The sequence below is a fragment of the Xenopus laevis genome, chromosome 1S (assembly GCF_017654675.1).
Source record: "Xenopus laevis strain J_2021 chromosome 1S, Xenopus_laevis_v10.1, whole genome shotgun sequence".
In the NCBI taxonomy this organism is placed as follows: Eukaryota; Metazoa; Chordata; class Amphibia; order Anura; family Pipidae; genus Xenopus; species Xenopus laevis.
In genome coordinates this window covers 158,842,968-158,987,146 of record NC_054372.1, presented here as the reverse complement: position 1 = coordinate 158,987,146, position 144,179 = coordinate 158,842,968, and the positions used below count along the sequence as shown (strand labels likewise).

Here is a 144,179-nt window from a genome sequence, read left to right as displayed (position 1 = left end):
ATATATATATATATATATATATATATATATATTGCCCATTGGAGCTGTGAGTACTGTACTGTTATTTTGATAAACCCCTTTGTTTGACTTTGTTTAGTAAATTTGTTTTATGGTTAAGTTAAGAGCCACTGGCTCCCATTTATTGTGTACTACTATATAATTGTAGTTCAGCAACACCCTACCTCCACATCTTTGCGAGGGTTCACTCTAGAGTTATTTTCCGAGCAGATTCATGGTAAAGCTCATAGTTCTGGAGAAAGGTGCCACTCCAGTTTATTATAAACTTACACATGTTTTTTCTTAGCATTCTTTATAACTTGCAGAGACTGGTGATACAGATCTGTGAATATGGTTGAAACGGTTACCAGATATCTCTTTTCTTTATTTCTTTCACCAAGAACACTCAGTACTGATCCGTACATGCCCCACAGCCTTTTTGTATTAGAGGAATTCAGCTATGTGAATATATCTCAGTAAAAGTCGAGGATTGTTTATCGCTAAAGAAAAAAGTGCATGATTTCCCTATTCTGTCCTAATTACTTAAAAGTTTTATTTCAATGCCACTAGCTTTATTTACAGCAGAACATTGCCACCTACTGATAGCTTTATAGACACTAGATATGACATTTTATGCAAAAATAACAGCTAGATTTAAAGGGACACCTACATTCAATGCTGGAAATTGTTTCTCTGCTTCAGAATGGTGCTGGGATACAGCAGCTAGTAGCAGGGCCAGAAATAAGAGTAGGCAGAAGAGGCACGTGCCTAGGGCGCAAAAGTAAAGGGGCGCCAGGTATGTACCTCTTCTAATGCCTTTCCCTAGTTCGGGCTGTTTTCCCCAGCTTAGCAGCTATTACAGCGCTGCTGCCGTCACCTGAACATGAATGCACTCTCCTGCGCATGCACGCTCACGTTCATGTGTGCACACTAGTGGGGAGGCTCTCCTGCGCATGCAAGCTCGCGCTTATGTGCGTGCACTGGGGGGAGGCAACGTAGCTGGCAGGGTTGCCTAGGGCGCCCTGCCAGCTTGGCCTGCCACTGGCTAGTAGCATAGTGCTGCATTTGTTATGCCCCCAGATAGCTGCTATCAGACCCAACCCAAAGCTGCCCCCAGAATCTCTCAAAAAACCTGCCTCTTTACTAAGCTGCCATGTATCCAGTATATCCTCAATCACAGCCTCTCTGGCTCAACTTACCCTCATTGGCTGCTCAAAGGAGAAGGAAAGGAATGTTATGCTTGGGGGTGCCAAAAGTTAGGCACCCCTATGTGATTGCATTTACTTACCTGACACCCTGGGCCGGTGCTCCTATCAGCAGAAAACTGTACCGACCCAAGGTAATTCCAGTGAGCACCATGGAGTGATCCTCCTTATACTTGTGCATGAGCAGTAGAGTGAAAAGACGAACTTTAATGAAGAACTCATTCTACTGCGCATGCGCCTGGCCCGGGAAATTTGAAGAAAGAAGAACCAGAAAAACTATTGCTCCATTGTGCTCGCTGGAACAACCCCGGGTTTGTGCAGTTTTCTCCTGCAGTTTTACTTAACCCTCGATATTCGACTGCTGAAGTTAAATCCTTCAACTTCGAATATCGAAGTCGAAGGATTTAGCGCTATTTGTTCGATCGAACGATTAAATAAGGCTAGAAATGCTGTATTTTGTATACTAAATATAAACATGAACTTACTGCACCACAAGCCAAATCAAACAAATAATTTATGCTTTCAAAGTTGGCAACAGGGGGTCACCATCTTATAACTTTGTTAAACATCTTTGCAAGACTAAGACTAAGTGCACATGCTCAGTGTGGTCTGGGCTGCTTAGGGATCGTCATAAACAAAGCTGCTTGAGTTCTGCATGGCTGGTAAGTAAGGCGGGGGCTCCCCCTGCTGTTCATAAGTATGATTGTTTCCCTGCTCAGCAGTTAGGGACCGTCTGACAATTCCTATCCACAGCAGTAAATGGAGGGAGAATTTCACTGCATACAGTCAGGTTTCTTATAAAAACGGTACACATTTTTTAATTAAAGTATACTGGAGATAGGTTTCTTTTTCATTAAAGAAAGTAAAAATGGGATTTTATTTTCTTGGCTTTACATGCCCTTTAAGGCTTTGCGGCATAGAGTCAGGTAGAGGTTGATATTCCCTGACCCCCACATGACTAATATGTTTTATAGGACTTTGTTTGTGGTTATTGTCACATGACCAACATCATTTGCATACATTTGCTAGTGACATGGAATAGAGAAGTGAAGTAGGGAATCCCCAGCATACCAGCACAGTGGTGATCATTCAAGACAAACCAATAAATATTAATATAATACTGTATGGCATTTATCATATTTATTTATAATGTATTTATTTTCTTCTCTGAAAATATGCTTCAGAGAAAACGTGTGTGCTGGATTATCTGGAGTTAAAACTTGAAGTTTGGATTAGTGTTTTTTTTTAGACTTTATTTAGACTTTTTTTAGACTGTAGTTTATTTTATTGCTTTCTCATACAATGTTTATGTCACACATAGGTCAGTGGTTTTTTTAAGACACAAAACTCTGGAGACAATTTATTATCTCCTTATAATATTTTTTTTCCAAACTGTAGCTATAGTTACTGCTCATAAAAAAGTGGCATTCAATATTATTATTATTATTATTATTATTTATTAATTATTATTTGCTGGAATCATTTATTCCAAACCAAAGTTTTCTGATTCTTTTCACACTTTTAACTTGCATTGGGGAGTAAATCAAAATTCCTGACTATCAGGGTCAGGACACACACTCGGGGAGATTAGTTGCCTGGCGACAATTTTCCTCTTTTTCTCCCCGAACTGCCTCCCGCCGGCTAGATGGGATGGCACTTGGAGCGATTCGTTATCCGAAGTCGTCCGAAGTTTCCCTGAATCTGAGTGTGTGCCCTGACGCTCAGGAGAGTTTGGATAAATGAAGAAAATATCTAACCACATGGAATCATTTTGGATTCTCCAATTTGATGTTTGATAAACCATAATGATTTATTATCACTTTCAAATGGTGAGCATTGAATTAAATTAACAGCCTGTTTTTCCTTCTTTTTGCCTAGATCATTAGTCAACCTGCTGTCATTTGTCTTTCTGATAACATTACCCCTGTTTCACTCTTACAAATAGATAGAAATATCAGGTAAATGCCCTAAACCAGGCAATGTGTTCAGTTATAAAGCATCGTGTTACTAATCAGCTTTATCATAAAGTCCCATATAACCTTTGCAGAATACATGATGCAATTTCTTCCCACAATCAAATCAATTTGGCATCCTGAGCCTTTGAGTACCTGCAGTGGTTTTCAGTATAAAGAGATTGTGTTACTCATTTCTAATACACAATAACCTTTTCTTTATTTCCTGGTGTAGCCGTTATTCTTATTAATTACTCGCTGCCTCTATTTAGATGAAATTGGATGCTTGGTTTGAAAAACTGATTTGAGCATTTATGGGCTCCTATTGAATTAATGTTCTTAAAATGTTTCCTCCCTTTAATAGGAGCACAGAAAATGTATTCAGGATAATAAACGTTTAATTATCTTTTAGATGAAAGTTAAAAAAAGGAAAAAAAAAAGAACTGTGTGAGGCATAAAGGCTCATTTGTGAGCACAGAGCATGGTTCTAAGTGCACATTTCGGACACACAAAGTTTACCATTTTACCAAGTTTACCATTACATCCTGTAAATCATTTACAAGTGTAATTTTCACATGATTTGAGTTCAAAAGGCATCACTTCCAGTAAGCATTAGCATAGAATTTACTTGGTACAAGCCTGTAGCAGTTATTGACACAACACAATAGTGGAAACCTAAAACTACCACCATGTTCAGACGGGTTGTAATTCCAGGGTTCCAATCTATCAATTGGGCAGCATTCATTGGAGCAGGCATACCAGGTCCTATTGAACTACCAGCTAGTACAGGTGTGGGACCTGTTATCCAGAATGCTCAGGAACTGAGGTTTTCCAGATAATGGATCTTTCTGTAATCTTCATACTTTAAACCGATACTGACACCTTTTTTTTAGATATATCATAATATTGTCTTTGCATGCTATTTATAATTTTGCCATAAAAGTATTTACAGATGCGTTTACATTACCCATCTGATCCCCATGTTCCTCTCTGAGGGAGCTGCCATATTTGTGCAGCAGTAGTCCTTTAGCATTAGAAACTTTAATTGACATGTTGAGAAGGGACAGTCAGGTTGGCAAAACAGTCAGGTTTAGGAACTTCAAGTAACAAATTTTTATAAAATCAGAACTGTCAGCAAAAAACTATCAACATGAAATATTTAGGTAACCTGTCATGTACATTAATTTGAATAATATTGAATAATAATTTTTAGTGTCAGTATCACTTTAAGTTCACCTTGCTGGTTCTGCTTCCAATAAGGATTAACTATATCTTAGTTTGCAAGTACAAGCTACTGTTTCATTATTACAGAGAAAAACGGGGAATTATTGTTTAAAATTTGGATTTTTTTCACCAATTGGAGTATATGAACGTAATTTTTGCCAAAACTCGACAAAAAATTCCTCTCATCACTAGAGATGACCTTTCCATAATTCGCAGCTTTCTTGATCATGGGTTTCTGGATAACAGATCCCATACCTGTACTCACAAGTGCACTTGCACCTTTTATTAATGCCCATGCATTTTTTTATCTATAAAGACACATTCATATATGAGCAATGTAGTCATTTCTGTATCTCTAGAAACCAGTACAGGCAAACTCCAAACTCAAGTCCCCGGATTTAATGTTCTCCTGCATTTTACAACGTTTCATTTCATACCACTAATTTCACAGTATGCCTATGGGTGCCATTCCTGGGTTTTACATTTACATTAAATTTACATTTCATTGGTGGCACCTGTACTATAAACTGTAACATAAGTTAGCGACTTGAGCCTATAGGTGCTCAATGTTACAGAATTTGTATTTTATTGAAATGTTGGCTGTGTAAGTGCATGGCCTTTTTTCACCCATGTGCCATCCCTTACCTCATAAGTGCAAGTTGTGCACAATATCGAAAAATGTCACGTATCTTTTTGCCTCTGGTATATGCAGCAACATTTTGGATCTGATGGCTCCAGTTTAAAATCCACATATTTACTTAGAGCAGGTCATTGAAATGAATTGGGAGCAACTGCAAACTATACTAGGTTAATAGCAAACCAGGTGGTTTCAAGCTTTTCGTACCAGTATGTTTTGTAGTGCAGTGGGCTGGAGACAAAATTGCTCAAAATGACCTTCAACTCTCTTGATTGAAAATTGCCTTTAAGCTTCTGGAGAAGTCAAATAACAAACAAAACTGAGCTCCCCTTAATGCTCTTGCGCTTCTTTTTGGGGTCTTCATAAAACCCTCCAAATGAGTTTTCTGCCTAGTAGCCAAACTATTTAGATATTTTCTTTTTGACACAAAACTAATGCTACCTACTACACTATTGTTATGCTTCTTAGTTCTGGAGCATGCTATGTACCAGGTATGGAATTCTACCATTATTTTTTATTACTCCCTCACTTTTTGTGTGTACATAGTAAAATGTTTAGACTGTGTTTATTGGGAGAGTTAATTTACCCCTTGACTAATACTGTACTGGTGCTGTACTGGCACACTATTTAATAAAACATTGGGTATTCTATCTGCTTGGGTTTTGAGCAGTGTCACAAACAGAATTAGTGGGCCCCGTACAACAAAATTGGGGGTGTGGCCCCCTACAAGTTAAAAAAATACATTGGTGGCTAAGGCCCCCCCAAGTAAAAAAAAAAAACAGCAACCAGGGCTCCCCAAGTTAAAAAAAATGAGTGCCCAAAGGTTTTTTTTTAAAAAAAAAAATTGGTGTTCATCATGGCTCCTACTTCGGTGCAACTTGGATCATACTTCGGCGCAACTCAGCTTCTACTTCGGCTCAACTTGGCTCCTACTTCAGCAGTTCAATGGGGGCCAGGCTAAACCAGGAAATGCAGCAAGGCCAGGTCCCCTTAACATATAAAAGCCACCGGCCTGGCACATTTGTCCCCCAGTGCCCCTTAATGGCAGCCCTGGTTTTGAGAACCTCTTTACTTGCTGTGATTATTGGTTTCTTTGAATTCTTTAGTCAAACAAATATGTTTCAGGAGGGCAGGTAGATCATTTGATTGAGTGTTGTGAAATAACATGGCATAATTCACTGATGCACATCTTTGATATCACTAGCTTGCAGAATCTTGGCTGATACACAGTAGCTTGTAAATGATACAGAACTGTTTTAAAATGTCCTTGATAAGAGCAGAAGAGAAGACTATCCAACACACTAAATATGCGACACTGCTGAATTAACGAGCTTAGAAATGTGTGCCATTAATAGCTATTTTGTTATAATCAAGAGTTAACTAACATTCTAGCTTAGAAAAAAAGAAGAAAATATGAACCCCCTCCTTACCCATGTTATTTCATCTCACTATGACCTTCCAATGAACAGAGAAACTAATTATCTTTAGCAAATTACACTTGAATCTATAATTGCAATATTTTGTTCTTATTGTAATAATGTTGTCTGGGCATGAAATTTTAAAAAATGGCAACATTCATTTCATATTCAGCAATTTTGAAAACTACGCTATCCTAAAACCAAATAACCAGGGCTGTTTTAGTGGGGTCCAAATAGGGGGCAAATGCCTTAAATCAGTCACATTGTGTAGCCCTATTCATGGGCAGAGCTAGGATCATGGTTCAACATTAGTTCACAGATTATGGAATAAATAGCACTAGTTTTACCCGAAGGACAGCTTGCTTATCATTCTTGTTATCATTCTTGTTACAAAGGTTTGGCGATGCATAATCTTCAAAGGGATTCTGTCATGATTTTTATGGTGTAGTTTTTATTTCTAAATTACACTGTTTACACTGCAAAAAATTCACACCATAATAAATGTTATTCCTGAACCAAGTATATATATGTTTGGTGTACAGTATTTTCTTCTTTTTATATTATTCAAGGTGGGTTAGTTATGATGGCTTATTTTTTGGTTGCTTCTACTTCTCAAATCAAAAAGTGCCCAGCTGGCAACTTTGCTTCTGATTTACAGGAAAGGTCAGTTAATCCCAAGAAGGCAGTTTGCTAAATATCAAGATATCTCCCCTTGTGTTTTCTCTGCCTGCATAGCTAAAGATCAAATAAAAGTAGTAGTGGAAGCATTAGCAATGGCTGGAGAATAAGATGAGTGCATATCTCCTTTAATCAACATTAAAAGGTAATTGCTGTTTGAAATATTAAATGAGAAGTTTAATTACGAATTTACATTTACAACATTTTCCATTTATAATATTAAGTCCAATGCGTTTCATCTGAAAGTCATAATATTTGTCATAAAAGAAGAATATTGAGAAATGAAACTCCTTCTGTCTTTCATGTATGGGAAAAATCTTGGCACACACTGAGAAGGCAAAATGCACAAGTAGTAAAAAATTAATATGCTATGGAGCTTAATTAGTGTCTCCTAAACGGGAAGCTGAAAGGTAATATTATCCAATAGCAAAATGCTTTCTATCACCAAACAACACATTAATTTTGATTAGAAAATTCTAAGAGCAGTTGAGCAAAGAGAAGTCTGAGACTGCAATTAGTAACTGGCCTGCTGGGACCTCTACTCAACAAGAACATCTATATAGGGGTGTCCAGTTGTGTAATTGGGATATGCAGTGCAAACATTAGTCAGTAGGAGATTCTTGTGATTGCAGCCCATTCATTTTATATTCTTATTAAACACAGACCAAACTGCGCTGTTTCTACAATCCGTGTCACCCATCATTAGCTTGAAGGGACAAATCAAATACTCACTGTTCTTTTTTTTTCCATGAAACATTGGTCCATTGGAAAATTATCTTTTTATTCCATTTTAACTTTGATTAAACTATAGAAAATTACTGTTTGATGGCATTTGTTGCTACATAATTGCAGAAATGTCTGCTTTGTCATTGTTTTACAATGGAAAGTTTCATAATGCTGTCACTAGTAGGATAGGACCCCTCCCTCCTCCCCCCCAGCATAGCTGCACCCCAGGGAGATGCCCCTAACTTTATACTTAGCCCTCGGCGCAGATTCAGGCATCGGAGTTCCCTGCAGCCATCTTCCAGGTCTTCGTTAAGCTGAGTGGGAGACCGGTGAAGCAGTGCATGCGCAGTTGGAGCAATTTGCCGGTTTGCGACAACTGCGCATGTGCCGAAATGGACGGAAATTGGCAAAGGGACGGAAGAAGACACGAAGACCCGGAAGATAGCTGCGGGGAACTCCGATGTCTGAATCTGCGCTGAGGGGTAAGCATAAAGTTAGGGGCATTTACTCAGGGGGCAGCAAGGCTGGGGGGAGGAGAGAGGGGGGGCGAAGTGGGGTGGGGGGTTGGGGGTTTTTTTGAAAAACAATTTAATTCTTCTTTAAGCAAGCATTTTCATTATAAGGTCTGTCTGTCACCAATCAACGTCCATCCAATAGGGTGCTTTTTATTTATTACCATCAAGAGCAAAGGCAAGCAGTCAGTGATGGCAATAACAGACTAAACACCCCATGTGCCATAGTCTTAGAATAGGCAGCAGGAAATAAGTCTGAAAACCCCAGAGAACAAAAATAGAACTTTACAAAAATAATTTTGCCCAGACTCGTGAAGATAATGTGTGTAAACTGATGAGGTAAGTACCTAGGGACAATTATAGAGGCAACATAGTGAACTATGGATGTTCTTGGAAAATAAATATTAGGAACAAAGCAACATTACTGTATTGGTATATTAGATAGGTGTAGGCCAAGCAATGAGCAGGCCATGTGACCATGTATGCATGTTGGCTGTTTCAAGTATTAAATACACATGGGGAAATTTAATACAATTTGCAAAAAGAACAAAAATGCTAATAAAAATGTGCATGTCACAATGTAATATTCTTAATTTGGCTTTTATTGCATTGCAAATCTTAATTGCACATTAAGAACCTTTAAACATGTGTAACCCTATTTTAACTCCTTCATGTATTATAGGATGCACATCATCAATATCTTACCATACCTAGGTCCTCAATTCCCTTTGCTAAATGAAAGGGTACTGGGAATTCTTCTCAATGGCAGTGCCTCCACCTAGTGGGAGCTTGGAGGCAGCAGAGAGACTGTACATTGCATTTATCACCAACTACAAAATTCTCAGTCGCTCTCCTACTGTCATGTGTGGGGCAAAGTGTTTTCAACATTTGTTCACTTGGAGAATATTTATTTGCATTGCGAACAAATTGCAAACAATATTGGCGGAAAATATTACGTTCTCCCTGTAGAAGCCAATTGGCACAATGGTACATGAGCTCAACAGAACTCTACAGAGTTTCAGTGACTGCACCATGACTATTCATAACTATGGACACTCTATGGGATTATTTCTTATGGTTCCCAGTCTGCCCAAGGCTTCTTCGCATGTCTGTAGTGATTGGGACTAGTCCGGCTCACACACTATCAATCATATTTTCAGTCCATTACATGGAAAATTCAGGCAGCACTGGAATACAAAATTGCGGATTTTCACCTCCGTTTTTTGTTACTGACTGGTTGAGTTATTGGAGAAGTCACAACAGAAATAAACCACGAAACCCACCATCCAACAGTATTACTTCAACTTGCAGCTGTATCTGTTTCTTGTTTGTAGCATATACTATATTTTGTAAGAGCTGTTGTATGATATATACTCATTGTCTCTATAAACATTTGCAATCCTGGCAACTTTTACATGAGAGGAATGCAAGTGCTTATCATTGATAAATGTAAGTTCTCAGTTACATTGCATCTTATTACAAGAGTATTAATTAGAGGAAATGAGTTTTGCTTCTCTAAAACTGACTTTTACTGTGTTTATAGAATGTTCTGCTGCTCTGCTGTGGCATTTCAGTCAAATAAGAATTTGCATATTTATTATTCGTTATTATTCAATATTCTAATGAGTTAAAGCACCACCAGTGTAATCCAATCCAAGACTCTTAGCACTTGATTACATGGAGACAAGGAAATGAAGCATGAGCACAAAAAGTTGCTGACCTATAACCATCTGCTTCTCACAACTTGCTTTTAATCTAAACTGACAAGTGAGGATGAGGAGAGAAAACTCAATAAATGGTCAGCACTAGGGAATCATTTCTATGCCCTTAGCACGTCCAGTGGGCTTACATTCTTATAGGGATAATTGTTTCATGAAGCAAACGTTAACACAGCGAAGCAGATTGATGTTAGCCATTTAGAACTCCTCACACATCTTGTATTCCAATTAATTTTCTCATTCTGATTTCATACAATTGGTAGTCTGACATTTTAAATGCCAGATAGAAATTTATACTTCCCTTTTAGCTTATATTTCAGTTACAAACGCACAATTTCACTTGATTCCCTGGTGAATGTGTTTCTTAAATGCAAATGCTGTTTAGCAAAACACGATTTCAAATTTCATCCACTAAAGTCTAAAATGTAGGTATGGGATTTTAACGCTGGTCCAGCCAGAAGAACACACTATTTAATCAACAACAACTGCTGGCCGTTATTAATTTGCAATGGAAGTAAAATGACATTTACAAGCTTAATATGCAGTACATGAAAATATTGGAATTTAATCTCAATAGCAAATAAAAATATATATTAAATATTTTTAATAAGACTGCCACAAAATCGTGGAAATTCAACATATAAGAAAAATTTATTTAATGACAATATGAATAGGATAGAGCTAACTTTTCTCTGATTTTACAGTATGCAGAAGAGCAACTTTTAGTACTTACAGTAGTATAAGCAAATACTTACACTAGCATAGATATGCTATCTCTCAGTCCAGTCTACAAGATCTATATACTATATCACGTCATGCCCTGCCTGGATCCCTGTTAAGGAATTTTAAACATAGTGTAATAGGAGCGCTGTAGAAAGCAATGAAATGCTTGAAATTCAGACTGCAGTACAGACATCAAGACAAATCAGTGTCTCAGCTGTTTTTTTCTTGTGTGCATATGGGGCACTGACCAAGAATAACATGGCAATTTTCAAAATTTCAAATGCAAATGAAGAAGAAAGTAGTTTAGGCAAAAAGGTCGAGTCGAGACCAGGGTGCTTGGCATTTGTTCTGGTGTTGGGTGCCAACCGTAACATAAAGCCTAAAGATTTTAAGTCAGAGCATAAGAGGATTTGGATATGGCGCAGGTGGGTGGTACTATTAATGTGAGAATGACAGGTCAGAAGATATACCAATAAGCAGTATTAGACAGGAACAGAAAGGTGACAGGAAAATAGAAAATCAACAAAATAGAAGGAAGTTTACTTGCAAAAGTGGGAAAAAATGGAGAGACAAGAAAAGGGTTCACTTGGTGGGATAACAAAATGGATCTAAATCTTATCCGCTTTACAAGTCCATATCAGACTGTAACAAATTAACTACAAATGGCAAATGTGACCCAGATATTGATAACCGTCCCAGAATAAACAATCTAGCTTCACTAGATGCAAATGCTAGTACAATTAGCACCTTGTTATGAGGTGAATTCAATGTAAATTGCTTATATAAAAAGGGCATCAATTCAAGGAATGGAAACATGATATTGTCTCTTTATAGGTCCCTGGTAAGGCCTCATCTGGCGTATGCAGTGCAGTTTTGGACTCCAGTCCTTAAGTGGGATATAAATGAGCTGGAGAGAGTGCAGATAAACTGGTTAGAGGAATGGAAGACTTAAATTATGAGGGTAGACTGTCAAGGTTGGGGTTGTTTTCTCTGGAAAAAAAGGCGCTTGCGAGGGGACATGATTACACTTTACAAGTACATTAGAGGACATTATAGACAAATAGCAGGGGACCTTTTTACCCATAAAGTGGATCACCGTACCAGAGGCCACCCCTTTAGACTAGAAGAAAAGAACTTTCATTTGAAGCAACGTAGGGGGTTCTTCACAGTCAGGACAGTGAGGTTGTGGAATGCACTGCCGGGTGATGTTGTGATGGCTGATTCTGTTAATGCCTTTAAGAATGGCTTGGATAATTTCTTGGAAAACCATGGGTTATGGTGATACTAAAATCTAAATCTATGCAGTTTCACTGAGGAGCTCCCATCTCCTCTAAGAGGCAGCCCAGTGAGCTGGAAGCCAAACTTTTTAAAACACAAGAGCTACGTTAATTGGAACTCCATGCTCATGCTTGCCTGACAATGACAATGAGTTTTTAATTGTTGAAGATATTAATTATAAACATTGTGAAAAGTTGATAATAAAAGAAGAAAAGAAGATGTCAATCTGTTTAGAACTAAAAGTGACACTAATCAAGTAAAAGTTCAAGCCTGGGAATAAAAAGCCCGAGCTATCATGTGACCATCAATTCAGTTCAAAATCAGCATACAGAAGGAGGGACTACTCACTGGCTTACATTGCCCCAAGCTCATACTTTGGAGTGAGATAAAGACTCAAAGTTGTTAAGAAGAGAACACTCCTGAAGGGAATATGATGGGAGATAAAACCAATGTTCATTTCACATTATTAAAATCAAAGTTGCCTGATGTATTTCATATTGATATATATATATATATATATATATATATACTGCAGATTATCAAGTGGGTAATCTGTTTTGTACTGTTTTATTTAGGCATCGAAATTCGACCCTTAGTGAATCTGCCCCCAAGACTTTGTATCTCTCACATGACAAAATTCCAATGCAATGTGTATTGGAAATGTATTGTACTATATTTGTACTGTATTTATACACATATTTCAGAAGTGCCAATTTCATAAATGACTTGAGATGAATGGAAACATGACTTGCAACCCTACCAGTTGTGTCCAAATTTTATAGCATATTACAACTGTCTGACGTGGAAAAGGATCAGATATAATGAAAGAATGGGAACAGAAGTCAAGCCTTCTAAAGGAAGGACACATATGACTGGGTGAAATCTGTACTTTCAAGGATTTCTACTACTGACTATATCATGCACAAAGCAATGCCATCAGGTCATCTGTTTTCCTGACAATTACTCCATGGAGGGGGTCCTTCAACTACAGATTGCTCAGGGTATTTCAGGATCACAATGATCTAAGAAAGCTTTTGAGATCATTAGCCAAACCAGTACTTCTTAGATCTGTGTGATTTGCAAAGCCATGTCTGTAGCCAAATTACACGTGATTCAGTTAATTTAAAAATAGTGTATCACAGACCTTAAGACAAGCTAGCATGTGGACTGTTTAAGCATACTTACACTTACATGTTTGTGTTATTTACAAGGAAACCATTACGAATGTACGATAATGCATCTAAGAGCACAAAGATCCACATGTAGAAACCATTATGAATATTAAAGTGCTAAACACAGAGGAAAACTAGCTACAGCCAGAGTAGTCTTTGGTGGAGTATAAGGCACAACACTATTCAGAACGACATAGCTTTGCATTTAAATGAAGTGTATGGTGCATCACATGTTGCACAAATTCACTTTTAAACCTGTACATTCAGCATTTGCTTTCTGCATTCAAACAGCATGAAGCAATGTATTACCTAGAGACAGAGGTCAGCTGAATGTTTTGTCATGGAAGTTATGCAATAAGCAGAAAGCGGTTATAGTGGCATTTTCAGTAATGTAACTACACATCTCCGGGCCCGGATACAGGCCATGCAGCCAGGCCTCCCACTCCTGCTCCTGATGCGATCTCCGCGGGGCATTCACATGCAAGCAAACCGCCGGCAGGCCCAGAGGAGTGCAGGCCTGGGTGCAATCCCTCCCGGTAGTTCCGCTACTGGGCATATTATAGGTTACCAGTGATACTATACTCACAATATTTATGTTAAGGGTTTGTAACAGAAGACTCAATGTCTACAGGTTCTGAGTCAAGAGCTAAGGCTATGTAAGGGGTCATTATCATCCTTTAACATTTTAAACTTCATTTGTCCACAACTGATAGAGCCAGTGTTTGCCACATCCAGTTCGGTAGCATTTCATATAATAAGATCTCAAAAGCTATTGAAAATGTTAAGAAATTCTTAAATGTTAAGAAACTGTTGGATTTGTAGAAGGAAGTAGCTTTCCCACAAAAGTAGCTTTCCCACAAGGCCTGTTTGCTTTTAGAGCAGGGAACTCAGTTGATAGGCATCTAGGTTAGCAAAGGACTACCTGTACCAGATCCAGATCCCCTCACTGGCAATGTCGGTTAACTGGGAATAGATTTACACCTGTCTGCTGATATCTCAAGGAGTTAAATCTGTGATCATTACTATGTCCCAAGTGATTCCATCTGTTGTACCCTACAAGTATTTGTGAGTAAACCCGAGGTCACTTGCTTTTGTGCATAATAAATCTGTTCACCTGTTTTACTACCAAGAACCTCCTGGCGTCCAATTTATCTACTTTTGCACTAATTAGCCTGTGGGTTGTAGTTTAACGACATCTTAAAGGGGAAGCTTCCATTTGGCGAAGGCTCTGCCCTGGGTGTAGATTCACATGTAACCCATGCTCACTCCACTAGCTGGTCACCCTTAACTTCTCATTGGCAGGATAGCCCGAGAAAGCATTACATACAGTACTCAAATTTTCAAGTTTTCTAAGTCAAGATAGTTTATATTTCCTTTTCAAGCGTACAACCTGCAATGCTCTATTGCCTCTGGTTTTTATCTTTTTTTTTTTTTTCAAAAGTATGTTGAAGCCAGTTCCTGATGAGTTTGTAAAATTTTTACAGATCAATTAGCCTAAAATTAAATTTAAGCTATTCCATCATATGGAAGCTGAACAAGGTCCTTGAGTGTAGAGATACCAGCAGTAAATGTCTCTTTCCCCCTCCCCTCTCTCCATTACAGAATAAGGTTTACATCTGTTATAAGTTTGATGCCATATTTTTCATCATGCAAAATATTATTACTGTTAGTAACAGGGGTTTAACTCCCAGTTGTGGCTACTTTTAATCGAGAATTTTGATCACAAATAGTCTGTTTTTCCAGGTGTCCCTTAATTGACCTAAATTTGAATCATTGCATTGTCTTCAGCCAGGTGGCCGGTCTTGTTTAGATAGCCCCATGAGTAATCTCGTCCAAATTATACTTGGCAGGTAAAGTGTGAAGTGGAATGATTACAATCTGCAAATGTGTTTTCTTCTTCTTCTTTGTAAAAAAAATAAAAATATCCTATTCATCTGGGAGAGCCTGTATTGGTGATAAACTAGGTTTCCAAAGCTGGAAATGCTCAATATTATAACCATGGATTTACAAAGTTGTGAATATCTAAAGATATTGATTGCTCATTATGTAACTGTGCGCATAAATGTGCTGTACACATGCGAAGGCACAACACAATAGCAGTGAAATGTAGAGTTTTTCATTGTTTCCTGGAACTGACAGGGAAACCCATAAATGTGTTACCTGAGATTCTTGGCAAGAGGTTCTCTGAAGGAAAAAAAAAGCATTTTAATGATTAGCGGTTTTATAGGAAGGGTTTATGATGTGAAATATTATTTTGTAAGAACTATAAAATGTTATGTCATTATCAAGAAACAGTTTACAGTCTCCCTGCTTTATTAGATATACTGTTTATATTATATGCTCTGTATGTTACGAAGGTGAGTCTGGCTAACGTGGAGGTATCCTACCTGTGTCTTGAGCTATTAAAGGAGAAGTTGGTCCATTAACTTCGCTATCTTCTTTTCTGCTGATTAATAGCACATGTTCTGTGCGGCTGTCAAATTAGGGATCAACTGACAGTATACAGTACTATCACTATCTAGGCTAATTAGAAATTCATTCAAATTCACATTAAATGGCAGCATAGAAATGTGTGCATTTTGCATCAGAATCTAATAATCAGCCCTATAACATCAGCGTTTATAACAAACTAACAAGCTATTATAGTATGTTCTGCTTGATGATTTCCAACAACCCATAGGGGCAGATTCACTAACTTCAAGTGAAGGATTCGAATGAAAAAAATTCGAATTTCGAAGTATTTTTTGGGTACTTCGACCATCGAATTGGTTAAATTCGGTCGAATTCGAACGAAATCGAACGAATCGAAGTAAAAATCGTTCGACTATTCGACCATTCGATAGTCGAAGTACTTTCCCTTTAAAAAAAACTTCGACCCCCTACTTCGGCAGATAAAACCTACCGAAGTCAATGTTAGCCTATGGGGAAGGTCCCCATAGGCTTGCTAAACTTTTTTTGATCGAAGGATTTTCCTTCGATCGTTGGATTAAAATCGTTCGAATCGTTCGATTCGAAGGATTTAATCGTTCGATCGAAAAATCCTTCGATCGATCGATCACAGGATTAGCGCTAAATCCTTCGACTTCGATATTCGAAGTCGAAGGATTTCAATTCGAGGGTCGAATTTCGAAGTATTTTTAACTTCGAAATTCGACCCTTAGTGAATCTGCCCCATAATCTCAGTTTCTTAGCACTCCTCCCCCTCCTCTACTCGCATCTCTACTCCTTTACGTACTCCCTGCTGCTCCTGGTGCAGGTCACCATTCGCTGGAAGTGAGAACTAAATGGGCAGGAGATTCAAGCAACTGTCAACTTCTCCGACCCAGTCCCCAGTTCAGATGCAGCCAGCAGGCAGAATGCCACCTCCGAGATCTTTGCCACCCTAGGCCCGGGCCTTTGTAGCCTATACACAATTCCAGGCCTGTATGAGTGACCTAACAAGGTTCAATATGGCACACTCTATTGACGTTGGGACTGCGGAATCTCTGTGCTGGTACAGTAAGTTCAGTATATTAAATACAGCATTGTAATCATATTACTTTTTAGGTTTTAGTCATTGGCTGGAGGAGTGGACATTGTCTGGCTGTAGGAACATGGATTATGGGGCACAAATGTGATAGCAAATTTATGGAGGTGCTGTATGTTAACAAATATGGAGGTGCTGGAATTCACAATACACAAAAAGGAAACTATTTAGGGGTCCCAGACAGCCCAGTATCAGGGCCCACCAAGATTATGCCTGGTATCCCAGTAGCTCAGTCTAACCCTACAGTAAAGTATATTGCCAAGAGTTGACTAGTTTTCTGTTTAATAACTGTGGTTCCTTATTTTGAAATCTGTAACTCCAATACTGGCGATCAAATAATGCGCTTTCTTCAATAGTTAGATGACCTATCTGACACTCCAGATGATAAATGGGCTTTTTCTTTCTTTTATTACTTGTGCATCCACTGGCTTAGTTAATTTTTAGTTCGTTTTTTGTTATTTTTCATGAATGATATAATTTTGATACTATCATGCCATTGTCTCCTTTGCAACATATTTTCTTCATCTGCATAACATTTGTTGTCATTTTGATTTCATTTGTTTAATATGAAAATCAAATAAAATATTTTAAACATAAAAAAAAAAAAAATAACTGTGGTGTTTTCATAGCATTATATTTTTAAGCTACTGCTTTGATCTTTTATTGTATCTAAATTCCCTCTTCTGCTTGGTTACCTAATTATACTGAGACTAGTGCTTGCTACAGTGATGTAAAACAATAGAATGTCTAAGTCTGTTCTGGTCATTAGACTCTCAAAACATGGTTCCACTTCAGAATCCAGTTCTGTGGTTAAAGGCAGAATGTACTTGTTTGCTGAAGCAAAAGTTGAATATAAATTTATCACATTCAAGTAAATTTAATTCAGAAGTCTACAGAACACAAATTTTCAAACCATAACACCTTAACGGACCAGTGACATCTCAAATGAAAATTATTCATGAGACCAGACACACCATTTATATCTCACTTATACAAGTAAAATATTTTCTTTTAAGCACTAGTCCTGGTTTTATTGCAAGTGTGTTCAGCCATCTTTTATATATTGTGTAAACAAGGCACCACCTACTTTATTGGGTTCACTGTGTTCAATCTATATTGTTGTGTAGATATTACATGTTTGTGAACCTGTCCCCAGAAAACCCATAGCCATTTCCAAATACAACTATTGGAAATGGTGCAGGATTTCTAAATGCACATGCAAAGTGACCATTAAAGGGCATTATTTACAAACAGGAAGGTATTGAACAAAGTGCAAAAAATAGATCCAACTGGCCATTTTTACCAACCCCTACCCATCCTCTAATGTACTTGTAATTCAGGGTTCAGGGTTGAGCTCTATCAACCTTTAGAGTTCTGGGACTTCTGCTCCGGGTCTTGATAAATGAGATGACCCACTGGTTATGCCCTTGTGAAACAAATATAAAAAATTGTATTATTCCAACACAACCTATATATTTAACATTAATATGTCTTGCAATTATATAGATTTGGGAACCAAATATAAGGATACAGCTCATACAATTTGTTTCTTTTTACCAATAAAGATGCAAGGCCTAATGTTCATAATGTATATCTTGAATGGCAACAAAGGGAGCCATGTTTAAAAAACTAAGGACAATATTATTTATATTATTATTATTGCAAGTAATACAAGGTATGGGACCTGTTATCCAGAATGCCCGGGACCTGGGGTTTTCCGGATAATGGATCTTTGCGTAATTTGTGTCTTCATACCTTAACTCTACTAAAACATAATTTAAACATTAAATAAACTGGTTTTGCTTTCAATAAGGATCGATTATATCTTAGTTTGGATCAAGTACAAGGTACTATTTTATTATTACAGAGAAAAAGGAAATAATTTTTAAACATTTGGATTATTTGGATAAAATGTAGTCTATGGGAGACAGCATTTCCAAAATTCAGAGCTTTCTGGATAACGGGTTTCTGGGTTAACGGATCTTATATCTGTATAATTTATAACATGTTGCATCATTTCCTTTCTTTGGAAGGACTATAATGTTGGCCTTAAACATAGAATCATAGGCTTTATACATAGAATCAAAACACATCTATCTGGTCGCCCATAATAAAAGCCAGATTCAATTTGAAGAGAAGAGCTGACCTCCTAATTTAATTTAAGATGGTATCATAGATTCAGATGCAATTCATTGGAAAAAAAATATTTCTGATTATTATGGGAAAACTCTATGGGGAAAAAACTGGAACTGAATTAGAAGAAAAGTTTTTCCTTCTCAAATTGAATATTGAGCATACTTTTCACATGATAAACCAAGGTTCAGATTCAATTCAGTGAGAGAAAGTAATTTGATGGTTTATCGTGTGAAAACTCATGGACGAGATTTAATTTGAGGAGAAATTTTTTTTTTCTCCAAATTCAGTTCCAGTTTTTTCCCCATAGACCTCAACAGAGTTTGCACTTGATAAACAGTGAGATAAGTTTTTCAGAATAAAATTACATCTCAAATCGAATCTCGTCCACGAGTTTCCACATGATAAATCTTTTTTATCATTGAATTGAATCTGTCCCAGAATTTCAAATAATTGGATCTGGTAATTTTGATGAAGAAAGGCATATTCAAGATTGTCCCATAGAGCCAGATGCAATTCAATGAGAAAAAAACGTATCTACATGAAAACTCTGAAGTCTGCGAAAAAACTGGAACTTAATTAGCAGAAAAGTTTTTGGGAGATAAGCTTTTCTCAGCAAACTGAATCTGGTCCCATATGAGATAGTTTTACATCTACTGGATCTCTTGGATCTGCTGTGGTTATATAAGCAAGCTTATTATTGCCCTCTGTAAATACAGTATATTTTGCTCCATGGTGTAGACCTTGTCTCTGTGTGCTCCAAATATCTCTTATGGTTCTTATGGAGTTTGCTTTGCTAGCATTTGCTGGATATAACCATTTGGTTTATATTGCATTTCATTCTGTATTTGTAAGATAAAGTCTGCAGTAATATGAATCAAATTGAACATTTTACAGGAGTGAACTAAAGGTAATGCAGAGCCATTTCATTATGGAATATTTGAAGGGATTCAGTGAAATGTGGGAAATATTGTGCATCAGGGTAAAGATGAGGGCCAAGATTTTTATGAATCCTTGGAGCATATGTTAAATTTCCAAAGGAAAAACATAGTCACTGAGATTCTGTAAGACCATTCCAATGAGCACCTCTTCCAGAACATGTTATATTAAAAAAAAAGGCCAAAATGAATGTTATTGTCAGATTCCAGATGCAAGTATCAAAATGTGGCTAACTCTTTTGGGTATAAAATTCAATATCCTCACTGTAACCATTTAATTTGGCAGAGCTGGCTCGCTCTTTCATGTTACATTGTTCTTAATTCAATTTTGGTTCAATAATGTCTTAGCGAGGTTTCCATACGAGCATGATGGCTTTCCTTTTCACAGAGCAATATCTCTGAGCTTGTAAATACACTGGGTCCATGTCTGCTAAAGGCATGAATTTGTTGATTTCTTTGACACAAAATTATTAGTATTAAGATAGGCATATTTAAATGAAATTGATGTTTTACAAATGATTAAAACTAATTACAGAATAGTTTGATGCTTCTTTCCCCTTGCTTTTTTCCCTTCTGCCACAGAGACAACCAAATACCTATGATTTCAGTTCAGGAAGGTTAACTTTAAGTAAGCTTTTGTGCCATAAAATCAGAAGGCATAAGGAAAATTGTATTTCACTGTTTATGCCTTCATGACTTATTTCTAAAACGTTGCTTGTATTGACTCTGCTTTCATCTTGTTATTACTTATCCTATACAAAATTGATATGGCTAGCAGACTAATTACCAGCTCTTTTTGTTCATCTAAAGCTGTTCCACTCTGTTGATTCTTCATCTTATTTATATCTTTTAAATCCGTGCAAAGGGGTCCTATAAAATATCGTGCCTTTCAAAATGCTGTAAATCTTGACATATTTTTATCTTTCTAACCTGTTTCCAGACAATGGTTGGCACAGCACAGATCAAAGAGTAACCTGGAAATCCAAGTTCTATGCATAGATAGTCAGGTCTCTGACAGCAGTTGTAGACTTTATGAACTATGGCAAGCAAGCTGTTCTTCAATTTGAATGAAGAACAGCATCTCACCCTGTGCCAGGTGATTCTCCTGCTGATAGGAAGATACATCTGGAGACCTTGTCCCTTCTGGTGCTGTGGGACATCTAGATATACTTATTGCAGTAACCTAAGCTTTTGTGGGCAATTTGGTTAAGGCAGGATATTTGTCTTTAGCATGATTCTTTTCCTTTGCTGCTGTCTTCATCCCATATAGCTGTTAGTAGACAAGTCCAATCTTCCATTTAATAAATATATGAAGCAGAAGCAGATATTGACCGCATCAGAACAAAATCCTGAAAAAAAAAAATATATATATATATATATATATACACAGTATATTCGAATAGCAATGTCCGCACTCTCAGGACTTAGAAAGTGATAATGTTATTTATTAAAAAGAACTGATGTTTTGGCTAGCACTCTAGTGTTACTTCAGCAGTGCGAGCGTTTCAAAGCAAAATATCGCTAGCATTTGCTTCTGCCAAGCAAAACATTGTTACTCCTCTTACGCTTGGGTCAGTTTGAATAGGGCAGGTATATACAAGTCGTATGGACGTATTTATTATTAACGTTTGAAGTGGCCACTTTTTTTATTACAACTGTCCAAGGAACCTGAATAAAGACAAAAGAGATCCTCTAATGCCCTACACATGAGCCCACCCTAAAACAAATATTCCATGCCCCTCAAATGTCTGGGGAAAAATGTTAACCCAAAAAAGTTGTATAGTTAGGACTTTTGCAGGCAATCCCACTTAAAAAAAATGGGCAAGTTGCCAGTGTTTTTACAACTTTAATGCATTTCCGAAGATGTAGCTTGATTTTAGCAGTTCGCCTGGTCTGAGGTGGCGAAAGAGTTAATGTTCCGTAAAATTTGCATCTCAGTGAATTTGCGTAGTTACGCCCATTCGCTAGAACGAAAAGTCCCTGGCGATAGAGTGAGAACGAATGCTAGCGACAGCCTCATTCGCTAGCGAATTGTTGCCTACGCCTGTTAGTAAATTGGCGACATCCCTGTGAATGGGATTTCTGGTTAAATGTTGCTAACGTTAGCCACTTCGCCCTTTAGTGAATCTGCCCCAAAGTCTTCATTGCTAGAAAAAGTTGCTATGGCAGGTGCTGTTCTTTCTTCATGTTTGAGTAGTTCTTCAAGAAATGGTGCACAGGGTACATCTTGTAACGGCAACTCATTAAAAAAAACACTACTTTTGCATATCTAATTTTAATTGTACGTACAAGACTGTACATTTCTTAAGGACATCATTCAACATTTGTGCCATTTTATATTTCAGTCCTTACTTGAAAAACAGATTTGAAATGTTTATACTGCCCTGCTGCGAGAGTCAATTAGTTCAAAGTAAGGTTTGTCTGCAGGTTAGAGTTCATTGAAGAACGTATAATATCAATCCCAATTAAGGTATAGTCAGCTGGGCCAGACATAAAGCCTTAAAAGCCCTGTCGACTAAAAGCTAACCAGTTCAGATAATGTTAACGATAGTCACCGGCTAAAACATAGCTTTTAATAAATATATTAAAACCATAATACACACCACCAAAAAACTAAGTCAAAACAACAAGACTCCCTTGTAACAGTGAGGAAGTCCGGGAAAAGTGTCCCTAAAACCATATTAAAAACCAGGCTATAGGTGGAACGGTGTATAGCACAATTGCAACTGTCTTAATTGACAGCGTGCTACTTGCAAGCAGTTAAAGTAATGGATGCCAGTCGCAATCCCAGAACCCTCCCTTCCAAAAGTTCCCCAGGCCAATTTTTCCTACCTAGCTACGTGGGGAGCAAGTGGGAGCTAATCGCCCACCGTCCACCTATGCCACAAGCCCGACGCGTTTCGCCGTTTGCGCGGCTTCCTCAGGGGCATAAGTGCCGGGTGTGTGCCAAAATGCAGTTTAAATAGGCGATTCTAGCCGTCCGTCTGACAGGGCGCTCCCGAATGACGTCACTTCCGGTTGCGCCTGCCGAGAGTACTCTCAGGCGCTTCAATGTGTCCTATGCGCATGCGCTGCCCACACTTGGCTCCTCAATATGTCCATTGCGCATGCGCTGCCCATACTTGGCTCCTCATACGCATTTTCAATTCCGGATGCGCAAATAATATAGTCCATCAGGCGCTTCACTCTGTTATATGAGCATGCGCTGTTATAAAGATAATAAATGATCAGTGGATGGTGCGCATGCCATAAATTCAAGTATGTCAAATTGTCTGAACTATTCCCATTATCCTTAATGATCAGTATGATTTGCGCCTAGTATTCATGCTCTCATATCCTGCGCATATACACCCTATATCATCCTCGTTGCTATGGTGTATAGCGTTGGTAACCAGTTGCTATGGTGTATAGCGTTAGCAACCAGTTCAAGGTATAGTCTGATTCTCTGCAGGGAAGAGCAAACGCCCCATATTTTGAGACACTTATACTCTGGGTAATGGCGAGCTAGAGATCGCTACACAACTACACTGTTTTATACAAACATTACATATAAATAGTTTCCTCATTTGATTCTTAGTGTGTTATTTGTATGAAAAGAAAAAATTTTTTTTTGCAATTATAAAAATGGAGAGAAAGTGAAGCCCTCATTAAGGCCATGCGGTACTCTGGTATTCAACCAATAAATCCATTGAGCTTCGCGCTGTAGTAATTTCCTGTCAATGTCGCCGACCCGCATTGTAGGTTTGATGTGATCAACTGCTGTGAATCTTAACATCTCAGTATTGCCATTGTGTATTTCATTAATGTGTCTTGCTACCGATGTATTTCTCCTGTGCTTAACATCTCCCACATGCTCAAGGATCCTTCTCCTAAATTCCCGTTTTGTTTTGCCCACATAGCGTTTCCCACATCTGCAATTCATCAAGTATATCACTCCTGATGTTTTACAATTCATGAAATATTTTAGAGTGTAGATAGGGATGTCCGATCTTCCATGGCATGTCAACGCTTTTTCTATGAAGGGACAGGCCTGACAACTACCACATTTGTGGCAACCTTTTGTTTTATTTTCTAACCATGTTGGTTTAGCCTCACTGCTGAGATGGCTGTGTACCAATTGGTCACGTAGATTTTTACTGCGCCTAAAAGTAATTGTAGGATTACTCCCAATGACTTCTGATATATCTTTGTCCTGCTCTAGAATATGCCAATGTTTGCATAAAATCTGACGAATTTCCTTATGTTCTGAACTGTAGTTCCCAATGAACCTTATCACTTTTTGATCCTCACTGATGGTGGAAGGTTGATTAGTCGCTGTCAATTTTCTAGGAATCAGGAGATGACTTCTATCTGAAGTGAGCGCTCTTTTGTAAGCTTTTTTGAGGGAGTTATGACTGTACCCCCTTAATTTAAATCTTTGGTACAATTTGTCAGCTTCAACCTTAAAATCAGACAAAGTACTACATAGCCTTCTAACCCTTAAATACTGTCCTGTCGGGATGCCTCGAATGAGGCGTGCGGGATGCTGGCTTTGAGCGTGTAGGAGATTATTAGTTGCGGTTTCCTTTCTGAACACCGAGGTTTGGACATCATTGTTGGTGTCTCTATAGATTCTGATGTCAAGAAAATTAATTACGTCTTTATTGATTTCAGCCGTAATTCTTAAATTTATGTTATTACTATTTAACACCTCAACAAACCTATGAAATTTCTCTGGGGAGCCCGACCATATTACCACTATATCGTCTATATAGCGTAACCATAGTATGATGTTTTCTGTGAATTCTGCGAGAGTTTCATTAAAAACAAAATTATGCTCCCACCACCCCAGATAGATATTGGCATACGTGGGGGCGCAGGTACTGCCCATCGCTGTACCGCGTATTTGATGGTAATAGCGACCGTTAAATGTGAAAAAATTGTGTTTAAGTAAGAATTCTAACAATTCCACCACGAATGAATTGTGTTTTTTATATTGTTGCCCCCTTTGTTCTAAAGTGTCCATGACCGCTTTAAGTCCTATCTCGTGCAGAATGCTTGTATAGAGTGATTCCACATCTAAGCTGGCCAGGTAATGGTCCTCCCCTAAAGAAACTCCTTCAAGATGCCTCAAAGCATCCATGGTGTCTAATATGAAAGACGGGAGACTATATACAAATGGTTTTAGTATTTGATCAATATAGATGCTGGCAGGTTCCGTTAGGCTGCCTATACCTGAGACGATTGGACGTCCTGGTGGGGATGTAGCATTTTTGTGGATCTTGGGAATCGTATAGAAAGTGGGGATAGTGGGTAGTTTTACCATCATAAAATTAAACTCTTCCACACTAATGATGTTAGATTCCTTCCCTCTTTTAAGAATGCAACACAACTCTGTCTGAAAGGCCTTCGTAGGGTCACTGCTTAGTAAAGAGTAGCAATTCTTGTCTCTTAGCAGGCGTAGACATTCCTGAATGTATTTTTCTCTATCTTGAATTACGATGTTGCCTCCCTTATCACTGGGTTTAATTATTATATCCTTATTTTTTTCCAATTCTATAATGCCTTGCCTGATCTTATATGTCAAATTCCTTGATTTCTTCCCCTCTGTCCGTGTTTTCTGTTGTAATTTTGTAAAGTCTACCGTGCAACACTCTATAAAGGTATCGACTTTTGTGGAACACACTGGAGTAAATGTGCTTTTAGGTCGCAATTTAGTAAAAGGACCTACACATTCCGTCCTATGTACCTCATTGTCTTCTAGTAAATAGCAGAGATCCTGCAAAGCCTGCTTTTCTTCAGCAGTGAGCTGTTCCCCTTTATTACCTTTATTGAAGTGTTTGTGCAAGGAGAGTTTTCTCCCAAAAAGGTGTAGATCTTTAATAAGATCAAACAAAACAAAAGTGTTGGTGGGAGAGAAGGAAAGACCATGCTTCAGACCTTCAAGTTGGTGATGGGTAAGTGCTGTTTTCGAGAGATTAAAAACCTGCAGAGTATCACTCGTATTTATCTGTTGTACCGGTATCCCCACCGTTGCCGATCCCTTAGCCTCACCCTCCCCATCCCTTCCCCCTGACGTGGTTCTAAAAAATTGCTCTGAGACACCACTGGAGGCAATGAAGGGTGTGCTGTTTTGGCTATGGGAGGTTTAATGTGTTTAAACTTTTTCCCTAGCCGATTGTCAGTTAGGTTACCCTGTGACGAGTCACTTAGTTCACTCTCTGAGGTGTATGGTTCTGGACTAAAGCGATTAAAGTCCATATTATTATTGGTCATTCTTGTTTCAGCCTTATAGATTTTTCCTGTGCTGAAATCAGTTTTGTCCCTGCTGAATTTCCGCCATTTGCGGGTTTTTAATTCAGCAGCTAATTTGTCGATATTAGTTTGTAACTCGCTTTCCCTTTTTTTAAAACTGATATCTTCTTTAAAGGATTGAATGAGTTTGAGATTATTAGCAACCTCACTATTTGTTTGTTCCAAGAGCCCCTCCTCCGTTACCTTGATAAGTTTCATTAATCCAATTGAACAGTTGGTCAGCAACTCGTTCCATTGCTTAACGAAGTGATCGCTGACCAGATGTTCAGCTGGGGCTAATTGGATTCTTAGTCCTCTCGGTACAATATTATGACTCAAATATTTTTCCCATGCAGTTATTTCCCACCAGAGTTTTGTTTGTTTGATCATCCCTCGTTTCAAATTTCTAAAAACTGTTTCCATTTCAGGGCTGGATTCTACTGTGGCGTAGTTACCACCCCCTTCACCAAAAATTTCCTCCGCTTCCTCCCTCCATTTGTTAAAGTTTTGTGGGTTAGAAAGAAAACCCGCCATAGTGGCTTGAAAAAACAAAGTGAGATACTCAAGAAAGAGAATAAACTCTAAAAATATATATACTGCCCTGCTGCGAGAGTCAATTAGTTCAAAGTAAGGTTTGTCTGCAGGTTAGAGTTCATTGAAGAACGTATAATATCAATCCCAATTAAGGTATAGTCAGCTGGGCCAGACATAAAGCCTTAAAAGCCCTGTCGACTAAAAGCTAACCAGTTCAGATAATGTTAACGATAGTCACCGGCTAAAACATAGCTTTTAATAAATATATTAAAACCATAATACACACCACCAAAAAACTAAGTCAAAACAACAAGACTCCCTTGTAACAGTGAGGAAGTCCGGGAAAAGTGTCCCTAAAACCATATTAAAAACCAGGCTATAGGTGGAACGGTGTATAGCACAATTGCAACTGTCTTAATTGACAGCGTGCTACTTGCAAGCAGTTAAAGTAATGGATGCCAGTCGCAATCCCAGAACCCTCCCTTCCAAAAGTTCCCCAGGCCAATTTTTCCTACCTAGCTACGTGGGGAGCAAGTGGGAGCTAATCGCCCACCGTCCACCTATGCCACAAGCCCGACGCGTTTCGCCGTTTGCGCGGCTTCCTCAGGGGCATAAGTGCCGGGTGTGTGCCAAAATGCAGTTTAAATAGGCGATTCTAGCCGTCCGTCTGACAGGGCGCTCCCGAATGACGTCACTTCCGGTTGCGCCTGCCGAGAGTACTCTCAGGCGCTTCAATATGTCCTATGCGCATGCGCTGCCCACACTTGGCTCCTCAATATGTCCATTGCGCATGCGCTGCCCATACTTGGCTCCTCATACGTATTTTCAATTCCGGATGCGCAAATAATATAGTCCATCAGGCGCTTCACTCTGTTATATGAGCATGCGCTGTTATAAAGATAATAAATGATCAGTGGATGGTGCGCATGCCATAAATTCAAGTATGTCAAATTGTCTGAACTATTCCCATTATCCTTAATGATCAGTATGATTTGCGCCTAGTATTCATGCTCTCATATCCTGCGCATATACACCCTATATCATCCTCGTTGCTATGATTTGAAATGTTAACACACAAAGATGCAGATATAGATACTTTATTCTTCTGCACATAAAAAAAAGAGTATTTCGTTTTTGTAAGCCTACAATTACTGTAAGAGGAATCATTTAGAAACATCTTATTATGTGAATCCCAGCTTAATTTCTCCATTTACTGTACAAGAAGAACAGAAGTTTGTAGAGCTTCAGCTGTGGCTGATTTTAAATTCTTTTCACAAATTATGCAACAACAATCATATATAGTGAAAGAAAGAGGCTTAATCTGTGTCGTTTATCTCTAACAAGGAAGCCACTGCCATAGTCTATTAGAAGCAGATACCCAATGCCTGAATAAAGTCTCTGTGGGACTGAGGTTTATGTTTTTGTATGCCCCACCCTGCTCAGATTTCTCCCATTAATTGCATGTTAGAAGTGTACTCTAGGGGCATGACATTCTTTCAGCTGGGCACAGCTGAGCTGTTTTTCTTAGAGATTAGCTTTCAGAAAAGGCATATGTGTTATATGAAAAATCCAAAATTTCACTCTTAAATCCCTTTTTGCAATTTGGCACATATTCAGAAAAAAATATTTTTACCAGGAGTCAGTCCAAGCATTGCTATAATATTTAATTAAAATATATGCAGTTTTATTTTCAACTGTGACGATTATTTGCCATCATTTCAATGATACTCATGACCAGACATGGGGAATGCCAGTTTGAAAACCATTTCAGATGAGGGCTGTAGATGTGGATCTCTCTTTAGGTGTCTGCATAGGCCCTTATTATAATTCACATACTGGATTTGCCTGGATGGGTAAATATCCACTTGTTTGGTGGATCTAAGTGCGTCTGGCCAGCCAGATTGTTTGGTCAGGTTGCAAAAGTTGACACCCACCATAAACCACATCCATGATTAAATATGGTGCCCAGCTGACATAATATATAGTTAAAAAAGAAAACACTTTACAGTCTAGGTTTAAACTATTTTAGGTGTTAAGGCACACCAAAGTGACACATGAATTTTCTCACTGTGAGACTGGGATGCCAGGGACCCAGCAGAATACTTTAGATTAACATAGGCCCACTCTTCACATTATTTTTTCTCTTCTAGTCATTGGAATTCTTTATTTCCTTTATGCTTATGTACCATTATCTATCATTCCTTCCTTTTTTCTCCACCTCGTTCTGATACAGAACATAGTTTGGAAAGAAATAGCAAATAATATAACTAGATGATGCAAATGCAAGACTACTTTCAAAACTTTATTGCCTGCAAATCAGTCACTGGTGTAAGAAACCTATCCTGGTGGTCTAGTGGGCAGCGGGGTCCACGCCGCGTTCTTGGCGTGGACGCCCGCTGCGCCGCTCCTGTCCTTCCTTTGCCGGCACCATCTTGGATTCCTAGGGCGCGCGTCTCTTAAAGGCACAGGCGCGCTGGCGCGAAATTGCGCACGTTTTGGCGCGAATTGGGACCCTATTTAAGGCCCATTCAGACCTGTAGCCAGTGCCTGTTATAGGATCATATCCTGTGGTTTCCTGAGCCTTGTGCTACCTGTTCCTGAATTTGCTATCCTGACTGTTATTCCGTGTTTGACCCAGCCTGTTCCTGACTATTCTGACCTCTGTATCCTGATCCTGCCTGTTTATTGACTACCGAGCCTGCCTGATCCTGTTTGTCTGATTACCCGGTTTTGGCCCTTTGCCTGCCTAACGACAACTCCTTCTGCCTGATCCAGTCTGTCTGATTACCTGGTTTTGACCCCTTGTCTGCTTGACGATTCTGTTATCTGCCTGTCCTGATCCGGTCTGTCCTGTTTCCGTTTCCACCAGACGCCTTGTCTTTGACCTTCTGCCCAAAGACTCTTGCTATCCGGTCGTGCCCCTTTGCCAGCCAGAACACCTCGCCTTGTACCCCTCGTTAAGTCCAGGTGGCACCCAATTAAGCTGAGGGCTCCTCCCGAAGCCCAAAGGTGGTCACACTACTGGTGAAGCGGAGCCGAGACCAGGGTCCTTGGCACTTGTTCTGGTATTGGGTGCCGGCCGTGACATTTATTTATCTGAACGCCATTCATTACTGTGTTAGTAAAACTTATGAATCTATGACAGGGTGCAAGGACAACTCTAGGAGCTATTTCAGCAAAGGGCACCTTGCAGACTTAACTAGTTTTGCAATAAATCTGCAAAATATACTTCTTTCTGAAATTGATTTGAATATGACCTATATTATCTGGCTTTCTCATGTGGCTCTGTTGATCAATGATTGTCCTTTAGGAATGAGTAAGATAGGTATGAGAGCTGATTAAAATTTCATTAGATTCACTGCAAGCGTATTTGCATATTTATCCTCATTTATGTGCCTTTCTTATTTGTACATGTTTTCCCTTCTATTTTTTATATTTAATGAATCATTTATCAAAAGCAGAATGTTTTTATGGAGTCACTTTTCAGGGATCTGGAAAAGAAAACAATAAACATGATTTACCCACATATTCTGTGCTGCAGAGAGGAAATAATGCATTAGGTCAATTTGTAATACATCACACTATTAATATTTAAACTGGTCTCCTACTGCTAAATAATATGGATATTGATTAAATTTTAAAAATAATTATGCGCGTTTATAAAAATGTTGTTTCTTGTGAAATTCAAGAATTTAGCAAATGGAGTAAGCTGTAAATTTGTAAAAATACCAAGGAGGCAAGACTATAACTCATTTTACTAAAACACTAGACATTTAGCTGGTAGAATATAAAGCAAAGTACATACTAGGCAGGAACAAAAATACAAAGCAGATCTTGGTAGCTGCCATTTAATGCTGTACTGAGCCATATTTACATACATAAACTGGATGTAAAATCATGTAAATCTATTACATTAAATTTAAGGATATTTAATAATACAGCACATTTCCTTTATGGCAATTATTTTACTCCTGATTCTTTTTATGCAAAACTACACCTAGAGGAACAAGATAAAAGAAAAGGACAAAGTCTAAAAAAAGGGGAGGATGAAAGAAGTACAATTGTAATAGACAGGTAACTAGGCAAACAGAAGGAGGCTAATCATATAAAAGGGAGAAAGTAAGTTGAGAAGGCAGAGAAAGGCATTCACATAGGTTAAGTACATTTATTTAATTGCAAGATGATGCTTTGAAATAGCAAATGCAGTTACATTTGTCATATAGGATTTAAGTATGTCATGCCCGAGTGCACAGCAACAGAAACATTCTTTTTATTTCAAACCAAAGGATATCAACATACTGCAAAGAATAGCACTGGCACTATAGCAAGAATGGTATGCTCCAAGGATATGTTGTTTGTGTTCTTTGACATTCCTAGACACTTGATTCCTGTCCACAGCACATGGTTTTACAGCAGCAACCCCAATAAATCAATTCCAGAAGTGCCGTCTGCCTGTCTTGAGTCTATTGGATGTTAGCAGTGGGGACACTGTTTGACTGAGCACCTGGTTGGTGATACGCGGTGAGCAGTAGCTGTCCATCTCTTTTGTTCTCTGTCCACAGCACATGCCCTTAAATGCGTAGTCAGGAGAGTTATGTCAGTAGGTAAATAAGTACACCCCTCTAATGCTGGACTGGGATGGCAGGGGGCCACCAGAAAATCTTAGACCATAGACCCACTCTCCCATCATATTTTCCTCTTATCCCTACTGAGCTTTCTAATTCTTCTAGTCATTTCTCTTTACCTACTATCACCTGGCCTTCTGTCAGTGTCCCCTTTTTATTCTAATACAGCAAGGATGAATGGCAAGGATAAAGGCATACAAGGCACAACAGTTGGGTGATCAGGAGGGCCCCCCTGACACCTGGGCCCACCTGGTATCCTAATGGGCTAGTCCAACACTGAATCCCTCATATAACAAAACATAGGGGGAAAATCACTAACAGGAGAGAATTCGCCAGCGAAGGCTTTGCCACCTTCGCCACACTTCGCCAGGTACAACTTCGCACAGACAATGCTAATTCACCAAGTTGCGAAATTTCTTCACCAGCGCCGAACGCCTGCGAAGTTGTGCTAGCGTTACTATAGCAGGCATAGGGAAGTTGCACTAGAGCTAGCATTAAATTTGCTTATGGCGGGAAGTTAAATTTCAATGGACGTATATGTTGCAGCAAATACATTACACTAGAAAAGCCCAGGGAACCTTATTAACCTAATTTTTGTAAGATCTATCAGTTGAAAAGCCAATCAAACAATTACACGTATTTAGACTTCTCCAACATTTGAGCACATTTGTTTTGAATGTACAAGTCTCATGTGAATTTAGAGCCTTTATAGTGATGAATTAATGTACAAAAACATTACATATGTCAGTCCAACTGTAATTTAATGACTAAAAACACATTTACAATGATATCAATTAAACTGCCGGCAAAGTAGACATTGTTGGCTAAATGAGAAGGATATTACAGCTCGTATGTCCTTGCTCCCAGCATAACACTATTTAAATGTGTTTCTACCAGAAGCCTGAGGTTATTGTAGTGACAAGCTACAGACTAGGGAACTATTTAGAGTAGATGTGGATTCGTAAAGTATCTTCCAGCAAGTTCTGGATTCTATGAATAGTCATTCATCTCTCACTAACTTGTTTTAAAGTTGTCCCCTATGTATGGCAAGATATTGAATTCTTCCATTCTCATGGTCTCCCAGATCTAAAAACTTGCTTCATTCTTATTTTCAGTTTTAAAAAAACTTGACTCCTTCTCAGACTCTCAGAATTGTAGAGCAAGCCGTGTAGTTGTAAATACAAAGTGTGTATCTGTGAATAAAAGAGCCTTGTTGAATGTAGCACCATATTTTACAGCCACACTGCCTGCAATATTACATATTTCCAATAAACCAGCAGGATCCAAGAAACACGACTAATTAAATGCATTCCACAATGCTATAAATTTAGTAGTAACATTAAGGTGTTCTTTTCATTCAGTAATTCCACTGGCAAAAGCTCTGTTTTATAATATAAATGTCTTACTTTGTTGAACCTACAGTATAGTATTTACATTATGCTATCCAGTCCATCCAGGAACAATATCTTGCAATGCAAACCCAATATGTGACCTTCCACTATTTGCTGGATGATTTTCAATGTACAATGATCATTGCCATCAAACAGGCTTAGAAAGATTTCCCAGTTATGTGGTCGGTCAAATGGAAATGAAAGAAATTGGACATCAGCTGTAGATGAGTTCACTTTTCAATACAAAATGTGGGTCTTTTTGTATCTAACACTAAAAAGATCACGAGAAACTACCAAAGGCCAAACACAATATGCATTTAAATAAGAAATATATGTAAACGTTGCTGTAAATTGTTGTAAATGATGATGTCAATGATAATACTGTATATTCCAAAAAGCCTAATATAGATCCCATTTTTGATCCCAAGAGACAGATGGCAAACACATCAATATCCAGGCAGTTGGTTTTAATATAATTTAGTTTTTTACTGAGAAACAATGGTGGCTACCAAATTCTTCAGATATCTAAGTCAAAAGATTCTAAGCCATCAGTCCATCCTATGATATAAAGGTGTTTTGGGACCAGATCATTTGATGTCATTAAAAGAATTCTGTGGAGGCATTGTGTAACTGTGCTCAATTTGTGACGAATCACACGTGCAGTTGCATTAATTATTGTGCATCACACTGAATTGTAGGTGAAGCGCAGTAATGTCAAGAGCATCCTCCCTTTGCAACCACGGTAATGCTAGAATTCTGGGAAAAGACACTGCATTGGAAAAAACCATGGCGGTTACTCGCGAAACTTGCAGATGCACATGTGCCCTCGTGTATAGTATTTTCTTGAATTTGCAGTTGTTACATAGTTAGTTACATAGTTAAATTGGGTTGAAAAAAGTCCATCAAGTTCAACCCCTCCAAATGAAAACCCAGCATCCATACACACACCCCTCCCTACTTTTAATTAAATTCTATATACCCATATCTATACTAACTATAGAGCTTAGTATCACAATAGCCTTTTATATTATGTCTGTCCAAAAAATCATCCAAGCCATTCTTAAAGGCATTAACTGAATCAGCCATCACAACATCACCCGGCAGTGCATTCCACAACCTCACTGTCCTGACTGTGAAGAACCCCCTACGTTGCTTCAAATGAAAGTTCTTTTCTTCTAGTCTAAAGGGGTGGCCTCTGGTACGGTGATCCACTTTATGGGTAAAAAGGTCCCCTGCTATTTGTCTATAATGTCCTCTAATGTACTTGTAAAGTGTAATCATGTCCCCTCACAGGTGCCTTTTTTCCAGAGAAAACAACCCCAACCTTGACAGTCTACCCTCATAATTTAAGTCTTCCATCCTTCTAACCAATTTATTTGCACGTCTCTGCACTCTCACTTTATTTGCTTTAGTAGCCACAGAATGACACTGCCCAGAATTAGACAACGTGTTATCTACAAAGACCCCTAGATCCTTCTCATTTAAGGAAGCTCCCAACACACTGCCATTTAGTGTATAACTTGCATTTATATTATTTTTGCCAAAGTGCATAACCTTTCAGTTATCAACATTGAACCTCATTTTCCAGTTTGCTGCCCAGTTTTCCAATTTAGACAAATCACTCTGTAAAGTCGCAACATCCTGAATGGAACCTATAGTTCTGCACAATTTAGTATCATCTGCAAAAATAGAAACAGTACTTTCAATGCCCACCTCCAGGTCATTAATAAACAAGTTGAAAAGCAAGGGACCTAGTACAGAGCCCTGCGGTACTCCACTAACAACACTGGTCCAATTAGAATATGTTCCATTTACCACCACTCTTTGTAGTCTATCTTTTAGCCAGTTCTCTATCCAGGTACAAATACTATGTTCCAGGCCAACATTCCTTAATTTAACCAGTAACCTTTTGTGTGGCACTGTATCAAATGCTTTAGTTGTTAAAAAAAGTATTTAGGAGTGCTCTACCCTCTTATATTCACCTGTGTAGGTCCAGGTGCTAGACTGGAGGACCTTTGCCTGCAAGCTAGGTCAAGTTTCACATCCAATAGAAGAAATCCAGTAGCACACCGGTAGTATTGAAAAAATCTTCAGTGTTTTATTAGCCCATACATATACACAATAGGGCAACGTTTCGGGCCCAACTGGACCCTTTATCAAGCCTGATAATCTTCGGATCTTCTCCCGGCGCTTCGGCAATTCCCACGAGTTTCGGCGCATGCGCAGTTGTCAAGAAACAGAAAATTGTTTCAACTGCCCGTGCGCCATTACGGCACCTACTTCCTGAAGATTACCGAAGCGGCTGAAGATGGCACCCGTGAACTTCACTGTACAGAATCTGCACCGAGGGGTAAGTAAAGACTTAGGGGCATTTGATCATGGTAGCAGCTAGGCTGGGGAGGAGGAGGAGGGAGGGATTCGATGTAGGGTAGAGGGGTAGGGTTTGCTTCTCCTTTAAAAACTGGTTTAGATTACTGAGCCCATACATATTAACATAAATGGAGAAAAAAAAGAAAGAAAACGAAAGAAAAGCTGCATCAATAAGGCATGACCGGAACTATGGGTAGGCAGAAGAAGCACTTGCCTAGGGTGCCACAATAAGGGGGTACTTGGCAAGTGCTTGTTGAAGGGTCCTCTGCCTACCCCCAGTATGGTGCCCAGGTTTGCTTCTTTCAGCTCTATTTTGCCAGTCGACCTCCATGCAAGGAGAGGAGCGAGGTGGCCGTCCAGGTTGCCTAGGGTGCCCAGTCATTTTGACCTGCCCCTGGTATAAAGTCAAAGGGATCTAGTACAAAGGTACCTATTCAATCACAATACAGCCTATTCAGTCTTTGAGCAGTGATCCCAAGTGGCTTTGCCTTTATTAAATCAAATAAAATATGAAGAAGTAAAACAAAAAGGTTCTGTTCATTTCTGAGCAGATGTGGGGACTGGAGATGTCATTGCTCACAAGTGTTGAATAACTAGCCGGGGCTTTCCCTCTGCAGCTGTTTCTTGCATAACACAGAGACCAGTTTGCCTATAATCTAACAGGGATGAAATTGTCAAAGCACAAAGCATAAAATATCAGTTCAAAATGGATCGTATTGAGCATTTTATCACCCCCTCATACAGAAAGTAAAAAAATATCTGATCTTAGGTTTCATGTTTAACATTCCTCAAACAAGGCTTAACAGGAATGTTCGTGTGAACCCCAGAGGAATTGTTTGTAAGAACAATGCAATAATGTTCAGCTGTTACAAGTAAATAACAACTACAAGTGACGTCGTATATGGGGAAGCAAGAGAAAACAACTGGAGCAGAACACCATCTAGACTCACCTTACAATTCATTTTATCTGCAGCTTGTTGATGAAAGTAATCTGAATACATTTACAATTAGCCTTAGAGGCAGATTACTAAATGTAAAAAAAAAAACCTGCAACTGTGATTATTTTGCTATAATCATGGTATGTTTTCCACAATCACTTTTTGTAATTAAAAAAGTGTCACCTAAAACAAAATGCGTATTTCTTGTAAAAAAAAAAAGATCGAAGTATATACAAATAATGCAGATATAAATAAATCGGCTCATTTGGGGGGGTGCTGTTCCCCAAAGCAAAAGAACATTTCTAATTGGTAAACAAATAAACAAGGTTCTTCCCCAAACATATGCCAATGTGTCATTCAAACAAATACAGGTATGGGATCCGTTATCTGCAAACCCATTATCCAGAAAGTTTCGAATTACGGAAAGGTTGTCTCCCATTTTATCCAAATAATCCAAATTTTTAAAAATGATTTCCATTTTCTCTGTAATAATAAAACACTACCTTGTAATTGATCAAAACTAAGATATAATTAATCCTTATTGGAAACACAACCAGCCCAGTGGGTTTATTTAATATTTACATGATTTTCTATTAGACTTTATGTATGAAGATCTAAATTATGGAAAGATCCATTATCCGGAAAACCCCGGGTCCCAAGCATTCCGGATAATAGGTCCCATACCTGTACCTGCTTTCTAGGGTCAGTGAGCCAAGCAAACAGCTTGCAATCTAATTTTTTACTCACAAGCAGCAATAGGGAAGATTGTTCCATACTTACAGTGATCTTCCTTTCCCTGGCCCTCTCCATGTCTATACTTCTCGGGATAGCCCCCCCCTCTCACCACGAGAACCCAACCCCCAACTTAATAAATTAGGGGAACTCCCTCCCCTCCGTGTCTGGTACAAAGTTCTATGTCTCTAATAACCAAACAGGGGGGGAAAACCTGACATGGAGAGGGCCAGGGAAAGGAAGATCACGGTAAGTATGGAACAATCTTCCCTTTCCCCTGGCCCTCTCCATGTCTATACTCCTCGGGACTTAGCAAGCTGCCTGTCCCTGGGTGGGTAAGGAGAAATCACGCCATGCTGCAAAAATATTTATTTGTTTAAACAAGCTGATTTCAGAATGCTAGATCCAAATTGTGTATATTCTGAAGATCTGACATCCAACTTATAGTGTGAGATAAATGTGGTTGGAGAAGCCCAAGATGTCGCTTTGCAAATAACTTCCAGGGAGATGCCCGCTTCTGCCACCCATGAGGTTGCCTGGCCCCTGGTTGAGTGTGCTTTAATCTTACTTGGCACTGTCAAATTCGCCTGAGAATAGGCTTTCTTGATAACCAACCGTATCCAACTGGAGATTGTTGAACTAGCCGCTGCTTCCCCTTTTCTTGCCCCAACTGGCAAGATGAAGAACCTCTCTGATTTTCTGATTGCTGTAGTTGCTTCGCAATACATTCTGACGTGTTCTGCCACATCCAATTCCTTAAGTTCCGAATCCGGATTCTGATGTGTAAAAGTCGGGACTACAATCTCGTCCTTTAAGTGAAATGGAGAAACCACTTTAGGTTTGAATGTGGGACAAAATCTCAATACTAGTCTGTGCTGAAAAATGGCCGGACTGTCTTCCGCGAATGTTAGGGCTTGTAGCTTGCCCACTCTTTTAGCAGAAGTTATGGCCACCAGGAAAACCACTTTAAGAGTTAGATACCAGAGGGAAATCGATTCTTGATAGAAAATGGCCCAGAAGAGAGCATGTGTAAAACTAGAGGTAAGTCCCAGCTTGGGCATGTAGAACGTTTTACTGGTAAAATCCTCACCGCAGCTTTGAAGAACCTAATAATCAATGGATGCCAAGCCCATGATGTCCCTGATATAGCAGAGATTGAGGAAGTATGTGTTCTTAGTGTACTGACACTCAAGCCTTTATCCAACCCAGACTGAAAGAATTCCAAGATCTTTGAGGCTGGTATAGAATCTATTGATCCTAAATTTGAGTGAGATCGAAATAAATCCCATACTCTGGCATATCTGTTGCTGGTTGAAGATTTTCTGGACTGTAGTTAAGTGTGAATGACTTTATTAGAAAGCCCTTGAGCTTCTAAATTTTGCCTTTCAGTCTCCACGCCGTGAGGGCTAGGGATCCCGGTTCCGGATGGACAAATGGTCCCTGGATCAGTAAGTGTCCTGCTCTCGGAAGTCTCCATGGATGGTCTATTGACAACTGGATCAGGTCTGTAAACCAAGGCCTTCGTGGCCAAGCTGGAGCAATGCAGATTACTTCTGCTCGATCTTCCTTGATCTTTTGTATCACTTTCGGAATCAGAGGAAGAGGAGGAAAGATATAGCCTAAATGGAATTTCCTCTCGGATCCCAATTCCTTGTGAAGAACTGAGGACACTTGGTGTTGCTGGATGATGCCATCAAGTCTATCGAAGGCTGACCCCACTTCTGCACTATTGCTCTGAAGACTTCCTGACTCAGGGCCCATTTGTGCGTTTCTGCGAAGTTTCTGCTGAGCAGATCTGCTACCACATTCAGCTGACCTGGAATGTAGACGGCTGTAAGGTCTATTTAAAAGTCTTCTGCCCATTGGAATATGGGTTGGACTTCTTCCAGTAGGCCAAGACTCCTTGTACCCCCTTGCCTTCTTATAAAGGCTACTGCTGTTATATTGTCTTTATTTTTAGTCTTTTTCCTCTGAGTTGATCTTGAAAGAAGATACAGGCTTGTCTTATTGCCCTTAACTCCAGGACGTTTGATGGTACGTCTGATGATGGATAGAGCCAACGACCCTGTGCTAGTCTGGATCCAAGCTCTGCTCCCCAACCTAGACCTGAGGCGTCTGCAGACATTACGACCCAGGCCTCTGGAAATAAAACGGTGCCCCTGTTGAGGTTGTTCTTTTCATTCCACCAGAGGAGAGATGACCTTATCTGTGATGATACTGTTATCACTTGGGCCTGTGATTCTCCGTTCCATTATTGTAGAAACGCCATTTGAATAGGTCTCATCTTCTAATGAGCCCATGGGACTAGCCCGATTGAGGAAGACATCTTTCCCAAGCTTCTGCTGTTATTAGCCTTTCTGCTGATGACGTCAGAGAGATCTGTCTCTCCACTGATAACCTCAGCTGTCCTGACACAGTGTCTATTGAGGTTCCCAGGTAAGTAATTCTTTGAGATGGAATGAGATTACTCTTCGCCTGATTGATAAGCCATCCATGAGCTGACAAGGTTTTCAGGCACAGATCCCTTTGGATGATCGCTTGATCCCTTGTTGATGCCAGCAATATTATGTTGTCTAAATAGTGGAATAGGCGGACCTTCCGCCATCTGAGGTGAGCCACTAAGGTAACTAGGACCTTTGAAAACACCATTGGGGCTGTTGCTAGCCCGAAGGGTAGACACTTAAATTGGTAATGCTGGTCTTCCACCTTGAAGCAGAGAAATTTCTGATCCGCTGTGGTTATGGGGATGTGATAATAGGCATCTCTGATGTCCATGGTGCACATCCAATCTCCCGGAGATATGGCCGATTTTATTGCCTCTATTGACTCCATCTTGAAATGTTGGATTCTCATTACCTTGTTGACACTTCCCAGGTCCAGGATTGGTCTCCATGAACCTGATGCTTTTTGGATTATGAAGAACCGAGATTATACTCCTTTTCTCTCTGGTCTAGTGGGACACGGCCTATCACTTGTTGTACCAGACTCCGAGGGGAGGGAGTTCCCCTAATTTATTAAATTGGGGGTTGGGTTCTCGTGGTGAGAGGGGAGGGGCTACCCAGAGGAGTATAGACATGGAGAGGGCCAGGGGAAAGTTAAATAACAGATACATTTGAGAAGATTCACTGAGAAAAAATAAAATAAGATTTAAGGATTATTTAACGTTTAACGTATATTTTTATGTACACAACCAAAACGTACCTCTTATAAAAAGGTATTTGTTAGAACTCGCCTAGGGTGCGGTACTGTCAGGAGAGCTCCATCACGGAAAAAAAATCTTAAAAAAAATCATAACATTTAAAGCATTCTAAAACATTCCAAAGCTTCACTTGTGCGCTTAACTTATAACTTATCTTGACTTTGTCTAAGAAGCGGTAACTAGTTCTGAGGACTCCAGAGATTCTTCATAAAACAATTCCTATGCAATGATTAGCTGAACCCAGTCAAAAAGCTAATTGAGAGACACTCATTTAAGTCAAGGTAGCAGATGTATGTCCAGCTCTATATTTAATTAGAATTCCTATTTGCTATTCTAGGTACAACTGATGGCATGCCTAAGGGCTCTTACTCACGAGCGATTGTAGCTGCGCTCCCCTGCGTTCCGTTTTTCTGTGTTCAGCTGCAGGGGAATGCAGGAATAGACGCATTACATTTTTTCCAATGGGGCTGTACTCACACAGGCGCGTGTAGGCGCCAAACGCAGGTTGAGACGCAACATGCTGCATTTTTCCTGCGTTCGGCGTCTACACGTTCCTGTGTGAGTCATCGCAAATTATCAAGCAGAAAATGAGGTTGGTCTGTAATATAAGCTGATGCTACTGGACACATAATTAAATTCTGATGCTAGCTGCACTGGTTAATGTGCTGCCATATAGTATTTATCTGTAATTAAACTAAATTATTACTAAACAGCCTTATATTACAGCATGCACATTCTATGTACTGTAAATTGTGAGTGGGTCCCTAAGCTCAGTAAGTGACAGCAGCACAGAGCATGTGCAGTGAATCAGCAGAAAAGAAGGTGGGGAGCTACTGGGGCATCTTTGGAGACACCGATCTTTACTGCTCACAGGCTGTGGTTGCCTTGGGCTGGTACAGAAACCCAAAACATAATGTACAACTTTTCTAGTTTACTTCTTCTGTCATTATTCTGGAAATGATGGGGTCTGTATTTTCTCCCCATGCTTGTTTGGGTTTTCTCCTGCACCAAAAACAGACAGGTTACATTTGATTATGGTGAATGTTATAGGGACCTTAGCTCTAAAGTGTCATAGCTATAAAGTCCCTTATACTATAATGGCACTATTTATATATATATTTTTTATTTATTATTATTAACAAGTATTTTTAGAGTGCCAACATATTGCGCAGCACTGTAAAATTAATGTGCTTATACAAAGAAATCACATGAATTACATACATATAGTTCCATGCAGAGTTGCATTCATAACAACCAGTACAGGTACAAAAGTTGAGGAAGGCCATGTGAAAAAGAGCTTACAATCTAAAGGGGAAGGGAATGAGACACAAGGTGTTGGAGCGGGCAATATCAAAAATAAGCAGGTGAGAGATGTAGAATATGGTTTTGCATTTGGTAGCTAAGCAGAGTGAAAGTAGACTTCTCTAAATAAGTGTGTTTTAAGAGATCTTTTGAAAGCAGAAGGGTTGGGAGAAAGTCGGACAGACTGTGCGAGAGAATTCCAGAGGAGGGCTGCAGCCCTTGCAAAGTCATACATACATATTTTTGTGTATAGATATATACAACTGATGGCTTCATTTTAATCAAGGTATAATGCTTTTTAAACCAATTATATTATTCAACAGGTAACATAAGGTCAGTTAATTAAAAAAAACGACATCTGACTTGAAGGTGCATAACTTGTTTAATACATTTAAACATTTTACAGCGTTATTGAAATAAAACCTGAGAAGCAGGCCAGACGTGCATGCATAAATGCTAATCATATATATATATATATATATATATATATATATATATATATATATATATATATATATATATATATATATATATATATATATATATATATATATACCTTGCTTGATATGGTCTGTGCCGCAGTCAGTTGAATGTAGTTAATATACTGCTCATTTTACAGTGTTAAAACAACCATTTCGTTCCATGTTTCCTGTTCTGATTAACCTCACAATCTATAAGGCATCATTGCATCTGCTTCACACATATTAAATTATTCACTCTCCCTAATTATTAAAATTAGATATTTTCTAATCATTCCTATTAAATGGGATTGGCTTTAGTTTTATAAAAAGTAATTAGAAGCATCTGGATTATTTGAACTTTCATGTGAAGAGTGACCTATGGTTTCCCAAATTAAACAACTAAACTAACTAAATACCAAGATGTGTTTTCTTTCTTTGTATTGCATTCAGTAACAGTTTCACCACACACTTAAAATATGTGCAGTGCTTGTGAAATCGTAAATTTACACTTTCCTCCAGCCCTCTACACTCTGTGCCTTTTATTACAGACTACCTATATTTATATATTGAAAATCAAGATTTTGTGTTCCTTAAAAAAAAGTATAAACTATTACATCTTCCTGTCAGCCTTTAAATTATTTTTGGAACACTTCCTTTTATATTTGTGAACATTTTCTTATATGCGCACGACAGAAAGAAGAGATAGATGGGTTAGGAATTTTGCCAACCCCAACCTCTGTACTTTAATGGTGTTGCTCTGACAATTGAAGTAAGAAATAATCTTTATTTCTGTGCATCTGAAGCAGGGGGAGTGAGACTTTTTCTAGATTTTCTTTTGAAATAAATTTGCACTGCATGATACTGCAGAAGAGGCTCGCATTTACAATTACAATGCTCAAAGTGTGTGTGTATATATATATATATATATATATATATATATATATATATATATATATATATATATATATATATGCAAATGAGGCTATATGCTGCCTGAAAAGAAGCTGTTTTCAACCTAGGTATTGTACCTTTGTCTTATTAGGACAATCTTCTGGCTGGTATTAAATTCAGAAAAAGACATTTGCAGGGCTGAAGTTAGAAAGGCAAAAATCCCTATATTAAAAAAGATGTATTAAAGGGCATGTAAAGTCTAAAATAGAATAAGGTTAGAAATTCTGTATTTTGTATACTAAATATAAACATGAACTTACTGCACCACAAGCCTAATCAAACAAATAATTTATGCTTTCAAAGTTGGCTACAGGGGGTCACCATCTTGTAACTTTGTTAAACATCTTTGCAAGACTAAGACTAAGCGCACATGCTCAGTGTGGTCTGGGCTGCTTAGGGATCATCATAAACAAAGCTGCTTAAGTTCTGCATGGCTGGTAAGTAAGACGGGGGCTCCCCCTGCTGTTCATAAGTATGATTGTTTCCCTGCTCAGCAGTAAGGGACCGTCTGACAATTCCTATCCACAGCAGTAAATGAAGGTAGAATTTCACTGCATACAGTCAGGTTTCTTATAAAAACTGTAAAAAAAATGTAATTGAAGTATATTGGAGATAGGTTTCTTTTTCATTAAAGAAAGTAAAAATGGGATTTTATTTTTTTTGGCTTTACATGCCCTTTAAAGGGCCGCTATCAAGTGTTCATCATATTTTTATCATCTCATAGGGGCAGATTTACTAAAGGGCAAAGTGAGCATCACTAGAGAAAAATCGCCAGAAATCGAATCCGCAGGGTCATCGCCAGTTCACTAACAGGCATAGATAACAATTTACTAGCAAAAGAGACAGTCGCTAGCGTTTATTTTTACTCTATCGCCAGACGACTTTTCAATCAGGTGAATGGTCGTTGCTCCGCAAATGAACTAAAGTTAATTGCTGCTGATTGGTTCCTGTTCTACAGTGCAGTGAGCTGAGTGCCGCTGGCTCCCCTGCACAGCCTGGGAATTCAGGGAGCAGGAAGTGGAAGAGAAGGGAGGGATTAGGGTTTTTGCAGAAATAAATCAGCTTATAACACTACTTTTAAGCACAATTTTTTTATATCTAAATGAGTATAACGCACTGGTACGTTCTTGGTTTTTTTCCACAAAATGTCTCCTTTAACGCTTTGTGCATACCTGCCTAGGTGTGATTTATCCCTTATCTGATAAGACTTGCAGGACATTAAATAAGCCCATTCCCTTTCAGAGACTTGCATACAGAATATTTCGAATATTTGTGAATAGCATTTTAATGGAAGAAATTGAGCTCTATGCACTTCTGTGCTCTCATACTGTATGTTTACAAGGAATCCTTTGTGAAAGTGCTGTGGAACTGCAAAACTGCTTCACCTGTTATATCTCAGTTTCATAGCCTTTCGTGGTAAGAAATAATATGACTATAATTAATTATTTGATTAAAAGGATAACATCTATTAGGATTGAGGAACAAATCAACAGATCATCATTATTTATACTTAACTGCAGGATGGATATGAGCCAACAATGTCTCTGAAATGGCACAAGATGATAATGTTCTTGGCCAGATTTAAGATGATTTGTAAATGTCAAGTTCAGATGCAAAGTATTTTCATTTGTAGGTTATTGTACCTCTTAGTGACTTATTATTTCACTTGTGAAATATTGTAGATCACAAAATCTTTTGTTTAAACAGCCCGCATTGCTACAAGTATTAGCATATAGACTTGCATTCAACAAAAAATGTGCAAATTCGCCACAAATTCATGCCTGGCAAATAAATTTGCCGATAACTAGTTAAAATTCATCCTGGGCATTCTCAGCATGGAGTACCCACCAACCATTATGATGTTGTTGTTTTTCAATTATGTTATACAGGTATGGGATCCATTATCCGGAAAACCTTTATTCAGAAAGCTCCGAATTACATAATGGTCATATCCCATAGACTCCATTTTATCCAAATAATCCACATTTTCTTTTTCTCTGTAATAATAAAACAGAACATTGCGCTTGATCAAAAGTAAGATTAATTACTCCTTATTGAAACAAAACCAGCCTATTGGGTTTATTTAATGTTTACATGATTTTCTCATAGATTTAAAGTATGAAGATCCAAATTATGGAAAGATCCATTATCTGAAAAACCCTAGGTCCCGAGCATTCTGTATAACAGGTCCCATACCTGTACTAACATTAAAGTTGAAATCAATATTATAATTTCTATGGTAGAAGGAAATTGTAGAGCTTATATTAGGAATAAAACAAAAAGGAGACAGCTTCCAATTATGTTATATTGGGTAGAATACTACAATGTATACCTGATATCATTAGAAAATAAGGCAATAAGTTGTAACTGATAAAAAGTAGCTTCTGTATGTATAGAAAACATAATATATATGACAACTGACATTTCCAGGAAATACTGTCAATAGTATTTTTATATATTAAATTATTCCTAGCTAAAACTATAAAATATATGCTATCCGGCACCTTGCATACAGTTACGTTATTTGATTTTTCCTGGTTGAAAAGAAATCACATAAATGAAATACTGAATGTTTTTCTTGTTTCCTATAAGCAAACAATATTACTGCATATTTGTCAGAAAACCACTTTTCTTTTTAGATCCAACATCCACTTGTCCCACAGCACTGGTCTTACTGAAGAGAAATGCAGGACAAATAATCCACTGTACCAGAAGCCATTGTATGTTGCTGTTTTTCCAGCAAGAATATTAATGTAACTAGAAAAGAACTGTTTCATGGGCCAATGGTTTCTTCCAGGTGTTAAGATAGGAGGTAGCAGATGTTTCAAATTAAAATAGTCTTGACGTGTGTATGTTGCATACAGTGGTTTGGGGAATTGGATGAGAACAAGGAGACAAACAAACAAGATGATGAGGGGGTAGGTGTGTGCCAGGTTGAAAAACACTCTTGACAACCAAAACTGTAAAAATAACATCACAAAAAAAGCTGTGATTATCATTCAACCCAGAAAAATGTGCATACAAAAACATAAATATGTAGTTTTGTCTCTATTAGGAAAATAAGCAATTTCTCAAGGGTCTATGGTTTTTCTTTTCCCAACATCATTAGCAATTCCTGAGCAGATATGTATTCCATGGCTGAACTGGGTTTCTGGTTCAATTGGGTGCCCAAAGAGCAATCAGGCATGGCAACAAAAGGATGCCCAATACACTTCTAATTTCCTAATGGAACAAAAATGAAAATCTTTATTTCTTCTTACAGTTTTTATATATTTAATCATTTCTTTGTTAGTACATTAGCCTCAAATTTCCAACTGGTAACAACAGATTCATTCATTATGGGCTCATAAAAGCTACAGACTTGCTCCTTCAGACCTAGGGGTCCGTTTACTAAAGTGCGTTAAAAATATTCGCACAATATATAGACAGAATTTTCGCCAAATATGTTATCGCCAGTTTACTAACCTGCGGTAAATATAAATTTGCGAATTTTCTTGCGCAAGAATAATTGTTCGCCAGTTATCGCATTTGCTGAAAATAACGCTACGTACACATTAACGCATGGTTTACTAAACAGCGAAATGTGCTAAAGACAAAATTAACGCCAGAATATTCGCAAACTTTTACCGCCACATATGAAGTGGCGTAAAAGTATTTTTTCTGCCAGAAAATTCTCAAGGGGCAGGAAATATCCCATAATAATGTTTTTTTTTTACCCATCATTCTTTGCTGACAGGAGAGAGATCTGTAGCTATTGCTGACAGGATGTTTTGGCTTCTGCTTCTATCTGGTGCAACAGCAGCAGTTTCAGCTCAGAGTCGTATTATTGGCAGTGGCATCACAGTCCAAGGATTCGTCAGCCTCTACACTTTTTGGTTTCATTGGGATTGGCTACATTAAACTGTGCATTTCTATGAAGCAAAGAGATTGACTGGTATCATTTCCTATGATTCTATTGGCAGAAGAGTTTATATGATGCAGACATCTTTGATTGGTATTACTCTGGTGATGTTGTTGGATGGTATAATCATCAGTCAATAAAGTTTATAAGTTTTGAAGGTGCATTTCTGGCCATAAATGTCACAGTAAAAATTGCCATAATAACCGCCATAAAACAAGACTATTTTATAGCATAAATATTCGCAAAAACGTAATTTTTCGCCAGAAAATTCGCAACTCGCTAAAATTACCGCTAACGTAAGCTGGTTCCTTAACGTAGTTACCGCAAGTGATCGCAATGACTTCTGAGCACATCGCTGTTTAGTAAACTTAGTCGCTGCGAATATTCTGGCGTAAAAATATTCTCAGCGATAACATGCGGAAACTTAAAGTCAGATTTACCGCACTTTAGTAAACGGACCTCCTAGTCACCAGCTAATAGTATTGGGGCATAGGGACAACCAGCTGAGACATCCGATGAAAAATCATCCAGATAAATCTCAAAGAGGTTTAAAACCCCTTTTTGGCAAGAACTGCATTGCCACAATGATGCAGTGGCATAATGAGATGTTACTGGGTCCCACAGTAAATTTAAATTAGATCCTCAAAACATTGGTTGACCTATACTAACAATATAATCTACAGTCTGGTCATTTCCCTATGGACCAGACTGTAAATTATATCCCTATAAACGGCGCGTTCTGACGTCAGAACGCGCCGTTTCTAAGCTAGAGAGAGTGAGCACTTGCCGCTGCTGCTCTCTTCCTCCACTCTGCCCCCCTTCTTTCTAATTCCCTGCCTCAGCTCTTCCTTACCACCGGCGCGCTCCTCCTGTCTCACTATCTCTCGGCTGCTTTGCTCTCAGGTCCTGCTCTACCTGCCCCCTCAGTGTCTGTTTAGTCTAGGTCCCGCCTCACACGATCGCTTAATGGGCTCCCTCCTGTTCGCACAGTGCCTCTCCATGTCTCTCCTTATATCGCTCCCCCTCCCTTTCACCCACCATCTTAACTTTTACTTTCATGGTCCTCCGTGTCGGCTGTTCAGTCTCCCTCACACATCTCCGGTATTGCTCCGCCTCCAACCCTCATTCTCCAGTCCTCTGACACTTTCCTTCCCCTCACCTTCCCCCTCCCCTGCAACTGACGTGAACCAGAGCAGGATACAACGTATATTGGAAAAAAAACTGATGGAATTCAAAAACAGGTACTTTTCCACAAAAAAATAACTACAGGGCTAAAATTAAGTAAGTGGGTGGGGAAGGAAAACAGCATTAAAACCATAATTTTGCAGCACATAGGGCAAAGCCAGTAAAATACTACACATATATAGGAAGGAAGACACTGGACACAAAAACTGTAGATTATAATGCATAATGTACCCCCTACTTAAATTTATACAGATATTAGTAGTCACCTCGTAGTTATGTGACCTGTATAAAAGCACTCGGCCTGCGGCCTCGTGCTTTTATATGGTCACATAACTCCTCGGTGACTAATAATATCTTTATAAATTACAGTAGGGGGTACATTATCCACTATATATTTAAAAGATACAGTATATTAAAAATGCTCATTAATTGGGGCCTTACTAGTAGGGATGTCGCGGACTGTTCGCCGGCGAACTTGTTCGCGCGAACATCGGCTGTTCGCGTCCGCCGCAAGTTCGCGAACGTCGCGCGACGTTCGCCAATAGGCGTTCGCGTCAAAATCGTTCGACCATTCGATCGCTAAAATCGAACGATTTTCGTTCGATTCGAACGAAAATCGTTCGATCAAACGATTAAAATCCTTCGATCGTTCGAATCGAACGATTTTCGGATATTCGAAGTTCGCGAACTGTTCGAAATTTTTGCCGGTGTTCGCGAACGGCGTTCGCGAACACATTATCGGCGGTTCGCTACATCCCTACTTACTAGGCCCTCTACACTACTGGGTCCAGTTGCAACTGCAGGCTCTGCTTCATCTGTAGTTACGCCCCTGGAATTCATCACTTTCCAAATGGATGGGCAATAGTCATAGCTGAATTTTCATGAAAGGCGAAAAATTTGCGAAGTCAATGGGCGTCAAAATTATTTTGACACGTGTCAATTTCGACGCCCGAACAATCTAATATAAGAATGGGTAACACAGTTGTATGATTAAGGCTTGGGGAGGCTTACAAGCACAATACATTTTCAATAACAAACAGGAGACCGTAGGCACTGTATTAATCCTGCCACCTTTTTAAAAAGCATGACAAAAAGGCAGTGGTCTGTGATTTAAAGGGTTGGGGCAATGAGGAGGTGCGGAAATGATGTAAGGGATATTATTGACAGCTTGAGTATGGATCGGGGGATTACTGGCAAATTTGCAATAATGTCCCTGGAGTTTTCAAATACTGTGCAGGTAGCAACTCTAGTTATTATACATGAAATTAACATATTCATCCTGCCATTCATGCTGTGGGTACTATACAAATGAAAATGGCCCTGCATTTAACTTACCATGTGTTGGGAAATTGTATTAGTACTACTATGGGGCACATTTACTATTGGTCGAATATCGAGGGTTAATTAACCCTCGATAGTCGACCCTCAAAGTAAAAAAAAAAAGTAAAAAGATTTACCGCAAATGCTTCGATCGAACGATTAAATCCTTCGAAGGATTTTCCTTCGATCAAAAAAAGCTTAGAAAGCTTATGGGGAAGGTTAACATTGGCTAACATTGGTGCTCGGTAGGTTTTAGGTGGCAAAGTAGGTAGTCAAAGTTTTTTTTAAAGAGACAGTACTTCGACTATCGAACGGTCGAATAGTCAAATAATTTTTAGTTCGAATCGTTCGATTCAACGTCGTAGTCGAAGGTCGAAGTAGCCAATTCAATGGTCGAAGTAGCCCAAAAAAATCTTTGAAATTCTACGTATTTTTCATTCTAATCCTTCACTCGAGCTAAGTAAATGTGACACAATGTGTTCTGGGGACATTATATATGGAATGGGCACTGTGTATCCTGCCATGTTTTCTGGGATGTAGAACATTGGCACTGTATTTATCTTATATGGGAGATATACTGTATGTATATATATTTATATATATATATATATATATATATATATTTATTTATTTATATATAAATAACACTCTCACTATTTTTATCCAGCTGGGTGGTATCTTGAAATATGAACTGCAGTTATACTCCAAATGCTGAATTGGGCCTGGGACGCTATGAAGGAATCTATATAGAGAATTAGATTTCCAAACCCAAATATCACCCACTGCTTATGATGGGGAACATTTCTGGAAGGAGCGTTTAGAGAATATACATAGGAATGTACTATGGATGGTAATTAAATTTGAAGCAAGTAGTGTGACTGGACTGTTCATAAGATATATTTGGTATTTGTTAACAACCTACAGTTCCACAAAAGGGATTGTAGCCTACATTTAGATCACTCTGACCAGGTGAAGATGTTTTTACTGGTACAAAATACTGTTTGAGTAACAAAAAACAGTTGTTAGATTTGGTAGAAACAAATGATCAAGATCATCATCATTTATTTAGTGACATTTTGAAATAATATTATAACAAGTAAGGGTTATAGAAGGACTTACAATTTGAATATTTTTAAGTTTTACATGAATTAGTGGTGAGCTCTAGTGATGAACGAAAAAATTCACGAGGCGCGAATTTGCGCCAAATTTCCGAGTTTCACTGGCGGCTCAAAAAATTTTAGACACGCGTCGGAAAAGTCGTTTGCGGCACAACCGCCGTGCATCAATTCTTTTCAGACACCGCGGGCGTCAATTTTCGAGTTTCACATATTTTTTGCCGTTTTGCAAATTTCGCTGAAAATTCGCAAATTTTCCGGCGCACTGGCAGAAATTCGCCCATTACTAGTGTCTGCATTATAAAACATCCAAAGGGACATTTACTTAGGGAAAAACTTTCTCCTCGTATAACTTCACCAAAGTTCTCCTCAATTCATCAGGCATATTTTCACAACACATCTCTTTTTTACTAGAAATTGTAAATATCTGCTTTTGTGAAAGAAATGTGCCATAAATTCACTGATTTCCATACAAATGGGAAGGCAGATTCATCAAGGGTCGAATTTCGAGACCAATCGAAATTTATTAAAAAAATCTAATTTTTCAAAGTCGGATGAATACTATGGAACCCGAAAAAAAAACTTGAATGTCAGGAAGGCTGCAAACAACTCCAAATTGATCCCAGTATGTCTTCCATAGGCTAAAAAAGCAATTCGGCAGGTTTTAGGTGGCGAATAGTCAAATCTGAGTTCTTAAAGGGCATGTAAAGGCAAAAAAATAAAATCCCATTTTTACTTTCTTTAATGAAAAAGAAACCTATCTCCAATATCCTTTAATTAAAAAATGTGTACCATTTTTATAAGAAACCTGACTGTATGCAGTGAAATTCTCACTTCATTTACTGCTGTGGATAGGAATTGTCAGATGATCCCTAACTGCTGAGCAGGGAAACAATCATACTTATGAACAGCAGGGGGAGCTTCACCTTACTTACCAGCCATGCAGAACTCAAGCAGCTTTGTTTATGACGATCCCTAAGCAGCCCAGACCACACTGAGCATGTGCACTTAGTCTTAGTCTTGCAAAGATGTTTAACAAAGTTACAAGATGGTGACCCCCTGTAGCCAACTTTGAAAGCATAAATTATTTGTTTGATTAGGCTTGTGGTGCAGTAAATTCATGTTTATATTTAGTATACAAAATACAGCATTTCTAGCCTTATTCTATTTTAGACTTTACATGCCCTTTAAAGGGCCAGTGTATGATAAATCTTGCAAATCGAATTCAAACGAACTTGACAGTTGTGGCCATAAAAAAACTCAAAAATATGAAAATTTGAAATTTGAATTTTCACTTCGACCCTTTATATATCTGCCCCGTAGTATTTGAAATCCTCTAAGGAATTTTGCCATAATGAAATGACATATCTGGGGCATTAGCATGGAGGAGATGACAAAGATAATGCCATGCAAAAGTCATCTCTATCTGCTTTAATGGCAGCTGGCCAGTCTGAGAAATTTTTCTTGGCAAACTAAATTCCTGTGCTTTTGGCAAAGATTCAGTTGAGAAATTTAGCAGTGGCTAAGAAATGCAAAAATAATATATAATTTTAACCTTAGTCGTGACACACCACCAAGATTGTATCTAGGTGGTGAGTCACTCCTAAGTTTACAATTACATTGTTGGAGAATTTACCCCAAAATCGTGAAATCTTGAAAATCGGCAAGATACCGGGACTCCGTGAATCGTGAAATCGTGAAAATCTGTAAATTGCTGAGATTCGGTGTGAGCAAATTTGGAGTTTTGCGCTCCGCAGTGGAATGCACAGGCTGAGACATATCAGGGGCCATCTTGGATTTTCGGAAAAGGGTTAATTGTAAAGTAGAAACATCACGAAAAGGCTTTTGGATCCAGTACTAAAGCTGGCCATGGATGTTGAGACTTTTAAAAGATCAGATCCTGATTGTGAGACCACGATCTTCTCAGAACGATCATACGATTGTACGAATTGCCCATCAACTAAAAAGACCAATTTGCCAGGAAAACAAAGGGGAGCTGCCTGCTTGGCCCTGCAAACATAGATAGATTGCACTGGGACCGACAAAGATTTTTTGACCTGACCAATCAATTTCCTGACAGATGTTGGCCGAAAAATCGTAAGATGTACGATCGTTCGAATCCCACTAAACGCACGATAATTTCGAAGGATTGGTCGGACTTCCCTAAAATCGGTCGTTCGGCAAGAAGAATCGTTGCGTCTATGGGGAGCTTAAGTGATCTGTCACTAAGTGACCGTGCCCAACTGTATACTTGAAGAAGGACCGGAACGCAGGATCTGATGAGATCAGTCCATTATTGAGGGGCACATGTAGCTGGAAAGAGAGGGGTGTGGGGGAGGCCCCAATTAACCCCTTCTGTAACCTTCTCCACATATATCTCCACATAATAAGCCTGACAACCCAATTTGGAAAATTACCTTTTACTTGTTTAGCAAATTGGAGAACTATAACTCACACCGTAATACTCCCAAGTTGGAGAACTGTAACTCACACCAATTTTGCTCTACATAATTGTTGTTGCAAGACTGGGGGAATCATCCAGTAGAATTTAGGAGATCTGGAAAATTCCTATTACTGTGACTTTGGGGGGCATATTTATCAAGGGTCAAATTTTCGAACTTCGAAATTCCAATTCAAAAAGACCAACCGAAATGTAGTCAAAGTTTTTTTTTTTGATCGAATAGGTCAGTTTTCGATCAAATTTGTACAAACATAATAATACGAATCCAAATGGGTTCTAGGAGGTCCCCCATAGGCTAAAACAGCAATTCGGCAGGTTTTAGATGGCGAATGGTCGAAGTCAAATTTTTAAAGAGACAGTACATAATACATTTCTATATTCGAATTTTCGAATTTTTTTCATATTCAAATCAAATTTGGACTATTCCCTAGTACACAAAAAATAGCTCGAAATTTGAATTTTTTTCATTCGACCTTTGGTAAATCTGCCCCTAGGTGACCACCTACCTGAATTTTTTTTAATTTTTTTTTAGGTATTTATATTGTTATATGTTGGGTTCCTGGCCGGCCAGGTATTAAATGAAAATTTTTATTCTGATGTTATGAAACTTGTGCAACTGTAATTTGCAGTTGTTGATTAATTAACTGAGTGATAGATACTTTATCAAATAAATGATTAACATTTCTTCTAATCCATGTTAGTGGCCTGCCCTTTCACAGGCATTTAGACTTGAAAAAGCTTTTCCTTCTGAAACAGTCATTTTGGAATGAATGTTATTAAACTGCATTTTAGTTCTCCATAAAATAGGTACAGCTGAAAAACACTGCTGTACTCAGAGAGAGATACTTTTACAATCCAGATACCAAGCTTACTGTAAAACTGCCCTGGAATCTTATGATTCATGCCATTCATTTACCCAAATTGTTACAAGTCTGAATTACGGTCGATCTCTAAACACAAGACAATTATTGCAAATGATATCTCATACTCCATTGCCACATAATTACTTTTGGATGTGCCCTGCTTATACAAATGCTCCAAAAACTTTTATAGCTCTTTTGTTGAAAAGTATATAAGGTGAACTAGCAAAATAAATGTAATCATACGTGCAGAGCAATTTACATTTACTTTCCATTTTTAGTGTTTTTTGAGATAGCAGTTGTAGACTGCTAATACCAGGCTTTTGGCTCAGAACTTCTTCTTCTTCTTTCAAGTGCACTCACAGGCATGGCATCAGCCTCTGAGGCACACACAGAGCGAATATTAGCGGGCAAAAAGGCAATATGTTTTTGCACTGAAATATGCTCCATATGTGCGAGAAAACGTAGGAAGAGGAAAAAGCCATGTGTGCAATTGCCTGAGGGTTTTGGAGAAAAAGCAGGTGCTTTCAGAAGAAAGTTGTCAGTATCATTGTCACAGGACAATCAAGCTTTTTCATAGCAGGCCCTAATAATGGGCAGTACTATGTATGAATTTTTGGACTTTTGTAGTCTTTTTTTAAAAAATGTTTTCTATAAATAAGTTTTCTATTTAATAGTGTTTCTACTAAATGTTTTTGTAACTTTTATATGTTTGGATATTATGACAGTAATTTATTCATACGAAATGTGACTATATGGTAATTACCTGTACTAATTAAGGTAATTTGTACTTACCCTGTGTGACCTCACTTCCTGTCTACACCTTTAAAAGTTTGTGAATAATCAGTTTGTTTTACACTTGATAAAGGGCGTGCAGCCTGAAACATGTTGTGGTGAAAAATAAATCACTTAGCAGTTAATCTGCATTGCGTGCTTTCTCTCAGTTCCATTGAGCTATTGGATCATGTAATATAGGCCACCCTTTGCTTATATTCATTTGTTATAGAATTAAGAAAAGTCTGTGACCTGCTGCTAAATGTAGTTGCTGTCACGGCATGTACAGTACTGAGATGTGCCCTACATTTTATTTCCCTGTTTGTTTCTTTGACATTGTGTTTCAGGTTATTGCTGTATCAAATTGCAGAAGGTCAAACAAAAGCCAGCTTGCATATTCTGAGTTTAATTATACATTTCTTTGAAAAAAAGTAAATATGAGAAGACTTTGAAATTAATATTCACGCTCAATTTAAGAAACCACAGAGACTGCCTGAAGGCAGAGGGAAGCAAAGAAACAGAAAGAGTTTTGTTAAAGCATAGGATTTATTGGATATCTGACCTGGCGGGGTTCAGAAGAGTGGGTGGCCAAGGTCTCCTGCCGGCACTAAATTAGGGCAAGGTGTAATACGGCTTTGTAATTGTAGGACATAGTGTGATCTTCCCATTACTGTTTTTCATTTCCTTTGCTCGCTCTATGTATTTCTTTCATAGATATATTTGAAAATCTAATTACTGTAACTTCCTGCAAACAACACAGCTTTTTGTATTATTTATTCATATTAATAAAAATAGTACTCATCATTCTAAAAACTAAGCAGAAACTGTTCCACACGACTGTGCTTAGGGGATATTTTAGTAATTATGACCAGTAATAATAATAATACACTTTTAAGACCAACGTAATATAACATTTAATATAATATCATGTCTACAGGATACTAAAGGAGTTTTGTGGTTGCCAGACCATGAACCTTTTATATTGACATATATATTCTAGCAGAGTATTTAGAATGGACACTTGAGAGATTTGACATTCAAATACAAATTGAATCCCTGAATTATTATTTTGTGCCAGCATGGCTTTATTATTATTTATTATCCCCATCAACATTTCTTTCATCATCATTTATTTATATAGTGCCCGCACCTCATACGGGCATGCTTTACATGAACTATAATTTAAGGATCATAGCATAAAACAGGGTTAGGGTACATTTTATACATAAGGAATAGTGATAGGCGAATTTCTCCCGTTTTGCTTTGCCAAAAAAGTTGCGAAAAATCGTGAAATCGGAAAGTTCATGAAAAACTCGTGAAATTCGAATGTTTCCACGAAAAAATCTAGCAATTCGAACATTTTCATGATGAAATCGAGCAATTTGAATGGTTTCACTATAAAATCGAGCAATTTGAATGTTTTCACAGAAAAATCGAGCAATTTGAGCGTTTTCGCTAAAATCTAGCAATATAAATGGTTTCACAAAAAAATTGAGCAATTCAAACGTTTTCACTAAAAAAATCAAGCAATTAAAACGTTTTCACTGAAAAATCGAGCAATTCGAGCTTTTTCCCAGAAAAAAATCGGAAATTGACGCCAGTAAATTTTCACTGGCGAATTTTCACGGGAGATTCGCAAAATTTATTGTTAATGTCTGATCAAGATACTAAACAGGTCTGTCTTTGGGGAGCATTTGAAGATTTAGGAGAGAGGAGAGAATCTGATAGATAGAGGCAGAGAGTTAAAGAAACTCCAGAGAAGCCTTACAGCTTTGGGGGTAAAGGTCAGAAGTAGAGAGAAGGTTTGCGTGGAAAGAGTGTATTTTGAGATCAGGGCTGAGATATAGAGAGGGGCTTCATTGTTAAGGGGCTTGATTATGAGTGTTAGTAATTTGAATTTGATTTAAGAGGAGATTGGTAGCCAGTGAAGAGATATGCATAGGGGAGCGGCTGATGTGGAGAAATGAGATTGATGAATGATTCCAGCAGCAGAGTATAGAACAGATCGGAGTTGTGAAAGGCGCAGTGTTGGAGCACCTGCAAAGAGTAAGTTGCTAGTGACAAGCGAATTTCGCTGGTGAAAATTCAGGGGCATCAGAAAAATGTTGATGCCGGTGACGGTTCCGACGGTTCAAAGTTTTTCCGACACCTGGCGTCAACTTTGATGCCGTCACTCATTTTGATGCCGGCAACAATTCGCCGTCGTCATTTGGCGAATTTCGTGGGAAATTCGTGGTAAAGAGAAAGGGGACAAATTCGCCCACCACTATAAGTTGCAGTAACTAAGGTGGGAAATTATAAGAGAATGAAAAAGTATTTTAGTTGTATCATATAGTACCAAAAGATTAACACAGCACTATACAGAGAAAATATAATATTAATATCAGTCCCTGGTCCAGTGGAGCTTATATATGATAATGGCCCTATTATTTTCACACACACTTTGGTCAATATAATATATAATTATTGTTTTTGAGAAGAAACTGAAGACCCAGAGGAAGCACACACAGACAAGGGGAGACCATAGAAACTCATTGCCAGAAGTACATTAATACGCACTAATGCTTTAAAGGGGTTGTTCACCTTTGAGATAACTTTAAGTATGATGTAGAGAGTTTTATTCTGAGATAATTTGCAATTTGTTTTCATTTTTTATTATTGAACGGTATTGAGTTATTTAGCTTTTTATTCAGCAACTCTTCAATTTGCCTTTTAAGCAATCTGGTAACTAGGGCCCAAATTACCCTAGCAACCATGCATTGATTTGAATAAGAGACTGGAATACAAATAGGAGAGAGTCTGAATAGAAGGATCCGTTATAAAAAGTAGGAATAACAACACATTTGTAGCCTTACAGAGCATTTGTTTTTTTAGAAGGGGACAGCGACGCCCATTTGAAAGCTGCAAAGAATCAGAAGAAAAAGGCAAATAACTATAACAAAATAAATAATGAAAACCAATTGAAAAGTTGCTTATAATTGGCGGTTCTATATTTAATATATATATAGTCAACTACAAGAGGTCCTCTGCACTCAACCCATTATCAATATATTTAAGACAGAGACATTTTGTGCATACTGCTACTAAAAAATGCCTTACCCTTTAAACAACACAGGGATTGTTTGTCCATATATTGCAATATATTTAAGCTGGCCAACTACGTCAAAGTCATCCCATATCTGGCCAGTCCTACGCTTAATTTTCATCTGATTCATTAAGAATTCAATTGCTTAATTATACATTTTACAAAGGGACTAGGTTTTACCTGCAACTTACTTGCTGCTTTCAAAGTAAAACTCCCAAACTTGGCTGCCCTTTTATTAGACACCAGTGGGATCACCTGACTATAGCTGGGAGGGGTGGGAGCTACAACATGGAGCTGGTCACTGCTCCTGTATAACTATAACAAACAAGGGAAAGTTGTGCTCACCACTATTTTTTAAAACCATTAGGCGGGGGTGCAATGAGGGTGTGACCACAAAATACATATAGTCAACTACAAGAGGTCCTCTGCACTCAACCCATTATCAATATATTTAAGACAGAGACATTTTGTGAGCAAAAACAGACCTTGGAATTGCACACACTTTTCTAAAGCATTGCACAGAGAAGTGTCTGAAAGACAGAATACCTGGAACATTTGTTGTTAGTAGAGAAGCTCCGGAGTCATTGGTTCAGTGCTTATTTATTTATGAATAACCTTGAGGTTGCCGCTATTTCTATGTTTGTTGATGAAAGTAAATTGTGCTACAACAAAAGGATCCATGCACTAATTTTCTACTTTATCTGAGTAATTTTAAAAAATTGATTAACAAATAAGTTTCAAATAATTTAACAGTGTTGATACATGCAAGGCTATGCACTTGGGCAAAATACAACACATGTGCAAGCAGTGCACAACAGAATAGCTGGGGGCCACCTTAAGAAGTATTTTGAGGTAGACAAAATACTTTACAACTGTACACAGTGTCAGTATTTGCTAAAGATTATATAGTATGTACTTTTATATAAAGGGTTATTATATCAAAGAATTAAAGCTAAATGTTGCTTTTTAGTAAGAGATCTCCTTGAGTACACAATTCAGCAATGTAAAAATAGTCAAGAAGCGATCCTTTTACACTGGAGAATATGCCTTTTCATCTGAAGCAATGCAAATGGATATTGACTATGTGGGTAGTGAGGCTGTAGAATGCTCTGCTGGACTTGTCAGGATGGTAGAATCCTTCGATGCCTTTTAATGGACTTTGGAATATTTGGATACGCAAAATATCCACAGCTTGAATCGAAAGTATGGAAGTATTTAAAGTATGGAAGTTACCAATAGGTGACATCACAATGCCACAAGATATAAAAATTCAAACATTTAAAGCCCACTTATGACAATGCTTGTTGCCATTCCCCACTGGTCACTCTGCCCATGGTAGTTGCTCCCTTGCTGCCCTGTTCCTGCTTGAATATTGGACTTGGCTCGACTTGACCCTTACTGTGCTGAGCTTCGGACTTTCTCCCTGCCTTGCCTTGTGGTACCCGTGCCTACCTTCACTTACTTTCCTGTACCTGCTTTTATGTTTGTTCTGCTGCGTAACAACTGTTTTTAATGCCTGTCTGCTTCCCAGCCAGCATTTTCCTAGATCTTCACTCCAAATCACTAAGAACAGTGGCGCCCGATCGTCATGTCAGTATGATTTGGCCACTAGTTATTACAGAAAGCCCTTTCCCTCTTTTAAACATCTTTTTCCTTCCCTCAAGCTGGCCATAGATGCAAAGATCTGATCGTACAAATAGAGGATTCGTACGATTTTCAGACCGTGTGTGGAGAGTCCCGACATTTTTTTAAAAGATTTCTGTTGGCTGCGGGTAATATCTCTGCATGTATTGCCGATCGTACGATTTTCAGTGGGAGATTGTCAGTAGCTTTGGTCGGACAAAACTTTCGTACGATTGCTGTCAGGGGCAGAACATTGGCTGATCTGTTCTTTTGTACTTTTATTTGATCGGAATGGTTAGTGGCAGGTCGGGGGATGGGGAAGTCCGATCGTACGTTGATTCGTACCATCAGATCTTTGCGTCTGTGGCCAGCTTAACCCCTGCAGCTTTCAGTGCTGTACCAGTCCTCCATACTTGTTCTTGTATTAAGATTTTTTACTTCCCCTTATCTCCATCTCTGACTGTCAAATACAAAAAGAAAACACTTTCATCCCTGCTTAATAGAAATCAGCAGTTCTGAAGGATCTCAATGTGACTATGGCAAGAAGAGGCACTTAATTTTAAATAAAGTAGCAGTTTAGACCAGTGCCATAACTAGATATAATGGGCCCCACAACAAATTCAATTTTGGCCCCTAAACATTGGTAAGTTGACTTGTTTTACTATGATATATATTGATGTGGCTAATTAATAAGGGCTCCTAAACCTGCATGGTCTGCTTATTCTGTAGTTACGCCCGTGGTCTAGGCCATAATAACATACCAAATTTGTCTTAGACTGTTAGTATAATTATTGGGTTTCAAGAACTGCTGTACTCACAATGTTCTCATATTATTTGAACAATGTCCCCTTGCAATTAAAAGTCCAGACACTCTGCACCTAATTCAGACCCTTTGACCAATAGACAAGATTCTTTTGTAGATCAGAAAAGTCTCTAGCACAGAAGAGAAAAAAATTCAAATTAACAGCAGCTAGAGCAGCAGTTTGAGCATGCAATATATTATATCCTTTTCTTTTCATTTACCTTCCTTAAAATTATTCAACAAATTAAACAATGATTGGAACCTTGACTAACAGTGAAATCTGATTTATTTCACGTGAGTTTCTAGACTTATTACTGTATCCACTATACATGCTCATTCCAAAAGAAGTAAATTAAAACAGTCTGAGATTTCGATTAACACTCCTGAAAAATGCTGAAGCAATCTCTGCTGGTAAAAGGCAAAGTAGTGAGTAGCCCACTGGGAAGCTCTTAAAAGTTAAAATAAATCACTCACTCAATTAGTGCTCTCTTTTTTTTTTACATTTCTGCAGTATCAAGCCATTAAAAGAAGCTTATTAAGCCACAACTTCCAGTTACGTGTCTTTGCTATGTTTTTACATTTACGTGAAACATATGGATGAAGATGCATTCGGGGCACCTCTGATTGTTCAGATTGAATTTCTCCACTCTAGTGAGACACACCAGTCTAAACTAAAGACAATAAAACTGTAAGGTGCTTGACGTTAGGATATTAAACTTGAAAATCGAATCCTGTTGTAAAACAAGCAAAGTTATTGCCAGTAGGTACCCAGTGTTGTGTGTTCATCTGTATGTGGGCAAATGAAGCACCAGGCAGTCAGTTAATGACACATATTTGAAAAACAATTGATATAGAAACTTTTATTTTATTAGTGTGTAATTTAATGGTTTATACACATCCAATCCATCTATTATTTTGATATCATGGTTTAGAGTATGTTTCCCTTACAAAATGGATGCAGAACACAATAAAGCACTGACAATACAGTATATGGTTCTACAACAAAGAATATTTCAGTATAAGCAATTGTCCTACTTCCTCCAGGATTTATTGGAGCAGCCCTACACAGAGGGCACGGAGTTAACCACTGATTTAAAATAACCAATAATAAACTGTGGCTTTCCCACCAAAACATATAGTCTTCTTAGTATAGGAGAGCAATTTTAAAAGACAACATTTCTCACAATATATTCAACCTTTTCTTAAAAAGCTAAAAAAGGTAATTCTTAGTACTGCATTTTACTGAATGGTCATATAAACTCCCATGTGTTTTCTCTATGGATCTTCCTATGCATATAAGTATCTCCATTATTTTAATGTATTACTTTGGTGTGTATTAAAACCTGTTAAGAAATGTCCATAGAATATATTGTAATCAGGTGAAATGGTTACTAAGTGTGAATAAAATAAAAGGCCTCTGTAAGCATGTAGTTCTTAAACCCTGGACTAATTTTAGGTCCAGGTATGGGATCAGTTATCTGGAAAACCATTATTCAGAAATCCCTGTATTATGGGAAGGCCATATTCCATTTTAATCAAATAATCTCCAGATTGTAAAAGGCCATTTCCATTTAATTACATTTTTTTTTTTTAAATGATTTAATTTTTCTCTGCAATAATAAAACAGTACCTTGAACTTGATCCCAACTAAGATTTGTGCAGGCAAAACAATACCATTAGGTTTATGTAATATTTAAATTATTATTTAAGCGGATATCCTCATTATGGAAAGACCCCTTATCTGGAAAACCCCAGATCTCAAGCATTCTGGATGAAGTTTCCATATGTGGAGGCATACAATGGCATTACAAATACAGGTATGGGATTCATTATCCGGAAACCCGTTATCCAGAGAGTTCTGAATTACAGAATGGCCGTCTCCTATAGACTCCAATATAATCAAATAATCCAAATTTTTACAAATGATTTCCTTTTTCTCTATAATAGTAAAACAGTAGCTTGTACTTGATCCAAACTAAGATATAATTTATCCTTATTGGAATCAAAACCAGCATACTGGGTTTATTTAATGTTTACATGCTTTTCTAGTAGTCTTAAGGTGTGAAGATCCAAATTACAGAAAGACCCTTATCCTGAAAGCCCCAGGTCCCGAGCATTCTGGATAATAGGTCCCATACCTGTACTGTATAGCACCAACTCTATTCTTCAATCAGCTTTCTAGATATACAATATAGTCACCATTTTGGTAACCAATATTTGATCATACATCAGTAAGATAATATTGACCCAGACACTACGTGTGCTATTATATACAGTATGATTAGCTGAAGACTAACCCATATTTCACCAGTATTAGCAAGTCCTAGAAACATTAGCTAGATTATCATTTAACTAAGTGCTCTCTATCTAACTTATCCATGCAACATCAGTGAATGCAGTGAAATATGTTTCCCCCAAGTTGCATCTCTTCCAAATGTAAATGTTACAAATTTCTGCATCTCATGAATGGTAAAATCCTTCTTCGATGAAAATGTCACCTGTGCATGATCTATGCACGACGTTCATGCCTCTGTAAGTTATTCAAGTGTCACTTTTGAAAAATGGCAGTAGGATTTTATGAGAGTTCATGCAAACGGCGTATTTAGGCATCAAGCAAATTGGATGCAGCCTCATTAACATGCTACGGCCATTTAACTGGGAGAGCGGATGGCAGAATTAATAGCCTTTCACTAAGTCATGCCACTTGCTCAGAACCATCGAACCATAAAAATTATGGATTTGCCTATTTTGCAAAAGAATGCAATTTTAATAAAGGATCTTATGTACTATAAAATCTTTAAAGCAGGCAAAGCTGTAATGTAGGAGATTCTAGTCATAGTAGGTTATGTACTCAAAGGTGCAACACTTGCTAAAGGTCTAGTCACCTGGAGAAGGGGTCCCCAATCTTTTTTACCTGTGAGCCACATTTATATAGAAAACAAAGTTGATGAGCTGTAATTGGTTATTTTGTAGCCCTATGTGGACTGGCAGCCTACAGGTGGGTCTGGTTGTCAGTAAACATGCATTTCTGCCTCCAAAACTTGCCTCCAAGACAGAAAGCCACTGTTCTTCAGCCTACAGCATGGGAGGCAGGTAAACCTTAAAGGACATGTAAAATCTAAAATGGAATAAGGCTAGAAATGCTGTATTTTTTATACTAAATATAAACATGAACTTACTGCACCACAAGCCTAATCAAAAAAATAATTTATGCTTTCAAAGTTGGCTACAGGGGGTCACCATCTTATAACCATCTTATAACATCTTTGCAAGACTAAGACTAAGTGCACATGCTCAGTGTGGTCTGGGCTGCTTAGGGATCGTCATAAACAAAACTGCTTGAGTTCTGCATGGCTGGTAAGTAAGGCGGGGGCTCCCCCTGCTGTTCATAAGTATGATTGTTTCCCTGCTCAGCAGTTAGGGACCGTCTGACAATTCCTATCCACAGCAGTAAATGAAGGGAGAATTTCACTGCATACAGTCAGGTTTCTTATAAAAACGGTACACATTTTTTAATTAAAGTATATTGGATATAGGTTTCTTTTTCATTAAAGAAAGTAAAAATGGGATTTTATTTTTTTGGCTTTACATGCACTTTAATAGGGATGTAGCGAACTGTTTGCCGGCGAACTAGTTTGCGCGAACTTCCACTGTTCGCGTCCGCCGCAAGTTCGCGAACGTCGCGCGACGTTCGCCAATAGGCGTTCGCGTCAAAATCGTTCGACCATTCGATCGTTAAAATCGAACGATTTTCGTTCGATTCGAACGAAAATCGTTCGATCGAACGATTAAAATCCTTCGATCGTTCGAATCGAACGATTTTCGGATGTTCGAAGTTCGCGAACAGTTCGCGAACTGTTCGCATTTTTTGCCGGTGTTCGCGAACGGCGTTCGCGAACACATACTCGGCGGTTCGCTACATCCCTACACTTTAATAGAAATATTGGTAAGCCCTCAAAGAAGCTAATCATAGGGTGCCTATTTTTAAGTGCTTGTTAGAGCAAGAAAGGCAGCAAATACTGTATGTTTGTGTTTCAATAAAAAATACTTGGGCTGGAGTTAATTCACCTGTGAGTTCCTGTCAATATTGCTGTTTCAAAACCAGGACAATGCTTGAATATAAAGTATAGTGCTTACTGTAAGTTTGATGTAGCAGTATAATGATCTGGGACTAGTTGGGACTGGTTCCATTTAAAGCAAATCTGAACACTACAATATGCAATGACATTTTTGGATTACTGTGCTTTTTACTTTGTAGGAAAATCCTTATTATTTCATCACAATAACACCCTGGTGTGCAAAATGAAGTTTGTACAAAATTATTGGTTTACACAGAGAGATGGATGGGATAAATGACCTCACTAATGCTCTAGTGGCTGAATGAAAGCAAATCCCACCCATAGTGTCCCAAAATCTAGTGGAAAGTCAAGTCAAAATAGTAGAGACTACAAGTTTTGTGATACTTTTGGTAATATAACATAGATGGGCTAAAGGTACCATCTATAGTATTACTCCTACCAGCAAGAAAAGGAATAAATGTGACCTTGCCTGTAGCATCTTTATGTTGGTAACACAAATAATAAAAATAAAAGTGATACTGCCACTACAAACTACTCTTAAAAATATTAATGTTAATGAAAAGTTACTTTTGTAAATAAGTAAATAAGTTACTTGACTGGTTTGCCAACCTGCCTGCCCCTTCTCAACCTGTCTGTTAGAATTTCTAATGCTAATGGACTACTGCTGCACAAATATGGCAGCCCCCTCATAGAGGAACAGGGGGGGATCATAATGGAAAAACATTGGGCAAATACTTTTATGGCAAAATTATAAATAGCATGCAAAGATAATGTTCTAAAAAGGTTTAATTTCTGGTGTCTGTATGCCCTGTACTGAGGCAATGTTTCCCCACTTATTCAGATCTGCTGTCCAAGGACTTGAATCATGACATATGCAGATTAAAGGATGATTCATCTATCAGTATCTATCTATCTTGTTAGATGAGAAAATCTTGTGTCACATTCTGTATAATTGTATCTACTTCTTAACAACATTAATGCAGTATTATGTATAGACTCCAATAAGGCAAGCTAGAGTTTTACCTGAATACTCATTGTCCTGCCTTTCAAATTCCAATCATTAATATTTCACTTGGATGAACACATTCAACACATTATTCAGCATGTACCATCATTGAAGAAACAATGAAGAAAAGTTCAACCTGCTCACATTTCTATGAATTATGAGGATATGATTTTCCCAAGACTTACAATCAGATACATATTTAAACTGTTGTGAAGTGCAGCTATAAAAGTTTTGTTATGTTAAGATGGAAAAGGTAGAATTGTATGCAGCAGAATGTAAGAGGGACAATAAAGAGTTACAATGTTGTTTAGAAACACAGTCACATGATTAATTCAATAAAAAATTTAATTTAAACATTTACGGTTTGGTTTATTTATTTACTTTAAAATTAGGGAATATTTGTATCCAAATGCACATAAAGCAGTTAGTTATTCTCAATTCTATTTACACATTTTAAAAAGTGCTCAAAATCCATCAGTGGAAATGGGTGCTGGCTTTGCATCATTTCCCAGACATGCTATAAGCGCCACCTTCTGGCATTTCATTACAGTGTAACTGTATAGTCAAGAACATGAATATTCATTTAGGATTATAGGTCTAAAACATAACATTGCCTATTTCCGATCTAAATAACATTTGCCCAACAAGGAAAGTCTTTACATATAATTTAGGGTTGCACCGAATCCACTATTTTGGATTCGGCCGAACCCCTGAACCCCCGAATACCGAACCGAATCCGAATCCTAATTTGCATATGTAAATTAGGGGTGGGAAGGGGAAAACATTTTTTACTTCCTTGTTTTGTGGCAAAAAGTCACGTGATTTCCCTCCAGCCACTAATTTGCATATGCAAATTAGGATTTGGTTCAGCCGTGCAGAAGGATTTCGCCGAATCCTGCTGAAAAACGCTGAATCCTGCCCGAATCCAGAACCGAATCCTGGATTCGGTGCATCCCTAATATAAATACATACAAAGGCAAACAACCATTTAATGCTTAGCCCTGAGTTCTGGCATAGCAATAACAATTTAAGCAACCTGTATCTGGTCTTCTGAGCATTATCAAATTGCTTGGCCACTTTACAATATTGATTAACCCAATTCTAAGCCACACCCATGCTGGAGAAGCTATGACTACAAGCTGGGGAAATATGGGGCTGCTGCTGCCCCTTGCCCGGAGTCAGACTGGGGGACCCAGGACCCACCGGGACTGCTTCCTCAGGCCCCCCCACTTGTGTTTTTGAAGAATCGCAGGGTACAGATCTGGGCCGGAGGGGCCTACAAGAGCAGAGCCGGGGGCCCACTGAGTTTTTTCCTGGTATCCTGCCGGCCCAGTCCGACTGCTCCAATGCCGCCCCTATCACTCTCTGCTCTTAAAACTTCAGCATCAGAGGGGGGCCACATTGCTAGTGCAATGAGCTCTATAGCATCTCTGCATTAGCTGAAAAAACTGGAAATTTGGCTGTTAAAGTTACAGGAGGTGGCCACCCCTGGTAACTGCTTTTCACTGTCACCTAAGGCAAAGTTTTCACGTTGCATCATGGCAGGCTCGTCCCTGACATCTCACTCTAAATTATAAGGGAACATTTTTCACCCATTTGCCTACAAATTAAGTGGTTAGTGTTAGAAAATAAACGCTTAATCAATATGATGTAGATATAAAAATATATGATGTAGACATGAAGAAATTAACTGTTCAGCATCACATGTTTACAGTTCATATGATCGCACAGCCAGATAACACCTGGAGGGCCCTGGACCTCCCTGTCCAAAGCTGCAAGTTAGTAAGGAGCGAGCTTGGGGGAGTCAGAGGGGGCACATTCATTTGAAAACAGTAGTGGTACTAGGGTTGATGTAGACATAGAGACGTGTTCCTGTTAAAGGGATTGTTCACCTTTCAATTAACTTTTAGTATGATGTAGAGAGTGATATTCTGAGATAATCTGCAATTGGTTTTCATTTTTTATTGTTTCAGTTTTTTGAGTTATTTCACCTTTTATTCAGCAGCTCTCTGGTTTGCAGTGTCAGCAATCTGGTTGCTATGGTTCAAATCACCTTAGCAACCATTTATTGATTAAAGTAAGAGACTGGAATTCTAATTTGACTCAAAAGCAATACAGACTAGAAAGCAAGCTGAATGTAATATGTTATCCCAAGCAGCATTGAGTATATATAATATATATAAATATATAAAATATTTGCAGTTGCACACTCAGCCATGTCCTGTAGTTCTGCACCTGGGGGATGACAAGTGACTTAGTGAAGGTCAATGGAGTAGCGGTCGGCAGTTGATCAATTACAGATTTAAAGTAAAGTTGCCAGCTCTGTATTTTCTTGGGATAATCAACTCTCTGACTACTGTAGTTAAATAAAATTGACTTGTTATTTATGACTTCAGCCGACTGATGTATGAGTATTGCACAGACCTTAGATGTCACAGACTAAAGACTTGAAATGCTACTGAGACGCACACGTTCCTCTTGATCTAAGCAAATAGAACAGAGCATCGGCTAACAGTTTTTTAAACTACAAGATTTAGAAGTAATTTATTTTCCTGATTAATAGATTGTAAAAGTGTGTTACATTTTATAGTGGAGAAAACAAGCCTTCAGTTCAAGTCCAAAGCACAAAACCAAGCAAATTCTGCATTATTTTCCCAGCGCCATAAATTAGCATTGTATTTTTACTTTCCTGTGTACAGTGAAGACACTAGTATGTGCTTTCTCTGCTTATCCTAAAGACCTGGCAACATTAAACAAAAATGGGGTTGCATTATAATGCAAAGTTTGGTTCATTGTATAAAGCTGATTAATCCAGAGGCAACATCAACCTTAAAGAAGTTAAATTCAATCTTTAGTACATTTTACTAAAGGCAGCTTGCCATTGACTTTTGTAGATTTAAATGTTTTGTCTATATATCGCCTTTCTTGAATTCAAGCAACCTGAAAGTATAATGAACATAAGAGTAGAATTTTAAAATGATTTTAAATTAATACAGGCATGGGATCTGTTATCCAGAAACTCCTTATTCAGAAAGCACCGAATTACAGAAAGGCTGTCTCCCATAGACTCCTTTTTATCAGAATAATCCAAATTTTTAAAAATGATTTCCTTTTTTTCCGGTAATAAAAAAAAACACTAACTTGTACTTGATCCCAACTAAGATATAATTAATCCTTATTGGAAGCAAACCCAGCCTTATGGGTTTATTTAATGTTTACATGATTTTCTAGTAGACTTAAAGAGATACTGACACAAGAAATTAAATCTTTGTTTTACATCTATCATAATATTGTCTTTGCATGCTATCTATAATTTTGCCATGAAAGTATTTGCTGATATTTTTACATTACCCATGTTACTCTATAAGGGGGCTGCCATATTTGAGCTTCATCAGTCTGTTAGCATTAGAAACTCTAACTGACATGTTGAGCAGGGACAGTCAGGTTGGCAAAACAGTCAGGTTTAGGAACTTCAAGTAACAATTAATTACAAAAGCAGCCCTATCAGCGAAAAATGATCAATATGAGCTATAGGTAACTTTTGATGTACATTAATATTTTGAATAATCATTTTTTAGTGTCAGTATCACTTTAAGGTATGAAGATCCAAATTTAGGTGCTCTGGAGGGAGTGGTAACCTCTCCCTTATATAGCCTCTCCTGAGTGCTTACCCTACGCAATAGCATTTAATGCCCGAAAACCACAAAAAACTTTTTGTCATGACCGGCACCCAATACCAGAACAAGTGCCAAGCACCCTGGTCTCGACTTCACCAGTAGTGTGACCACCGTTGGGCTTCGGGAGGAGCCCTCAGCTTACTTGGGTGCCACCTGGACTTAACGAGAGCTGCAAGGTGAGATGTTCTGGCTGGCAAAGGGGCACACGGCTGTTATCAGAGTCTTTTAGGCCGAAGGTCACGGTACAAATGGAGTAGGCAAGAGAATCGTCAGACAGGCTGGGTTGAGGCAGGCAGATATCAAGAATCGTCAGGCAGGCAAGGGTCAAAACTGGGTAATCAAACAGATGGGATCAGGCAGAAAGAGTAGTCGAGATGCAGGCAAAGGTCAGAGTTCGGATATCAGAATTGTCAGGAACAGGCAGGGATCAAAACCGGAAATAACAGATAAAGCTTACAGGAACAGACAGCACATGGCTTCAGGAACCACTAGAATCAAGATTCTATCACGGGCAAGGGGCTGTACACTGAATGGCCCTTAAATACCTTTCAAAATTCGCGCCAAAACGTGCGCAAAACGAGCTGGCGCAAACTCGCCAGCGTGCCTGCGCCTTTAAGAGGCGTGCAGGTGCGCCGCGCGCGCCCTAGAAACAACATGGCGCCGGCGCTGGAGCTAGGGACCATGGACCTTTGTATGGAGGTTCACACAATGTTACTAATAAACTCAGGAACACTTTATTTAGTCACAACATAGTTCCAATACTCATTGCCACGCAGGGCCGGCCTTAGGCCTATTGGACCAATTGGGCCCAATAGGGCCCCGCACCTCTGGGGGGCCCCGCACCACATGGCAGCACAGATAATATTTCCCTCAGCACATGATGCTGCCTGGCCTGCCCCCAACTTTGAGAGTCCAGCCCATCCCCAAATCCATAGGTCTAGCCTACCCCCAACTCTCATAGGCCCAGCTTTCCTCCAACCTTGATAGGTTTTGCCTGCCTCCAATCCAACCAAGCCTGCTCCCAAGCTGAATAGGCCCAGCCCCAAACTAATTGGCCAAGTCCACTCTCCTATTTCCTCCCTCTCTCTCTTACCCTGTGTGCCCCTATTATGTGCCCCTATTTCATCCCTCTCACTCTCTTACCTTGTATGCCCCTTTCCTTTCTATTTTGTGCCTGTATGCCCTTATTTTCCTAAATACTTGGTGTGTCAGTAGCCAGCAACACTTTGTCTAGGGGCCCCACCAACATGGTTCCAATTGGGCCCCACATTTGATAGGACCAGCCCTGTTGCCACCTTCTTCTGAAGAACAATATTGTGTTTTACTAATGTACCGCTTACTCTCACTGCCTACATCTAACTGTTCTGCTTGGTACCTTCCTGAGATGAGGAGCCTTAGGTTCTCTGGAGGGAGTGGTAACCTGCTCTCCCCCCTATATAACCTCTCCTGAGTGCTTCTCTTATGCAGCAGCACCTCCTGGTGACCATTTAGTGAATATAATTTATCCTACTCATACAAGAATGCTTACACATGCACAATTTAAAGTGATAATGATGTATTCGAACCAGTCATTATATGCATCAATTTTTCCAGCACTGTCCGAAGTGATTTCAACAGAAAGTTTCCTCATCTAGTGGTATAATGTAGAATAATAAATAAAATTGCATATATATATTTCAGGTTACAGGCAAGTCTATGGTAAACTGTGAGCTTCCACAGAAGAAAAATAATCAACGAGAAATGTCATTTTAAAGATGAAGGAATAAAATAGCAGGAAATAAGAGAAAACGGCATTCTATGCATCATACACTAATAAACTGACCTGGCCCTGTTGATGTGTGCCAAATGATTTCCACAATAAATATTCTTTCTTATGGCACAGACCACTATAATAAAATCATAGACTGAAGGACTGTATCTCCATTGTAGAGTACATTCTATGTTTTTTTAGCTAATGAAATAAAGTGATATTGGATTTTTTTTTTAATAAAGGAAAGTACTGAGCATCTATAGATGACAATAGCGAATGCTTGTGGAGAACAGAGGAGTGGAGAACATCAGATGTGATGAATAAATACCAAACTAATATCCCTCCTCCATGTACTATACTATATTGTGGAATCCATTGTGTGACTATGGCAGAACTATGGCAGAACTGCCATTAGGTACAGGGTCAGAGTAGTCCTGCGGGACTATGGGCGCTCCCACAGATCACAGCCACAGAGTAGAAATAAAAGTAACATGCTTGGGAAAAGTTGTGGCATCAAGTATCTCCTGTGAAGGAGCTCATGACTAGGGCGTGGGTGCCTTGAGTTGGCAGCCCCATGGGCCCTGGGCACCCCAGGCTGACTGTAATTGGTATGACAATTAAAAACCAGACAGAAAGAGACACCACAAACGGCATTTAGACAATTAACATTTAGCTACCTTTTCCACTAATTATCATTCATTGGTCTGAGCCTGCCTAATATTAAATCTAAATATCTGTGAGTGTCATAGGATTAGCAATAGGGATTAGGCCACAACTCACTTAGGAGAGAGGACAAAGTGGTAGTCGAATAATTTCTTTGGCACATAGGTTAGATTCACTTGATTTAATTGTTAATGGTGGTGTGATATATTCACAGTAATTGGCTCCAGTGTTTACTATTTAAACTGAGATCACACTTTCCCCTTCACCGCTACACATACCCTGGGTACAAAAGTTCCTGTTCAAGAACTTTTTCTTGTTTGTTTGGATGTTAGGATCTGGGTGGGATTAATTTTTTTTATTTATTGCTACTAAGCAAGATCCCTGAATACTAAGACCAGATCTATACATCATTAATTTTTAATTGTTTTTAACCAATGAACTAGGTGCTCTATCCTTTTTTTAACTGATGAATTAAATGTTATGTTTTAGGCGCTTTTCCGTATATGACCACTGCTGAACATGAATTCTCTAGGGAGCTATTGAGATGAATTATACAAGGCACTTTATTCACTTTAACTAACCAATGAATTTAAAAAGTATTTCTAATTACAATAATGAGACACACGTGATGAATTGAAATGATTTTTTGCAATTGACATACAATGAATTTAAAAAGTATTTCTAATTACAATAATGAGACACACACACGTGATGAATTGAAATGATTTTTTGCAATTGACATACAATGAATTGTTTGATGATCACAAACTGATTTTGTACGTATATATAGATGGTGCGACGCATTATAACTCTTCCCTTTTCTTTTGCCTGCCTAATATTACTTATCATTACATCATTATATAAAATTGGGTCAGCATGCCACATGGTTATGTGAATCTTGCTCTTAAGTATATCCTTCATTGGAAATCCCAGTTTTAGACCTTTTACATGAAGCTGTTTTACACACACCCTTAAAACATATGGCGCACTTAGGAAATCCAAAATATTTAGCCTACCAAGATTACTTGGCCCAATAAAACAAGGAATATTGCAATTCTGCTGAGTACAACTAAAACCAAATGAAAGACTACAAAGGTTATTTAAGCATAACATCTTGGGGAAAGTTTCAGTCAATAACACAGGCAGCTATCAGATGTGCTACACACTAGGAGCTTTCAGGACTCTGTCAGAGCGGTGGCAGCCAACTCAGCAACAGCTGGAGGACACCTGACAAGTTCCAATAGGAATTTTACTGGTGCTGATTTTTTTCTACCAGTGGTTTTATAACTATATGCTAAAATGAAAAAAAAGATGTTTATATTGCACTTAGTCATTAAAATAAATAAACCATTTCTAACCAATTTCACCCTGCAGACCATCTCTATTAAACTTTAAAGCTCAGCATTATAGCTATCATGCCTTTCGCTTTTGTACTAATTTGATTTTCTTTCTTGGAGTCTCCAGCTAGCAAGATACACACATCTGTCCTGGGTGAATAATTTAGTAAATGTTTCATGCAGAATTAACTAGGGCAATCGCTCAGTATTAAAATCCAGTTGTTATATATATATAGAGAGTGTACAGATTTCTCATGTATATTAACTCTCTCAGAGTCTCACACCACCACAAAATATTAGTTTTGCCTTTTGATCTGATAATTGTTTCAGGATATAATAGAAAAATTGATGCAGAGGATATGCATGCTGACATCTTCATCTTTATTTCAGTTTCACTGTGTTTCTTGATTTTAGGATTCTTTTTTCCTGCCAACATTCTCCCTTTTCACCACAACTCTCTCTTTTTATAATCTATCTTTTCTAATACAGTACTAGGTGTTTCTATTTTTATAATAAATTTTTGGCAGGTACCCACACTTTCCAGCTCAGTGACCTACCCTGGTAACAGCTACACTACTGTCAACATTTGAGATTTTTATAAAATTTGAGAAAATTGCAGGGGAGATTACAAATTTGTTTTCCCAAATTCAAAAAAATAATGAATGTTCAAATGAAAAAAACAAAAATATAATGCACAACTACTCTACAACTTGAATAGCATTTCTGTGGTTTGGACTAACATACACACAATAAATTCTATTATAGCTTTCTTAACTCATAACAAAGTTTTCCTACAAAAATTCTTCTTCAAATCTGTAGGTCTTGGGATGAAGAAATTCAAGTCAAAGGAATCTCAAAGCAGGTAGCAAACTGGGCTGGGTCTTTAAACAACATTAAGGGGCCGATTCATCAAGAGTCGAATATCGAGGGTTAATTAACCCTCGATATTCGACTGGGAACTAAAATCGTTCGACTTCGAATTTCGAAGTCGAACGATTTAGCGCTAATCCTGCGTTCGATCGAAGGATCGATCGTTCGATCGAACGATTAAATCGTTCGAATCGAACGATTCGAATGATTTTAATCCAACGATCGAAGGAAAATCCTTCGATCAAAAAAAGGTTAGCAAGCCTATGGGGACCTTCCCCATAGGCTAACATTGACTTCGGTAGCTTTTAGCTGCCGAAGTAGGGGGTCGAAGTTTTTTTTAAAGGGGAAGTACTTCGACTATCGAATGGTCGAATAGTCGAACGATTTTTCGTTCGATTCGTTCGATTTCGTTCGAATTCGAACGAATTTAACCAATTCGATGGTCGAAGTACCCAAAAATTACTTCGAAATTCTAATTTTTTTCATTCGAATCCTTCACTCGAGCTTAGTGAATCGGCCCCTAACTGTCTCTGCCTTAACTGTGTCTGCACTTTATCTCTGATTTGTTCATGCACATGAATTTAGGTGCTTATGTCTTGAGCACTGGTGCATATGGTTCTAGCACACCATTATTATACTTAGGCAATTCGCTACCAACTGACTTTTATATCCCTTCACTTGATGTCGCTCTTTGACCAAGTTGGTTATGGTTCCACAGGACCTGCTGAAGCCCTAAGTTGTTGTACTTGTATTCAGTGTCGGACTGGCCCACCGGGATTCCAGGAAAACTCCCGGTGGGCCCAGGTGTTAGTGGGCCCTCTTGTTTCTAAACATTTTACCTATTTCATGGTCATTCCCTATTTCTTTATGGGTAAAAATGCTTAATATTCGGAGAATATTGTAAGTAAATATAAAAGACTAAGAGAATAAAGAGGTTGAGTGAGTAGAGGAGGAATAATAGTTTGGAAATATCCACTGTCTAAAGTTTTCTGGTGGGCTCACGTTCTTAGGTTTTCTGGTGGACTCACGGTTTTAGGTTTTCTGGTCTGCCCAAGGTCTAAGTGTCAAGGCCGCCAAGAGGCGCGTCTGCTCCCGGCGGCGAATAATCCAAAATGGCGGCGCCCAGTCAGCCCACGTGGGCGCCGCAACGCCGACGCAGGCGTAAACGCGCATGCACAAACACGCCGGCACAAGCATGCCGGCGTAAGGACGTCAATGACGTCACTTTGGCACCAAATTTGAATATAAAAAGGCTCCCAGGACGCCAGAATGGCGCCCAAGAATAGGTTCTGCTTCCCTGAACCTGGGTTTCTGTTCCAAGCCTTGATTCCTGTATCCTGTACCCTGATTCCTGCTCCTGCCTTGGTTTTGACCCTCTGCCTGGACTCTTGTTATTTGATCCTGATCTGCCTGTCACTGAACTCTTGCCTGGACTTTGACCTTCCGCTTTGCTTAACCCTTTGGATACCGCGACCTTGCACCCTCAAGAGGGCTTCCTCCTTGATCCAGACTACCTCCCTGGAGGGAGCTCCCGGCTCCCTGACACTAAGGCTTTCTGGTGGGCCCCTGGCATCCCAGTCCGACACTGCTTGTCTTGAACATTATGGTTCCTGGATTGTAGCCTCTGCCTCACATTTCTGGTAGTTTATTTAGTTCAACATTTGCATTCTGCATCTATCTAAAATTTGCTGCAACATGCGTGGATAAGTTCCAGGACTGGAATGTGTGAAGTCAGTGCAAAACCTGATTTGTGCCCTACTAAAACAAATAGATCCAATCATTAATTCATCTTTATCCTTGCCTATACAAATAGTTAATTTCCAGCATAAAACACAAAGGAATATATAATAGTAAGATGAATAAGTGAATATAAAGTTGGCCACGATGGAACTCTTTTATATATGCAACTCTCTAATAATTACCACCATGAAATGTCAAGGAGAGAGATAGTGATGCCCTTTTGAAGCCACAATGCTATATATCACATAGAATTAGGTGACAGACACGAGCTACGTCAAACCAAGCTCTAAAATCGTATTAATGCCAATGTAAAGTGTCATACATTAGAAGTTCATGTTAGAAAACCTTATCGGTTCTGGAGTTGTGGGGATTGTCCATTGTTCCTAATAGGCTGACAATAATTAATGCATTTGTTTAAAATTCAGTCTTGAAAAATAAAAACCATCATGAATAATGTAACTATTCAGTCATGTTGTGGGAGACTGGAGCATGTTTTAATGTGCCCATTTCCCCAGCAGTCTCTGGCCTTCCCAACAGCATGATTTCTGAACCTAGGCATAGCAGCACATGTGGATATGTCAGCAGCACAGTTGTTGGGGGGTGATGGAGTTAAAAGTGGTCCAGAGTCAGAGTTGTTCATGAAAATCTGAATAACAATGACATTTATTTATATTGAGCAAGTACAGGTATGGGGTCTGTTATCCAGAATTCCCAGGGCCTAGGGTTTTCCAGATAAGGGATCTTTACATAGGTCAATCAGAAAATTATTTAAATATAAAATAAACCCAACAGGATTGTTTTGACATTGATAAGGTTTACTTATATCTTAGCTGGGATCGGGTACAAGGTACTGTTTTATTATTATAGAGAAAAACAAATACATTTTTTTAAAAAAATTATTATTTGATTAAAATGGAGTCAATCGGGTATATTTATCAAAGAGTGAAGTCCACTAGAATGAAATTTTGCCACTCTCCATTCATTTCTATGGGGTTTTTAAAGGTGTATTTATCAAAGGGCGAACTTTCACTTTTACCCATTGATAAATACTCTTTTAAAAATTCCATAGAAATGAATGGAGAGTGGCGGAATTTCACTTAAGTGGACTGTGGTTATCTCTCACTTCATTCTTTGATAAGTATGCCCCAATGAGAGATGGACTTCCTGGAACTGGAAGCTTTTTAGATAACGGTTTTCAAGAAAACAGATCCTATACTGTACTTTCACCTGTTTTCCTCACTTTGAACATAAATTCAACTAACTATATGTTACATTACTCATTATTTAGCAAAGACATAATTATATGGTTACAATGATCCACCTTTTAGAGGAAACTGGCTACCCATCCCAAATTCAGACATAGTTCCACCAATGCTTCATGGTTTCTTCATGTTCTTATTATTCTACTGTATTTATATAGTTAAGCAGTGAACATATTATTGAAGAACTGTAAAGAGTTTGTTTGTTGTCCTTTTCACTTACCTCCTCTAGGTGGCACTACAGTAAGGGCATCTAGCCATTTCTTGCAATGGCAGGTTGTCTTTGAACTCTTTTTGACTTTCTACTAAATGGTGAGATCTTCTGCTTTCGAATACTGCTCCTTTGTAAGTAACAGGATTGAACTTCTCCCCCTTGCAATGTAGTTCCTGCCTTTAGCGTGTATGTAAGACCCTTGTTTGTTATAAATGAATGCAAAGCACTGCTTAACTTGCTGCCACTATATAAATGATGATGATAATAATAATGATCAAGTCTAATTTGTTTGGTTCTGATCTTTGAGTATGCCTGGACTGTCTTTTCTTGTCTCCCTGCCTTTTTCTCTGCCACTAAGCGAGTACTCCTTAGTTCCCACCTGTCTCTTTCCCTCCCATAGTGTCTTTGCCTGTTTTAATGTATCCCGTCTCCTTGCTAAAATGTAAAAAAAATACACAAAATTCTCTTCTGTTTGCAACAGATTGGATAAGCACATTTGATTTTAGTGGCATTTTATTAACTGAGACAAAGCCAGAAGAACAGTCATTTCCTGAAAGTGTAACTATACTCCTGAGTATGAAATATCAGCTTGAAACTCTTATGCTTTAGTTGTTGTATATTAAAACTGCGGAATTCTTTGCCCCTGCTGGATAGAAGGCAGTACAGACTAAAACCCACAGGAACCACTTCATTAATAAATATTTTGCTTTATGACATTAGGTGGAGGCAGAACAGAAACTGGAAAAAAATGACAGACTGTCTCCTTGATGACTGAATTTCAGTACATTTTTGTGTTTGTCTCATATTGTTTCTTCAAAAAAAAAACTCTAAAGGGCAAATACACAAATACAAACACTTTATTTATTTTTTCATTTTGTAAATAACATCCATCACACATTTTTTCAGATCCAGAGAGTTTCCATCTGCACAGCAAGATCATTTTAATCCTATATAGGGTACATTAAGGAATGCAATTCAATTCTATATATTAAATCCCCATATAACGTGAAAAGCTTGACCAATTTAAACCCACGGCAATAGTGCGGGGCAAGGATTAAATTCCATAGAATAATTGTTTTAACAAATGTGATATGAATTAGAAAACCAGTCCATAGCTCTGGAAGTGCAAAAGAACAGGGTACAAAACATTCTTTTTGCTTATGAAATCTTATATCTGCAAGTCTTTTATAATTTGTAAAAAGCAAAGCAGCAGGCAAAGCACCCCCACCATACACTGTGCCTGGAAGGATAGGAGGGTAATCCTTCTGATTCTTGTTCAGAGCTCCCCAACTTGGCTAAGACAGTAGCAGTAGACCTCTGGTGCAGTGCCTGATTCTATAATATCTCTGTTAAACAATACTTTTTTTAAACATAGTTTAGCCAAGTGTTTTCATCAGAGTTAAAGCACGCTCCTGGAAAACCTGCCAAAATATCCCTTGCAATGAAAATTTCCATTAACTGAATGCAATCATTGGCAACAGCATCTAATTTGGTAGACAAACACTTTAATATAGATTAAACTGATGTTTACCTGCTCTCGTTGCTCAATTACAGCCCAGCAGAAATTAGAATCAAAGTAACCGCAGCTACAGGAGATGACATTTCCAACACTGAAATCATTCAAAAAAAAAAAAAGGTAATTCGATAAAAAAACAGATGAGTATGGATTTGTACAGGTAATGAACTGGGAGTGAAAGTTTTTTAAGGGTGAGTTAATCAAGTGAATGGACTCTTTCTCATAATAAATCATGTAATAACTGTTATTTTTGTTTAACCAAAGGTATTCCCCAAACTGGTCACCAGGGGTCACTTTGCTCTTTATGTTCACTTTAGCTGAATATCAGGTCCATGGAAAGAGTCAGAAGAAGAATGCAAATTAAAAAAAACTATAAAAAAAACAAATAAAGTCCATTTGAAAAGTTGCTTAAAATTATGCCTTCTATAAAATACTAACAGATAGGTTAAATGTGACCCATATCAGTACAAGACATTTTAAACCCTACTTACTCAATTTAAGTGTCTCTATATTTTTGTTTATACTGCATAGAAATGTATAAGATATAGCACAAGTGTTTTGCATTTTCACAAAGCACCTGCGAGTTATAAAGAACTCTGAAATAGCATTTGATCCCTTTTGTATATGTGTTAATCTGCTCCAAGCCTCTGGCAAATCTTCCTTTTGCTGTGTTATTTTTGTCACTAGCTGTTAAATAAGCAGGAACTGTTGTAAATGACAGCTAGTCATTGAGTTTATGCATTTACAGCCAATAAATTTAGAGTATGTATCGGTGCACTCTCCACGGACCAATGAAACCTTGTGGGAAAAGTAGATTATATTGGTCTCGGATTAAAGTGCAATTATAGAGTGGTATTGGAATGGTATTTGAGATAAAGCATGGTTGCTATGCAAATTGTACTCACTTGGACATATCCATTCACATGGTGGGCACCGACCATGAACAGAGGCTGAAAGGAAGCGACAGAAGGAAGACAGAACTTATCTTCCCTGTTGAAAGAGATATGTTCTTTGCAATCTGGCAGGTTGAAAGGGAAGTGGAATACATTCCATGCATTTCAATTGATTGAATACAAGAATTCCCAGAAAAAAAATACAAAAAAGCACAGACTTGGGTGGCCCATTCAGTAAACACATGCCCAAACATTACAATGATTCTATAGTGAAGATTTCATTCTAAAAAATGTATAGTCTAGACATCAAGCAACAGGAATATTAACAAAAAAAGTCTTCTTTAATATTTAGCCATTTCTCTGCCTTTAGTTAATTTATTCAACAAGCGCAATATGGTGAAGTGGCCAAAAAGTACCGTGTTCAATAATAACCAAGACAGTTGGAAACACTGTCCAAGGAGGTCATAGGATTAGGATTCTAACATACAAGGCCATAAAGCAAGTCATGGAAAATGATGAAATCAATGTGAAATGTCCATTGCACCATTATCACTATTATCTCAGCTGTTTGAAATTTTAGTCCTGTTACAAAACACTTCCCAAGCAGCAGTAAATTAAGAATATGTCAGATTGTTTTAAGCAGCCAAAATCTATTCTGCCCTATGGGGTGTTAGAGCTCAGATGCAGCAGTATAGCAATTAACACCTCTTTGAATTGTTAATCCATGATGCAAATTGCAGTCAGGATTTAAGAATTTTTTTTTTTGTTCTATTGTTAGATCTGAAATAAATTTGGGGGGTTTGTATTAATTCCTGCTGCGATGGGTGATTGACTTTATTATGGTTTTATTACCGCACTGCCTCTGCAATGTAAATCTATATTGGCCCATAAATTGCAGTTACCTTACAGCACACTAATGATATGATAAAAAAAAAGAAGCTTCAAAAAGAGGCATAAACATCACCAATTCAGCCAAATCACAGGCCTACAGTAATAACCAATCATAGCACCCACAATCTTAATGTTATCTTATTTTATAAAGGGCTATATAGTTGGATCATATTTATTATCATAGTTATGCAACAATCTAGGATGAACAGTCCCAGAGTCTGTTCCACAATTTTTTTTCCAGATTCTGTTCCACAATTTCTGGGTTGCTGGTGTAAAAAATATTGTACTCATCACTTCTACTGTATGTTCTGAATTATAAACGTTTATAAATCTTGTAGGAAATAGGACACTGTTTTTTTCAGGGCCTTTAATACAAGGGAGGAAATACATATTAGCTACTTCTTGTACTGTATGTAATACATAAAGAAAACAGCAGAAAGCTTCAGAAAGATGGTGAGATTCCCCCCCAGATTTTATGTCACTTATTGGATAATGTTTTAAGCTTTAAGAGATTTACAGCATCCATACAACTATTTCTGCATGGCTAGAAAATTAAAATGACTAGAGTGATGGATTAAAGCAGCCAGCAGAATCTAATTAAATTAATTAAGTATTAAGGGGAAAAAGTTCAAATGATTATTACAGGTAACCCTGACGAAGACTTACAAGTGGGACCATCCTGTTGGTTGTTATACACTCATAGAAAAGCACTCTGTTCAATCAAAATGTGATTGTGGTGCATACCCCCAAACTGGTTCTGAATGTCCTTAATACATAAGGATGCCCAACCCCAATAACGCTCTTGTAGATGAATAGACGTAAATCCCACCGAAGTTCAAAAATATAGTGGGAAGCCTACCCAGAAGAATAAATGTTGGTGCAAAGACACTGAATTTCTTAAATACTAGCTACTTCTATGCACCTTTTTTTACCCAAGATCCCATCTGTGCAAGGGCAAAAGCCCACAGCAACCAATTAGCAGCATGCTTCACTAAAGTACAATTACATGTACATAAATTACAATCTATTGTTTGCTGTTGGTTACAGCACTGGTTCATTCATGGCCTTAACAAGAGTATTGATGCATTTTCTTAGCCATTTTGGTTATGTATTCTACAATTTGGCTGTTGTTCTATAATGTTTTAGTGTTTTTTTTATTTCATGCTTTTTTCATATGACTTAAATTAGTTTTAACTGTAAGAATAGCAATTAGTTATTGTAAACCCCCAGTCTTTGCCATTAACTGCTGTACTTACCTCCCTACAGATGGTGTCGATTTTTCTTACGTTTTCTTGTTATGCATTTTAACAGCATTCTATTGTGTTCAAATCACCCTATGAATATAAAGCCATTTTGATATTTAAAATATGTTCTAAAAATGTACAATTAACATACATTTTAGTTTATTGGAAGACATTGTAAAGGGGAACTATCCTGAGAGTGATTTTTAGCTGTACTGTTATACTGTTTTTCGCTGAACTGTTAACTTCAAATACTGCATAGGCTTATGGAGAAAGAAATAAAACAAAAAGGAAATATACAGTGTAGAATATACCAAATAATGAATCAAATATAATTAAACCAAGAAGTCCAGAGATTTGTAGTTTGACAATAAAAACGTGCCTCTACATATGGTTGTGAACCTTGTAAAATACAAAAAATAAAAATAAAACCTATTAAAGCATGTTAATGTGGATTCAGAGCATTACATCAACCCCAGATATGCAAGTCAATTACAGACACTGTGGACAGAGCTTTGCATTAACCCCCAATGTTAGTGATTGCCGAATTTTGCGCAAAATCCGGAATACGCCGACGTCCGGTTTTGACGCCGGCGTCGTTTTTTTTGTCGAAAATGCGCCGGCGTCCATTTTCCATTTTTGCAGCCGTTTCACGAATTTATTCGCCAGCAACGAATCACGCAAATTCGGTGCAAATTCACGCCTGGCAAATAAATTCGCCCATCACTACCCACTGATTAATGATCACATGTGCAAAACACTAAAACAGATCCAAAACCGAGTGCACAATTCCCTAAAACACTTAGGGCAGATTTAATAAAGGGAGAAGTGGGTAATGTTAGCATCACTTTGCTAGCGTTACCGCCCGCAGGGACCTCACCAATTTACTAACGAGCGCAGGCACTAATTCGCTATCTAAAGAGACAGGTGTTAGCGGTCACTTGTACTATCGCCAGGAGTCAATTCACTCTGGCAAATGGACGTTACTCCCCAAATTCACTAAAGTGCGGATTTTACTGAATGTTACCTCCTTCGCCAGAGTTGCATTCGCCACCTCAGACCAAGCAAAGTGCATTAAAGTAGCTAGATATTCCTCAATTTTCTGTCACTTACATTATATTCTGGGAGCCGAAAATGCATCAAAGTCCAAAAAAAGCTGGTGAAAAGTCACCAGCGTTTGGCGCCCACGACGAAACTCCGCATTATAGTGAATTAGGGGGCTGATTCACTAAATTCGAGTGAAGGATTCGAAGTAAAAAAACTTTTTTGGGCTACTTCGATCATCCAATGGGCTACTTCGACCTTCGACTACGACTTTGAATCGAAGGATTCGAAGTAAAAATCGTTCGACTATTCGACCATTCGATAATCGAAGTACGGTCTCTTTAAAAAAAACTTCGACCCCCTAGTTCGGCAGATAAAAGCTACCAAAGTCAATGTTAGCCTATGGAGAAGGTCCTCATAGTCTTTCCTAAGTTTTTTTGATCGAAGGATATTCCTCTTTACTTCATCATTTGCCAATGCACCTTGCACTGGCTGACCACTATCCATTACATGGACATCAGTTGCGATTAGCATGCCACCAAACGTACCAATAATCATATAAAAATGTATGTATATGGGCATCTTAAGTCAATTGCCTCAGTTGCCTTGTCCTTAAGGCTGGCCTATGAAAAAAAATTTAAAAGAAAGCATAAAATACAGGTATGATATATATACATACCTGTATTTTATATATGTATTATTATGTTACCCAGAATACTCGGATAATGGATCTTTCTCTAATTTGGATCTTCGTGCCCTAAGTCTACTAGGATATCATGTAAACATTAAATAAACCCAAAAAAAGCTGATTTTGCTTCCAATAAGGATTAATTAAATCTTAGTTTGGATCAAGCACAAGGTACTGTTTTATTATTACAGAGAAATAAATTTGGATTATTTGGATAAAATGGAGTCTATGGGAGACAAACTTTCCATAATTTGGAACTTTCTGGATAACGGGTTTCTGGATAACGGATCCTATACCTGTATGTGTAAATTCTTTTTTATTTTTATTACAACTCTATAAACCCAAGTGTTTACTTTTATCAGTAAAAGCAAATTACTGAGAGGTCAAACCACCTATGTGTCCACTCCAGACATAGCAAATTAATACAGGGAATATATTGTTATTAACAGAAGTTCTGCCTATTCCTTGACACATTTCACTATTTATGTCTTCCATCCTCCTGTTGTGGTGCTCTTAAAGGAGAATTCAACCCGTAATAAAAAAAACCCCTGCCCCCTACCCTGGGTAGATCCCCCTCCCTCAAGCCTCCCTGCTCCCGTGAACTCAGAGGCCAGATTCTGCACAGAGGGGTGAGTAAAGGGCATTTGCCCAGGAGGGGGGGGGCAGGTAGGCTGGGGGAGGAGGGAGGGGGGTCTACAAAGGGTAGGGAGGAGGGGTTTATTTATTACGGGTTGAATTCTCCTTTAATGAGCCCCATTGTCTCTAAACACAAATGGTTCTCTACATTTTAACATTGTTAGCCAGGCGCTCCATCTTGTTCAGTTTGTGCTTATTTTTTGGCATTGGTTTGTTATACATGCCATTTTTAAGTAGATGTTCCTTGCTGTGATGAATCTGAACACCATGTTGGAGCTGGAATGAACACTGAGCTTGGAGAGGATTGAGGATAATTTGTCAAATAAATTACAGAAGAAAAGACATACAATCAATAAGGGAAATAATAGCACAGAACCTTAAAAGAAGGAACATTTGATTTGCACCGTTTTCATTTCACTTATTTAATGCTCACACAAGTGCTGAGCCTTTAGTATCTAGAGAAGTTACAGACACACATATATAAATTGCTGTACAGGCTAACTTTATCATCAGTAAAACATCACTCTGCATAAGAGACAATATTCGCTTACAACTACAGTATTTATCTTATATGCTATGTATCACTACTTACTTACTCCCAAAAGGCACAATATTTTTCTTTGTGATCTTAACTTTGTAGTTAATAAATTGAAATTTTAAAGGGATAATGACATATCCTATGTAGCTAAGAATTTTTTAAAGGGGAACTATTGCAAAAATGAAAATTGAATATAATCTTCATCATACTTAAATAAGAAACTTTCTAAATGCAATCAAACATTCTGAACTGTTTCTGAATTAATAAAGTTTATCTTCATTATCCCTCTCTCATCATCGGTTTCTCCTCATTCTGTCTTCATGCAGAAGTTGGGTGTCAGATGAATGGTCCAATATAAGGGGGGCTTCCTTTCCTAGTAGATTTATTACAGCTTACTCAAATAACTGATTCCAGTACAAACAAAATCATACTAAAATAACCGCCTTTTGCACAAATTCTGCATGTAGAGAGACATGATGTCTGGTGATTTTAATAGAGTGGTTCTAATTCTATTGGATCTAAAGTAGCTGAAGTCCTTTATCCGGAATGAATGGGACAGTATTCACTTTAAGGGGGTTATTTATCAAAGTCCGAATTTATCTCAATATTTTCTACTACAAACTCCGATTAAATCCGCGTTTTTTTACACTTCGGGGGAAATTTATCAAGGGTCAAATTTCGAATTGAAAAAACGTCGAAATTCAAAAAGACCAGCCGAAATTAATTGAAGTTTTTTTTGGTCGAATAGGTCCGTATTCGGCCGAATTTGAATCGAACGAATTGAAGGAAAAGTGCATTCAATCAAAGTTTTCCCAAAAAAATTGACTGTCCACCAATTGACTCCAAATATGTTCTAAGAGGTCGCCTATAGGCTAAAACAGCAATTCGCAGGTTTTAGATGGTGAATGGTCAAAATCAAATTTTTAAAGAGACCGTACATGATAAATTTCGATGTTTTCATTTTTTTCAAATTCGAATCTAATTTGGACTATTCCCTAGTCGAAGTACACAAAAACAGATCGAAATTAAATTTTTTTTCATTCAAAAATTCAGCTTGACCTTTGATAAATCTATGCTTTATTATTACATTTTGCCGAAAATTTGCTTTGCGAACGAAAATCTGATTTTCATAATTTTTTCAGATTTTTCCAGATTTTTACGGGGTTTTTTTTTAAATTTTCACCCGAAAATTCCGGAAACTTTGAGGTATTGCAGGAAACCCAGCACACATCAAAAAATAATTGGGACTTCTCCCATTGATTTATATGCAACCTCGACAGGTCTGAGATGCCGGATTTTCAGATTAGGACTTTTTCATCCTCGGGGTTTAATAAATGTAGAAAAATTCATGATTTCTTAAAAGTCCGATTTTATATAAAAAAAAAATTAACAGACAGAGTTCTGTCTTTTGCTTCCTCACTTCTTCCTGTTACAGTTAGAGCTGTAGTATTTCTGGTCAGGTGATCTCTGAGACAGCACACAGACCATCATGAAATGTTGGTTCAAGGCAAGAGATGTAAAAGGGCAAGATTTACTTAAATATATATTCCAGATTGGTAAGATTCTTTAATATGCCACTTAATATGATGTAAACTATCTGTTGCTCAAGTATTCATTTTAGGGGTATAGTTTTCCTTTAAGGAAAAGTTCAGTGTGAAAATAAAAACTGGGTAAATAGATAGTCTGTGCAAAATAAAACATGTTTCTATTATAGTTAGTTAGCCAAAAATGTAATGTATAAAGGCTGGAGTGACTAGATGTCTTTTCAGCTCGTAACCCTGAGTCAGCGACTTAAAGGGGGGGGCCACATGGGACATAACTGTTCAGTGAGTTTGCAATTGATCCTTCAGCTCAGATTCAAAAGCAACAGTTATGACCCATGTGTCGTCCCCCCTCAAGTCTCTGATTTGTAACTGCCTGGTTACCAATCAGTGGAAACCAGTCGAGCTGAAAAGCAGGAAGTAGTGTTCTGTTATGTTATGTTAGACATCCAGTCACTCCAGTCTTTATGCATTACATTTTTGGATAACTAACTATATTTAAAACATTATTTCTTTTTCACAGTATATCTATTTACGCAGTTTTTAATTTTATACTGAACAGTTCCTTTAAAGGAGACGAAAAGGGTTCATCACCAGTGGGGTGCCAATTTGTTAAGCACCCTGAAGTGATTATAATTGTTTACCCCAAACTCCAGGATGGGGATCCACTATGATAAAGCATACACCAGACCAGAGTAGTACATTAATGAGGACTGAACTGCCATCTTCATTCCTTTCCCTGGAATCCCTTGCAACTGGGCTGTGCCCATGATAAAGTTAAATTAGAACATTTACTCTACTGCATATAGGCCAAGACCAGAGCAAAGAACCAGAGGACCCCAGGTTTGTGCTGGTTATAATCACTAGTGGGTGCCTAACAAGTCAGCATCCACAGTGATTCAGCTTTAAAGGACAGTTATGCATTTTCAAATTAGTTTACCAAGTTATAAGAAATATATTTAAAAAGCTTATTTTAGTAACACTACATTGTCTTGTACCAACTTGCTTGTTTCATCTTTAGCTTCTTCTATCAATGCCCTCCACTGATTTATGGATAGATACTGTCTTGTTTATAGATTGTGTTAAGTATTATAGCTGAGATATAATACACAAAAAAAACTATTTAGTGTTGTAGCTACCATCATACATAACAAGATGGCAGCCAGTACAAGTCACATTTTAACCTACCAATAAGCTTCTCTGTCACATTAAACAAAGGCAATCTAAGGACATCCTACAAAACTACACAAAGTGAATAATAAGCAACCAAAATACAGTGATTTATAAGCAACCAAAATAGTTTTTATTAAAAAGAATCAATGAAACCACTTCACTTGACACCTAATTCTTCAGCTGCCACTGTGTACTGTTGCAAACAAAGTAATTATACAGGCACACAGCTTTTAAATCCATTTCAAAATGTGCTCCTACCCTAAATTGTTTTTACCAATATTTTCCACATATTTGTTTCAAGGTGGGTAGCACACTTGATTTTTTAAGAATGTAGCGCATACGATGTTTAGTCAATTTTTCAATGGACGTTAGAACAGTTTTCTATCAAGCTCCAAATTTAAGTTCTAAACTGCTATTTTCTTCCCCTCTTGTTTTTCCATTTTGGTCTAATGATTCTCTAAATCTATACCATGGGGTCCATATCTTCCAATAAGTTGCACTATTACTATGATATATATACGTTAACCCCTCTAGCTGTCTTATTTCTTCTACTGATCTCATCCATTCATTGAATGAAGGAGGTTCCTTGGATTTCCAGTGTTTTGGGATTAAAGATTTGGCTACTTGAATAAGATAAAAGGTGAGTATATCATCTAGTATCTTGTGATTCTCCAGATTTACATTTAGTAACAGAGTTACTTGATCTTCTATCTGTACATTGACTGATGTGATAATTTTTACGCTTTCTAAGATTTGTTCCCAGTAATCCTTCAATTTTGGGCAAGTTAACCACATATGTAAATGATTTCCAACTTTATCGTTACATCTCCAACACCCGTATTGCTTTTGTGGGTATATTTTATTTAGCCTTGCTGGGGTTAAATGCCACCTTGTGATTATTTTATAAATTGCTTCTTTCATTTTTGAGGCCCTGGCCTTTTTTTACCTTGCTTAAAGATATTCACCCACATTTGTTCTGGTATGTTAACTCCCAGTTCTTTCTCCCAGGAACGGCAGAACGATGGAAATCCACATTTTTTTCATTTGAAAATTCAACTCAACCTTTGATAAATCTACCCCTTATTATTAAATTTACAGAAAATTTGCTTTGCAAAAGAAAATTCAATTTTCATAATTTTTTCAGATTTTTCCATCAGATTTTCACGATTGTTTTCGGAATTTCTACCCAAAAACTCCGTGCTCCGAGTCTCGAGGGAGATCCAATGGAAAGAATGTTGATGTTGAGATGAAATTCTGGATACAGCATATGAAAAAGGTATAATTAGTTATAAAGAACAATCATTTTTCAAAATGGATAAACGCTGCGACTATTCGCCCATTCGATAGTCGAAGTACTGGATCGAGCACAAAAACGCTGCGACTATTCGCCCATTTCGATAGTCGAAGTACTGTCTCATTTAAAAATACTTCGACTGCCTACTTCGCCACCTAAAACCTACCGAATTGCTTTAAAAGCCTATGGGAAAGTCCCATAGACTTGTTTTCCAAGTTTTTGATCGAGGGATTTAACCCCTCGAAATTCGACCCTTGATACATCTGCCCCTAAGGATATTCTTAAAATACCGTACAATTTACCAGTATCATCAACATGAGTCTAGCACTGGAATTCTAACACTGGATGTAGAGAGTATTTACTCCTCAAGTTATCATAAGATACGAATAACAACATGCAAAGTCTAGGGGTGTGAAGTATAATGACCATTTGTAAGAAGTATATTCCTAGATTTACAGATTTATAAAGAAGGGGTTATTTGGCTCAGGATTTAGTTATATCCTTTATCCCCGAATGGGTAGAAGCTGGCAATATATAGTTCAAGTAATAGCTACATACTGAGATGACAATAATGAGATTACTTGCCAGCTAAGTATGACCGACCCATATACTGTATATACCAACACAATAAACACACTTTTTGTTCTGTTTGGACAACTCACATGGTACATAAGCAGTCTCAGTGTAAAATGCAACATGGGAAAATATTAAAAGGTTCCATTTTTATTTATTACAGAGAAAACGCAATTTAATAAAAAACAGAATTATTTGCTTAAAATAGACTCTGTGGGCAATGGACTTTTCATAATCCAGAGTTTCCTGGATTACAGGTTTGTGAATAAGGAATGCCATACCTGTACTGGAAAAGTATTTTTATGAAACTGACTTCTTTAGTAAATTTTTCATTCATTTATTTAGATGATCTAGATAGTTATGGCATAATCATAAAAGGTATATAAAGAAAACAAGTGAGTACAAACGATGTCCAATAATAACAGTTTCTCAAAATAAACATATTTGTTCAATATTTCTTGGCAAGTAATGATTCTAAATTTGCCTGCGCATATAGAAAATTGCATGTTAAATACTATACTATCATTTCTACACCTGGTAAGAGAATAAAGCACGTTAATTGTTATCTTGCAGAATTTTATGACTCATAACAATTATGTTAATTATTGAAAGCGTAGGTATTGCATGGGTCATGTGGCATCTAACAAATGCTTCCTGCTAAAAAAAAAAACAAGAGAATATAATGAAAATCCATTCCCCTGCTGAGTATATAGCGAAGCATATTTTGTCAGAAAAGACATCAATTGTCTAATAGATTAAATACTCCCTTGAAAGAAGTGCGTGAATTGGGATGAAAAAAAGTGGAGGGATGGTATGTGCGACGCGCGCAGCACATTTTGATCACACCCATAAGTATAAGCCACGCCTACCCTTATTATAAGCCTCGCCAACCAATACTTCCTAGTTTTGGCCACTTTAATTCAAAACCATTTTGCTATTACCATGTTTATTAACAACACAACAACTTAGTCCAACAGCAATGAACAGGTCACATTAACACTAACCTGGAAAATTTCATGAACAATGGCTTTATTTTGACATACATCCCTGGTTGGTATAAATGTGACATGTTGATTGCTGGTGGATTGTGTTGGATCTGCTAGTGCAGTAACACCAGTGCCATTTACAACTCAAATACTGAGCCATTATGCTAGTTATTGAGTTTATGGACCCACTCACAATATACAGTACACATAGAATAGAAATGTCACAATATAAGGCTGAATAGTAATGTAATGCTTTTCTGGCTTAATCTGCCAATTAGAAGTTAAGGGTGACCAGCTAGGTAGTGAGCATGGGTTACATTGCGAATCTTCACCCAGGGCAGAGCCTTCGCCAATTGGAAGCTTCCCCTTTAAACTGTAGTTGAACTACAATTCACAGGCATACAGTATAAGTACAAATAGAAAAATGGACGCCAGGAGGTTCTTTAAAAGGGGTACAACAGGAGCAGATTTATTATGCCAGAGGCAAATGACCACAGGTTTACTTACAATAGTTCTGAGGACACAGCAGATGGAATCACTTTGGACAGTAAAGGTTCACAGTCAAACAGATGCGACTCCCAAAGGATATTGCAGATAGGTGTACATCAAATCCCAGTTCAACCGACGTTGCACAGTGAGGGGATCGGGATCTATCAGGTAGGGTTCAGGTAGTCCTTTGCTCACCTACTGCCCTATCAACTGAGGTCCCTGCTCTAAAGGCAAACAGGCCTTGTGGGAAGCTACTCCCTACTACAATCCTCATTGGCGCGACAGCTGCTCTTTCTGCTACACCTCTCTGTCTTTCTCTCCTAGAGAGAACTATAACAGTATCTTACTATTTTAGCTGGTCCTCGTTCACGGGGTTTACCTGGTCCCCGACTTAGCACTAAAGGTGTCAGGTCCCTTTAGGGTAAAAGCTTACTGGGGCCTATGGTGATCCCAGGCTCAATGGAGATTCACCTAGCAGCAGCACCAGGAGCCAAAGAGGAAGAGGACACTCCCTGCACACACTATATAGCAGTGTGGCAGGGGAGTGTCATTACACTCTTTGTCCAATAGGTGTGGGTGTTACACTTTACCAGTTACAAGGGCTTGGCCCAATAACAAGGGAAAAGAGAACTACATACAAAAGGTAGGGGATTAACTCTATAGGGATAGGATATCCTATAGGTCCCTACAGTAATTAATACAGATAATTACTACATGACAGCACAAAAACCAGTGCAATTAGCATCAGAATTTAATAATCAACCCTGTAGCATCACTTTATATTAGAGACCAACCTCATTTTCTGATGGATAAATTGTGACGACCCCTAAGCTTAGCTTCTCAACAGCTGCTCAGAGCCCACTGAGCATGTGAGTGTCACAGACACTTTCCAACATGGCGACCCCCTGTGACAAGTTTGAAATCGTGGATCATTGCTGCTATTGACAAGCTGAAACTTTAGGCTGGTGCAATAAGTTCACAATTTAATATATTAAATTTTTAGCCTCATTCATTTTTAGGGTTTAGTTATTTAAAGAGTCGACACTAAATGGATCCCCTTCCTGCAGGTCTGTCAGGACAATGTGTTCAATCATTACAAAAGTAAGGTAAAGCTCCACCACTATGCCATTTTGTGCCACAAACAACTACATTGTTATGAACATGTTACCCATTGGAAAAGCCCACATTATACATTACAGTTGCATATAAAAAAAGAAAATAGAAAGAGCAACAAATAACTAACCTAACCAGTCTGGAACAGAGACCCCTGCATGCTTATTTCCATCACAGTGCACTAGTGATGTTGAGTCCAGTGCTGTTGCTAGATTTATTAACTGATTCCCACACCAAATGTACAGTATTTCAGGGCAGAAAGGCTGAATCTGCTTCCTTCACTGTTCCGCACTGCACGTTCTCCTAATGATTTAGGGTTCACAATTTGCATGTACTGAATGTGTGGTGCGGTGTGGTGGGGGAGGGTTTGAACGAGGAGCAAGCAGGAGTTAAGGTGGCCATACACGGGCAGATAAAGCTGACGATATTGGTCGTTTAGACCAATTTGACAGCTTATCTGCCCGTGTATGCGGGCTGATATACGTGTCTTCGCAATCGAGAACAAATCTTTTAACGAACCTGCTTATACTTTTCAAACTTTTCAAAAATGTATACTATAATGTTCAACTATACCAACAACAATGTGTATATGTACATGTTATGAACATTCAAGAATTTTACATAAAACACTGTTTTATTGAGTACACATATATATAACATCTAACAACATGAATGCAAATGTGAAACCATCTGTTTATTCATGCTGGATTTCGAATAAAAAAACAAAAAAAACAAAGAAACCCTAATTCACTGGGTAATAAATGCGTTTTCAGATAAAAATATATATGCCATTTCAGTGTTCACAGTACTGATAACACAATGCAATTCTGGAGCTGTAAAGTTTATTGTACATTTGCACTCAATGGACTTATGATTTTGTCTATAAACTGTTATTAAAAAGTTACAAAAATGTAGCAGCTGCTCATATACGTCCAGAACACAAACAACAATGAAAGCAAAATAAAGGTTGCAAAGGCTGTTGGTTCAAAAAAACAATAAGGGCCATTTGCAAAACCAACTCTGCTAAAGGAGAATTCTTATTCTGATTAGGGTTGCCACCTTTTCATATATTTTTTACTGGCTGGTGGGGGGCGGGAACAAAAGGGGCGGGTTGTGATGTCAAAAGGGGCGGGACCACAGCATGGAGAACTGAAGACTGAGGAGAAAAGATAAGTTACAGGGGATTGGAGGCAGGCCGAGGGCTCTTTTTGAAGGGTATTCCAAATTAACCTGCAGCTACATTGCTGGTAAATTTGTAATACCGGCCCCGGCCTTGGCAGGTGTTTTACCAGCTAGGTCGGTAAAATACGGGCCGGGTGGCAACCCTAATTCTGATGTATATCAGGCACAGTGTGCAGAATATACAAACAAATGTGCTAAGCGTGCTTGCAAATAGTAAAATGTAAATCTGAATCTAGTTCTGACTAGGGAGAAACATGGGGAGAAAGAAAGCAAAAAAGAGTTGAGTGGTTGCTACTGGCAATTGGCCAATTTTGGAGCCTATGTTTGTTAATGAGCCCTAGTACTTATATTCTGAATGATTAAATATATACATCTTATGTGCAACCAGTATCTGGTGGACCTTACTTCAGATCTTTTGGAGACAATGAAGGTAAAAAACACTATACAAATAGTTGGTAAAGAAAATGCATAGGATGACAAAAGAAGCAGAACATTATAATTACTATACCTTGGTTCTCATACAGCACCATGTACAGTATATTGGTTAATCTATATTACCAATGGAGGCACTGCTGAGTAAGGTCTGATGCCATAGACCAGCAAAAGGTCACTGATTTTACAATATTATTATAAGACAAAAATAGAAGTTTCAAAACATGAGAGTGAACCCTTTTTAAGCACAACATTACTGATTTGGCTTCCATTTGTGGACCACAGTTCTGGGTCCCCAGTTATTGCCCCATCCACCCTATCATAGCCTATCACCAAGTGTCCAAGTGCATGAAACTATTAAAAAAACTCCATCTTGAGCTGTAGGTCTGGGGCATTTGCACCCAGGCCCCATGTGTTAACTGGTGAGATTCTCTACTTAATTGGCCATACACCAAGATTTTATTTGCCATATTTTGACATCACAAGCTACCCAACATAAATTGGTAACAGAAGTCTGCACAAAAAATAAATACCAATTAGCAAACTGTTGCCACACTGCAAACATGAAGCAATAAAGGTGTATTGAGAGGGTTAAAGGGCATGTAAAGCCAAGAAAATAAAATCCCATTTTCACTTTCTTTAATGAAAAAGAAACCTATCTCCAATATACTTTAATTAAAAAATGTGTACCGTTTTTATAAGAAACCTGACTGTATGCAGTGAAATTCTCCCTTCATTTACTGCTGTGGATAGGAATTGTCAGACGGTCCCTAACTGCTGAGCAGGGAAACAATCATACTTATGAACAGCAGGGGGAGCCCCCACCTTACTTACCAGCCATGCAGAACTCAAGCAGCTTTGTTTATGACGATCCCTAAGCAGCCCAGACCACACTGAGCATGTGCACTTAGTCTTAGTCTTGCAAAGATGTTTAACAAAGTTATAAGGTGGTGACCCCCTGTAGCCAACTTTGAAAGCATAAATTATTTGTTTGATTAGGCTTGTGGTTCAGTAAGTTCATGTTTATGTTTAGTATACAAAATACAGCATTTCTAGCATTATTCTATTTTAGACTTTACATGCCCTTTAAAGATAGATTTTTTTATAAAGGACCAACTGTATTACCCTTTAGCTTTCTTTTATGGGAAGGGTTAACATGTGCTAATCTTTAAAAAAAACAATAGTAAGAGGATAATACTAGCCTGTTCCACTGCCAGTACATTCATCCAGGTGAAAACAATAATACCAGAAGTTCATAAGTGGAATATTCACACTTTTATTGTGGTGCTCAGATAAACAGGATTGGATCAAACTTTTTGCGACAATACTATGCCCTTCCTTAAGGTAATAACATGCTAACGACAGCTTAACTCCTCATTAAATGATAACCAGTCCTGCTTATAAATAACTATCTAATGAAATAACTAGCCTAACCACAATATTTAAACTGTACAGTGTGCACATTTTGCATAATGTTTAGTGCACTCTGGCTTGATATAAAAAAAAACATCACAGAGCTAATATGTGATACAGTAAATATTTATGTACCGATACATCCATTAGTGATGGGCGAATTTGGAGCATTTCGATTCACCGAAAAACTTGCTTAACAGTGAAAAATTCTCGAAATGGCGCTGGCGTCTCGCCGGCACACATTCACTGATGAAAATGCTCCGGCGTCCAAAAAAACGGATGCCGGCGTCCATTTTTTTGATGCTGACGAATTTTCACCCATCACCAATATCCATTTGACTTCCCTGCCTTTGTAACATGTTAATTATAAAATTCTGCACACATACATATACGTATTGATATTTTCCTCAGCCAGCATACAGTAGATCAGGAAACCATTTGGTTCTCTGAAGATAAAAGTTGTTTTACTGTTTGCAATTTCACACTGTCAGCCTTGTAATAGCATTTGTTGGTATTTTTTACTTCAATCTAAAAGGTTCTTTAGATGTTTTCAAATTGCTAAGTGCTCAGATGAATCTTGCTCTTTTCTGCCAGAGGTGGTTAATTTCCCAGCTACTGTCAACGCTTTCTCTTTTTTGACCAAGGGAAAGTTGTCCCATATTTCAAAGCTGTAAAGCTACAGTAATATAATAGCTTTTTCTGTCCCCAGCAAAAATGATTTTTCATGTTCTTGTATGTCTGGGCCTGATGTTACCAAAACTTTTAACTTCTGCAATTCAGCTTTTTTTGCCTCTTTGAACTCATCAAAGTTTCCTGTAATTTTAAATAATTCTTGCTGCAGAGATGACTAGACGACTGCAGATGTCTGGTAGTTTGGATGCACAAGGGGAATATACTGATATGTATATTAAAAATGCTGCTAATTAAATACGGTATAATCCCAAATTTACGTCCCCGGATTCTCAATGCAATCCTATGGGTGTTATTCCCGTATTTATCATTTTGTTTCCCCAGATTTTACATCAATTGCTTAGCCCTGTCCCTTGCCAATCATTGCATTATTAGATAAAAAAAAAACCTTACTCTAAGGCTCTTGAAACTTTCCTACACTCAGCTGTATCATCCCTATCCACTCAGTGCAAGCTGAAGGAAATGTGATTGTGCAGGCAAAAGTGGTGATCTGTGCTAGGGAACAAGTGGGGAAGGAAGAATGAGTTGTGGTGGAGCAGGAGGGGGCTTGTAACAAGAAAATAATCCACAATGATCGTTTAAAATATGTAAATAGTAAAAAAGAATGAAGCAAGAAGGGATGAGACCCTTGTGGGTAGATTTATCAAAGGTCAAATTTATGTGAATTTTTTTTTACTCTAATAAATTCCAATATACAATTCTAATGGGAGGTTGTTTAAAGGGCATGTAAAGCCAAAAAAATAAAATCCCATTTTTACTTTCTTTAATTCTTTTTACCTCCCAACTGAAGCCCAGACCACACTGAGCATGTGCCTAGTCTTGGTATTGCAAAGATGTTTAACAAAGTTAAAAGATGACAGCCCCCTTTGCCAAAAGCATGAAAGCATAAATCATTTGTTTAATTGGGCTGCTGGTGCAGTAAGTTAATGTTTATATTTAGTATACAAAATACAGCATTTCTATCATTATTCTATTTTTGGACTTTAGTTGCCCTTTAACATATTCAAATAGTTCAACTGACCTCTGCCATTGACTTGTAAATTAACTCGGCAGGTTTTAGGTGGCAAATATATGAATTAGAACTGTTTCCATGTTTGAGGTGTGACACATCTCTCATTCAAACTTACATTCAAATTGGGGGATGAAAATTAGAATGTGTGAATTTTGACACAAAAAAAAGATTTGAAATTCAAATTCGAATTTACTAATCGACCCTTAATAAATCTGACCCTTAATATCAGAGAGGGGTCATATGGTTGATTGCTGCGATTCTTTGCTTCATTTCTCAGGATACGTTGATGTCTGACATTGTGCCGAGACACTTGTGATTTACTTACGTCAAAAAGTTATCCTGTTATTTGCCTTCTTCTTTTGACTCTTTCCAGTTTACAAATGAGGGTCACTAACCCTGTCTAAAAACAAATGCTCTGTAAGGCTACAAATGTATTAAGATTGCTATTTGTTATTACTGATCTTTCTATTCAGACCCTCCCCTAATTATATTCTAGTCTCTTATACAAATGGATGCATGGTTGCTAGGGTAGTTTAGACCCTAACAACCACATTGCTGCAACTGCAGACTGGAGAGCTGCTAAATAAAAAGCTAAATAACTCAAAAAACTCAAATAATAAAAAATGAAAACCAAATTGCAAATGGTTTCAGAATATCACTCTCTGCATCATACTTTAAATGCTGCTTTTAGAATAGATACAACAGTTGCTTATATTTCTAACAGTTCAGAATCTGCACCTACTGAGCTGACAGATTTAAACACCAGAGGGAGGAACATTAATCTTTAGACTTGGATTTTTGAAAAAATATATAAAAAAAAAAAAACATTTAGAGTAATTGAAAAATGTATTTCTGGTGAAAATCTGAAAACAACTGAACTAAAAAAAAGTGTTTGGAATGTAACCAACCCTGTAAATAAGAACTAATCCCTATAAATGGCTTACACTAATTATTGAACAAGCCTAAAGTTTCAGCATCTCTATAACAATACTGATCCAGGCCTTAAAAGTTGTCACACACATGCTCAGTGGGCTTTCAGCAGCTGTTACTAAGATAAGTTTAGGGGGTCGCAAATCATCAAGCATAAAATTAGATGTGCCTGTTATATAAACTGATTCTGCAGGGGTGATCATTAAATTGGTTACTGTTTGTGCTGGTTTTGAGCTGCCATGTACCAATAATTATTCAGCCTCATATTGCAACATTTATATTATATATATTCTATATATTTTGTGTCCCCAAGCTCAGTAAGTAACAGCACGAGCATGTGCAGTGAGTCAGCAGAAAGGAAGATGGGGAGCTACTGGGGCATGTTTGAAGGCACAGATCTTTACTGCTAAAGGACTGTGGTTGCCTTAGGTTTGTAAAAGTTAGGAGCGATACGGTGCTCCAGAATGATTTGTAAATGAAATTCACCAAATAGTGAATGTGACCAGGGTACTCCAGCCCCAGACACCCAGCTTTAGGGAGCGGTACAGCAAAGGATAAGTAGGAACAGGGCCAACCAACGGATCCACAGGTCCAGAAAGGATTAATTAAAAAATATTTTTATTTATAAAAAGTAAAAAAATGTGTATCATCTCCATCCGCCCTATGCGTTTCGCACCTACTTAGGGCACTTAGTCATGGGTTTAGAGAGCCCATGACTAAGTACTCTAAGTGGGTATGAAACGTTTGAGTGCCGGTCGGCCCCGTTCCTACTTATCCTTTGCCTTAGGGTTGTCACCTGTCCAGTTTTCACCTGGACAGCCTGGTATTTGGTATTTGCCTGTCCATATTTCCAAATTATGGAATTCAGACAGGACATTGAAGTTAATGGCGTGGCGATCAGCCAATCACTGATCGCCATGTCATAGCCCTGCCCCCAACATCACCTGACCCCCTCAACAGGAGTTGATCTACCTGAAAAGGTAGTATAGAAGCTCAAAATATAATGTACATATTTCATTCCTCTGCTTTATAAATAATCTCAACATGCCTGTAACCCTACTTCATGAAGAATGAATGAATAAATGAGGGTAGGTCTTAACATGTGTAGGGATGTGAAAATTTAGACACCCTCACACATTATTGACAGGCACATCCCTAGTAATATGTGGGTCCTGATGGGGACTTTGCGCTTATGTAACCCCCTGTAGTTCCCACAGCTAGATGGCACTGTGGCATAGGATAAAGGTCCTGAAGATCATGCGATCAGGGTCCATTGCTGCTCAACCTTTCCTCTGTTAAGCAGCAGAGGTTAGGGGTAGTGGAACCCAGTCTGAGTATAGTAAAGTGATAGTTATACCCTTTTATAGATCACTCTAGGAGTGATAGATAGGTTATGTAGTTAAGCAGCTCAAAGCTCCAACAAGGATATTAGAGGGATTAAGATCCCAGGTATTACTGACCCCACAGTAGGGACTAAGTTTTAGACCCAGGGAGGTACATAGTCTTCTGGGTTCCACTTAGGGTGATCCTGAAAACTGGGCAATACCTCCTCACAAGCTGCAAAACCCTCTGCTGTGTATTCCCTGGGCTGCAGGGATTCATTCTATATGTGGTATTATCCTATACGTGGTATTGTGAGTATACTTTGTTCTATAGGTTGATCTATGTTTTATCCCATGTTCCATACTACCATGTGAATTCTGGCTTTGGTCAATAAACTCAGTTTATGGTTAAGCAAAATAAAACCACTGGCGCCCATATCTCGTGCACTGCACATGGATACAGTTACACTACACCCTGCCTCCACCTCGCTGCGAGGGCTTACCCCTGAGTAAAGAGGGTCTCATTTGTGGTCCCACACCACATCAAAAAGTAGCTCCTATTGACCACTGTGGGGTCAATTTACTATAGCGCTACACATGCAACATAAAGCTAGACCTATACAGCATGTGCAATGTCTAGTCCTAGAGCACAGAGCCCTATATCAGCAATCCATTTCTTGTATATTTTTACAGAACACTAAACCTGGATACCACTTATTCTCATGCATAGTTTATCAGTAGCAATGTGTCTGTACAGGCATGTTCATACAAGTTGAAATTAACAAAAAAAGACTTACATATCAAATAGCCCTGTAAGTGGACTTTTGTTATCCAAGATCTGTGCATTTACCAATCAGCCTGGACACAGCTGCAAATCATCAATCATCATACAGGCAATATTTACAATTTAAGTTATGATAGTTGCCAAAAGGAAAAAAAGATACAGTAGTGGAAAAAATGCAAAAAGCGAGTCCAACAAGAAGCATCATACCTAGAAAGTGAAATATTGAGTAAAGGTAATGACTGGAGTGCAGCCCATAATCTTCAGTAAGATTATCTTTCAGCACTGCTATTTGTGAAAATAACCCATTGTAAACAATTCTATTGCTGGAACAGAGAACTTACATGAAAACAGTTTTCTCTTTTTTTCTATACAGAGTGCTATTTCTAGGCTCTGGTAAATCAAAAAGAATGTAAAATTGTAATTTAAATTGTAGCTCATTCCTGATTGCAACACTATTTGAAACACAACTGACACTTGAGTAAAATGGAGTAGCATGTCCAGAGGTAAGGAGGTGCACCAGCCATTACACTTGATCAGTCTAACTCTAAATGGAGAGAAAATATCTGACTCTATGCTATTGCTTACTACCACTGGTATAAACATGAATCTACTTCTGTGATACCATTAGCAGTAAGTCCCTGTGTCTAATATAGCAGCCCGTGTGCACCATTACATGCTACAGGAAGAATTTTGTTAGGCTTTAGTCACCCCTTTTTTATTGTGAAAAAATAAACATTCTATCCCAACCAATCAAGGTGGATGGTGATCCTTTTCACAACAGCAAGCTTTCACAGATTATTTATCCCACAACCAGACCTTGGCATATACTGTACAGGTCATAGTAGACAGAGTAACTATGTTGCCTTTTTTGGCTTTTGACAGGTGGCTAGTAGTGATGTGCGAGTCTGGCTTTTCCAGACCTGCACCCGCCCGCCACCAGCGCCTGCCCAACCCCGACTCTCTTTTATAGACACACCCCACCGATGACATCACAAAAGGGGTGGGGTTGAGAAGCACACATCTATAAAAACTCAACCTGGAAGCCAGCATTTGGAAGGTCGCTCAACCCGCCCGACTCGCAGGTATAGGGCCGGCCCACACATCACTAGTGGCTAGTGCTTAATGCCCAAATTTTTAACTCAGGCAATAATTCTTTGGCCAGAGGTGAGTATTGTGAGGGAGTAAAATGAGAGACTTTTCAGTATGCTAAATCTTGCCAGTTTCAAATTGTCATAAATAGTGCTATAAATAGATTTTGATGCAAAGAAACCCATAGACACCCATAGACTCCAATGGGTGAAAAAAAATAGTCGCCCCCATAGACTTCAATGTATTTGCAATTTTACACTATTTTACGCACATTTTCGGTAAAACTAACGGGTCAGTTTCGCCAATCACTAGTCATAAATCATTTCCATTTGAGGCGTCCATTCTTTACAAACAATACTACCACCTAACATGTTGGTCATTGCATGGCTAATGTCCTGCCTATTTCCTAAACTTTTTCTCAGTATCTGTTTGTATCTAGTCTAGGGATTGTGTTATACATGCCACTAAATATAAGAAGAAATTTGTCTTTTAGTTTGTTATTCATTAATTTTTCATCATTTATATTCAGGAAGAACTATGGGGAAATGATATGAATCATTATCTCACAGGGGCCGCTAAAGGTGTAATATTTCAGGATCTGCCTCTGAATCTTTAATGAAATTGCTTTGATTTCTTGTAGGTATGGATACAAATAAGCTTCAAACATTTACTTTGAGCTTTGAGCCTTAATATAGATTTATGCAAAACCATTTAGAAAAAGGGATTTTAATAGGATACACTGGCAAAGTCCTAATAAGCCTAATTTTTTAAAAGCAATTGCATGTGCTCTCCACTACTTTTTTTTACTTTTTGTTTTTTTCCTACATCTTTTTATTGCTTTGTAAGGCATATGAGCTGCAAAAAGACTATTGATGTTCAGCAGTAATTTATGTAATTTACATTATGATTGTGTATGTAATTTATTTTTACATGCTAATGTGTTGCATAGAATTGTCTGTTATGCTTTTAGTAATACTTATTATAAATAATACAGGAATGGGATCCGTTATCCAGAAACCCGCTATCCAGAAAGCTCAGAATTTTATCCAAATAATCAAAATTTAAAAAAAAAGATTTCCTATTTATCTGTAATAAAACAGTAGCTAGTACTTGATCCAAACTAAGAAATAATGAATCCTCATTGGAAGCAGAACCAGCCTATTGTGTTTATTTACTGTTTACATGATTTTCTAGTAGACTTAAGGTATGAAGATCCAAATTACAGAAATATTTGTTATCCGGAAAGCACCAGGTCCCAAGCATTCTGGATAACAGGTCTCATGCCTATATTAGAAAGAGCAATTGGGTTAAATATTAGTCACACAAAACTAGCGAGGAACACTAAGAAAAGCATGGGGGTGACACTTTACTGCAGTTGTGGAAGGAGGATGGATAGTCCACCTAAAACTTGTGGCACCTGTTGGGGCATTTAATATAGTTGTGAAAGATTTCTAATTGTTTTGCTAAGCAGAAGAACATCCGAGCAGTCTCTTTCTTTCTACCGACAATTTCCTTGACTACTTGGTGGTCAGACTGGTCGGAAACTTACCAGCAGGTGGAGCTGTTGTAACAAAATTCATTCAAATTAACAGTACATGTATCCCTTATTATCTTGGAATAAAAACAAAATAAATAATGACTCTACATTGCAAAACTTCTTAGAATAATCTTCTCATTAATTTTCCATTCACTTATTTGAAAGGTTTTCTTATCCTTTAAGTAAATAAATCTTGGCTTTCTGGATAAAAGGTTTCCAGAGAAGATATCCCATACCTGTCCTTAATTTAAATCTGTCAAAATATCAGTATAGTATCTGTATAGTACAGTGATTTGGTCTCCATGCCATGCAACTAAAATGCAACTCTTTTATTTTATAACTTTCCAGTTACTATTATAAAGTAGTTCTACAAATGCATTTATGTATTTCTTGGCAAAACATTTTCCGCTTTGCACCTTGCCTCCCCAGTGAATTTCCCATCAGTGCTATTCTTTATCAGTACATGTGTCACATACGTAATATGGAATTATCAGTATTCTGCAGACAAGTTTTTCTGACCTCCATTTTCACAGTTTTCAAACAGCGCAATCAGACGGTAATAACTCCAGTCTCGAGTATTTGCCAGCTTATAAAACTAAAATATAACTTTATACCAACTCATACAAAGGAGATGTCTGTTATCATTTAGCATAAGCTGATGATAAACTTAGCCATTTTGGATATCATGATATGAAATATTCAGATATCCCTCTAGAGTGTCCCTCCAATAGGACCGGCAAACTGCCTTAAAATTAAGGAACACAAATGTTTACTTTATAAATAATATGTCTTAACTGTAAGGGATGTGCCCCAGTTCTAGGACAACCTATATATCTCTACATTTGTGCCTGGTATTATCTAATTGTCTTTGTTGCCCTCCTGTGCATGCTCAGTGTTCAATCCACAAGGCATGAGCTTTATCTGTGCTATCCCATTTGATACTGTAAGCAGCAGCTTTATCAAGGGTCGAAGTGAATTCAAGGGAATTTTCGAAGTAAAAAAATTCGAAATTCGAAGTAATTTTTTGGATACTTCGACCATGGAATAGGATACTACGACTTCGAATTCGATTCGAAGTAAAATAGTCCGAATATTCGACCATTCGATAATTGAAGTACTGTCTCTTTAAATAAAACTTCGATTTCAATACTTCACCAAATTAAACCTGCCGAAGTGCTATGTTAGCCTATGAGGACCTTCTAGAGCATTTTTCTAAGTTTTCGATCGATCGCTGAAATCCTTCGTATCGAACGATTTTACTTCGCCCGCAGGATACCCAAATTCACAGAAAAAAACTTCGACTTCGATATTCGAAGTATTTCAATTCGATGGTCGAATTTCGAAGTATTTTTAACTTCGAAATGCGACCCTTGATAAATCTGCCCCTAACTGTCATAGAGCAGATTAATCTCTGAGCTGGTGTAGCAGGCCTGTGGTTTTGTCATTTACAACCTATATTGGGGGATATAATAGCCATTTAAATATATAAAATGTTTTCATCAAAGCAAACCATAAATAAAATACAGGCAAGCAGATAAAGAAAATGCCCTATGCACTGACTGCATAAAGAGGGCTGCAAGTCGACTTTTTCTTTAATATTAACATTGTTTTCATGGTCTGGTTCACCAATAGTGATGGGTGAATTTGCCCGTTTCACCGCCGCCGAATACATTCGCGAATTTCCCAATGAAAATTCACCAGCGTCAGAAAAATGTTGACGCAGGCGACGTTTCTGACGGCGGGGCCCATTTTGACAGCAACGCATTGTCGCAAGCATCAAAATCTGTGTTTTGCAAATTTCTCGCCAGTTTCTGAATTTCACGGGAAATTCGCAAAATTCGTGGCAAAGCGCAACGGGACAAATTCGCCCATCGCTGCTCATCAAGTGTTTCCCTTGTACTTTCACTTTGAAAACAAGGTTAGTTACAATTTATATTATATCAATAAGTAAGAAGCACAATGAACTGAAACCAAAAGCACATTAAATCGAAAAAAATTCTGTAAGGCAATTAGAGTACAGTTACAGGTTTGTATTTCCTTTGTTATTTGGAAGATTACACACTGGACATTACACACTGAAGCAGCAGCCTTTTTGTTTCTGATTCTTCACATGTTTGCTCTGAAATGAATTCATTTGCTGTGCAGATTCTATATCCACGTTTACACAGGGGAGCAAAACCAGCAAGAAAGAGTATGCATTTATATAAAACAATGCTCTCTCTATTGAAGTAGAGAGATTAGAAAAAGTGAGTTAAAAATGTATGATCAACAATTTCTGCAACAACACAAATGTTACACTGCAGCACAATTTCATCTAAGAAACACAATAAAAACAAGAGAATCCATCTTGTAAGTGGACATCAATATTTACAACAAAAGCATCCGACTACCCAAAACATTGGACAATGGAATAAACAACACTCACATAAAAAAGAGCAAAGCAAAAGTGATATTTATCACTGGATGCCTTTGCAGTATGACATCAGATTTGTTGAATGTAGTATGTTGCTATGTCACATTTCTTGAGTGGAATAAACTATATTTTAAAAAATAGAAGGGGAAAAGGCTGCCCATACAGATTTATACAGCATTTAACCCTTTAAGTGCCACAGATCGTAGAATCTACGTTCTGTGGATCAAAGGACCAAAGTGCCACAGATCGTAGATTCTACGATCTCCAGCACTTCCGGGTTCCAGTGCGCAGCGGTTGCATTTAAAACCGCAAGCGCACGTTAGATGCTGGCAGAACCCCCTAGGCAACGAGCAAAACCGGTCATACTCACCGGTCTCCCCACCGATCGTCGCTGGAACCAATAGGAGCGCAGGGCGCACGCAGGGCGCATGGCTGTGACGCGCTCCTGCTGCCCAAATAAATCCAGCCCTCCTGACGCCTCCCCTTTCACTCCTACTGCGCACTTGTGTCTGTTGGAGCCCTCCTGCTGCCTTCCTGCGGTTCTCCTGCTGGTTTGGTCGCCTTGATTGCCTGCCTTGGATTCAGTGAGCTGAACTACAACACCCTTACACCTTTTATTTTACTTGTTTCCTTCTAATCTCTCTAAATTTGTTTTTTTTTTTTTGAATATTTTTTTCTTCTGTCTTTATCATTTAGCACACTTTTGTACACTCACACACTTACAGGCATCTTTGCCAAGCACACACTCACACTCACACACACACTCACACACACACTCACACTTCTACACTTTTTCTTTCCCCTATACTTCTTTTCTTTTCTTTCTTTCTTTGCTTTCTTTAGTAGTTGGTTTTTTTTTTTGCTAAAACTTTATTTCTACTCTTGTTCTATAATTATCTGCTTTATTTTATTGTATTTTTGCAGTTTTTACCATTTTCATTGTTGCTTTGTGTTTTATATCTATTATATTGCATTTTCACTTTTATTTGCTGTTTGGTGCCTTTTACAGTGACGTTGGTGGATCAAGGTTTCTAACCACCAATTTCATTCCAATAGCTGTTATTTTTATTGTCTTAGCTGATTTTTATTATATTTTGTTGTTTTATTCTGCTTTGCCCTTTGCTGCTTGTTTAGTGCCCCCAAAAAAGTTTGCCTTTGCAGTGACGCTGGTTGGTCTAGGTTTCTGGCCCCCGATTTCATTCCAATAGCTGTTGTTTTTGTGCTTTAGCTGATTTTTATTTCATTTTGTTGTTTTATTCTGTTTTTCATTTGCATTGCCCTTTGCTACTTGTTTAGTGCCCCAAAAAAAGTTGTTTGCAGTGACGCTGGTTAGTTTAGGTTTCTGGCCCCCGATTTCATTCCAATAGCTGTTGGTTTTAGTGCTTTGGGTGATTTTATTCCAGACTGTTCCTTTGCCCTGTTTGCTTGTTTAGTGCCCCCAAAAGGTTCTTTTCGATTTTGGGCATGTGCAGTGTCTTGTCTGTAATCTATTCTGTAGATTTCTGGAAGGAGTTCAAGTTCTAGTTTTTTTTCTTATATTTTGTTGTTTTATTCTGCTTTGCCCTTTGCTGCTTGTTTAGTGCCCCCAAAAAAAGTTTGCCTTTGCCAGTGACGCTGGTTGGTCTAGGTTTCTGGCCCCTGATTTCATTCCAATAGCTGTTGGTTTTTATTGCTTTAGCTGATTTTTATTACATTTTGTTGTTTTATTCTGTTTTTCATTTGCATTGCCCTTTGCTACTTGTTTAGTGCCCCAAAAAAAGTTGTGTTTGCAGTGACGCTGGTTGGTTTAGGTTTCTGGCCCCCCGATTTCATTCCAATAGCTGTTGGTTTTAGTGCTTTGGGTGATTTTATTCCAGACTGTTCCTTTGCCCTGTTTGCTTGTTTAGTGCCCCCAAAAGGTTCTTTTCGATTTTGGGCACGTGCAGTGTCTTGTCTGTAATCTATTCTGTAGATTTCTGGAAGGAGTTCAAGTTCTAGTTTTTTTTTTCTTCTTCTGATTGTTTGTATTAGCAGGGGTTAACTGTTGGTCAAATCTTGCTGCCTTCTTTTTTTTCTTCTTCTTGGTGTTTGTATTAGCAGGGGTTAACTGTTGGTCAGATCTTGCTGCCTTCTTTTTTTTTTTTATTCTGGTTGTTTATTTTAGCAGGGGTTAACTGTTGGTCAGATCTTGCTGCCTTCTTTTTTTTCTTTTTCTTCTGGTTGTTTGTTTTAGCAGTGGTTAACTGTTGGTCAGAATCTTGCTGCCTTCTTTTTTTTCCTTTTTCTTCTGGTTTGTTTTAGCAGTGGTTAACTGTTGGTCAGATCTTGCTGCCTTCTTTTTTTTCCTTTTTCTTCTGGTTTGTTTTAGCAGTGGTTAACTGTTGGTCAGATCTTGCTGCCTTCTTTTTTTCCTTTTTCTTCTGGTTGTTTGTTTAGCAGTGGTTAACTGTTGGTCAGATCTTGCTGCCTTCTTTTTTTTCCTTTTTCTTCTGGTTGTTTGTTTAGCAGTGGTTAACTGTTGGTCAGATCTTGCTGCCTTCTTTTTTTTCCTTTTTCTTCTGGTTGTTTGTTTAGCAGTGGTTAACTGTTGGTCAGATCTTGCTGCCTTCTTTTTTTTCCTTTTTCTTCTGGTTGTTTGTTTTAGCAGTGGTTAACTGTTGGTCAGATCTTGCTGCCTTCTTTTTTTTTTCTTTTTCTTCTGGTTGTTTGTTTTAGCAGTGGTTAACTGTTGGTCAGATCTTGCTGCCTTTTTTTTTTCCCTCTGGTTGTTTGTATTAGCAGTTGGTCAAATCTTGCTGGATTGGATTTAGGAGCTTCTTGCTTTGCAGTTGTTACTAGTTTTGCAGTGGTCTGTATTTTTCTGGCACAATGGCCAAACGGTTTTATACCGCTGCAGAAGCAGCTAGGTATTGTGAGGACTCCAGCTCAGAGGAATTTAGCAATTCTGATTCGGAGTATGTCCCATCTGATGACTCTACTGATGAATCAGAGGTTGGTGATAGCAGCACTATTAGCGCAGAGGCTAGTAGTGGCGGCACACTTACTGCTGAAGAAGTAGAAGAAGAGGGAGAGGCTGGTGGCAGTGTGCCAGATGCACCCATGGAGGTAGAAGAGGGTGAGGGTAGTGGTGATGCAGCAGTTGGAGCGCCTATGTGGGGGCCTCCCTGTAATTATGCCCCTGAAATTCCCCCCATTCACTGCAGTCACGGGCGTCAAGGTGGACACCACTAACTTTGAAATCCTAGATTTCTTCAATCTTTTTATCACAGAGGCCATCCTACAGGACATGGTCCATTACACAAATTTATACGCTGAGCAGTATCTTGCCAGCCACCCTATACCAGGGTATTCAAGAGCCCAGGCGTGGTATCCCACTACTGTAAATGAAATCAAAAGATTCCTGGCGCTCACATTGGCAATGGGACTCGTAGAACGCAACACCTTAGCTTCATACTGGGATACCACTACAGTCCTTTCCATCCCTCTTTTTTCAGCCGTTATGCCAAGAAACCGTTATCAAATTTTACTGCGGTTTCTTCATTTTAACGACAATGCAGCGGCTGTTCCCCCTAATGAGCCCGGTTACGACAGGCTTTACAAATTGAGGCCCCTTATAGATAGCCTGTCTCAGCGCTTCACAGAGGTCTACTCCCCCTCCCAAAATATATGTGTGGACGAGTCCCTTTTGCTCTTCAAAGGGCGCCTAAAATTTCGCCAATACATCCCTAGTAAGCGTGCTCGATATGGGATGAAATTTTACAAACTCTGTGAAAGCAGCTCGGGCTATACTAGTTTTTTCATGATCTACGAGGGAAAGGACACTAATTTGGACCCCCCCGGCTGTCCCCTTGACTTGACTGTCAGTGGTAAAATTGTCTGGGAGCTCATTACTCCACTGTTGGGCCAAGGTTACCACTTATACGTGGATAACTTTTACACAAGCATCCCCTTATTCAGAACCCTTTACTGGTTGGACACCCCAGCTTGTGGCACTGTTAGGCGTAACCGCAGAGGACTGCCCAAGGAACTGGTGGATAAGAAATTGAAACGTGGAGAAGTACATGCTCTAAGAAGCGATGAGCTCCTGGCATTAAAATTTGCAGACACCAAAAATGTTTTTATGCTTACTACTATCCACAATGAGAGTGTAGTTGTCCAACACAGAAGTGGTGATAGGCCCGCAAAATCAAAGCCACTCTGTTGTAAAGAATATAGTAAGCATATGGGTGGCGTCGATAAAACCGACCAAATCCAAACTTATTACGACGCCACCAGAAAAACCAGGGCCTGGTACAAAAAAGCCGCAATTTATATGATCCAAATGGCCCTTTATAATTCTTATGTCGTTTACAAAACGGCAGTACCAGGCCCAAAATTGAGTTTTTACAATTATCTGCTGCAGCTGCTCCCTGCCCTTTTGTTTGGTGATGTACAGGAGGTTCCAGAAATGCCTGGCAATGACAATGTTGCCCGAATGGTGGGTAAGCATTTCATTGCCCAAATTCCACCAACTCCTAATAAAAGATATGCCCAGAGAGCTTGTAAGGTTTGCCGTTCCAGGGGTGTTAGAAAAGATGTGCGGTATTTTTGTCCCAAGTGTCCTAGCAAGCCTGCTTTGTGTTTCCAACCCTGTTTTGAGGTGTACCACACTGTGGTACACTACGAGAGGGCTTGAATTCTGTGTTGTGTTGGTAGGTTAGGGCTCTCTGGGTTTGTTGGTGGTAAAAGGATTTAGTAAATCTGTATAATAAACTTGGCATGCTCTAGGTTTTTATGCACATGCTAGCAGTAGCTGTTTAGGTGTGCTGGCAGAGTGATACTTTTCTTTTTTTTTTTTTTTTTTTGTGGAGTGGTTTTTCAGATTCAAGCCCCCCTATTGAGATCTAACATTTTGGCAGGTCCCTACTTCGCTTATAACTAGGTATAGATGTTGTTAATAAAAAAAAAAAAGTTTGACAAGGCAAACAATGACAGTTTTTTTTCTGTATAGTAGTGATCTTTGATTTTTTTATATAGGATTTGGCACTGGGTGAGCAGTGCAATGTAGCAGTAAAAACTTGTATGTAGGTTTGTTCTTAGTCTAAATCAAAAAACCACACTAGCACACGAGACTTGTATCTGCAGGGCAAGCCCTTGCAAAGGTTTTTACTGCCGTGGTGCCACCGCAGTAAAAACCTTTGCTAGGGCTTGCCCTGCAGATACAAGACGTTACTAGGAGGCCACCGTATCCTCCATTCACTGTGCACCGAGCAAAGCTATATACCTGCACAACGGGTGTGCGAGTGTCTACTCCAATTGTTCTTAGTCTAGGCATTCAGCTTTTGTGTTGAGCAATGGTGTTTTAGACCAGTTGTGTTATGGATAGCACTTCTATTGCGCTGGTGGTAAATAGCAAAATGAGGTGCTGGTTGGCGAGAGGGCACACGATAGAACTTGTGGTGCGTGATGAATACGTGGGATGATGTGCATCTCTAATGCTGATGCTACAAGTCTTTTATTTTACTGGCACCTCAAAAGCTCGTCTATCAGCGCAGTTATCTATAGTTTTGTCTGTATTTCTGAGCAACATTTGCATTTGTTTTTGTAGATTTAGGTATCTCTGGATTTGTAAATATTTCAGCTGCTAATGCCCCAATCCTCATTGTTGCCACCTAAATTCCTAAACTTCTTAGGACACTTGCATAATTTATGGGCCAAATTTACTATGGTTTCTGTTGGAAAATGTATTTGTAAATGTGGTACAGATTTTGTCATTGGCGAAATAGTGTAGGAAGAAGCAAAGGAATTCGTATCGTAACACCACAGGACAGATGGAACTCAAAGACACTCCACTACAATATATCCGAATAGGTGAGTGAAATATATTTTGGGGTAGTAGCACCCAGATGCAGATCCATAAAGTGGTCCCAAAATTCCCTGGGAGATAAATCTTAACTTTGTATACTATCTTTTCCTTTATTTCAGACCAAAGCAGAGTTCTACAATGCAGAATGTGGCCAAAATTCTCCACGCAGTAAAGCATGATTTCAGATGATATATGGATACATGCACCTAAATTCACAGCACCAATATTACGCATTGTCCCTGTTTTGGGATGTTTGGTGGCTGTGTCTCTATGTTTATGCATACATATGGGGTATCATTTTATTCAGGGGGACTTGCAGATTGTTATTGAGCAGGTTTTTGTTAGTTACCATGGAAACTTAGGGGGAAATCTAAGTTTGTATATCTTTTTTTCCTTTATTTCAGACCAAGTCTCGGATTTCTACGAAGGACTGCGGCCACAATTCTCCGTGTAGAAAAGTAAGAATGGCATCTTTGAATATCTAATGAAGTGTACTTTTCAAAAATATATGGTTTGTGGGGGTTATTTAACAGAAAAGGTGCAGTTTAGGATTAGAAAAGTTGAGAACCTCGTATAAATTCGCAGCCCCAATATTATGCATTGTCCCTGTTTTGGAGTGTTTGGTGGCTGTGTCTCTATGTGTATCCATACATAGGGGGTATCATTTCATTCAGGGGGACTTGCAGATTGTTATTGAGCAGGTTTTTTGTAGTTACCATGGATACTTAGGGAGAAATCTAGCTTTGTATATCTTTTTTCCTTTATTTCAGACCAAGTCTCGGACTTCTACGAAGGACTGCGGCCACAATTCTCCGTGTAGAAAAGTAAGAATGGCATCTTTGAATATCTAATGAAGTGTACTTTTCAAAAATATATGGTTTGTGGGGGTTTAACAGAAAAGGTGCAGTTTAGGATGAGAAAAGTTGAGAACCTCATATAAATTCGCAGCCCCAATATTATGCATTGTCCCTGTTTTGGGGTGTTTGGTGGCTGGGTCTCTATGTGTATCCATACATAGGGGGTATCATTTCATTCAGGGGGACTTGTAGATTGTTATTGAGCAAGTTTTTGGTAGTTACCATGGATAGTTAGGGAGAAATCTAGCTATGTATATCTTTTTTCCTTTATTTCAGACCAAGTCTCGGACTTCTACGAAGGACTGCGGCCACAATTCTCCGTGTAGAAAAGCAAGAATGGCGTCTTTGAATAGCTGAAGAAGTGTACTTTACGGTAATATATGGTTTGTGGGGGTTATTTCAGAGTTTAGGGGTGTTTAGACTGAAAAACCACAAGTAGTACACATAGAGCGCAGCCCCAAGATTTTCAACTGCAATTGCCCTTCTGCATTGCTCCTGTTTTGGGGTGTTTGGTGGCTGCGTCTCTATGTGTATCCATACATAGGGGGTATCGTTTCATTCAGGGGGACTTGCAGATTGTTATTGAGCAGGTTTTAGGTAGTTACCATGGATAGTTAGGGAGAAATCTAGCTTTGTATATCTTTTTCCTTTATTTCAGACCAAGTCTCGGACTTCTGCGAAGGACTGCGGCCACAATTCTCCGTGTAGAAAAGCAAGAATGGCGTCTTTGAATAGCTGAAGAAGTGTACTTTACGGTAATATATGGTTTGTGGGGGTTATTTCAGAGTTTAGGGGTGTTTAGACTGAAAAACCACAAGTAGTACACATAGAGCGCAGCCCCCAGATTTTCAACTGCAATTGCCCTTCTGCATTGCTCCTGTTTTGGGGTGTTTGGTGGCTGCGTCTCTATGTGTATCCATACATAGGGGGTATCGTTTCATTCAGGGGGACTTGCAGATTGTTATTGAGCAGGTTTTAGGTAGTTACCATGGATAGTTAGGGAGAAATCTAGCTTTGTATATCTTTTTTCCTTTATTTCAGACCAAGTCTCGGACTTCTGCGAAGGACTGCGGCCACAATTCTCCGTGTAGAAAAGCAAGAATGGCGTCTTTGAATAGCTGAAGAAGTGTACTTTACGGTAATATATGGTTTGTGGGGGTTATTTCAGAGTTTAGGGGTGTTTAGACTGAAAAACCACAAGTAGTAAACATAGAGCGCAGCCCCCAGATTTTCAACTGCAATTGCCCTTCTGCATTGCTCCTGTTTTGGGGTGTTTGGTGGCTGCGTCTCTATGTGTATCCATACATAGGGGGTATCGTTTCATTCAGGGGGACTTGCAGATTGTTATTGAGCAGGTTTTAGGTAGTTACCATGGATAGTTAGGGAGAAATCTAGCTTTGTATATCTTTTTTCCTTTATTTCAGACCAAGTCTCGGACTTCTACGAAGGACTGCGGCCACAATTCTCCGTGTAGAAAAGCAAGAATGGCGTCTTTGAATAGCTGAAGAAGTGTACTTTACGGTAATATATAGTTTGTGGGGGTTATTTCAGAGTTTGGGGGTGTTTAGACTGAAAAACCACAAGTAGTACACATAGAGCGCAGCCCCCAGATTTTCAACTGCAATTGCCCTTCTGCATTGCTCCTGTTTTGGGGTGTTTGGTGGCTGCGTCTCTATGTGTATCCATACATAGGGGGTATCATTTCATTCAGGGGGACTTGCAGATTGTTATTGAGCAGGTTTTTGGTAGTTACCATGGATAGTTAGGGAGAAATCTAGCTTTGTATATCTGTTTTCCTTTATTTCAGACCAAGTCTCGGACTTCTACGAAGGACTGCGGCCACAATTCTCCGTGTAAAAAAGCAAGAATGGCGTCTTTGAATAGCTGAAGAAGTGCACTTTACGGTAATATATAGTTTGTGGGGGTTATTTCAGAGTTTGGGGGTGTTTAGACTGAAAAACCACTAGTAGTACACATAGAGCGCAGCCCCCAGATTTTCAACTGCAATTGTCCTTCTGCATTGCTCCTGTTTTGGGGTGTTTGGTGGCTGCGTCTCTATGTGTATCCATACATAGGGGGTATCATTTCATTCAGGGGGACTTGCAGATTGTTATTGAGCAGGTTTTTGGTAGTTACCATGGATAGTTAGGGAGAAATCTAGCTTTGTATATCTTTTTTCCTTTATTTCAGACCAAGTCTCGGACTTCTACGAAGGACTGCGGCCACAATTCTCCGTGTAGAAAAGCAAGAATGGCGTCTTTGAATAGCTGAAGAAGTGTACTTTACGGTAATATATGGTTTGTGGGGGTTATTTCAGAGTTTAGGGGTGTTTAGACTGAAAAACCACAAGTAGTAAACATAGAGCGCAGCCCCCAGATTTTCAACTGCAATTGCCCTTCTGCATTGCTCCTGTTTTGGGGTGTTTGGTGGCTGCGTCTCTATGTGTATCCATACATAGGGGGTATCGTTTCATTCAGGGGGACTTGCAGATTGTTATTGAGCAGGTTTTAGGTAGTTACCATGGATAGTTAGGGAGAAATCTAGCTTTGTATATCTTTTTTCCTTTATTTCAGACCAAGTCTCGGACTTCTACGAAGGACTGCGGCCACAATTCTCCATGTAGAAAAGCAAGAATGGCGTCTTTGAATAGCTGAAGAAGTGCACTTTACGATAATATATGGTTTGTGGGGGTTATTTCAGAGTTTGGGGGTGTTTAGACTGAAAAAACCGCAAGTAGTACACATAGAGCGCAGCCCCCAGATTTTCAACTGCAATTGCCCTTCTGCATTGCTCCTGTTTTGGGGTGTTTGGTGGCTGCGTCTCTATGTGTATCCATACATAGGGGGTATCATTTCATTCAGGGGGACTTGCAGATTGTTATTGAGCAGGTTTTTGGTAGTTACCATGGATAGTTAGGGAGAAATCTAGCTTTGTATATCTTTTTTCCTTTATTTCAGGCCAAGTCTCGGACTTCTACGAAGGACTGCGGCCACAATTCTCCATGTAGAAAAGCGAGAATGGCATCTTTGAATAGCTGAAGAAGTGCACTTTACGATAATATATGGTTTGTGGGGGTTATTTCAGAGTTTGGGGGTGTTTAGACTGAAAAGCCGCAAGTAGTACACATAGAGCGCAGCCCCCAGATTTTCAACTGCAATTGCCCTTCTGCATTGCTCCTGTTTTGGGGTGTTTGGTGGCTGCGTCTCTATGTGTATCCATACATAGGGGGTATCATTTCATTCAGGGGGACTTGCAGATTGTTATTGAGCAGGTTTTTGGTAGTTACCATGGATAGTTAGGGAGAAATCTAGCTTTGTATATCTTTTTTCCTTTATTTCAGGCCAAGTCTCGGACTTCTACGAAGGACTGCGGCCACAATTCTCCGTGTAGAAAAGCGAGAATGGCATCTTTGAATAGCTGAAGAAGTGTACTTTTCGGTAATGTATGGTTTGTGGGGGTTATTTCACATTTTGGGGGTGTTTAGATGGAAAAACTGCAAGTAGTACACATAGAGCGCAGTCCCCAGATTTTCAACTGCAATTGCCCTTATGCATTGCTCCTGTTTTGGGGTGTTTGGTGGCTGCGTCTCTATGTGTATCCATACATATGGGGTATTGTTTTATTCATGAGAAGTTTGTCTTTCAAATTGTCTGTGGTTTCAACATTTATAACCGTGTTGTTTTGTCAGATTTACATTTGATCCTGCGTCTAAGTTTACATTTTAGAAAAAAACTAAAAATGCAACAAAAAAGCTCTAAATTTCATGATGCGCTGGTAAAATGTATTTCAATTTTGAGTAAAAAATACAGCACCCCTACAAACCTGAAGGTCTGTTGTTTCTAAAAATACCAAACTTGAAGGGATAATTTAAATTTACATATAAGTTATGCTGCATCAACTGTTACATGTGCTTATCTACTTTGTTCTGGTGTAAAATTCTAGAAAATGCTGATTTAGTTTGGGGGTTACTCCTGGACAAAAAAAGTGGGTTACTGATACATATTTGGTATCGTTGGACTTGGCAGGATCACGGCTTTTACAAACACAAAAAAAATGCTCGTAAAATCAACTTTTCTGTGGAAAAAAACTCAAGATATACTCAATTTTTTAATAATTTTATTTTTTTTTTACATATTTCACCCAAAATACACACTAAATCTCCAGAAAAGTTGCAAAATTACACTTGCATGTCAAAGTCCAATTTATAACGAAAAAAACAATATATAATTTTCCTAGTTTCATGGAGGTTTTCCTACAGAAAAACCTTGTTAAACTGAACAAGTACCAAATGCTTAAAAAACGTCTGGCATTTCGCGTACCAGAAATGTGAAATTCTGCTGGCACTTAAAGGGTTAAAAATCAGGCAAGACCATGATACGAATTAAAGGGGAAAATGAAAACTTGTCGTCAGTTTATCTGTAGCTCTACAGGTAAACTTTAATCAAACTGGGGATGTGGCTAGAAAAGGGAGGTCATATATAGAGTTGTTAATATTTAAAATAAAGATAACTGTTCATAAAGATAAACTGCTGCGTTAGAAATATACACACACATATATGTATATATATATATTTACAGTATATGCACATACATCTTCATACATAAAAGTAGTTTGAGCCTTGAATATTTAGCCTAAGAAGATATTCAGGTCCAGTTAACATACCAACTTGTTAAACATTAGTATAATGAATAGAGATTTTGCCGAACATAAGTTGTTATTCTGTTAATGAGGAACTATGTTTTTTGATATTTCATGTTCTAAATGGGGCAAAATTGAAAATGAAACTATCACATTCCACTTTCTGGTTCCTAAGAGCAAAGTAAAAAAAAACAGCAGAAAACTAAGAACCCATCTGTAAATATAGACCCCTCCCTTCCTCCCCAGTTACAACCTGTCATTTTTTTAGATAAAGAGCAGCTCAATATACAGGGGCTTCTCAATGCTGCTGATTTGTTTGACTTTGCTCATTGGTACCAGGAAATAGAATGTGACATTAGTTTCAGTTTTTCATTTAGCTAGTTTAGTGCAACAAATAACAAGGACCATAGATATTTCCTAATTAAAACAATATGCAAAAAGTTCAGTACCAATTTATTGCATGTTAAAAACAAGATGTATAGAGTCCCTTTAAAAGGAAAGGTTCACTTGAAGTTAATTTGTTAATTAAGTTATAGAATGTCCTATTCTTGCTATTCAGCCTCCAATACACCTGATTTCTAAGCAACCAATTAAAAAATAAGCTCCTGCTTTGAGGCCACTGTGAGCAGCATCCAAGGGGTTGGAGAGCAACATGTTTCTCACGAGCTACTGGTTGGGGATAACTGCTCTAGGCAAAACCACAGTCTAGCTCAAAGGGGCACTATTGCCCCTTAGTCCTTTCACACTTCTGCCTAGGGTTTTTAAAAATGACCCCTACTGTCTAGAGATTCATGACCCCTTCATACTTTTCAATTAAGGAGGCCTTCAACATAGTTCTAAGTCTAAGTAAGTGTATGACTAAACTATAACCTTTAAAAGAATTGTTCAGTAAAAAATAAAAACTGGGTATATAAAAATATTTTCTATATAGTTAGTTAGCCTAAAATGTAAAGTATAAAGACTGGAGTGATTGGATGTCTAACATAATAGCCAGAACTCTACTTGATTTACCTGATTTAAAGCTCTCTTGGTTTCCACTGATTGGTTACCGGGCAGCAGGTTAGGATCCTAATGGTTATAAAATAAAACACACAATGGTGGACTCTATTGGTATTGGTCCCACCCGACCTCTCCACACGACCCCCCCCCCCGTGACTACCCCGGGACTACTCCCAACCCCTGCTGGACCTGGTCAGGTGCTGTGCTTCCTCCAAATTACCTGCTTTCTGGTTGGCTGGTAGTAGATTAGGCAAGATGCATTACATGCTGGGTCTGCCCTGGTGCACGGCGATGACATCAATGGCGCATGTCAATTCCCCCCGAAGCCTGCTCGGGCTGCTCAGGAAAATTTTAAAGCAATATAAAAACAAACTGAAAAGCCCCATGGGCCCCTCAGCAATGTGGGGCCACTAGGCTATAGCCTAGGTTAGCCTAGGCATTAATCCGCCCCTGGATACTATAGTACCTATAGAACTATAGTTCTGGTCACAGTTCCCTTTTAAATCCCATGTGCCATACTCTCTATTCACTGTACCTCATCCCCCAATTCTCACTTGGATTTTTACATAAGTGGCTGCATCTTCTCTGCCTTATGCAGCTTTCTGTACAGCTCGTTTCCTCTTCAAAGTCCTGGTAGTGCTACATAGGGATTGGTTAGTCTGAAGGGTGAAATCTGAACTCCCCCTCCCGCCTATCCAATCACAATGCGGCTCTACCGGGACTAAACTTTAAAGAGGAAATGAGCACTACAGAAAGCTGCATAAGGCAGAAAAGATACAGAACTATAGCTTTGCCCTCATTAACTGCATATGAGTCTCAATGACAGCAGCAGGAGTGAGTAGAGCACGGCAGAGCCCCCTATAATATCCAAAACCCAACGGGCCTGGGACGACTGTCCCCCCCCTGCCCCCCCCCGATGGTAGCCCTGCCAGGCAGTAACCAATCAGTGACTTGAGGAAGGGCACATGACTCATAACTGTTGCTTTTAAATCCGAGCTGAATGCTGAGGATCAATTGCAAACTCACTGAACAGTTATGTCCCATGTGGTCCCCCTTAAAGTAGCTGACTAACTCAGAGTTAGAGAGCTGAAAAGCAGGAAGTAGTGTTCTGTTAGAAATCCATTCACTGCAGCCTTTATATATTACATTATTGGCTAACTAAATATATTAGAACATTTTTAATAATGCACAGCCTATCTATTTATCCAGTTCTAATTTTACACTGAACGGTTCCTTTAATTTATCAGCATTCAACCAAATTTGCCAGTGCTCACCGGGAACATTTTGCACAGTACAACATCATTACTATTAAATTATGTGTTGTGAGTCCTTTTTATTCCAAAGCACATTCCAAATGATATGCTCCTGCTTTATTGATGATAAAAGATATAATTATGTTGAAATTGTAGGACACAGAAGTTCAATTGTTGGTTCACAACTAGAAATTACTGCACATCTGACATCTGAATTCATTGTATTCAGTGTGTTATGTAAGGGACGAATGACCCTCAGAAGGTGATAAACAACAATTTTTCGCTTAAACAAGAAAGTAGCTTCTTTCTTCCCTATAAATCAGCACTTACATTTACACTGCCTGAAATGAACACAAAGAAGAAAAGTTCTCTGCCAGGTCTCACATTTGGCTCAATCCTGTGTCATGACCCAAAACAAGTAAAACTACTGAAATGAAGCCTTTGCTCATAAGAAAATCCCATACTCACACAAACTGCTTTATACTATAACACAAGATCAAAGATCACAGGAAAGGGTGACTTGTAATAAAGGATACCACTTATGTTTCCCTTTGTTCTTTATGGGTCATATAAAAGGTTAACTATGGTTTAAAATGTATAACAATCCTAAAGTGCAGGGCTTCTTAGTGCAGTAACATTCTAGTGTACTTTTGTTCAACATTGCTAAATACAGCTAGCTTCAACAGACAAACACCTTTTGGTTTTAACTGTGTTTGCTTAAAGGGATACTGTCATAGCAAAAAAAAAATTTCAAACTGAATCAGTTAAAAGTGCTGCTCCAGCAGAATTCTGCACTGAAATCCATTTCTCAAAAGAGCAAACAGATTTTTTTATATTCAATTTTGAAATCTGACATGGGGCTAGACATATTGTCAATTTCCCAGCTGCCCCAAGTCATGTGACTTGTGCTCTGATAAACTTCATTCACTCTTTACTGCTGTACTGCAAGTTGGAGTGATATCACCCCCCTCCCTCCCCCCCCCCCCAGCAGCCAAACAACAGAACAATGGGAAGGTAACCAGATAACAGCTCCCTAACACAAGATAACAGCTGCCTGGTAGATCTAAGAACAACACTCAATAGTAAAAACCCATGTCTCACTGAGACACATTCAGTTACATTGAGAAGGAAAAACAGCAGCCTGCCAGAAAGCATTTCTCTTCTAAAGTGCTGGCACAAGTCACATGACCAGGGGCAGCTGGGAAATTGACAAAATGTCTAGCCCCATGTCAGATTTCAAAATTGAATTAAAAAAAATCTGTTTGCTCTTTTGAGAAATGGATTTCAGTGCAGAATTCTGCTGGAGTAGCACTATTAACTGATGCATTTGAAAAAAACATGTTTTCCGATGACAGGATCCTTTTAAAGACTTTCGATATACAATATTATCTGTCAATACTCTTTACTTTGCATACACTGACATTCTTTTTTTCAGCATACCTGTTTTGGCCACCGAAAAAGGGTGTTTTTGTAGAAAATGTATTTGGCCTGACTCCAGGTTCCATCTATTATGATGAGAGCATTCGGGGGCTGAACATCTGCCAAGGACATTTCTTCCAAATTAGCAGCTTCAGCTCCAGGATAAAGGATGAAGGTGCCATGGTTCCTGCAAACAGTTGCTAGCTCTGGATATCTAAAAATAAAAATTTAAATGGATATTTTTGCAAGGCCATATCGATTTTCAAGTTTTCATGATCGCGTTACAAAAAATACATTGCCTGTGTTTTATCATATATTACTTAAAGTGATACCGACACATTCAAAAATGAAAATGTGCCTACTTTGTTGCACTTTTATAATCTATTTTTAGCATTATTACATTTGTTCAAGTCTTCTTTCATGGTAGCTGAAGGATAGGAGGGGGGGTTAATGCATGAAATGTATGAATACATATATTTCCATCTCCTTGTCTCTTTAAAAACAACTTCGACTTCAATACTTCGCCAAATTAAACATGCCGAAGTGCTACGTTTTTTGAAGTTGAAGTAAAATCGTTCGATGGTACGTTAAAATCGTTCAATTCAAAGTATTTAATCGCTCGATCAAACAAACGATTTTACTTTGACCGCAGAGTACACAAATTCGATGAAAAATTTTGAATTCGATATTCGAATTCGAAGTATTTTAATTCAATGGTCAAATTTCGAAGTATTTTTCACTGTAAAATTCGACCCTTGATAAATCTGCCCCTATGTGTAGGAATCACAAAATAGGTGCATGCAATATTACGCTCAAAAAATAAAAAAAGGTATTATATCAATGACATGTCCAGCAGATATTAGGGGAGCACTGTCCAGTCATATAAAAAATATATCAATAAGTCAGATGAGAACTCAGTTAGACGGTATGTACAAGGTGTGCCAACACTAGAAGGTCAACCTAGGAGTTTGATTGTTAATCAACGTCAAATGATGTCATAAATACATTTATAATAAACTTATTACATTCTGTGCACTAACCAAAATACTATTGATGACCCGGCATATTCCTCTAGGTAACAGAAGTTTATTTATTTATGACATCATTTGACGCTTGTGATTAGCAATTGTTGAGATAGTTGAGATGCTCGAGACAGACAGCACCCCCTAACATGTACTGGACATGTCATTGACACAAAAATTCTGGCACGTTGAAATTATTCGTACATCCATTGATTTTTATGCATTTTCATATAACCCATATTACCTCTTGGTAGCCTTTAATCTGTGACTTACTATATAATACAAAATAGCAGAATCCCAACATACACATCTCAGTATGGAACAGCAGACATTACAGAACTAAGATACATTTTCGTATTGTTTAGATCTGTAATGTTATAGTTTTGCCATTCATAAAAACACAGATGGAAACATGACTTAAGCAGCAGGAGAATCTTAAACTATGATTCCATCTCTGCAGCCTTCACCTTGTAATGTCTTATTAAGTCACAAATAAAATGACATTTAGAGGCAGATTTATCAAAGGTCAAAGTGAAATTTCGAAGTAAAAAACTTAGAATTTCAAAGTAATTTTGGGGTACTTTTGGGACCATCGAATTGACCAACTTCGATTCGAATTTGAAAAAACTTCGAAATTTAAGGATCAATTTTTTTTAAAATTACTGTCTCTTTAAAACTTGACTTCGACCATTCTGATTCTAGGGCAGCATCGGACCTCAACACAGCCATGTGTGGGAGACAAACTTTCTGTAATTTGGAGCTTTATGGATAACGGATCCTATTTCTGTATAACCAAAACAGAAAATCAAGGTCAATTATTAGGATATAAACTAATTTCTGGATATGTAGTTTTCGGAAAGTTTTACTTTAATGAAACATTTGTAATGTCCTTCTGATTTGTAAATATTATTGCTATTGAAAACCTTATTTGCCTGTACCTTTAAATTACCTGAACTGCAGATTCTGACTCGTGAAACAATGAAATGCAAAAAGGAGCATGACATGACTGATTAATTAAAACATTCACTTTGAACTTTGTGTCCTTTATCCGAGTCTGTTTTTTCCCATAGTTTAAACAAAGATTATCCACAGTGTTAATGCACATTATTATACCGAATCTCATTTAACAAAGAAATGCACTATTTATATGTGAGAATTCAAATTAAACATAGTCCAGTTGAAATTAGTTTCAATTTAACAAGCTATTTTCAATTCTCACTTATTACACTGCAAATTATTAAATAATTAAGAATTACTAAAAAAAAAAATGATGAACCTGGCTTTCTGCCAGGTTCTAATACATTCATAGGGGAAGTAAGAGAATTCAACATTAACCAAGCAAAGCTATTAATTGCTAAATGCTAATTAAGAAACAATGAATTCACCGAGGGCTTTTTCATTTAGGAAGAAACTGGTGGAACTAAAGCCTACATTTTTAACACTTAGGGGCCGATTCATCAAGAGTCGAATATCGAGGGTTAATTAACCCTCGATATTCGACTGGGAACTAAAATCGTTCGACTTCGAATATCGAAGTCGAACGATTTTGCGCAAATCCTGCGATCGATCGATCGAACGATTAAATCCTTCGAATCGAACGATTCGAAGGATTTTCATCCAACGATCGAAGGAAAATCCTTCGATCAAAAAATCACAGGCAAGCCTATGGGGACCTTCCCCATAGGCTAACATTGACTTCGGTAGCTTTTATCTACCGAAGTAGGTGGTCGAAGTATTTTTTAAAGAGACAGTACTTCAATTATCGAATGGTCGAATTCGATCGAATTTAACCAATTCGATGGTCGAAGTACCCAAAAAATACTTCGAAATTCGAAGTTTTTTTAATTCGAATCCTTCACTCGAGCTTCATGAATCGGCCCCTTAACCTAACCTGTGTCTTTTACTGATCAAGATTTATGAAGAGTTACACGTTCTGCAATAATATTTTTATATTTGGATGCATCTATAATTTTTTTACCACAAAAATAGAAGATAATGGGTTTCAAATGACCAAATCCCAACCTGTATCTCTATACAGGTACAAGGTATTTGTCTGTACAGTTACATGAAGTGACCAGACAATGGCACTTTTGTTACAATGGAGTGAAAGAACGAGGTACTGGCACACAGTAGCACTTGCAACAGGGGGTTAACCCCTATGTGTTTATTGTGACAAGCAATGGTTCACAATGTTTCGGAGGCCTGTTGTGAACAATTTGATTTTTTTCACAATTTTATCTAGTGTTTTCCAACAACATAATTTTTTTGATGAATAAGTTCAAATGGAGGATGGGTGTTTGGTCGAATTTGTTTTAATAAACTAAAACAAAAACCATGATAAACATGATCTTCTAGTAGACTTAAGGTATGAAGATCCAAATTATGGAAAGATTTGTTATCTGGAAAACCCCAGGCCCTGAGCATTCTGGATAACAGGTCTGTACTAATATTTTGTTTTAAGCATATGCCAAGTTGAAGGATATTAGCTAGGGTTCATTAAAGCTGCCGTCATAATGTAATTATAAAATAAAGTAATTTGAATAAGTCCATTTGAAGAAATTCAAGTAACGTAGTTTTTTGCACGTCAGGATTTCCATATTTCTAAAGAGTTATTAAATGTTTTTTTGAGAATTGCCAACACTACTAAGGAGACTACATATTTCAGCTTGAATAATTAAAAAGCAGCAACGTTTAAATGTCAAGTGAAACATCTAAGTGAAAGCAGAGAGCTGCAAAGTGAAAACAAGAAGGGGGTGATCACTAGAAGTGGGTAGAGAATTTTCAAATGAACAAACAGGGATATAATCAGGGAAAAAGCTACACTGTAGAACATTTCAGCAAAATGTCATCTCATGGAAGGCCATGACATGTAACAGAAGGCATGCTGAGTTTCAAGTATATCATGTATACCTCAGAATATGTTTTAATTAAATGAAACCATAAACACTTCCAGATGATCTAAAAAGCAAAGAATATGAGCTTCTCTCTTCCTCTTAAATATTTAAAATATATCTTAAGAGTACTACTAACTAATAAACTCAGGAATTTTCCTCCTGAAGCAGAACATTCCAATATACAGATACTGTATTTATACTGATATGCTTTTTTTTGGCATTTATATGGAAATGTATTCTTTGAGTTTATCCTTCTATCAAAGTTTCCTAATTAACAAGTATATTATGAGAGTATAAGGGTCAGGGCACACGCTCAGATTCGGGGAACTGCTTTGTGATCCAGCTTCAGGGTGACTTCGGAAAACAAAGCACTCCAAGTGCCATCCAGTTGGCAATTTACATTCTAGCCAGCGGGAGGCAGTTCGAGATTAGTCGCAGAAGCCGAAGAAGAGGATATTTGTTCCCGGGCGACTAATCTCCCTGAATCTGAGCGTGTGCCCTGACCTTAACTGTACAATATTTTCATAAGCCTTACCATACTGCTTGGTTGCAAAAAAGTCCACCAATCCACAAACAGATACAAAGGTTGGCAAACAAAAGTATTAAAGGACAAGGAAAGGCAAAAAAATAAAATCACATTTTTACTTTCTTTAATGAAAAAGAAACCTATCTCCAATATACTTTAATTAAAAAATGTGTACCGTTTTTATAAGAAACCTTGACTGTATGCAGTGAAATTCTCTCTTCATTTACTGCTGTGGATAGGAATTGTCAGACGGTCCCTAACTGCTGAGCAGGGAAACAATCATACTTATGAACAGCAGGGGGAGCCCCCGCCTTACTTACCAGCCATACAGAACTCAAGCAGCTTTGTTTATGACGATCCCTAAGCAGCCCAGACCACACTGAGCATGTGCACTTAGTCTTAGTCTTGCAAAGATGTTTAACAAAGTTAAAAGATGGTGACCCCCTGTAGCCAACTTTGAAAGCATAAATTATTTGTTTGATTAGGCTTGTGGTGCAGTAAGTTCATGTTTATATTTAGTATACAAAATACAGCATTTCTAGCCTTTTTCTATTTTAGACTTTCCTTGTCCTTTAAGAGACAATGTAATCACAATAAGACATGTTAAACGTATTCAGTAGTATACAGTAGTTAACTGTACTATCTGTAGTTTACTCTGAGAAACAATGAAGAGGGTAAGATGTTTTAAGATAAGTTTTATATGTATTAAAAATAACACATGTGTATATTAGAATGGTGGACCACCTTTGCTAAAATTACCATACCAATGTACATTACGGGGGTTATTTATTAAAGTCCGAATGCCAAGAAATTTAAAAATCCAAGCTTTTTTTACTATAAAATCAGATTTTTTTTTTGTGGAAAAAAAACCTCACATTTTTTGAGATGTATTATACCACGAGGCTACAAAAAGTCTGAATCCAAAAATCCCTCATCACAGACCTTCCGAGGTTGTATATAAGTCAATGGGAAAGGTACATATACTTTTTGGAAGTTTCCTGGAATTAACCCGAAAATTCTACTATTTCTGGCTTTTTAGGCAAAAATCTGAAAAATTCGACTTTTTCGGGAATAGGCCTCAAAAAAATCATGCAATTATGGAAAAAAATCCAAAAAATCGTACGATTAGTATTTTCTGTTAGATTTTATTGAGTTTTCACCCTATCCGATTAAGGTGGATTTTCATTTTGTCTGACTTTTTTTTTTAATAAAATATTCAAAAAAATGTGGATTTTGATAAATAACCCCCAAAGGTTTCAAATGCAGTATATCTCCTAGATCTGAAATGATGACTTTAGTTTTAATAAAACAATAGCCATAGTTAGTAGGGGACAGATTTGTCTACAAATCAAGCTGGCATTTTTATTAAAGAAAAAAATGTGAAAAGTCACCGGAAGAAGCTGATTAGGTTGTATTCTTTAATAACGTTATTCACACATTTCTATACAATAATAACTTTATTAACAAATTTACTAAAACACTGAACGATGCAATTTTTACCAGCATACAAAAACTGTGAAAAGTCACTGGCAGATTGTTTGTGTTTTTCATTTTCAAGCTCACATTTTTTTTCTCAAACTAAACCACCCTAACTAAAGTTATAATAAGCCTAAAAAACACTTAGGGGCAGTTTTACTAAGGTTCGAGTGAATTTTCGAAGTACAAAAAGTTCGAATTTCAAAGTAATTTTTTGGATACTTCGACTATCGAATAGGATACTACGACTTCGAATTTACTTCGACTTCGATTCGAAGTAAAAATCGTTTGAATATTCGACCATTCGATCATCAAAGTACTGTCTCTTTAAAAAAACGTTGACTTCAATAATTCGCAAATTAAACCGGCCGAATTGCTATGTTAGCCTATGGGGACCTTCTACAAACTTTTACACATCGAATAAAAATCCTTCGATCGTACGCTTTAATCAATTCAATTCGAACGATTTAATCGTTTTTATTCGATCGTAGGATTGCCAAATTCGGTGAAAAAACTTTGAATTTGATATTCGAATTCGAAGTTTTTCAATTCGATGGTCGAATTTCGAAGTTTTTTGTACTTCGAATTTCGACCCTTGATAAATCTGCCCCTTAAAATACTAAAGAACATGTATTTAAATAAAGCATACTTTATGTTAATTTGAAGAAAATGTTAAAAGAAATGAAAAGCAAGTGATAACAGAATAGGAATAAAAAATTGTGGGTGCTGACTCAAGGAGAGTGAACATGAACGTTTCCCATAGACCCTACTCACCTCTGCTGGATGTTGGACAATGTACAAGCTAGTGGAAACAGCAATAAATATCTCTAAATATCACTAGTAGATTACAAAAATGAGTGGCCTAAATAAATATTATTTTTATATTATTAATATTTTTCTACCTGAAAGAAAACATTACATACACCACATATTGTAAACAGAGAATTCAGTGCTTTAGCTGAACACTTGTACTATACAATACCTATGCTGCATAGTTTAATGATATGCTGCAACAAAATAGAACCTGGTAATTCTTTGCACAGACAGGAATATGCTTTATGCATCTACAACCATAGAACTGCACAAGGACAAAAATGGCAATTAAAAGGAATCTTTAAAAATGTTTTATTCAGTAATGAACTCATTCTTCTATACTGGTAAAAACGAATTACAGTTGCGTTTTACAGTAAAAGTCACACTGCAGTTGAATACAGATGAAATATTAGGACACGCAAAGTTACAAGAACAAGCTGATGCACGATGGTGATTGTAAAGCAAAGGAAATTGTTTCGCCAGGCATGACATTTTGTGATTTAAATCTCATTTCCAAGCGTGTCTGTAAGGTCAATAAGAGAGACCAAACAGGAAGATAGAATCAACAATTACAGACTTGCCCCAGTGTTATTTCTGAATGCTTTAAAATGCAGTAAACCTTAGTGGATTTTTTTTCTGCGGACATAAATCAATTCATCAGCAAGATATATATAGTAAAATTTGTCAAATAAAACCTAACCTAACCTAACAAATTATTCATACAGTCTGAATAATGTAGTGTGGATATGGACAATTCAGAAATATAGATGAAGTGTGCAGGTCGTTAACCTGTAGACAGACCGGAGTCCTATGGGCACATTCACTAAAGGACGAATTTTCACCAGGGGCAGCTTTGCACCCCTCGCACCACTTTGCCAGGAGTAAAAGTGCTATGAATGCGTTCATTCACTAGAATGCAAAGTTTTGTCCCAGGCGTCAAATGCTGGTGACTTTTCACTAGCATCGCTTTGGCTGTGCAAGCATTTCATAGCGAACATGCACTAGCGTTTATTTGTGCCTACCCAGAAATCCTGCTTACAAAACAAAGGAAAAGTCGCCAGCTTTTCTTGAACTTTAATGCATTTTCGGCACACAGGATATGATGTAAGTGACAGAAGATTGAGGAAGATGTAACTTCTTTTTAGCACTTCGCCTGGTCTGAGGTGACAAAGTCAACTCTGGCAAAAGAGGTAACGTTCAGTAAAATCCGCACTTTAGTGAATTTGCGGAGTAACGATCGTTCGACAGAGCGAAATTGGCGCCTGCATCTGTTAGTGAATTGACAATGGCCCTGTAGGTGGTTATGCTGCCGAAAAGTCGCTAGCGCTAGCCACTTCACCCTTTTGTGAATCTGCCCCTTAGTGTTAATGCAATATATGAGCCAGAGAATTCTATTAGATAATTGAAATTTCTGTTAGACAATAACCATCATGAAGCACCTGATTTGTATTTTTACTAAAAGTGTAACATAGTGAAAAGTGGATTTCCAAGAAAATGTCACCTTTGACTTTCAGCTCAAATTGTATTAACCCACAGTACCTTATCAATCTATATTTAGAGGTTAGCCATTCTTGAAAATAAAATCCATACAAATCTATTTCTCTAGCTTATTTATGGTTTTGTTCCCATCCATAAATGTCTCCTTCAAAATAGGACTAAATAATTAAACTACAGTATAACCTCTATTTTACATGGAACCAGAAAAAAATGGTATAAATTCCAGGAAAATACAAAATCAAAGTATTAGATATAATTTATAGGTGGGACCACTAGTGATGGGCGAATTTATTCGCCAGGCACAAACTTGCGGCAAATTTGCGCGATTTGCCACCGGCGAATAAATTTACAAAAAGACAGCGAAAATTCGCCGCGTCAAAAAAAATGTCATCGGCGTCCAAAAAAACGGATGCCAGTATCAAAAAACAGACAGCGGCGTCAAAAAACGGACGTCAGCATCAAAAACAAGACGCTGGCGCCATTTCACAAATTTTTCACCGTTTCGCGAATTTCGCGGTAAATTCCCGAATTCGCCCATCACAAGGGACCACAAATAACTATATAAAATGAGGGAAAACTGAAAATCAGGGGGTGTAAAACTGAGGTTTCGCTGTACAAAATTTATATTAACCCATGCACGTATATGTTCATAGTGCTGTGCTTACTACTTCTGTATATATGTTTAGATTTTCTAATTCATTTTCTAATTAAATAATTCTAATTCATTATTGCAAAATAAATTAGGAAGGGTCTTTATCTGTCAGTATTTGTTCTTGTATAAATAAGTTGCCTGGTTCATTGGGTTAAACATATAGAGCAATATAACACGTTTTTAAAAATGAAAGTCAACCACAAACTGACGTGCATGAACGTTTAAATGCCAATGTCAACGCAGTGAACCAATAAAGAACAAGGTAAATTAATTATAAAGAATAAACTATTAAAATATAAAATCACATCGTTTCAAGTTTGCCTGGGAACATATCAACAATAGTTGAGTATGGTGCACGCTGCAGTGAATAAAACCCTTCAGATCTGGGAACAAATTTCCCACACAGAAATCACAGAACTGGACTAGCCATACTATTATGCAAATTACTGGCCTTTGTGCTTTTGTACCAAAGTCGAGTAGAGTATGCAAGTTCCCTGCAAAGCTGAACACAAGCTACTGGTGTCAGCGACTTCTTGCTTTATCCTCATTCTATAATAACAATTGAGAAAGGACTTCACGTAGTTCCAGAGGCTATTTTACAAAATAACCATATTTCTGCTGTGAATCAGGAAGCACCCCAGTTTAAATTAGCAGAATTCATTAAAAGGGAGTAAAATCTTGTTTTGAAAAAATAGGCCTATTATAATTTGTCAGCTCCAGGCCACAATTAGTACATTATTGCTGAGCAGCAAGAAAGATATGCATTATTTTAAGACATTGACATGAATCGCTGAATTGGATTGGCACAGAGGCCACAAAGAACTGAAACAAGCAGCCTTGTTGAGGCACATAGTTACATAGTTACATAGTTAAATTGGGTTGAAAAAAGACAAAGTCCATCAAGTCCAACCCCTCCAAATGAAAACCCAGCATCCATACACACACCCCTCCCTACTTTTAATTAAATTCTATATACCCATACCTATACTAACTATAGAGCTTAGTATCACAATAGCCTTTGATATTTTGTCTGTCCAAAAAATCATCCAAGCCATTCTTAAAGGCATTAACTGAATCGGCCATCACAACATCCCCCGGCAGTGCATTCCACAACCTCACTGTCCTGACTGTGAAGAACCCCCTACCAGGGGCGCTCCACCAATGAGGCAAGTTGAGCCACTCGCCTCAGGCGGCAGCGCCCCCCTGGTTGCCAGGGGCGGCAAAAATGCCGCTCCTGGTAACTAAGAGCCGAATTTCCGGTTTTCAAACCGGAAATTCGGCTCTTCTAGTGCAGAGAGCGCTATTGCGCTCTCTGCATTAAGCATCGCAGACCGCCCCTGCCCTCTCCGGCGCTATAAAGGTTAGTGCCGTGGGGAGGGGTGGGGGCGGCGAAATAATGCCGCCTCAGGCGGCATTATAGCAAGAATCGCCCCAGCCCCCTACGTTGCTTCAAATGAAAGTTCTTTTCTTCTAGTCTAAAGGGGTGGCCTCTGGTACAGTGATCCACTTTATGGGTAAAAAGGTCCCCTGCTCTTTGTCTATAATGTCCTCTAATGTACTTGTAAAGTCGAATCATGTCCCCTCACAAGCGCCTTTTTTCCAGAGAAAACAACCCCAACCTTGACAGTCTACCCTCATAATTTAAGTCTTCCATCCCTCTAACTAGTTTAGTTGCACTTAGTCTCTGCACTCTCTCCAGCTCATTTATACCCCTCTTAAGGACTGGAGTCCAAAACTGCACTGCATACTCCAGATGAGGCCTTACCAGGGACCTATAAAGAGGCATGCGCTATGCATGACATTGCTGCACTCTCAGCCCGAACTTTTGGTTGGGGATAATATTTTTGCCCAACAGGTGCCCCATAACATTTAAGACTTTAATCTGGTTTATGGAGTTTACTGATTTTTTGTGAAGATAATTTGATTACTTTGTAATCTCTGAAGAATATCTGTCTTAAAATTATACCAATGCTTTGGGGGGGGAGCAATGTTCAATGGTAAAGAAGCTCAAACTTGAGTCCAACTAACTATGGGGTTTTTAAAGGTCTTAAGTACAGTAAACTTAAGCAAGAAAAGCATACAAAATATCACTCTCTGTATCTAACGTTTGTAAAAATACCAATACATTTATTTTACTATACCATGCCTTTCTCAAGTACACTGAGGTTAACTGAAGAACCTGATTCATTGCCTAATAAAAGGATAATTACTATTCACAATTTGCCACAACCCTGACCTTTCACACAACAAGACATTTTAACATCTAATATCAACATTCTAATTTGCTCTATTCAAATATTTAAGATTATTTCACAATATACCCTAAAGAAGTTCTTTTAAGTCATTGTTAGCAATACATCCAGTGTGGGTGTAGTTTCTTCACTCCACCAAAAGGTTCATTTTACTCTCATGTACCAATTAATCTATTCAGCACCTTATATTATTATTATTATTATTATTATTATTGTTATTATTAACACAAATTTGGAAAACACCAACATGTTCCACTTTGCTGTACAATAAATTGTTGTGTACACTGAACATACAAATTATTTACAAAAGTACTGTACAATCATAAGTGATAAAAGAGGTGGAGAGCCCTGCTCAATAGGGCTTACAAAATGTATCTCCAGGATTCGATAGACAAAAATTAATTTGAAAAACTGTATAGGTATGGGATCCATTATCCGGAAACCCGTTATACAGAATGCTCCGAATTACAGAAAGGCCGTCTCCTATAGACTCTATTATAATAAAATAATCCAAATTTTTAAAAGTGTTTTGCTTTTTCTCTGATTTTACTTGTACTTGATCCAAACTAAGGTATAACTAATCCTTATTGGAATCAAAAACAGCTTATTGGGGTAATTTAATGTTTACATGATTTTCTAGTAGACTTAAGGTATGAAGATCCAAATTACAGAAAGATCCGTTATCCAGAAACCCCCAGGTTCCGAGCATTCTAGATAACAGGTATACCTATACCTGTACAGGTAATCAAAACTAAATCGAAAGAAAAAGTCAGTTTATATGATGTAATATCCATTTAGCATCCATGTATTGTGCTGTAAAGTTTAGGATGCAAAATGTGCACTTTTAATTAAAACAGGTTGATTTTAGAGTTTTTATATCTTATTATACAGATATCATATACACAGCTCTTTGAATTCTTTGGCAAGAAGAACCTAAAGCCAAGTCCAAATAAACATGTCCAAGTAAACAAATTAAACTTATAATCAACTTCCTCATCATCATTTTGTATCAGCCAGGATGCAATTTGTGATGATAATTTCTTTTTCACTTCAGGAAAAATGTTTTTTTTTCTTTTTACTTGGCCAATTAATTTATATGTCTCAACGTAGCAGAAATGTATAGTCTTTGCATGCCTAAATAGTAAAACGCCAGCAGATCTGGAACACAAAAAAAATGAAGACATGGTTTATACCTGAATGAGGATCTAAGCAGCACTCAAAGTACTTGTATTTTTATGAAAAGGATTCCGCCCAGCTATTCGAGTGGCTTTCAGTTGCACGTTGTGGCTTACATTTTCATCATATAAGAACCTTCTTGAATAAAGATATGATGAGAATGACAAGGAAGAGCCCAAACTGACTTTTAAGAGGATGCGAACTGGAACAGCACAATGGTGATAAATTATGCAACACAAAGAAAAAAGGCAAAATGCTTTCATCTCAGCTCTAGTGCACAGAGAATACCCACCGAGCAGCTACTGTATTGCTACTGATGTATGCTCTCCTGTCAGTGCACATCTTCTTCACTGTGCGCCGCAGACACCTTATTTACATTTGTAAAGTTGAGGCGCTTGTTTTTCTGTTATTATCTCCTTGCAGCTGTGTCACGTACATTGCTTTTTCCCATTCTGTATTAATTGTGCTTTCTGATGAATTGCAACGTACCAAAGTATTTCTGACAATGTTTGACAGGGCACAACATGCAATCTACAAACAAATCAGAACTCGGAAATGTTCCAACTTCAGAATTCTTCTTCCTGCTCAAAATAAGGACACATTTAAATGTACCTTCCTTATTCTTTATTCACCAAAACCCATAGCCAAGATGTCTTCTACATCTCACCAGACAATATGGAAGAGTTTGTGGCACAATACAGCAGACCTTGGTTTCTAGTTGAATGCTTTTTTCCTAGCTTTGTACTGAAAATCCCCTCTAACAGCTCTAGTGCTAAAGGCTTCTTTGCAGAAGCCTCTGAAAAGGGTGAACAGAGGCTCACAAGTAGCACTAAAATTCCATACCAAGACACTGGGAAACTTTGTAAGGATTCAGGTCACTTGAATAGAGCCTGTTAATCCAGAGGTTGTAGAATCTGCTGCTTCCAACTATGAACATTTCTAAAGGAGAACTACTTCAGGTTGAAGTAATAATCCACATAAAGGACAAGGAAAGTCTAAAATAGAATAAGGCTAGAAATGCTGTATTTTGTATACTAAACATAAACATGAACTTACTGCACCACAAGCCTAATCAAACAAATAATTTATGCTTTCAAAGTTGGCTACAGGGGTTCACCATCTTATAAATTTGTTAAACATCTTTGCAAGACTAAGACTAAGTGCACATGTCACAAACAGTAGATATATACACGGTGGAGAGTATGGCCGGTCCTATAGCTGTCTCACTGGTGCTCCGTCCCAGCACCAAATTTTAGTAATATAATTTCACAGAAGTTGAGAACAAACAGGACGCTGAAGCAGAGTTACTGCTGGTGTGCAAATTTATAATCCACACAACATGTTTCGGACAACATACAGATGCAGCCACTTTGGTTTGTCTGTTTGACACAGAATAACTAAACACAGATATCCCATTTATCTCATTTAACACAGAAAACTGCGTCACAACATCCCATCTAATTAAAGCATTCACCATTGTTCACAATGGTGCTTTGGTATGCTAATGGAAAGGTTAAATGCATTAAATGAGTTAAGATGACTTTAGATAACGCAGTTTCTTCAATTAACCATGAGTCATGACGCATTTATCTCACAAATCCAAGTGGCTTCATCTGTATGCCCTTTTTCAAGGGCATATGAAAAAGGGCATATGTTGTCCGAAACATGTTGTGTGGATAATAAATTTGCACACCAGCAGTAACTCTGCTTCAGCATCCTGTTTGTTCTCAACTTCTGTGAAATTATATTACTAAGTGCACATGCTCAGTGTGGTCTGGGCTGCTTAGGGATTGTCATAAACAAAGCTGCTTGAGTTCTGCATGGCTGGTAAGTAAGGAGGGGGCTCCCCCTGCTGTTCATAAGTATGATTGTTTCCCTGCTCAGCAGTTATGGACCGTCTGACAATTCCTATCCACAGCAGTAAATGAAGGGAGAATTTCACTGCATACAGTCAGGTTTCTTATAAAAACGGTACACATTTTTTAATTAAAGTATATTGGAGATAGGTTTCTTTTTCATTAAAGAAATTAAAAATGTGATTTTATTTTTTTGCCTTTCCCTGTCCTTTAAGGGCAGAGACACAAGGTCAGATTCGGGGAGATTAGTCGCCCGGTGACAAATCATCTTCTTCTTCTGAACTGCCTTCCAACCAGCTCATGAGGAAACTTTGGGCGACTTCGGAAGCGGGAAGGCAGCAGAAGGCAGTTTGGAGAGATAAGTCACCCCAAAGAAGAGGAGATTTGTCACCGGGCAACTAATCTCCCCAAATCTGACAGTGTGTCTTTGCCCTAAAGGGTACAAAAATCCAAGTTTTTTTGGTGCTAAAACTTATGCATTCGAATTAGAGCTGCCCATGCTCACATTTTGGAAATTTATTAAGCACAAAAAACTTGAAAAACTTACTGTAAAAGTTGAAAAACTCGAGAGTTTATGTAGAAGTCAATGGATATTATTCTAGCAAAATGAAAGCAATTTGTTTCAAGTTTTCAAGGTTTTTTTTTCTAAATATTTTGTTAACGTTTGTAGACCATTTGGTAGGTTTTCAAGTTTATTCCAACTTAAATTAGAATTTTAATAAATAAATAAGCCTCTATGTGTTTTGTGGTTAATACTAAGAATTGTACTCATATTTTGTTTTCCGCCACTTACTTTAAGCACTCCTTCGGTAAAGATTTGCCTATACAGGTATGCTCAGGACCTGGAGTTTTCCAGATATGGGATCTTTTTTTGTCATTTAGATCTCCTTACCTTAAATCTACTTTAAAAAATCATTTAAACATTAATAAGCCCAACATGATTGTTTTGCTTCTAATAAGGATTGATTATATTCTAGCTTGGCTCAAGTACAAGGTACTGTTTTATTGTTAGAGAAAATTTTGAATAATTTAATTAAAATAGAATCTATGGGAGATGGCATTCCTGTAATTCTTTCTGGATAAAGGGCTTTCGGATAATGGATCCCATACCTTTATATTCAAATCTGCTTCTGCTACTTTACAGCACTCTCCTTGATCTCCTTCAAAATAACTTGCCTGTGCTACTGAAAATGTAGACATTTACTTAAAAATTCAGCTCTTCCCATGCTGCTTACTAACTGCCCCACTTGATTGCTCATGTGCACTGTGTAAGAAGTTCTTAGCTATGTTTTATAATCAAAAGATCAATGAAGATTACTAAACTGCGAATGCAAAAATCACAAAAAAATTGTGATTTTTTTTACAAAATGAGACTTTTAAAAAAGAATACAAATTTTTTTGAATTTATTAAACCCCGAGGATGGAAAAGTCCGAATCGGAAAATCCAGCATCTCAGACCTGTCGAGGTTGCATATAAGTCAATGGGAGAAGTGAGATGTGCGCTGGGTTTTTGGCAGTACCCCGAAGTTTTCTGAGTTTTCGGGCAAAATTCTGAGTTTTCGGGTGAAAATCCAAAAACATCTTGAAAATCAGATGAAAAATCAGAAAAAACTGTGAAAATCTGATTTTTCATGATTTTTTCCCGCAAACAAAATTGATGTGCGGTCATAGGATCATTTATGCAGAATGCTTAGGACCTGGACATTAAATAAGCACAATAGGATTGTTTTACCACCAACGTGGATTTGCATTAGCTTGGCTGGGATCAAGTACAAGATACTGTTTTATTAATCCAGAGAAAATAAATCATACTGAAAGTATGTCAGACTGTGGTCTCCTTAAAATGCTAAAAAGAATATATACTGAATCACTGAAATATTCCAGCATCTGTTTCATGGAGAATAAGTTAGAGATGTCAGCACACATTAAAAACAAGTTCCATAGAAATGCACTTAACTTTATTCAGAAGTAACTCTTTCTGACACAGTATCAAATCTCAGTACTGTAAAGCTCATTATACACACACACACACATATATATATATATATATATATATATATATATATATATATATACACACACACAATGCCAGATGTAGTTCTGAAATAGGCAGTTTTATTTGGATATGGGAGTGCTGCTATCTATTTTTAGACCCTGACCCCGAAGGCTACCTGGCGCTTAACAAAGAGGTGAAAGGGTTAAACAACTATTAAAATGTGAGGCAAATTGAATTAGAAAGCTTGGTACCATGATGACCGGTGGTTTGAATAAGGAATATGAACTATATCCTCTGTTATAAATATGGCGTTTTAAACTTTTTAAACTGATTTTAATATGATACATTACTTTGCTTATCTTCTAGTGACTACTAGATACTATTGAAGCAACAAAAGCTAAGTTAGTCTTTATGTTACAAAGAAGTGAACTTTAATTTTGTATTGAATGAAGTAAGTGTATTTTGTTACAAATTGTTGTTATAATGCTTCAAACACACTATTTTGATACATTGTATTAGTCATAACCACTAGGGGGCATTGTTAATGTGGGTATTTAAGGAAGTTACATTTTGCAGTTGTATACTTATATGTCAGCTTCAAAAAGGACCAGGAGGTCCGAAACGTTGCTGTGCCAGATGTAATTCTGAAATAAAGGCGGTTTTATTTGGATATGGGAGTGCTGCTATCTATTTTTGATGTTGTTTGAAGGATGTGAAGGTGAACACATTAATTGGCGTGCACCCCTTAAAGTAAGCCTTTACAGATTTTAATGCTGACCGTGACAGGTTGGTTGGATTTATGGACAGTATTTCATACTGTATATATTTTATATTTATATCTATTGCACTTATACCATAATTTGGATGCATCTTCTACATAAAAAACGAATAGTGTTTATATAAGGGGATGCCCATGTTTTGCAAAGTCCTACTAACGGACAAGACTTTTTTCTCCCGCAAACACTTCCAATTACATCACTTTAAGGGGCAGATTTATCAAAGGTCGAAGTGAATTTTAGAATGAAAAAACTTCGAATTTCGAAGTAATTTTTGGGTACTTCGACCATCGAATAGGTCATATTCGACTTCGATTTTGAAGTGAAAATACTTCACAAATTCGACCATTCGAAAATCAAAGTACTGTCTCTTTAAAAAACTTCGACTTCGACACTTTGCAACCTTAAACCTGCCGAATTGCTATGTTAGCCTATGGGGAACTCCTAGAACCTATAGCCAGTATTTGGCTAAGTTTTGAGAAGTCAAAGGATTTTTTTGTTAAATAGTACGATTAAATCGTACGATCGTACAATTCGAAGTACGATCATACGAACATAAAAATCCTTCGACTTCGACTTTGAATGTCGGACTACCCTATTCGATGGTCGAATTTCGAATTTTTTCACTTCGAAATTCGACCTTTGATAAATCTGCCCCTAACAGTATGCAGTTTCCCCTTAAGACTTACCCCTTTAATGGCTAAAAAATATCCTTATACTCTAAAATATAATAAAGAGATGAAGTCTTCTTGCATTTTGAGAAAGCCAGTGGCAAATAAGTATCAGCGCAATTAAATTGGGATTAAATAACATTGTATTATTCTATTATTGTATTTAAATATAATCTGCAGATGCTGACATATTTGGCAGGTATTAGCAGGCTTATGTGTGTTTTGTTGTTTTTTTTGCTCAGTTGTTCTTTATGTGAATAATTCTGATTTCTACCTAGTATTTATTTCTTTAGGTTATTTAGTCTCCTAAATACATCTGCAGGGACAGCAACAATTGAGACAGCAGCACATCAGATTGCTTTATATGATGTAGGGAAACACAAAAGTGGATCCCAAATCCCATAACAGGTTTTTTTTTTATATAATTTCCATCTGCAGGTCTGCATTTAGTCATGTACAGTTGAACTAAACATGAAATGTCAAAGGAGAAAGTAGAGTAAAGCAGCGCTGTATGGTGGTCTCTGAAACTGCACTGTATAAAGAACTGCTCACAGTACATGAGAGGGAGGGGAAGAGTACATGAGCACTTTTAAGTTTACCATCAAATGAATGTGTTTAAATTGTGGTAAGACTGCAGTGTATCTCCAGGAAGCATTATACTGTTGCTTGATTGAGGCAGCCCTCCTACTCAGCAAGATTCTGATATTCTATTGATCAGAAGAATGAAATCATAATTCAGCTGATGGTTAAACTGAGTCTGTATTTATGGAAAATGTCAACCTACACTACTAAACGGCCATCTGTGTATTCATTAATTCCTTGAAACCAGTGCCTTGTTTTTCTTTAATTTGCAAATCTTTTTTCTTATTATCAAATATCTGAATGTTCAGTTACAGGTAACCAGAAAGTGAGACTTTGTCATTCCCCTCCTTCAGTGAGTACACATCTCATTTATGCTTTCATGAAATTAAGAAATAAAGCTCTCCCGTGTGAACTTTTATCTGTGTTACAAACTTTATTGTAATGAAATAATGACTATTCGGGGGAGAACACAGGTCTACACTTTGAAGGGATTAACAAACAAAGTAATGCAGAATGGAGACAAGTAAAAATATTGGAAGCTTTACAAGGTCAGTGCACAGTAGAACATCAAAAACACACTTCAGTTGAACGTTAGAGGTTAGTGTATTCAAACTCTTGTTAAAAAACAGGAATTGTGTTGGACATGCATCACTATCCTTTCCTTAAAGGGGAATTATAACAGATATGAAAATGTGTTATGTGCTTCATTTCATGCATATACTTTCTTAATATAGTTTAACATTTATGTAAAAATCTAGTCATTCCCCCCTCTCAACAATCTGTCTCTCTACATGCAGAAGTAGACGGAGTCAGATTTTGATTTACAGGTCAGATACACTGGTGGTAGCAATGTGTTGATTGATAAAAAGTCAACCCACACCAAACCCTAACCCGGTGCCTTGGTATTTATCAACCCACATTTGATCTGCTCTGATGTCATGGAAGGGGCGGGGCATGCAGATTCATGTCTGTAAAAAGCAGAGGAGGAAGCGGGGAATTGTAAAGTCGTGGGCAGGGTGGGGGCATGGTAAAGTTCAGACAAAACCCACCCAAGGCTCACAAAAATTGTGTGGAAGCCAGCCCAAACCTGCTCAATCCATATATTTATGCAATGTAAACCATAATTTAAATAATGTAAACCACAGCTTTGATTGTTCATAATACCACCAGTCCTACTTCCAAATAGGCTCCTTGATGAATAAATTAAAGGGGATGGCTGGCAAGCACTTTGATTTCAGCAGGTTGCCTAGAACTGCTGACAAAGACAATTTGTTGAACTGGGGCTAATATCTCTAAAAACATCAGAAAAAGTAATGCATGTGCATTGGAAAGAACACAGAGCACTTTATAAAACACTTTATAGCGCAAATACAAGTCCTCTGCACTCAACCCATTATTAATATATATTTAAGACAGAGACAGTATGCAGTATGCATTTTGTGCATACTGCTACTAAAAAATGCTTTACCTTTAAACAAAACAGGGATTGTTTGTCCATATATTGCAATATATTTAAGCTGGCCAACTACGTCAAAGTCATCTCTAGTGACGGGCGAATTTCTCCTGTTTCCCTCAGAATTCGCAAAATGGTGAAAAATTTGCTGGAAAATCGTGAAATCTAAAAGTTTCTCCAAAAAAACCTTGAAATTCAAACGTTTTCACAAAAAAATTGCAGAATTCAAAAGTTTTTACAAAAAAATAGAGAAAATCGAAACATTTTCACGAAAAATTGTGAAAATCGCAAATTGACATCCGCGTCCAAACTGACGCTGGCATTAAAGTGAATGGGCGTCCAAATAGTGTTGACTTTGATGCCAGCGACTTTATAGAAGTCTGTTTTAGTTACTTTCCATGTGGGTTAATACCACCAATAAGACCCTTTTCTCAGGGGTAAGCCCTCGCAGCAGGGTGGATGCAGGGTGTAGTGCAACTGTAATAGTGTGCAATGCACAATAGATTGGGCGCCAGTAGTTTTATTTTGCTTAAACCATAAACTGAGTTTATTAATCAAAACCAGAGTTCACAATAGAGTATGGAACATAGAATAACACATAGATCCACCAATTTAACAAGATATACTCACTGTACCAAACATAGAATGACTCTCTGCAAAGTAGAGAGTACACGGTAGAGACTTAAGTAGCTTGTGAGAAGGTATTTCCCCAATCTTCAGGATTACCTTAGGTGGAACTCAGAAGACTACGTACTCCCCTGAATCTAGCACTTAGGCCCTACTATGGGGTCAGTTATACCAGGGATCTTAATCCCTCTAATATCCTCGTCGGAACTTTGAGCTGCTCAACTACATACCCTATCTATCACTCCTAGAGTGATCTATAAAAGGGTATAACTATCACTTCACTAGAATCAGACTGAGTTCCACCACCCCTAACCTTTGCTGCATAACAGAGGAAAGGTTCAGCAGCAATGGACACTGACCTCATGGTTTGCAAGCCTTTTATACTATGCCACAGTGCCATCTAGCATCCACTGTGAGAACTGCAGGGATTACATAAGCACAAAGCACATACGGACCCACTTAGGCATCCATATCACTAAGGATATGCCTGTCTATAAAGGATAAGGGTGTCTAAGTTTTCACATCCCTACACCTGCAACTTACTTGCTGCTTTCAAAGTAAAATTCCCAAACTTGGTTTCCCTTTTATTAGACACCAGTGGGATCACCTGATTATAGCTGGGAAGGGTGGGGGCTACAACGTGGAGCTGGTCACTGCTCCTTTATAAACTATAACAAACGGTAAAGTTGTGCTCACCAATAATTAAAAAAAAATATATATATATATTATATATATACATATATATACATATATATATATATATATATGCATTCACGGCACTTCAGCAAATTGAAACAATATAGTAGAAAAACTTTATTCCTCCATAGTTACATCTACGCGTTTCAATTCACAGGGAATCATCATCGGGATATATATATATATATATATATATATATATATATATATATATATATATATATATATATATATATATATATATATATATATATATATACACATGTATCCATCAGCAGCTGCACTTTAATCCGGATTTTCTGTGTTACTGTGGGTGCTGGATCAAATCTTTAATGTATAATTCTTCATTGCACTCCAAATTTTTAGTGAATTATGTTGTCACCTTTATTGCATGAATCTAGTGTCCAATGTTTCGGCCCCCCTTTGGGCCTTTTTCAAGGATAAATGCATACAATTCTAACAGTGTATTTATACCATCACTCCCCCAGTGTTTTTGGTGCCAAACATGACATCATACATTCCAAATCATTTGTCCATTTCAACAAGACATTGTAAAAAAATATACTTTCTCACCGCATGGTGACACTGTTGTGCAGTGTAATTGAAAGCAGTACATTTAGATACAATTTCTGCCAAGGCACCTGTGAAATTTGTAAAAATTATATTCTTAGTAACATATGTATCAGTGTTATCTCTATAGTTGAAAATTTTCAAAAATAATAGAAACATTGTAATAAAAACAATTTAAACAATGAACTTGTACTGTATATGTCCTTGTTTCACATTTAATTTTCTAGGTCACTGTCTGTTTAATTATTCCAGATATATCGTTACGTGGGAAACCCATCAATTTAAAAAACAACTTAGCACTAGCTGACCATTTAGTCCCTTAGGAGCATCGCAGCCCCAGTTCGTTTATCCAATATGCTTCTTTTCTAAGTAGGGCTTAAAAATTTGGAGTGCAGTTCTATGTGAAGAATTATATGTATATATATATTTCAAGCAAGCTTTCAATGAGCTCTATTAGTAGAATGTTCAAAAAATGTAAAGATTAATTTTTTGAAAACAAAATCTGTGACTGTTGGTGACAAGTTAAATGTTTTTGGTTAATACAATGCTACCCTCTAGTGTTATTTTTGGAAACTGCACCTGTATTTATTCATATCACGGATTTGAAGTTCTTTATTTAGTCTTGGTTTGTATGCATTTATTCAATGAAGCTGGTCATTTTTTAACACATTTTAAGCTACATTATTATAATATGGTATCATCCAAAATATAGTTGAGATAGAAATTTGTCACAATGTTAATTAACTACCATGAATTAGAAATGCTGAAAGAAGAACACCCTAGAAAAAACAGTATGGGGCAGATTTACATAGGGTCGAATATCGAGGGTTAACTTGACAGCGCTATATAAATAAATGATGATGATGATGATAATTAACCCTCGATATTCAACTGCCGAATTGAAATCCTTCAACTTCGAATATCGAAGTCGAAGGATTTAGCGCTATTCCTACGATCGAACGATCGAAGGAATAATCGTTTGATGAAACGATTAAATCCTTCGAATTGAACGATTTGAAGGATTTTAATCCATCAATCGAAGGATTTTCCTTAGATCAGAAAATTGTTAGGAAGCCTATGGGGACCTTCCCAATAGGCTAACAGTGGCGTCGGTAGGTTTTAAGTGGCGAACTAGGGGGTCGAAGTATTTTTTAAAGAGACAGTACTTCGACTATCATTCGTTTCGAAGTCGAAGTCGTAGTCGAAGGTCGAAGTAGCCTATTCGATGGTCGAAGTAGCCATATTCGACCATTCAAAATTCGATGTTTTTTTTCCTCTATTCCTTCACTCGAGCTAAGTAAATGGGCCCCTAAGTATTCAAGTTACAGCATTTATAAAAATGGAAATGCTGCATATCACATTTTGTGGTGCCAGATTACACTGAACTGCACTTTCCAATGGAGACAGAAACAGACAAATGATTTGAGCATTTGAACAGTCATGATAAGTTTTATTGGATATGAAGAAAACCATATATGTATTTAATGTTTAATGTTTATTTGTCAACTCGCTGAATTTAGCCTATAGCCTGGATTCTTAGTGAAAGCCAAAATAATGGAACATTTAAATGCTTGTTTACTATAGGCCTTGACAATGTTTTCAACATTTTCCCATGCTGTTTATTTATAGGTGACAAAGCAACATTTGGCTCTTGACGTTATACTAGATGCTTCTAGAGAATGTATTGCAGATTTGTTAAGCTAGTATCAGCTTACTCAAGCAGGTGAAGTGCAGTATTTTGGTCAGATCACCCCATAGAAATGATTCACTGTTATAAGATTCTATATAAGATATCTCTTGCTGCTTTACTTCATATGCTGATCCTGTCCTGGCCTATTTAACTTTAGACAGCCAGGAGAACACCTGCCCCATTTGTTTTAGTACACAACTAGAGTGTCTCTTGTTAAACACGTCATTAACCTTCCTATTTTCACTGCACAGACCACCACTGTTCATTATCAAATTCACTTTAAGCACGTTCCCGTGTAGGAAATGAACCATCAGTGTCTGGAAAAACCTTTTTTATAGGGTGACCAGCGACAGAAGGCTGGAGAGATACACCAAGCACTTCGTGATTAATACAAGAACACTCAAAGTAAAGGAAACCAGTCTATAACGATATAAGTGTTACAAACTCCTTTTACAGGAAACCTTTTGAAACTACTCTTATATCAATTTATTATTAAAATAAAAAAAATAAAAAATATTTCGAGATTTAACCCAATGAGTGCCACTGCACAACAGGAAGCAGAACCGCTCAGCCCCCTATAATTTGCTATCAGTAATTACTGCCTTTATAGAGCTTTGATCCTAAAAATACAATGGAGCTTAGCAGGAGGATACACAAAGATCTGCATTTGTATATAGCTTGTAAAATGAGTAATTCCTTGCGCTAATATACTATTCATTTAGAAAACTACAGTATGTATATTGATTTAAAGTCTACCTGGCTAGAGAAGGACATCAGACCAATACTGAGATTTGATGTGGCTTGTTGGATTTAAATTTCCATTTAGCGAAAAAAATTAAAAGGTGTGAATGGAATTCTATTCAAGAAGAGTTAAGCCTCATACACATATATGTGTTCCAAATATAGTCATTTCTGTATCTCCTCTAGGTACAGATCGATAGGGTAGATAGATATGATTTAAGGGAAATGGAAAAGTAAATTCACAAGGGGTGCTATTTCTTTTTTTTTTGTAACTTATATTTTTTATTGTAGAGTCAACAAAAGCATAATACAGTCATACATTCAAAATGTAGTAGATATCCTCATTATTAGAGATAAACAAAAGTCACATAGTCATCATTAAATAGCCAATAGTAGCTGAAGGTAATATAGCATAGGATATAGCTTATAAGATGTTTTTTTTGTTCTTTTTTTCCAAACGTAAGAAAGAGGTAGGGGGAAAAACAAGGGAGAACACAGCAAACGATGTGGGGTTGGAGAAATGGGTGCCATTTCTAATCACTTATGTCCTACTTTGCTTTCGTCCAGAGTGGGCCACTGCCCCAGACCCCATTAGAAGTATAACCCATGCAAGTTCAAACTTGGTGCAGTACAGAAATTTTACAAAGATTTCCGGAACTCATGCAGGGTATACCTAGGAGTCCGGGATAATATTATAGCAGCCCGCTCTGGATGACAGTACCACACAGACCACAAGCAGTTAGTCACTGGTTGTTGTGTAGCAAATTGGCACACACTGGGGCTCATTTATCAACATTTTTACCTATAGCAACCAATCAGTGATTACCTTTTTGAAGCCAGCTACAAGTAGAACAATGAAAGCAGCAATTTGATTGGTTGCCATGGGTTACTGCCCATGGGCAAATGTGCCCAGTGTTGATAAATGACCCCCACTGTGCTTCAGTTGTCATGTGTTTTAAGATTTGCAGTGCAGTTGAGTGAAAAACATTTTAATTTTGCCTTTACTTGAAAAATGAACCTAATTTTTTATGAATTTTAGCATGCCTATTTTTTCCCTGCATTTTGGCATTTAAGTAAAAAAAGTTAGTTACTAGAATTGGATTCACTACCAGACTTCAGGGCAAGAATGACATGTAAAGAAGAGCAAAGCTGACCATACATGTACAAAGTTGTTGGTACATATACCCTGACTGGGAGTACAAGGTAGTATCTTCTTCTCTATTTCATCTAATTTACCTTAAATGAAACCTCTCCTTAACAGAAATGTTTCTCTTCTGCCCATCTAACATCTGTTATAATTTCAAAATTGTTGGTCACAGTTAACAACTCCATTATCACCATATCTCGGTGCCTTGGAGTTCTCCTGAATTCTGTACTGTCCTTTGCTACTAATATCGAATAACTAAATCATGTCACATTCACCTAAGGAAAATTTCCAAAATATGATTATTTATTACCCTAGATGCCA

The 144,179-nt window shown here is 37.9% G+C and overlaps 1 pseudogene; it reads right to left on the bottom strand.

Moving 5' to 3' along the window:
• Window positions 1–83,387: 83,387 nt before the first annotated feature.
• LOC121399099 lies at window positions 83,388–140,288 on the bottom strand (annotated as a pseudogene).
• Between the last annotated feature and the right edge of the window lie 3,891 nt (window positions 140,289–144,179).